The following is a 144179-nucleotide window of genomic DNA, read 5'->3' as shown; positions in this document are numbered from 1 at the left end:
TGGTGATTATATATTGCACATGGTATGTATATCTCTGTTAACCCCAATATGGTAATGTATCCAATCCTCATCCCTTTCTATTTGGTGAACCATCAGATTTTTTAATGAATCTGTGATTGCCTTTCTCTGTGGAAATATCTTCATTGGTATCAATTTTTAAGTAACTCCTAAAAGTGATATGATAGGATATGTGTCTTTTGCTTTCTCACTGACTACAGGTGGCGTGATTACGTCTAGACTCATGTATGGTGCTGTAAATGGCATTGTTTCATTTTTTTCACTAGCGAATATTCCATCTGTACATGGAGGAGTTCTTCTTTGTCCACCCATCTGTTGGTGGACTTTTTGGTTACTTCCATATCTTGGCTATTGTAATACTGTGCCATGCAGATTTGCCTGCCTGTGTCTTTCCAATTCTTTCTTCTTAGATTATAGGTCGAGGAGTGGGCCTGCTGGATCATACGGTAGCTCAATGTTTACCTTTTTAAGGCACCTCCATTCTGTTCTCATTCGTGTCCCTTTTCAAGTTACGTCCCACTTGAAGTTGAGGGTATGCATTTCTCCACAACACCTTCAGCATTTATTGTTTGTAGTTTCCTTGCTGATGGTTATTCTGACAAGTGTGAGCTGATACCTCTTTGTGGTTGAATTCGCCTGTGCCTCATAATCCGTTGAAATTGAGCTTTAAGGCATGTCCTTTTTATTTTTCAACCTGTGATTACCCCTTAGTTCTTCAAAGTGTTCTCTTAAAGTATGTGTCACATTTTGAAATGTTTTGGCCATTACCTCCCTCAAGACATTTTGAGGGTAGGTTTCATTTACAGTTTTGCAGTACTTGTTCCTATGAAATGACCATTAGCACAGGCTTTAAAGCTGCTTTTGCAGGTAAATGCCAGAGGGCGGCAGCCTTTCTATGTCCCCACCATGGTAACTAGGGAAAAGCCCTTGAGGCCTGTGGTGTTTCTCGGTTATAAATTAGAGTGGAGTGTGCCCGGACAAACCCACACAAGCTGATGTCTCCTTACTTTTGTTGGATTTTTAAATTTAATTTTTAGTTTTTATTGGAGTAATTCCCCAGTGTGCACGTGGACCACTTCTACTTTGCGCATTCCTCAGTTGATGGACATTTTCATTGCTTCCAAGTGTTGGCTCTGGTAAATATTGTTGGAGTGCAGGATTGCCAGCCTGTGACTTTTTGATTCTCATTTTCTCAGTTGATAGGCCCAGCAGTGGGTGTGATTGATTGACTGGTAGCACCGTGTTTCCCTTTTCAAAGCACCTTCTTTGTGTTTTCATTAGTGGCTCTTACCACGTCCCCCTTAGAATCGAGGGTATGCATTTCTCCACAATCGATTTAGCATTTATTGTTTGCTGCCTTTATGCTAATGGCCCTACTGGCTGCTGTATGCTGATAGGGTTTTGTAATTTGGGTTTGCATGTCTTTGAAAATTCGTAAAACTCATCATGTTTCTCCACCGTTTTCTTTTCTGTTAAAAAAAAGGAAACAGTTGGGAGTACAATATATCTCTTGAAAATGTCTTCTTGGAAGGTTGCCCTATTTTGAAATTTTTGGTCGATTTTCCACCTCAGAATTTTTTTAGAGAGCAGGTGTCATTTCCCGAACTGCAAGTTTGGTGAATATTTAGTGACCATTAGCAATGGGTTTAAAGCTGCTGTTGTGGGAAGTGGCCTCAAGTAGGCAGCATTTCTCCACTCCCAAATCTGGGTACTAGGGCAGCAGAGCCTTTCTGGAAGTCGTGTTCCTAGGTTGTAAATTAAATTGGAATGTGCCTGGAGAAACCCCCATAAGTTTATGTCTCATTATTTCTTCTTGGTTTTAAAATTTTTTTTAATTGGGGTAAAGCTTCGAATATTGTCTGTCCTAGGTGTACACAATCTGGTTCATTTGTACATTATATATGTCTATTCAAGTACAGATCCTCTTCCCATGTAAAATGTTACAGAGGGTTCCACAGACCTCCCTTGCTAGATGGTCGGTCTTTTTGAGATATGTATATACTATGTGTTTGTATACATATAGCAACACTAATCTTAACTTATCCATTCCCCCCACCTTTCCTTTTAGATGAGCATAGTTTGTTTTCTAAGTCTGTGAGTGTCTTTCTCTGTGGAAATATATTCATTTGTGTCAGTTATTAGATAACGCCTATAAGTGATATCATAGAATACAGGTCTTTGGTTTCCGAGTTACCTCATGTTTCGTGATTATCTCCAGACTCATTTGTGGTGCCTCAAAGAGCAATGGTTCATTGTTTTCCATGGCTAATATTCCATTGTGTACATGGACCACTTCTTCTTTATCCATTCACCTCTTGTTGGATATTTTGATTGCTTCACTGTCTTGGCTATTGTGAATAAGGCTGCACTGCAGCTTTTGCGGCCTGTGTCTTCTCGATTCTTGTCTTCTCAGGTGAGAGGTCCAATGGTGCGCCTGCTGGACTGAATGGTACCTCCATTTTTACTTTTAAACACAGCTCCTTTCTGTTCTCATTATTGGCTGTTACCCCTTTACGTCTCACCAGCAGGTAGAGGGGACACAGTTCTTAAAAACCCCGTCAGCATTTATTGTTTGTAGACATTTTGCTGATGGTCAGTCGACTGGTCTAAGTTGAAACTTTTTGTAGATTAGATTGCATGGGTCTAACACTCCCTGAGGTTGAGCTTTTATGCATTTTCCTTTTTTTTTTTAAAAGAGCGTGAGTAAAACTTAACTCTTCATACTCTCATCTTGAAACATTTGCCTGTTTTGAATTTTTTTGTCCATTCCCTACTTCAGCACAATTTTTTAGGGCAGGTGTCCTTTACAGCCCTGAGTCCTTGTGAATGTTAAGTGACCATTAGCTGTGAGTTTAAAGCTGCTCTTGCAGGAAACGGCTACAAGGTGGCAGCATTTCTCCTTTACCAAATTTGGTAACTGGGGAAACAGAGCCTTAATGGAAGTGGTGTTCTAGGTTGTAAATTCGAATGGAATGTGCCAGGGAAAATGCACTTTATGTTTATGTCTCATTACTTCTTGTTCATAAGTGCAATTTACTTTTTATTTTTTATCCCAGCAAATTTGATTACAATGGTTTGTTTGTTCTAGGTGTGCAAGATGTGGTTCTTTCACACATATACGTGTATCTATTCTTCCTCGCATCCTTTTCCCATGTAGGTTATGACACAATGTTGAGTAGTCTTCTCCTGGTCTTCCGTACGTCTTTGGTGATTATATATTGCACATGGTATGTATATCTCTGTTAACCCCAATATGGTAATGTATCCAATCCTCATCCCTTTCTATTTGGTGAACCATCAGATTTTTTAATGAATCTGTGATTGCCTTTCTCTGTGGAAATATCTTCATTGGTATCAATTTTTAAGTAACTCCTAAAAGTGATATGATAGGATATGTGTCTTTTGCTTTCTCACTTACTACAGGTGGCGTGATTACGTCTAGACTCATGTATGGTGCTGTAAATGGCATTGTTTCATTTTTTTCACTAGCGAATATTCCATCTGTACATGGAGGAGTTCTTCTTTGTCCACCCATCTGTTGGTGGACTTTTTGGTTACTTCCATATCTTGGCTATTGTAATACTGTGCCATGCAGATTTGCCTGCCTGTGTCTTTCCAATTCTTTCTTCTTAGATTATAGGTCGAGGAGTGGGCCTGCTGGATCATACGGTAGCTCAATGTTTACCTTTTTAAGGCACCTCCATTCTGTTCTCATTCGTGTCCCTTTTCAAGTTACGTCCCACTTGAAGTTGAGGGTATGCATTTCTCCACAACACCTTCAGCATTTATTGTTTGTAGTTTCCTTGCTGATGGTTATTCTGACAAGTGTGAGCTGATACCTCTTTGTGGTTGAATTCGCCTGTGCCTCATATTCCGTTGAAATTGAGCTTTAAGGCATGTCCTTTTTATTTTTCAACCTGTGATTACCCCTTAGTTCTTCAAAGTGTTCTCTTAAAGTATGTGTCACATTTTGAAATGTTTTGGCCATTACCTCCCTCAAGACATTTTGAGGGTAGGTTTCATTTACAGTTTTGCAGTACTTGTTCCTATGAAATGACCATTAGCACAGGCTTTAAAGCTGCTTTTGCAGGTAAATGCCAGAGGGCGGCAGCCTTTCTATGTCCCCACCATGGTAACTAGGGAAAAGCCCTTGAGGCCTGTGGTGTTTCTCGGTTATAAATTAGAGTGGAGTGTGCCCGGACAAACCCACACAAGCTGATGTCTCCTTACTTTTGTTGGATTTTTAAATTTAATTTTTAGTTTTTATTGGAGTAATTCCCCAGTGTGCACGTGGACCACTTCTACTTTGCGCATTCCTCAGTTGATGGACATTTTCATTGCTTCCAAGTGTTGGCTCTGGTAAATATTGTTGGAGTGCAGGATTGCCAGCCTGTGACTTTTTGATTCTCATTTTCTCAGTTGATAGGCCCAGCAGTGGGTGTGATTGATTGACTGGTAGCACCGTGTTTCCCTTTTCAAAGCACCTTCTTTGTGTTTTCATTAGTGGCTCTTACCACGTCCCCCTTAGAATCGAGGGTATGCATTTCTCCACAATCGATTTAGCATTTATTGTTTGCTGCCTTTATGCTAATGGCCCTACTGGCTGCTGTATGCTGATAGGGTTTTGTAATTTGGGTTTGCATGTCTTTGAAAATTCGTAAAACTCATCATGTTTCTCCACCGTTTTCTTTTCTGTTAAAAAAAAGGAAACAGTTGGGAGTACAATATATCTCTTGAAAATGTCTTCTTGGAAGAGTGCCCTATTTTGAAATTTTTGGTCGATTTTCCACCTCAGAATTTTTTTAGAGAGCAGGTGTCATTTCCCGAACTGAAAGTTTGGTGAATATTTAGTGACCATTAGCAATGGGTTTAAAGCTGCTGTTGTGGGAAGTGGCCTCAAGTAGGCAGCATTTCTCCACTCCCAAATCTGGGTACTAGGGCAGCAGAGCCTTTCTGGAAGTCGTGTTCCTAGGTTGTAAATTAAATTGGAATGTGCCTGGAGAAACCCCCATAAGTTTATGTCTCATTATTTCTTCTTGGTTTTAAAATTTTTTTTAATTGGGGTAAAGCTTCGAATATTGTCTGTCCTAGGTGTACACAATCTGGTTCATTTGTACATTATATATGTCTATTCAAGTACAGATCCTCTTCCCATGTAAAATGTTACAGAGGGTTCCACAGACCTCCCTTGCTAGATGGTCGGTCTTTTTGAGATATGTATATACTATGTGTTTGTATACATATAGCAACACTAATCTTAACTTATCCATTCCCCCCACCTTTCCTTTTAGATGAGCATAGTTTGTTTTCTAAGTCTGTGAGTGTCTTTCTCTGTGGAAATATATTCATTTGTGTCAGTTATTAGATAACGCCTATAAGTGATATCATAGAATACAGGTCTTTGGTTTCCGAGTTACCTCATGTTTCGTGATTATCTCCAGACTCATTTGTGGTGCCTCAAAGAGCAATGGTTCATTGTTTTCCATGGCTAATATTCCATTGTGTACATGGACCACTTCTTCTTTATCCATTCACCTCTTGTTGGATATTTTGATTGCTTCACTGTCTTGGCTATTGTGAATAAGGCTGCACTGCAGCTTTTGCGGCCTGTGTCTTCTCGATTCTTGTCTTCTCAGGTGAGAGGTCCAATGGTGCGCCTGCTGGACTGAATGGTACCTCCATTTTTACTTTTAAACACAGCTCCTTTCTGTTCTCATTATTGGCTGTTACCCCTTTACGTCTCACCAGCAGGTAGAGGGGACACAGTTCTTAAAAACCCCGTCAGCATTTATTGTTTGTAGACATTTTGCTGATGGTCAGTCGACTGGTCTAAGTTGAAACTTTTTGTAGATTAGATTGCATGGGTCTAACACTCCCTGAGGTTGAGCTTTTATGCATTTTCCTTTTTTTTTTTAAAAGAGCGTGAGTAAAACTTAACTCTTCATACTCTCATCTTGAAACATTTGCCTGTTTTGAATTTTTTTGTCCATTCCCTACTTCAGCACAATTTTTTAGGGCAGGTGTCCTTTACAGCCCTGAGTCCTTGTGAATGTTAAGTGACCATTAGCTGTGAGTTTAAAGCTGCTCTTGCAGGAAACGGCTACAAGGTGGCAGCATTTCTCCTTTACCAAATTTGGTAACTGGGGAAACAGAGCCTTAATGGAAGTGGTGTTCTAGGTTGTAAATTCGAATGGAATGTGCCAGGGAAAATGCACTTTATGTTTATGTCTCATTACTTCTTGTTCATAAGTGTAATTTACTTTTTATTTTTTATCCCAGCAAATTTGATTACAATGGTTTGTTTGTTCTAGGTGTGCAAGATGTGGTTCTTTCACACATATACGTGTATCTATTCTTCCTCGCATCCTTTTCCCATGTAGGTTATGACACAATGTTGAGTAGTCTTCTCCTGGTCTTCCGTACGTCTTTGGTGATTATATATTTCACATGGTATGTATATCTCTGTTAACCCCAATATGGTAATGTATCCAATCCTCATCCCTTTCTATTTGGTGAACCATCAGATTTTTTAATGAATCTGTGATTGCCTTTCTCTGTGGAAATATCTTCATTGGTATCAATTTTTAAGTAACTCCTAAAAGTGATATGATAGGATATGTGTCTTTTGCTTTCTCACTTACTACAGGTGGCGTGATTACGTCTAGACTCATGTATGGTGCTGTAAATGGCATTGTTTCATTTTTTTCACTAGCGAATATTCCATCTGTACATGGAGGAGTTCTTCTTTGTCCACCCATCTGTTGGTGGACTTTTTGGTTACTTCCATATCTTGGCTATTGTAATACTGTGCCATGCAGATTTGCCTGCCTGTGTCTTTCCAATTCTTTCTTCTTAGATTATAGGTCGAGGAGTGGGCCTGCTGGATCATACGGTAGCTCAATGTTTACCTTTTTAAGGCACCTCCATTCTGTTCTCATTCGTGTCCCTTTTCAAGTTACGTCCCACTTGAAGTTGAGGGTATGCATTTCTCCACAACACCTTCAGCATTTATTGTTTGTAGTTTCCTTGCTGATGGTTATTCTGACAAGTGTGAGCTGATACCTCTTTGTGGTTGAATTCGCCTGTGCCTCATAATCCGTTGAAATTGAGCTTTAAGGCATGTCCTTTTTATTTTTCAACCTGTGATTACCCCTTAGTTCTTCAAAGTGTTCTCTTAAAGTATGTGTCACATTTTGAAATGTTTTGGCCATTACCTCCCTCAAGACATTTTGAGGGTAGGTTTCATTTACAGTTTTGCAGTACTTGTTCCTATGAAATGACCATTAGCACAGGCTTTAAAGCTGCTTTTGCAGGTAAATGCCAGAGGGCGGCAGCCTTTCTATGTCCCCACCATGGTAACTAGGGAAAAGCCCTTGAGGCCTGTGGTGTTTCTCGGTTATAAATTAGAGTGGAGTGTGCCCGGACAAACCCACACAAGCTGATGTCTCCTTACTTTTGTTGGATTTTTAAATTTAATTTTTAGTTTTTATTGGAGTAATTCCCCAGTGTGCACGTGGACCACTTCTACTTTGCGCATTCCTCAGTTGATGGACATTTTCATTGCTTCCAAGTGTTGGCTCTGGTAAATATTGTTGGAGTGCAGGATTGCCAGCCTGTGACTTTTTGATTCTCATTTTCTCAGTTGATAGGCCCAGCAGTGGGTGTGATTGATTGACTGGTAGCACCGTGTTTCCCTTTTCAAAGCACCTTCTTTGTGTTTTCATTAGTGGCTCTTACCACGTCCCCCTTAGAATCGAGGGTATGCATTTCTCCACAATCGATTTAGCATTTATTGTTTGCTGCCTTTATGCTAATGGCCCTACTGGCTGCTGTATGCTGATAGGGTTTTGTAATTTGGGTTTGCATGTCTTTGAAAATTCGTAAAACTCATCATGTTTCTCCACCGTTTTCTTTTCTGTTAAAAAAAAGGAAACAGTTGGGAGTACAATATATCTCTTGAAAATGTCTTCTTGGAAGGTTGCCCTATTTTGAAATTTTTGGTCGATTTTCCACCTCAGAATTTTTTTAGAGAGCAGGTGTCATTTCCCGAACTGCAAGTTTGGTGAATATTTAGTGACCATTAGCAATGGGTTTAAAGCTGCTGTTGTGGGAAGTGGCCTCAAGTAGGCAGCATTTCTCCACTCCCAAATCTGGGTACTAGGGCAGCAGAGCCTTTCTGGAAGTCGTGTTCCTAGGTTGTAAATTAAATTGGAATGTGCCTGGAGAAACCCCCATAAGTTTATGTCTCATTATTTCTTCTTGGTTTTAAAATTTTTTTTAATTGGGGTAAAGCTTCGAATATTGTCTGTCCTAGGTGTACACAATCTGGTTCATTTGTACATTATATATGTCTATTCAAGTACAGATCCTCTTCCCATGTAAAATGTTACAGAGGGTTCCACAGACCTCCCTTGCTAGATGGTCGGTCTTTTTGAGATATGTATATACTATGTGTTTGTATACATATAGCAACACTAATCTTAACTTATCCATTCCCCCCACCTTTCCTTTTAGATGAGCATAGTTTGTTTTCTAAGTCTGTGAGTGTCTTTCTCTGTGGAAATATATTCATTTGTGTCAGTTATTAGATAACGCCTATAAGTGATATCATAGAATACAGGTCTTTGGTTTCCGAGTTACCTCATGTTTCGTGATTATCTCCAGACTCATTTGTGGTGCCTCAAAGAGCAATGGTTCATTGTTTTCCATGGCTAATATTCCATTGTGTACACGGACAACTTCTTCTTTATCCATTCACCTCTTGTTGGATATTTTGATTGCTTCACTGTCTTGGCTAATGTGAATAAGGCTGCACTGCAGCTTTTGCGGCCTGTGTCTTCTCGATTCTTGTCTTCTCAGGTGAGAGGTCCAATGGTGCGCCTGCTGGACTGAATGGTACCTCCATTTTTACTTTTAAACACAGCTCCTTTCTCTTCTCATTATTGGCTGTTACCCCTTTACGTCTCACCAGCAGGTAGAGGGGACACAGTTCTTAAAAACCCCGTCAGCATTTATTGTTTGTAGACATTTTGCTGATGGTCAGTCGACTGGTCTAAGTTGAAACTTTTTGTAGATTAGATTGCATGGGTCTAACACTCCCTGAGGTTGAGCTTTTATCCATTTTCCTTTTTTTTTTTTAAAGAGCGTGAGTAAAACTTAACTCCTCATACTCTCTTCTTGAAACATTTGCCTGTTTTAATTTTTTTTGTCCATTCCCTACTTCAGCACAATTTTTTAGGGCAGGTGTCCTTTACAGCCCTGAGTCCTTGTGAATGTTAAGTGACCATTAGCTGTGAGTTTAAAGCTGCTCTTGCAGGAAACGGCCACAAGGTGGCAGCATTTCTCCTTTACCAATTTTGGTAACTGGGGAAACAGAGCCTTAATGGAAGTGGTGTTCTTGGTTGTAAATTCGAATGGAATGTGCCAGGAAAAAAGCACTTTATGTTTATGTCTCATTACCTCTTGTTCATAATTGTAATTTACTTTTTATTTTTTATCCCAGCAAATTTGATTACAATGGTTTGTTTGTTCTAGGTGTGCAAGATGTGGTTCTTTCACACATATACGTGTATCTATTCTTCCTCGCATCCTTTTCCCATGTAGGTTATGACACACTGTTGAGTAGTCTTCTCCTGGTCTTCCGTACGTCTTTGGTGATTATATATTTCACATGGTATGTATATCTCTGTTAACCCCAATATGGTAATGTATCCAATCCTCATCCCTTTCTATTTGGTGAACCATAAGTTTTTTTAAAGAATCTGTGATTGCCTTTCTCTGTGGAAATATCTTCATTGGTATCAATTTTTAAGTAACTCCTAAAAGTGATATGATAGGATATGTGTCTTTTGCTTTCTCACTTAGTACAGGTGGCGTGATTACGTCTAGACTCATGTATGGTGCTGTAAATGGCATTGTTTCATTTTTTTCACTAGCGAATATTCCATCTGTACATGGAGGAGTTCTTCTTTGTCCACCCATCTGTTGGTGGACTTTTTGGTTACTTCCATATCTTGGCTATTGTAATACTTTGCCATGCAGATTTGCCTGCCTGTGTCTTTCCAATTCTTTCTTCTTAGATTATAGGTCGAGGAGTGGGCCTGCTGGATCATACGGTAGCTCAATGTTTACCTTTTTAAGGCACCTCCATTCTGTTCTCATTCGTGGCCCATTTCAAGTTACGTCCCACATGAAGTTGAGGGTATGCATTTCTCCACAACACCTTCAGCATTTATTGTTTGTAGTTTCCTTGCTGATGGTTATTCTGACAAGTGTGAGCTGATACCTCTTTGTGGTTGAATTCGCCTGTGCCTCATAATCCGTTGAAATTGAGCTTTAAGGCATGTCCTTTTTATTTTTCAACCTGTGATTACCCCTTAGTTCTTCAAAGTGTTCTCTTAAAGTATGTGTCACATTTTGAAATGTTTTGGCCATTACCTCCCTCAAGACATTTTGAGGGTAGGTTTCATTTACAGTTCTGCAGTACTTGTTCCTATGAAATGACCATTAGCACAGGCTTTAAAGCTGCTTTTGCAGGTAAATGCCAGAGGGCGGCAGCCTTTCTATGTCCCCACCATGGTAACTAGGGAAAAGCCCTTGCGGCCTGTGGTGTTTCTCGGTTATAAATTAGAGTGGAGTGTGCCCGGACAAACCCACACAAGCTGATGTCTCCTTACTTTTGTTGGATTTTTAATTTAATTTTTAGTTTTTATTGGAGTAATTCCCCAGTGTGCACGTGGACCACTTCTACTTTGCGCATTCCTCAGTTGATGGACATTTTCATTGCTTCCAAGTGTTGGCTATGGTAAATATTGTTGGAGTGCAGGATTGCCAGCCTGTGACTTTTTGATTCTCATTTTCTCAGTTGATAGGCCCAGCAGTGGGTGTGATTGATTGACTGGTAGCACCGTGTTTCCCTTTTCAAAGCACCTTCTTTGTGTTTTCATTAGTGGCTCTTACCACGTCCCCCTTAGAATCGAGGGTATGCATTTCTCCACAATCGATTTAGCATTTATTGTTTGCTGCCTTTATGCTAATGGCCCTACTGGCTGCTGTATGCTGATAGGGTTTTGTAATTTGGGTTTGCATGTCTTTGAAAATTCGTAAAACTCATCATGTTTCTCCACCGTTTTCTTTTCTGTTAAAAAAAAGGAAACAGTTGGGAGTACAATATATCTCTTGAAAATGTCTTCTTGGAAGAGTGCCCTATTTTGAAATTTTTGGTCGATTTTCCACCTCAGAATTTTTTTAGAGAGCAGGTGTCATTTCCCGAACTGAAAGTTTGGTGAATATTTAGTGACCATTAGCAATGGGTTTAAAGCTGCTGTTGTGGGAAGTGGCCTCAAGTAGGCAGCATTTCTCCACTCCCAAATCTGGGTACTAGGGCAGCAGAGCCTTTCTGGAAGTCGTGTTCCTAGGTTGTAAATTAAATTGGAATGTGCCTGGAGAAACCCCCATAAGTTTATGTCTCATTATTTCTTCTTGGTTTTAAAATTTTTTTTAATTGGGGTAAAGCTTCGAATATTGTCTGTCCTAGGTGTACACAATCTGGTTCATTTGTACATTATATATGTCTATTCAAGTACAGATCCTCTTCCCATGTAAAATGTTACAGAGGGTTCCACAGACCTCCCTTGCTAGATGGTCGGTCTTTTTGAGATATGTATATACTATGTGTTTGTATACATATAGCAACACTAATCTTAACTTATCCATTCCCCCCACCTTTCCTTTTAGATGAGCATAGTTTGTTTTCTAAGTCTGTGAGTGTCTTTCTCTGTGGAAATATATTCATTTGTGTCAGTTATTAGATAACGCCTATAAGTGATATCATAGAATACAGGTCTTTGGTTTCCGAGTTACCTCATTTTTCGTGATTATCTCCAGACTCATTTGTGGTGCCTCAAAGAGCAATGGTTCATTGTTTTCCATGGCTAATATTCCATTGTGTACATGGACCACTTCTTCTTTATCCATTCACCTCTTGTTGGATATTTTGATTGCTTCACTGTCTTGGCTATTGTGAATAAGGCTGCACTGCAGCTTTTGCGGCCTGTGTCTTCTCGATTCTTGTCTTCTCAGGTGAGAGGTCCAATGGTGCGCCTGCTGGACTGAATGGTACCTCCATTTTTACTTTTAAACACAGCTCCTTTCTGTTCTCATTATTGGCTGTTACCCCTTTACGTCTCACCAGCAGGTAGAGGGGACACAGTTCTTAAAAACCCCGTCAGCATTTATTGTTTGTAGACATTTTGCTGATGGTCAGTCGACTGGTCTAAGTTGAAACTTTTTGTAGATTAGATTGCATGGGTCTAACACTCCCTGAGGTTGAGCTTTTATGCATTTTCCTTTTTTTTTTTAAAAGAGCGTGAGTAAAACTTAACTCTTCATACTCTCATCTTGAAACATTTGCCTGTTTTGAATTTTTTTGTCCATTCCCTACTTCAGCACAATTTTTTAGGGCAGGTGTCCTTTACAGCCCTGAGTCCTTGTGAATGTTAAGTGACCATTAGCTGTGAGTTTAAAGCTGCTCTTGCAGGAAACGGCTACAAGGTGGCAGCATTTCTCCTTTACCAAATTTGGTAACTGGGGAAACAGAGCCTTAATGGAAGTGGTGTTCTAGGTTGTAAATTCGAATGGAATGTGCCAGGGAAAATGCACTTTATGTTTATGTCTCATTACTTCTTGTTCATAAGTGTAATTTACTTTTTATTTTTTATCCCAGCAAATTTGATTACAATGGTTTGTTTGTTCTAGGTGTGCAAGATGTGGTTCTTTCACACATATACGTGTATCTATTCTTCCTCGCATCCTTTTCCCATGTAGGTTATGACACAATGTTGAGTAGTCTTCTCCTGGTCTTCCGTACGTCTTTGGTGATTATATATTGCACATGGTATGTATATCTCTGTTAACCCCAATATGGTAATGTATCCAATCCTCATCCCTTTCTATTTGGTGAACCATCAGATTTTTTAATGAATCTGTGATTGCCTTTCTCTGTGGAAATATCTTCATTGGTATCAATTTTTAAGTAACTCCTAAAAGTGATATGATAGGATATGTGTCTTTTGCTTTCTCACTTACTACAGGTGGCGTGATTACGTCTAGACTCATGTATGGTGCTGTAAATGGCATTGTTTCATTTTTTTCACTAGCGAATATTCCATCTGTACATGGAGGAGTTCTTCTTTGTCCACCCATCTGTTGGTGGACTTTTTGGTTACTTCCATATCTTGGCTATTGTAATACTGTGCCATGCAGATTTGCCTGCCTGTGTCTTTCCAATTCTTTCTTCTTAGATTATAGGTCGAGGAGTGGGCCTGCTGGATCATACGGTAGCTCAATGTTTACCTTTTTAAGGCACCTCCATTCTGTTCTCATTCGTGTCCCTTTTCAAGTTACGTCCCACTTGAAGTTGAGGGTATGCATTTCTCCACAACACCTTCAGCATTTATTGTTTGTAGTTTCCTTGCTGATGGTTATTCTGACAAGTGTGAGCTGATACCTCTTTGTGGTTGAATTCGCCTGTGCCTCATAGTCCGTTGAAATTGAGCTTTAAGGCATGTCCTTTTTATTTTTCAACCTGTGATTACCCCTTAGTTCTTCAAAGTGTTCTCTTAAAGTATGTGTCACATTTTGAAATGTTTTGGCCATTACCTCCCTCAAGACATTTTGAGGGTAGGTTTCATTTACAGTTTTGCAGTACTTGTTCCTATGAAATGACCATTAGCACAGGCTTTAAAGCTGCTTTTGCAGGTAAATGCCAGAGGGCGGCAGCCTTTCTATGTCCCCACCATGGTAACTAGGGAAAAGCCCTTGAGGCCTGTGGTGTTTCTCGGTTATAAATTAGAGTGGAGTGTGCCCGGACAAACCCACACAAGCTGATGTCTCCTTACTTTTGTTGGATTTTTAAATTTAATTTTTAGTTTTTATTGGAGTAATTCCCCAGTGTGCACGTGGACCACTTCTACTTTGCGCATTCCTCAGTTGATGGACATTTTCATTGCTTCCAAGTGTTGGCTCTGGTAAATATTGTTGGAGTGCAGGATTGCCAGCCTGTGACTTTTTGATTCTCATTTTCTCAGTTGATAGGCCCAGCAGTGGGTGTGATTGATTGACTGGTAGCACCGTGTTTCCCTTTTCAAAGCACCTTCTTTGTGTTTTCATTAGTGGCTCTTACCACGTCCCCCTTAGAATCGAGGGTATGCATTTCTCCACAATCGATTTAGCATTTATTGTTTGCTGCCTTTATGCTAATGGCCCTACTGGCTGCTGTATGCTGATAGGGTTTTGTAATTTGGGTTTGCATGTCTTTGAAAATTCGTAAAACACATCATGTTTCTCCACCGTTTTCTTTTCTGTTAAAAAAAAGGAAACAGTTGGGAGTACAATATATCTCTTGAAAATGTCTTCTTGGAAGGTTGCCCTATTTTGAAATTTTTGGTCGATTTTCCACCTCAGAATTTTTTTAGAGAGCAGGTGTCATTTCCCGAACTGCAAGTTTGGTGAATATTTAGTGACCATTAGCAATGGGTTTAAAGCTGCTGTTGTGGGAAGTGGCCTCAAGTAGGCAGCATTTCTCCACTCCCAAATCTGGGTACTAGGGCAGCAGAGCCTTTCTGGAAGTCGTGTTCCTAGGTTGTAAATTAAATTGGAATGTGCCTGGAGAAACCCCCATAAGTTTATGTCTCATTATTTCTTCTTGGTTTTAAAATTTTTTTTAATTGGGGTAAAGCTTCGAATATTGTCTGTCCTAGGTGTACACAATCTGGTTCATTTGTACATTATATATGTCTATTCAAGTACAGATCCTCTTCCCATGTAAAATGTTACAGAGGGTTCCACAGACCTCCCTTGCTAGATGGTCGGTCTTTTTGAGATATGTATATACTATGTGTTTGTATACATATAGCAACACTAATCTTAACTTATCCATTCCCCCCACCTTTCCTTTTAGATGAGCATAGTTTGTTTTCTAAGTCTGTGAGTGTCTTTCTCTGTGGAAATATATTCATTTGTGTCAGTTATTAGATAACGCCTATAAGTGATATCATAGAATACAGGTCTTTGGTTTCCGAGTTACCTCATGTTTCGTAATTATCTCCAGACTCATTTGTGGTGCCTCAAAGAGCAATGGTTCATTGTTTTCCATGGCTAATATTCCATTGTGTACACGGACAACTTCTTCTTTATCCATTCACCTCTTGTTGGATATTTTGATTGCTTCACTGTCTTGGCTAATGTGAATAAGGCTGCACTGCAGCTTTTGCGGCCTGTGTCTTCTCGATTCTTGTCTTCTCAGGTGAGAGGTCCAATGGTGCGCCTGCTGGACTGAATGGTACCTCCATTTTTACTTTTAAACACAGCTCCTTTCTCTTCTCATTATTGGCTGTTACCCCTTTACGTCTCACCAGCAGGTAGAGGGGACACAGTTCTTAAAAACCCCGTCAGCATTTATTGTTTGTAGACATTTTGCTGATGGTCAGTCGACTGGTCTAAGTTGAAACTTTTTGTAGATTAGATTGCATGGGTCTAACACTCCCTGAGGTTGAGCTTTTATCCATTTTCCTTTTTTTTTTTTAAAGAGCGTGAGTAAAACTTAACTCCTCATACTCTCTTCTTGAAACATTTGCCTGTTTTAATTTTTTTTGTCCATTCCCTACTTCAGCACAATTTTTTAGGGCAGGTGTCCTTTACAGCCCTGAGTCCTTGTGAATGTTAAGTGACCATTAGCTGTGAGTTTAAAGCTGCTCTTGCAGGAAACGGCCACAAGGTGGCAGCATTTCTCCTTTACCAATTTTGGTAACTGGGGAAACAGAGCCTTAATGGAAGTGGTGTTCTTGGTTGTAAATTCGAATGGAATGTGCCAGGAAAAAAGCACTTTATGTTTATGTCTCATTACCTCTTGTTCATAATTGTAATTTACTTTTTATTTTTTATCCCAGCAAATTTGATTACAATGGTTTGTTTGTTCTAGGTGTGCAAGATGTGGTTCTTTCACACATATACGTGTATCTATTCTTCCTCGCATCCTTTTCCCATGTAGGTTATGACACACTGTTGAGTAGTCTTCTCCTGGTCTTCCGTACGTCTTTGGTGATTATATATTTCACATGGTATGTATATCTCTGTTAACCCCAATATGGTAATGTATCCAATCCTCATCCCTTTCTATTTGGTGAACCATAAGTTTTTTTAAAGAATCTGTGATTGCCTTTCTCTGTGGAAATATCTTCATTGGTATCAATTTTTAAGTAACTCCTAAAAGTGATATGATAGGATATGTGTCTTTTGCTTTCTCACTTAGTACAGGTGGCGTGATTACGTCTAGACTCATGTATGGTGCTGTAAATGGCATTGTTTCATTTTTTTCACTAGCGAATATTCCATCTGTACATGGAGGAGTTCTTCTTTGTCCACCCATCTGTTGGTGGACTTTTTGGTTACTTCCATATCTTGGCTATTGTAATACTTTGCCATGCAGATTTGCCTGCCTGTGTCTTTCCAATTCTTTCTTCTTAGATTATAGGTCGAGGAGTGGGCCTGCTGGATCATACGGTAGCTCAATGTTTACCTTTTTAAGGCACCTCCATTCTGTTCTCATTCGTGGCCCATTTCAAGTTACGTCCCACATGAAGTTGAGGGTATGCATTTCTCCACAACACCTTCAGCATTTATTGTTTGTAGTTTCCTTGCTGATGGTTATTCTGACAAGTGTGAGCTGATACCTCTTTGTGGTTGAATTCGCCTGTGCCTCATAATCCGTTGAAATTGAGCTTTAAGGCATGTCCTTTTTATTTTTCAACCTGTGATTACCCCTTAGTTCTTCAAAGTGTTCTCTTAAAGTATGTGTCACATTTTGAAATGTTTTGGCCATTACCTCCCTCAAGACATTTTGAGGGTAGGTTTCATTTACAGTTCTGCAGTACTTGTTCCTATGAAATGACCATTAGCACAGGCTTTAAAGCTGCTTTTGCAGGTAAATGCCAGAGGGCGGCAGCTTTTCTATGTCCCCACCATGGTAACTAGGGAAAAGCCCTTGCGGCCTGTGGTGTTTCTCGGTTATAAATTAGAGTGGAGTGTGCCCGGACAAACCCACACAAGCTGATGTCTCCTTACTTTTGTTGGATTTTTAATTTAATTTTTAGTTTTTATTGGAGTAATTCCCCAGTGTGCACGTGGACCACTTCTACTTTGCGCATTCCTCAGTTGATGGACATTTTCATTGCTTCCAAGTGTTGGCTATGGTAAATATTGTTGGAGTGCAGGATTGCCAGCCTGTGACTTTTTGATTCTCATTTTCTCAGTTGATAGGCCCAGCAGTGGGTGTGATTGATTGACTGGTAGCACCGTGTTTCCCTTTTCAAAGCACCTTCTTTGTGTTTTCATTAGTGGCTCTTACCACGTCCCCCTTAGAATCGAGGGTATGCATTTCTCCACAATCGATTTAGCATTTATTGTTTGCTGCCTTTATGCTAATGGCCCTACTGGCTGCTGTATGCTGATAGGGTTTTGTAATTTGGGTTTGCATGTCTTTGAAAATTCGTAAAACTCATCATGTTTCTCCACCGTTTTCTTTTCTGTTAAAAAAAAGGAAACAGTTGGGAGTACAATATATCTCTTGAAAATGTCTTCTTGGAAGAGTGCCCTATTTTGAAATTTTTGGTCGATTTTCCACCTCAGAATTTTTTTAGAGAGCAGGTGTCATTTCCCGAACTGAAAGTTTGGTGAATATTTAGTGACCATTAGCAATGGGTTTAAAGCTGCTGTTGTGGGAAGTGGCCTCAAGTAGGCAGCATTTCTCCACTCCCAAATCTGGGTACTAGGGCAGCAGAGCCTTTCTGGAAGTCGTGTTCCTAGGTTGTAAATTAAATTGGAATGTGCCTGGAGAAACCCCCATAAGTTTATGTCTCATTATTTCTTCTTGGTTTTAAAATTTTTTTTAATTGGGGTAAAGCTTCGAATATTGTCTGTCCTAGGTGTACACAATCTGGTTCATTTGTACATTATATATGTCTATTCAAGTACAGATCCTCTTCCCATGTAAAATGTTACAGAGGGTTCCACAGACCTCCCTTGCTAGATGGTCGGTCTTTTTGAGATATGTATATACTATGTGTTTGTATACATATAGCAACACTAATCTTAACTTATCCATTCCCCCCACCTTTCCTTTTAGATGAGCATAGTTTGTTTTCTAAGTCTGTGAGTGTCTTTCTCTGTGGAAATATATTCATTTGTGTCAGTTATTAGATAACGCCTATAAGTGATATCATAGAATACAGGTCTTTGGTTTCCGAGTTACCTCATGTTTCGTGATTATCTCCAGACTCATTTGTGGTGCCTCAAAGAGCAATGGTTCATTGTTTTCCATGGCTAATATTCCATTGTGTACATGGACCACTTCTTCTTTATCCATTCACCTCTTGTTGGATATTTTGATTGCTTCACTGTCTTGGCTAATGTGAATAAGGCTGCACTGCAGCTTTTGCGGCCTGTGTCTTCTCGATTCTTGTCTTCTCAGGTGAGAGGTCCAATGGTGCGCCTGCTGGACTGAATGGTACCTCCATTTTTACTTTTAAACACAGCTCCTTTCTCTTCTCATTATTGGCTGTTACCCCTTTACGTCTCACCAGCAGGTAGAGGGGACAGAGTTCTTAAAAACCCCGTCAGCATGTATTGTATCTGGACATTTTGCTGATGGTCAGTGGACTGGTCTAAGTTGAAACTTTTTGTAGATTAGATTGCATGGGTCTAACACTCCCTGAGGTTGAGCTTTTATCCATTTTCCTTTTTTTTTTAAAAGAGCGTGAGTAAAACTTAACTCCTCATACTCTCTTCTTGAAACATTTGCCTGTTTTGAATTTTTTTGTCCATTCCCTACTTCAGCACAATTTTTTAGGGCAGGTGTCCTTTACAGCCCTGAGTCCTTGTGAATGTTAAGTGACCATTAGCTGTGAGTTTAAAGCTGCTCTTGCAGGAAACGGCCACAAGGTGGCAGCATTTCTCCTTTACCAAATTTGGTAACTGGGGAAACAGAGCCTTAATGGAAGTGGTGTTCTAGGTTGTAAATTCGAATGGAATGTGCCAGGAAAAAAGCACTTTATGTTTATGTCTCATTACTTCTTGTTCATAATTGTAATTTACTTTTTATTTTTTATCCCAGCAAATTTGATTACAATGGTTTGTTTGTTCTAGGTGTGCAAGATGTGGTTCTTTCACACATATACGTGTATCTATTCTTCCTCGCATCCTTTTCCCATGTAGGTTATGACACAATGTTGAGTAGTCTTCTCCTGGTCTTCCGTACGTCTTTGGTGATTATATATTTCACATGGTATGTATATCTCTGTTAACCCCAATATGGTAATGTATCCAATCCTCATCCCTTTCTATTTGGTGAACCATCAGATTTTTTAATGAATCTGTGATTGCCTTTCTCTGTGGAAATATCTTCATTGGTATCAATTTTTAAGTAACTCCTAAAAGTGATATGATAGGTTATGTGTCTTTTGCTTTCTCACTTAGTACAGGTGGCGTGATTACGTCTAGACTCATGTATGGTGCTGTAAATGGCATTGTTTCATTTTTTTCACTAGCGAATATTCCATCTGTACATGGAGGAGTTCTTCTTTGTCCACCCATCTGTTGGTGGACTTTTTGGTTACTTCCATATCTTGGCTATTGTAATACTGTGCCATGCAGATTTGCCTGCCTGTGTCTTTCCAATTCTTTCTTCTTAGATTATAGGTCGAGGAGTGGGCCTGCTGGATCATACGGTAGCTCAATGTTTACCTTTTAAAGGCACCTCCATTCTGTTCTCATTCGTGGCCCTTTTCAAGTTACGTCCCACATGAAGTTGAGGGTATGCATTTCTCCACAACACCTTCAGCATTTATTGTTTGTAGTTTCCTTGCTGATGGTTATTCTGACAAGTGTGAGCTGATACCTCTTTGTGGTTGAATTCGCCTGTGCCTCATAATCCGTTGAAATTGAGCTTTAAGGCATGTCCTTTTTATTTTTCAACCTGTGATTACCCCTTAGTTCTTCAAAGTGTTCTCTTAAAGTATGTGTCACATTTTGAAATGTTTTGGCCATTACCTCCCTCAAGACATTTTGAGGGTAGGTTTCATTTACAGTTCTGCAGTACTTGTTCCTATGAAATGACCATTAGCACAGGCTTTAAAGCTGCTTTTGCAGGTAAATGCCAGAGGGCGGCAGCCTTTCTATGTCCCCACCATGGTAACTAGGGAAAAGCCCTTGCGGCCTGTGGTGTTTCTCGGTTATAAATTAGAGTGGAGTGTGCCCGGACAAACCCACACAAGCTGATGTCTCCTTACTTTTGTTGGATTTTTAAATTTAATTTTTAGTTTTTATTGGAGTAATTCCCCAGTGTGCACGTGGACCACTTCTACTTTGCGCATTCCTCAGTTGATGGACATTTTCATTGCTTCCAAGTGTTGACTATGGTAAATATTGTTGGAGTGCAGGATTGCCAGCCTGTGACTTTTTGATTCTCATTTTCTCAGTTGATAGGCCCAGCAGTGGGTGTGATTGATTGACTGGTAGCACCGTGTTTCCCTTTTCAAAGCACCTTCTTTGTGTTTTCATTAGTGGCTCTTACCACGTCCCCCTTAGAATCGAGGGTATGCATTTCTCCACAATCGATTTAGCATTTATTGTTTGCTGCCTTTATGCTAATGGCCCTACTGCCTGCTGTATGCTGATAGGGTTTTGTAATTTGGGTTTGCATGTCTTTGAAAATTCGTAAAACTCATCATGTTTCTCCACCGTTTTCTTTTCTGTTAAAAAAAGGAAACAGTTGGGAATACAATATATCTCTTGAAAATGTCTTCTTGGAAGGTTGCCCTATTTTGAAATTTTTGGTCGATTTTCCACCTCAGAATTTTTTTAGAGAGCAGGTGTCATTTCCCGAACTGCAAGTTTGGTGAATATTTAGTGACCATTAGCAATGGGTTTAAAGCTGCTGTTGTGGGAAGTGGCCTCAAGTAGGCAGCATTTCTCCACTCCCAAATCTGGGTACTAGGGCAGCAGAGCCTTTCTGGAAGTCGTGTTCCTAGGTTGTAAATTAAATTGGACTGTGCCTGGAGAAACCCCCATAAGTTTATGTCTCATTATTTCTTCTTGGTTTTAAAATTTTTTTTAATTGGGGTAAAGCTTCGAATATTGTCTGTCCTAGGTGTACACAATCTGGTTAATTTGTACATTATATATGTCTATTCAAGTACAGATCCTCTTCCCATGTAAAATGTTACAGAGGGTTCCACAGACCTCCCTTGCTAGATGGTCGGTCTTTTTGAGATATGTATATACTATGTGTTTGTATACATATAGCAACACTGATCTTAACTTATCCATTCCCCCCACCTTTCCTTTTAGATGAGCATAGTTTGTTTTCTAAGTCTGTGAGTGCCTTTCTCTGTGGAAATATATTCATTTGTGTCAGTTATTAGATAACGCCTATAAGTGATATCATAGAATACAGGTCTTTGGTTTCCGAGTTACCTCATGTTTCGTGATTATCTCCAGACTCATTTGTGGTGCCTCAAAGAGCAATGGTTCATTGTTTTCCATGGCTAATATTCCATTGTGTACATGGACCACTTCTTCTTTATCCATTCACCTCTTGTTGGATATTTTGATTGCTTCACTGTCTTGGCTAATGTGAATAAGGCTGCACTGCAGCTTTTGCGGCCTGTGTCTTCTCGATTCTTGTCTTCTCAGGTGAGAGGTCCAATGGTGCGCCTGCTGGACTGAATGGTACCTCCATTTTTACTTTTAAACACAGCTCCTTTCTCTTCTCATTATTGGCTGTTACCCCTTTACGTCTCACCAGCAGGTAGAGGGGACACAGTTCTTAAAAACCCCGTCAGCATGTATTGTTTCTGGACATTTTGCTGATGGTCAGTCGACTGGTCTAAGTTGAAACTTTTTGTAGATTAGATTGCATGGGTCTAACACTCCCTGAGGTTGAGCTTTTATGCATTTTCCTTTTTTTTTTAAAAGAGCGTGAGTAAAACTTAACTCTTCATACTCTCATCTTGAAACATTTGCCTGTTTTGAATTTTTTTGTCCATTCCCTACTTCAGCACAATTTTTTAGGGCAGGTGTCCTTTACAGCCCTGAGTCCTTGTGAATGTTAAGTGACCATTAGCTGTGAGTTTAAAGCTGCTCTTGCAGGAAACGGCCACAAGGTGGCAGCATTTCTCCTTTACCAAATTTGGTAACTGGGGAAACAGAGCCTTAATGGAAGTGGTGTTCTAGGTTGTAAATTCGAATGGAATGTGCCAGGAAAAAAGCACTTTATGTTTATGTCTCATTACTTCTTGTTCATAATTGTAATTTACTTTTTATTTTTTATCCCAGCAAATTTGATTACAATGGTTTGTTTGTTCTAGGTGTGCAAGATGTGGTTCTTTCACACATATACGTGTATCTATTCTTCCTCGCATCCTTTTCCCATGTAGGTTATGACACAATGTTGAGTAGTCTTCTCCTGGTCTTCCGTACGTCTTTGGTGATTATATATTTCACATGGTATGTATATCTCTGTTAACCCCAATATGGTAATGTATCCAATCCTCATCCCTTTCTATTTGGTGAACCATCAGATTTTTTAATGAATCTGTGATTGCCTTTCTCTGTGGAAATATCTTCATTGGTATCAATTTTTAAGTAACTCCTAAAAGTGATATGATAGGTTATGTGTCTTTTGCTTTCTCACTTAGTACAGGTGGCGTGATTACGTCTAGACTCATGTATGGTGCTGTAAATGGCATTGTTTCATTTTTTTCACTAGCGAATATTCCATCTGTACATGGAGGAGTTCTTCTTTGTCCACCCATCTGTTGGTGGACTTTTTGGTTACTTCCATATCTTGGCTATTGTAATACTGTGCCATGCAGATTTGCCTGCCTGTGTCTTTCCAATTCTTTCTTCTTAGATTATAGGTCGAGGAGTGGGCCTGCTGGATCATACGGTAGCTCAATGTTTACCTTTTAAAGGCACCTCCATTCTGTTCTCATTCGTGGCCCTTTTCAAGTTACGTCCCACATGAAGTTGAGGGTATGCATTTCTCCACAACACCTTCAGCATTTATTGTTTGTAGTTTCCTTGCTGATGGTTATTCTGACAAGTGTGAGCTGATACCTCTTTGTGGTTGAATTCGCCTGTGCCTCATAATCCGTTGAAATTGAGCTTTAAGGCATGTCATTTTTATTTTTCAACCTGTGATTACCCCTTAGTTCTTCAAAGTGTTCTCTTAAAGTATGTGTCACATTTTGAAATGTTTTGGCCATTACCTCCCTCAAGACATTTTGAGGGTAGGTTTCATTTACAGTTCTGCAGTACTTGTTCCTATGAAATGACCATTAGCACAGGCTTTAAAGCTGCTTTTGCAGGTAAATGCCAGAGGGCGGCAGCCTTTCTATGTCCCCACCATGGTAACTAGGGAAAAGCCCTTGCGGCCTGTGGTGTTTCTCGGTTATAAATTAGAGTGGAGTGTGCCCGGACAAACCCACACAAGCTGATGTCTCCTTACTTTTGTTGGATTTTTAAATTTAATTTTTAGTTTTTATTGGAGTAATTCCCCAGTGTGCACGTGGACCACTTCTACTTTGCGCATTCCTCAGTTGATGGACATTTTCATTGCTTCCAAGTGTTGACTATGGTAAATATTGTTGGAGTGCAGGATTGCCAGCCTGTGACTTTTTGATTCTCATTTTCTCAGTTGATAGGCCCAGCAGTGGGTGTGATTGATTGACTGGTAGCACCGTGTTTCCCTTTTCAAAGCACCTTCTTTGTGTTTTCATTAGTGGCTCTTACCACGTCCCCCTTAGAATCGAGGGTATGCATTTCTCCACAATCGATTTAGCATTTATTGTTTGCTGCCTTTATGCTAATGGCCCTACTGCCTGCTGTATGCTGATAGGGTTTTGTAATTTGGGTTTGCATGTCTTTGAAAATTCGTAAAACTCATCATGTTTCTCCACCGTTTTCTTTTCTGTTAAAAAAAGGAAACAGTTGGGAATACAATATATCTCTTGAAAATGTCTTCTTGGAAGGTTGCCCTATTTTGAAATTTTTGGTCGATTTTCCACCTCAGAATTTTTTTAGAGAGCAGGTGTCATTTCCCGAACTGCAAGTTTGGTGAATATTTAGTGACCATTAGCAATGGGTTTAAAGCTGCTGTTGTGGGAAGTGGCCTCAAGTAGGCAGCATTTCTCCACTCCCAAATCTGGGTACTAGGGCAGCAGAGCCTTTCTGGAAGTCGTGTTCCTAGGTTGTAAATTAAATTGGACTGTGCCTGGAGAAACCCCCATAAGTTTATGTCTCATTATTTCTTCTTGGTTTTAAAATTTTTTTTAATTGGGGTAAAGCTTCGAATATTGTCTGTCCTAGGTGTACACAATCTGGTTAATTTGTACATTATATATGTCTATTCAAGTACAGATCCTCTTCCCATGTAAAATGTTACAGAGGGTTCCACAGACCTCCCTTGCTAGATGGTCGGTCTTTTTGAGATATGTATATACTATGTGTTTGTATACATATAGCAACACTGATCTTAACTTATCCATTCCCCCCACCTTTCCTTTTAGATGAGCATAGTTTGTTTTCTAAGTCTGTGAGTGCCTTTCTCTGTGGAAATATATTCATTTGTGTCAGTTATTAGATAACGCCTATAAGTGATATCATAGAATACAGGTCTTTGGTTTCCGAGTTACCTCATGTTTCGTGATTATCTCCAGACTCATTTGTGGTGCCTCAAAGAGCAATGGTTCATTGTTTTCCATGGCTAATATTCCATTGTGTACATGGACCACTTCTTCTTTATCCATTCACCTCTTGTTGGATATTTTGATTGCTTCACTGTCTTGGCTAATGTGAATAAGGCTGCACTGCAGCTTTTGCGGCCTGTGTCTTCTCGATTCTTGTCTTCTCAGGTGAGAGGTCCAATGGTGCGCCTGCTGGACTGAATGGTACCTCCATTTTTACTTTTAAACACAGCTCCTTTCTCTTCTCATTATTGGCTGTTACCCCTTTACGTCTCACCAGCAGGTAGAGGGGACACAGTTCTTAAAAACCCCGTCAGCATGTATTGTTTCTGGACATTTTGCTGATGGTCAGTCGACTGGTCTAAGTTGAAACTTTTTGTAGATTAGATTGCATGGGTCTAACACTCCCTGAGGTTGAGCTTTTATGCATTTTCCTTTTTTTTTTAAAAGAGCGTGAGTAAAACTTAACTCTTCATACTCTCATCTTGAAACATTTGCCTGTTTTGAATTTTTTTGTCCATTCCCTACTTCAGCACAATTTTTTAGGGCAGGTGTCCTTTACAGCCCTGAGTCCTTGTGAATGTTAAGTGACCATTAGCTGTGAGTTTAAAGCTGCTCTTGCAGGAAACGGCCACAAGGTGGCAGCATTTCTCCTTTACCAAATTTGGTAACTGGGGAAACAGAGCCTTAATGGAAGTGGTGTTCTATGTTGTAAATTCGAATGGAATGTGCCTGGAAAAAAGCACTTTATGTTTATGTCTCATTACTTCTTGTTCATAATTGTAATTTACTTTTTATTTTTTATCCCAGCAAATTTGATTACAATGGTTTGTTTGTTCTAGGTGTGCAAGATGTGGTTCTTTCACACATATACGTGTATCTATTCTTCCTCGCATCCTTTTCCCATGTAGGTTATGACACAATGTTGAGTAGTCTTCTCCTGGTCTTCCGTACGTCTTTGGTGATTATATATTTCACATGGTATGTATATCTCTGTTAACCCCAATATGGTAATGTATCCAATCCTCATCCCTTTCTATTTGGTGAACCATCAGATTTTTTAATGAATCTGTGATTGCCTTTCTCTGTGGAAATATCTTCCTTGGTATCAATTTTTAAGTAACTCCTAAAAGTGATATGATAGGATATGTGTCTTTTGCTTTCTCACTTACTACAGGTGGCGTGATTACGTCTAGACTCATGTATGGTGCTGTAAATGGCATTGTTTCATTTTTTTCACTAGCGAATATTCCATCTGTACATGGAGGAGTTCTTCTTTGTCCACCCATCTGTTGGTGGACTTTTTGGTTACTTCCATATCTTGGCTATTGTAATACTGTGCCATGCAGATTTGCCTGCCTGTGTCTTTCCAATTCTTTCTTCTTAGAGTATAGGTCGAGGAGTGGGCCTGCTGGATCATACGGTAGCTCAATGTTTACCTTTTTAAGGCACCTCCATTCTGTTCTCATTCGTGGCCCTTTTCAAGTTACGTCCCACTTGAAGTTGAGGGTATGCATTTCTCCACAACACCTTCAGCATTTATTGTTTGTAGTTTCCTTGCTGATGGTTATTCTGACAAGTGTGAGCTGATACCTCTTTGTGGTTGAATTCGCCTGTGCCTCATAATCCGTTGAAATTGAGCTTTAAGGCATGTCCTTTTTATTTTTCAACCTGTGATTACCCCTTAGTTCTTCAAAGTGTTCTCTTAAAGTATGTGTCACATTTTGAAATGTTTTGGCCATTACCTCCCTCAAGACATTTTGAGGGTAGGTTTCATTTACAGTTCTGCAGTACTTGTTCCTATGAAATGACCACTAGCACAGGCTTTAAAGCTGCTTTTGCAGGTAAATGCCAGAGGGCGGCAGCCTTTCTATGTCCCCACCATGGTAACTAGGGAAAAGCCCTTGAGGCCTGTGGTGTTTCTCGGTTATAAATTAGAGTGGAGTGTGCCCGGACAAACCCACACAAGCTGATGTCTCCTTACTTTTGTTGGATTTTTAAATTTAATTTTTAGTTTTTATTGGAGTAATTCCCCAGTGTGCACGTGGACCACTTCTACTTTGCACATTCCTCAGTTGATGGACATTTTCATTGCTTCCAAGTGTTGACTATGGTAAATATTGTTGGAGTGCAGGATTGCCAGGCTGTGACTTTTTGATTCTCATTTTCTCAGTTGATAGGCCCAGCAGTGGGTGTGATTGATTGACTGGTAGCACCGTGTTTCCCTTTTCAAAGCACCTTCTTTGTGTTTTCATTAGTGGCTCTTACCAAGTCCCCCTTAGAATCGAGGGTATGCATTTCTCCACAATCGATTTAGCATTTATTGTTTGCTGCCTTTATGCTAATGGCCCTACTGGCTGCTGTATGCTGATAGGGTTTTGTAATTTGGGTTTGCATGTCTTTGAAAATTCGTAAAACTCATCATGTTTCTCCACCGTTTTCTTTTCTTTTAAAAAAAAGGAAACAGTTGGGAGTACAATATATCTCTTGAAAATGTCTTCTTGGAAGATTGCCCTATTTTGAAATTTTTGGACGATTTTCCACCTCAGAATTTTTTTAGAGAGCAGGTGTCATTTCTCGAACTGCAAGTTTGGTGAATATTTAGTGACCATTAGCAATGGGTTTAAAGCTGCTGTTGTGGGAAGTGGCCTCAAGTAGGCAGCATTTCTCCACTCCCAAATCTGGGTACTAGGGCAGCAGAGCCTTTCTGGAAGTCGTGTTCCTAGGTTGTAAATTAAATTGGAATGTGCCTGGAGAAACCCCCATAAGTTTATGTCTCATTATTTCTTCTTGGTTTTAAAATTTTTTTTAATTGGGGTAAAGCTTCGAATATTGTCTGTCCTAGGTGTACACAATCTGGTTCATTTGTACATTATATATGTCTATTCAAGTACAGATCCTCTTCCCATGTAAAATGTTACAGAGGGTTCCACAGACCTCCCTTGCTAGATGGTCGGTCTTTTTGAGATATGTATATACTATGTGTTTGTATACATATAGCAACACTAATCTTAACTTATCCATTCCCCCCACCTTTCCTTTTAGATGAGCATAGTTTGTTTTCTAAGTCTGTGAGTGTCTTTCTCTGTGGAAATATATTCATTTGTGTCAGTTATTAGATAACGCCTATAAGTGATATCATAGAATACAGGTCTTTGATTTCCGAATTACCTCATGTTTCGTGATTATCTCCATACTCATTTGTGGTGCCTCAAGGAGCAATGGTTCATTGTTTTCCATGGCTAATATTCCATTGTGTACATGGACCACTTCTTCTTTATCCATTCACCTCTTGTTGGATATTTTGATTGCTTCACTGTCTTGGCTAATGTGAATAAGGCTGCACTGCAGTTTTGCGGCCTGTGTCTTCTCGATTCTTGGCTTCTCAGGTGAGAGGTCCAATGGTGTGCCTGCTGGATTGAATGGTACCTCCATTTTTACTTTTAAACACAGCTCCTTTCTCTTCTCAATATTGGCTGTTACCCCTTTACGTCTCACCTGCTGGTAGAGGGGACACAGTTCTTAAAAACCCCGTCAGCATTTATTGTTTGTAGACATTTTGCTGATGGTCAGTCGACTGGTCTAAGTTGAAACTTTTTGTAGATTAGATTGCATGGGTCTAACACTCCCTGAGGTTGAGCTTTTATCCATTTTCCTTTTTTTTTAAAAGAGCGTGAGTAAAACTTAACTCCTCATACTCTCTTCTTGAAACATTTGCCTGTTTTGAATTTTTTTGTCCATTTCCTACTTCAGCACAATTTTTTAGGGCAGGTGTCCTTTACAGCCCTGAGTCCTTGTGAATGTTAAGTGACCATTAGCTGTGAGTTTAAAGCTGCTCTTGCAGGAAACGGCCACAAGGTGGCAGCATTTCTCCTTTACCAAATTTGGTAACTGGGGAAACAGAGCCTTAATGGAAGTGGTGTTCTAGGTTGTAAATTCGAATGGAATGTGCCAGGAAAAAAGCACTTTATGTTTATGTCTCATTACTTCTTGTTCATAATTGTAATTTACTTTTTATTTTTTATCCCAGCAAATTTGATTACAATGGTTTGTTTGTTCTAGGTGTGCAAGATGTGGTTCTTTCACACATATACGTGTATCTATTCTTCCTCGCATCCTTTTCCCATGTAGGTTATGACACAATGTTGAGTAGTCTTCTCCTGGTCTTCCGTACGTCTTTGGTGATTATATATTTCACATGGTATGTATATCTCTGTTAACCCCAATATGGTAATGTATCCAATCCTCATCCCTTTCTATTTGGTGAACCATCAGATTTTTTAATGAATCTGTGATTGCCTTTCTCTGTGGAAATATCTTCATTGGTATCAATTTTTAAGTAACTCCTAAAAGTGATATGATAGGTTATGTGTCTTTTGCTTTCTCACTTAGTACAGGTGGCGTGATTACGTCTAGACTCATGTATGGTGCTGTAAATGGCATTGTTTCATTTTTTTCACTAGCGAATATTCCATCTGTACATGGAGGAGTTCTTCTTTGTCCACCCATCTGTTGGTGGACTTTTTGGTTACTTCCATATCTTGGCTATTGTAATACTGTGCCATGCAGATTTGCCTGCCTGTGTCTTTCCAATTCTTTCTTCTTAGATTATAGGTCGAGGAGTGGGCCTGCTGGATCATACGGTAGCTCAATGTTTACCTTTTAAAGGCACCTCCATTCTGTTCTCATTCGTGGCCCTTTTCAAGTTACGTCCCACATGAAGTTGAGGGTATGCATTTCTCCACAACACCTTCAGCATTTATTGTTTGTAGTTTCCTTGCTGATGGTTATTCTGACAAGTGTGAGCTGATACCTCTTTGTGGTTGAATTCGCCTGTGCCTCATAATCCGTTGAAATTGAGCTTTAAGGCATGTCATTTTTATTTTTCAACCTGTGATTACCCCTTAGTTCTTCAAAGTGTTCTCTTAAAGTATGTGTCACATTTTGAAATGTTTTGGCCATTACCTCCCTCAAGACATTTTGAGGGTAGGTTTCATTTACAGTTCTGCAGTACTTGTTCCTATGAAATGACCATTAGCACAGGCTTTAAAGCTGCTTTTGCAGGTAAATGCCAGAGGGCGGCAGCCTTTCTATGTCCCCACCATGGTAACTAGGGAAAAGCCCTTGCGGCCTGTGGTGTTTCTCGGTTATAAATTAGAGTGGAGTGTGCCCGGACAAACCCACACAAGCTGATGTCTCCTTACTTTTGTTGGATTTTTAAATTTAATTTTTAGTTTTTATTGGAGTAATTCCCCAGTGTGCACGTGGACCACTTCTACTTTGCGCATTCCTCAGTTGATGGACATTTTCATTGCTTCCAAGTGTTGACTATGGTAAATATTGTTGGAGTGCAGGATTGCCAGCCTGTGACTTTTTGATTCTCATTTTCTCAGTTGATAGGCCCAGCAGTGGGTGTGATTGATTGACTGGTAGCACCGTGTTTCCCTTTTCAAAGCACCTTCTTTGTGTTTTCATTAGTGGCTCTTACCACGTCCCCCTTAGAATCGAGGGTATGCATTTCTCCACAATCGATTTAGCATTTATTGTTTGCTGCCTTTATGCTAATGGCCCTACTGCCTGCTGTATGCTGATAGGGTTTTGTAATTTGGGTTTGCATGTCTTTGAAAATTCGTAAAACTCATCATGTTTCTCCACCGTTTTCTTTTCTGTTAAAAAAAGGAAACAGTTGGGAATACAATATATCTCTTGAAAATGTCTTCTTGGAAGGTTGCCCTATTTTGAAATTTTTGGTCGATTTTCCACCTCAGAATTTTTTTAGAGAGCAGGTGTCATTTCCCGAACTGCAAGTTTGGTGAATATTTAGTGACCATTAGCAATGGGTTTAAAGCTGCTGTTGTGGGAAGTGGCCTCAAGTAGGCAGCATTTCTCCACTCCCAAATCTGGGTACTAGGGCAGCAGAGCCTTTCTGGAAGTCGTGTTCCTAGGTTGTAAATTAAATTGGACTGTGCCTGGAGAAACCCCCATAAGTTTATGTCTCATTATTTCTTCTTGGTTTTAAAATTTTTTTTAATTGGGGTAAAGCTTCGAATATTGTCTGTCCTAGGTGTACACAATCTGGTTAATTTGTACATTATATATGTCTATTCAAGTACAGATCCTCTTCCCATGTAAAATGTTACAGAGGGTTCCACAGACCTCCCTTGCTAGATGGTCGGTCTTTTTGAGATATGTATATACTATGTGTTTGTATACATATAGCAACACTGATCTTAACTTATCCATTCCCCCCACCTTTCCTTTTAGATGAGCATAGTTTGTTTTCTAAGTCTGTGAGTGCCTTTCTCTGTGGAAATATATTCATTTGTGTCAGTTATTAGATAACGCCTATAAGTGATATCATAGAATACAGGTCTTTGGTTTCCGAGTTACCTCATGTTTCGTGATTATCTCCAGACTCATTTGTGGTGCCTCAAAGAGCAATGGTTCATTGTTTTCCATGGCTAATATTCCATTGTGTACATGGACCACTTCTTCTTTATCCATTCACCTCTTGTTGGATATTTTGATTGCTTCACTGTCTTGGCTAATGTGAATAAGGCTGCACTGCAGCTTTTGCGGCCTGTGTCTTCTCGATTCTTGTCTTCTCAGGTGAGAGGTCCAATGGTGCGCCTGCTGGACTGAATGGTACCTCCATTTTTACTTTTAAACACAGCTCCTTTCTCTTCTCATTATTGGCTGTTACCCCTTTACGTCTCACCAGCAGGTAGAGGGGACACAGTTCTTAAAAACCCCGTCAGCATGTATTGTTTCTGGACATTTTGCTGATGGTCAGTCGACTGGTCTAAGTTGAAACTTTTTGTAGATTAGATTGCATGGGTCTAACACTCCCTGAGGTTGAGCTTTTATGCATTTTCCTTTTTTTTTTAAAAGAGCGTGAGTAAAACTTAACTCTTCATACTCTCATCTTGAAACATTTGCCTGTTTTGAATTTTTTTGTCCATTCCCTACTTCAGCACAATTTTTTAGGGCAGGTGTCCTTTACAGCCCTGAGTCCTTGTGAATGTTAAGTGACCATTAGCTGTGAGTTTAAAGCTGCTCTTGCAGGAAACGGCCACAAGGTGGCAGCATTTCTCCTTTACCAAATTTGGTAACTGGGGAAACAGAGCCTTAATGGAAGTGGTGTTCTATGTTGTAAATTCGAATGGAATGTGCCTGGAAAAAAGCACTTTATGTTTATGTCTCATTACTTCTTGTTCATAATTGTAATTTACTTTTTATTTTTTATCCCAGCAAATTTGATTACAATGGTTTGTTTGTTCTAGGTGTGCAAGATGTGGTTCTTTCACACATATACGTGTATCTATTCTTCCTCGCATCCTTTTCCCATGTAGGTTATGACACAATGTTGAGTAGTCTTCTCCTGGTCTTCCGTACGTCTTTGGTGATTATATATTTCACATGGTATGTATATCTCTGTTAACCCCAATATGGTAATGTATCCAATCCTCATCCCTTTCTATTTGGTGAACCATCAGATTTTTTAATGAATCTGTGATTGCCTTTCTCTGTGGAAATATCTTCCTTGGTATCAATTTTTAAGTAACTCCTAAAAGTGATATGATAGGATATGTGTCTTTTGCTTTCTCACTTACTACAGGTGGCGTGATTACGTCTAGACTCATGTATGGTGCTGTAAATGGCATTGTTTCATTTTTTTCACTAGCGAATATTCCATCTGTACATGGAGGAGTTCTTCTTTGTCCACCCATCTGTTGGTGGACTTTTTGGTTACTTCCATATCTTGGCTATTGTAATACTGTGCCATGCAGATTTGCCTGCCTGTGTCTTTCCAATTCTTTCTTCTTAGAGTATAGGTCGAGGAGTGGGCCTGCTGGATCATACGGTAGCTCAATGTTTACCTTTTTAAGGCACCTCCATTCTGTTCTCATTCGTGGCCCTTTTCAAGTTACGTCCCACTTGAAGTTGAGGGTATGCATTTCTCCACAACACCTTCAGCATTTATTGTTTGTAGTTTCCTTGCTGATGGTTATTCTGACAAGTGTGAGCTGATACCTCTTTGTGGTTGAATTCGCCTGTGCCTCATAATCCGTTGAAATTGAGCTTTAAGGCATGTCCTTTTTATTTTTCAACCTGTGATTACCCCTTAGTTCTTCAAAGTGTTCTCTTAAAGTATGTGTCACATTTTGAAATGTTTTGGCCATTACCTCCCTCAAGACATTTTGAGGGTAGGTTTCATTTACAGTTCTGCAGTACTTGTTCCTATGAAATGACCACTAGCACAGGCTTTAAAGCTGCTTTTGCAGGTAAATGCCAGAGGGCGGCAGCCTTTCTATGTCCCCACCATGGTAACTAGGGAAAAGCCCTTGAGGCCTGTGGTGTTTCTCGGTTATAAATTAGAGTGGAGTGTGCCCGGACAAACCCACACAAGCTGATGTCTCCTTACTTTTGTTGGATTTTTAAATTTAATTTTTAGTTTTTATTGGAGTAATTCCCCAGTGTGCACGTGGACCACTTCTACTTTGCACATTCCTCAGTTGATGGACATTTTCATTGCTTCCAAGTGTTGACTATGGTAAATATTGTTGGAGTGCAGGATTGCCAGGCTGTGACTTTTTGATTCTCATTTTCTCAGTTGATAGGCCCAGCAGTGGGTGTGATTGATTGACTGGTAGCACCGTGTTTCCCTTTTCAAAGCACCTTCTTTGTGTTTTCATTAGTGGCTCTTACCAAGTCCCCCTTAGAATCGAGGGTATGCATTTCTCCACAATCGATTTAGCATTTATTGTTTGCTGCCTTTATGCTAATGGCCCTACTGGCTGCTGTATGCTGATAGGGTTTTGTAATTTGGGTTTGCATGTCTTTGAAAATTCGTAAAACTCATCATGTTTCTCCACCGTTTTCTTTTCTTTTAAAAAAAAGGAAACAGTTGGGAGTACAATATATCTCTTGAAAATGTCTTCTTGGAAGATTGCCCTATTTTGAAATTTTTGGACGATTTTCCACCTCAGAATTTTTTTAGAGAGCAGGTGTCATTTCTCGAACTGCAAGTTTGGTGAATATTTAGTGACCATTAGCAATGGGTTTAAAGCTGCTGTTGTGGGAAGTGGCCTCAAGTAGGCAGCATTTCTCCACTCCCAAATCTGGGTACTAGGGCAGCAGAGCCTTTCTGGAAGTCGTGTTCCTAGGTTGTAAATTAAATTGGAATGTGCCTGGAGAAACCCCCATAAGTTTATGTCTCATTATTTCTTCTTGGTTTTAAAATTTTTTTTAATTGGGGTAAAGCTTCGAATATTGTCTGTCCTAGGTGTACACAATCTGGTTCATTTGTACATTATATATGTCTATTCAAGTACAGATCCTCTTCCCATGTAAAATGTTACAGAGGGTTCCACAGACCTCCCTTGCTAGATGGTCGGTCTTTTTGAGATATGTATATACTATGTGTTTGTATACATATAGCAACACTAATCTTAACTTATCCATTCCCCCCACCTTTCCTTTTAGATGAGCATAGTTTGTTTTCTAAGTCTGTGAGTGTCTTTCTCTGTGGAAATATATTCATTTGTGTCAGTTATTAGATAACGCCTATAAGTGATATCATAGAATACAGGTCTTTGATTTCCGAATTACCTCATGTTTCGTGATTATCTCCATACTCATTTGTGGTGCCTCAAGGAGCAATGGTTCATTGTTTTCCATGGCTAATATTCCATTGTGTACATGGACCACTTCTTCTTTATCCATTCACCTCTTGTTGGATATTTTGATTGCTTCACTGTCTTGGCTAATGTGAATAAGGCTGCACTGCAGTTTTGCGGCCTGTGTCTTCTCGATTCTTGGCTTCTCAGGTGAGAGGTCCAATGGTGTGCCTGCTGGATTGAATGGTACCTCCATTTTTACTTTTAAACACAGCTCCTTTCTCTTCTCAATATTGGCTGTTACCCCTTTACGTCTCACCTGCTGGTAGAGGGGACACAGTTCTTAAAAACCCCGTCAGCATTTATTGTTTGTAGACATTTTGCTGATGGTCAGTCGACTGGTCTAAGTTGAAACTTTTTGTAGATTAGATTGCATGGGTCTAACACTCCCTGAGGTTGAGCTTTTATCCATTTTCCTTTTTTTTTAAAAGAGCGTGAGTAAAACTTAACTCCTCATACTCTCTTCTTGAAACATTTGCCTGTTTTGAATTTTTTTGTCCATTTCCTACTTCAGCACAATTTTTTAGGGCAGGTGTCCTTTACAGACCTGAGTCCTTGTGAATGTTAAGTGACCATTAGCTGTGAGTTTAAAGCTGCTCTTGCAGGAAACGGCCACAAGGTGGCAGCAATTCTCCTTTACCAAATTTGGTAACTGGGGAAACAGAGCCTTAATGGAAGTGGTGTTCTAGGTTGTAAATTCGAATGGAATGTGCCAGGAAAAAAGCACTTTATGTTTATGTCTCATTACTTCTTGTTCATAATTGTAATTTACTTTTTATTTTTTATCCCAGCAAATTTGATTACAATGGTTTGTTTGTTCTAGGTGTGCAAGATGTGGTTCTTTCACACATATACGTGTATCTATTCTTCCTCGCATTCTTTTCCCATATAGGTTATGACACAATGTTGAGTACTCTTCTCCTGGTCTTCCGTACGACTTTGGTGATTATATATTTCACATGGTATGTATATCTCTGTTAACCCCAATATGGTAATGTATCCAATCCTCATCCCTTTCTATTTGGTGAACCATCAGTTTTTTTAATGAATCTGTGATTGCCTTTCTCTGTGGAAATATCTTCCTTGGTATCAACTTTTAAGTAACTCCTAAAAGTGATATGATAGGTTTGTGTCTTTTGCTTTCTCACTTACTACAGGTGGCGTGATTACGTCTAGACTCATGTATGGTGCTGTAAATGGCATTGTTTCATTTTTTTCACTAGCGAATATTCCATCTGTACATGGAGGATTTCTTCTTTGTCCACCCATCTGTTGGTGGACTTTTTGGTTACTTCCATATCTTGGCAATTGTAATACTGTGCCATGCAGATTTGCCTGCCTGTGTCTTTCCAATTCTTTCTTCTTAGATTATAGGTCGAGGAGTGGGCCTGCTGGATCATACGGTAGCTCAATGTTTACCTTTTTAAGGCACCTCCACTCTGTTCTCATTCGTGTCCCTTTTCAAGTTACGTCCCACTTGAAGTTGAGGGTATGCATTTCTCCACAACACCTTCAGCATTTATTGTTTGTAGTTTCCTTGCTGATGGTTATTCTGACAAGTGTGAGCTGATACCTCTTTGTGGTTGAATTCGCCTGTGCCTCATAATCCGTTGAAATTGAGCTTTAAGGCATGTCCTTTTTATTTTTCAACCTGTGATTACCCCTTAGTTCTTCAAAGTGTTCTCTTAAAGTATGTGTCACATTTTGAAATGTTTTGGCCATTACCTCCCTCAAGACATTTTGAGGGTAGGTTTCATTTACAGTTCTGCAGTACTTGTTCCTATGAAATGACCATTAGCACAGGCTTTAAAGCTGCTTTTGCAGGTAAATGCCAGAGGGCGGCAGCCTTTCTATGTCCCCACCATGGTAACTAGGGAAAAGCCCTTGCGGCCTGTGGTGTTTCTCGGTTATAAATTAGAGTGGAGTGTGCCCGGACAAACCCACACAAGCTGATGTCTCCTTACTTTTGTTGGATTTTTAAATTTAATTTTTAGTTTTTATTGGAGTAATTCCCCAGGGTGCACGTGGACCACTTCTACTTTGCGCATTCCTCAGTTGATGGACATTTTCATTGCTTCCAAGTGTTGGCTATGGTAAATATTGTTGGAGTGCAGGATTGCCAGCCTGTGACTTTTTGATTCTCATTTTCTCAGTTGATAGGCCCAGCAGTGGGTGTGATTGATTGACTGGTAGCACCGTGTTTCCCTTTTCAAAGCACCTTCTTTGTGTTTTCATTAGTGGCTCTTACCACATCCCCCTCAGAATCGAGTGTATGCATTTCTCCACAATCGATTTAGCATTTATTGTTTGCTGCCTTTATGCTAATGGCCCTACTGGCTGCTGTATGCTGATAGGGTTTTGTAATTTGGGTTTGCATGTCTTTGAAAATTCGTAAAACTCATCATGTTTCTCCACCGTTTTCTTTTCTGTTAAAAAAAAAGGAAACAGTTGGGAGTACAATATATCTCTTGAAAATGTCTTCTTGGAAGTTTGCCCTATTTTGAAATTTTTGGTCGATTTTCCACCTCAGAATTTTTTTAGAGAGCAGGTGTCATTTCCCGAACTGCAAGTTTGGTGAATATTTAGTGACCATTAGCAATGGGTTTAAAGCTGCTGTTGTGGGAAGTGGCCTCAAGTAGGCAGCATTTCTCCACTCCCAAATCTGGGTACTAGGGCAGCAGAGCCTTTCTGGAAGTCGTGTTCCTAGGTTGTAAATTAAATTGGAATGTGCCTGGAGAAACCCCCATAAGTTTATGTCTCATTATTTCTTCTTGGTTTTAAATTTTTTTTTAATTGGGGTAAAGCTTCGAATATTGTCTGTCCTAGGTGTACACAATCTGGTTCATTTGTACATTATATATGTCTATTCAAGTACAGATCCTCTTCCCATGTAAAATGTTACAGAGGGTTCCACAGACCTCCCTTGCTAGATGGTCGGTCTTTTTGAGATATGTATATACTATGTGTTTGTATACATATAGCAACACTAATCTTACCTTATCCATTCCCCCCACCTTTCCTTTTAGATGAGCATAGTTTGTTTTCTAAGTCTGTGAGTGTCTTTCTCTGTGGAAATATATTCATTTGTGTCAGTTATTAGATAACGCCTATAAGTGATATCATAGTATACAGGTCTTTGGTTTCCGAGTTACCTCATGTTTCGTGATTATCTCCAGACTCATTTGTGGTGCCTCAAAGAGCAATGGTTCATTGTTTTCCATGGCTAATATTCCATTGTGTACATGGACCACTTCTTCTTTATCCATTCACCTCTTGTTGGATATTTTGATTGCTTCACTGTCTTGGCTAATGTGAATAAGGCTGCACTGCAGTTTTGCGGCCTGTGTCTTCTCGATTCTTGTCTTCTCAGGTGAGAGGTCCAATGGTGCGCCTGCTGGATTGAATGGTACCTCCATTTTTACTTTTAAACACAGCTCCTTTCTCTTCTCATTATTGGCTGTTACCCCTTTACGTCTCACCAGCAGGTAGAGCGGACACAGTTCTTAAAAACCCCGTCAGCATTTATTGTTTGTAGACATTTTGCTGATGGTCAGTCGACTGGTCTAAGTTGAAACTTTTTGTAGATTAGATTGCATGGGTCTAACACTCCCTGAGGTTGAGCTTTTATCCATTTTCCTTTTTTTTTAAAAGAGCGTGAGTAAAACTTAACTCCTCATACTCTCTTCTTGAAACATTTGCCTGTTTTGAATTTTTTTGTCCATTTCCTACTTCAGCACAATTTTTTAGGGCAGGTGTCCTTTACAGCCCTGAGTCCTTGTGAATGTTAAGTGACCATTAGCTGTGAGTTTAAAGCTGCTCTTGCAGGAAACGGCCACAAGGTGGCAGCAATTCTCCTTTACCAAATTTGGTAACTGGGGAAACAGAGCCTTAATGGAAGTGGTGTTCTAGGTTGTAAATTCGAATGGAATGTGCCAGGAAAAAAGCACTTTATGTTTATGTCTCATTACTTCTTGTTCATAATTGTAATTTACTTTTTATTTTTTATCCCAGCAAATTTGATTACAATGGTTTGTTTGTTCTAGGTGTGCAAGATGTGGTTCTTTCACACATATACGTGTATCTATTCTTCCTCGCATTCTTTTCCCATATAGGTTATGACACAATGTTGAGTACTCTTCTCCTGGTCTTCCGTACGACTTTGGTGATTATATATTTCACATGGTATGTATATCTCTGTTAACCCCAATATGGTAATGTATCCAATCCTCATCCCTTTCTATTTGGTGAACCATCAGTTTTTTTAATGAATCTGTGATTGCCTTTCTCTGTGGAAATATCTTCCTTGGTATCAACTTTTAAGTAACTCCTAAAAGTGATATGATAGGTTTGTGTCTTTTGCTTTCTCACTTACTACAGGTGGCGTGATTACGTCTAGACTCATGTATGGTGCTGTAAATGGCATTGTTTCATTTTTTTCACTAGCGAATATTCCATCTGTACATGGAGGATTTCTTCTTTGTCCACCCATCTGTTGGTGGACTTTTTGGTTACTTCCATATCTTGGCAATTGTAATACTGTGCCATGCAGATTTGCCTGCCTGTGTCTTTCCAATTCTTTCTTCTTAGATTATAGGTCGAGGAGTGGGCCTGCTGGATCATACGGTAGCTCAATGTTTACCTTTTTAAGGCACCTCCACTCTGTTCTCATTCGTGTCCCTTTTCAAGTTACGTCCCACTTGAAGTTGAGGGTATGCATTTCTCCACAACACCTTCAGCATTTATTGTTTGTAGTTTCCTTGCTGATGGTTATTCTGACAAGTGTGAGCTGATACCTCTTTGTGGTTGAATTCGCCTGTGCCTCATAATCCGTTGAAATTGAGCTTTAAGGCATGTCCTTTTTATTTTTCAACCTGTGATTACCCCTTAGTTCTTCAAAGTGTTCTCTTAAAGTATGTGTCACATTTTGAAATGTTTTGGCCATTACCTCCCTCAAGACATTTTGAGGGTAGGTTTCATTTACAGTTCTGCAGTACTTGTTCCTATGAAATGACCATTAGCACAGGCTTTAAAGCTGCTTTTGCAGGTAAATGCCAGAGGGCGGCAGCCTTTCTATGTCCCCACCATGGTAACTAGGGAAAAGCCCTTGCGGCCTGTGGTGTTTCTCGGTTATAAATTAGAGTGGAGTGTGCCCGGACAAACCCACACAAGCTGATGTCTCCTTACTTTTGTTGGATTTTTAAATTTAATTTTTAGTTTTTATTGGAGTAATTCCCCAGGGTGCACGTGGACCACTTCTACTTTGCGCATTCCTCAGTTGATGGACATTTTCATTGCTTCCAAGTGTTGGCTATGGTAAATATTGTTGGAGTGCAGGATTGCCAGCCTGTGACTTTTTGATTCTCATTTTCTCAGTTGATAGGCCCAGCAGTGGGTGTGATTGATTGACTGGTAGCACCGTGTTTCCCTTTTCAAAGCACCTTCTTTGTGTTTTCATTAGTGGCTCTTACCACATCCCCCTCAGAATCGAGTGTATGCATTTCTCCACAATCGATTTAGCATTTATTGTTTGCTGCCTTTATGCTAATGGCCCTACTGGCTGCTGTATGCTGATAGGGTTTTGTAATTTGGGTTTGCATGTCTTTGAAAATTCGTAAAACTCATCATGTTTCTCCACCGTTTTCTTTTCTGTTAAAAAAAAAGGAAACAGTTGGGAGTACAATATATCTCTTGAAAATGTCTTCTTGGAAGTTTGCCCTATTTTGAAATTTTTGGTCGATTTTCCACCTCAGAATTTTTTTAGAGAGCAGGTGTCATTTCCCGAACTGCAAGTTTGGTGAATATTTAGTGACCATTAGCAATGGGTTTAAAGCTGCTGTTGTGGGAAGTGGCCTCAAGTAGGCAGCATTTCTCCACTCCCAAATCTGGGTACTAGGGCAGCAGAGCCTTTCTGGAAGTCGTGTTCCTAGGTTGTAAATTAAATTGGAATGTGCCTGGAGAAACCCCCATAAGTTTATGTCTCATTATTTCTTCTTGGTTTTAAATTTTTTTTTAATTGGGGTAAAGCTTCGAATATTGTCTGTCCTAGGTGTACACAATCTGGTTCATTTGTACATTATATATGTCTATTCAAGTACAGATCCTCTTCCCATGTAAAATGTTACAGAGGGTTCCACAGACCTCCCTTGCTAGATGGTCGGTCTTTTTGAGATATGTATATACTATGTGTTTGTATACATATAGCAACACTAATCTTACCTTATCCATTCCCCCCACCTTTCCTTTTAGATGAGCATAGTTTGTTTTCTAAGTCTGTGAGTGTCTTTCTCTGTGGAAATATATTCATTTGTGTCAGTTATTAGATAACGCCTATAAGTGATATCATAGTATACAGGTCTTTGGTTTCCGAGTTACCTCATGTTTCGTGATTATCTCCAGACTCATTTGTGGTGCCTCAAAGAGCAATGGTTCATTGTTTTCCATGGCTAATATTCCATTGTGTACATGGACCACTTCTTCTTTATCCATTCACCTCTTGTTGGATATTTTGATTGCTTCACTGTCTTGGCTAATGTGAATAAGGCTGCACTGCAGTTTTGCGGCCTGTGTCTTCTCGATTCTTGTCTTCTCAGGTGAGAGGTCCAATGGTGTGCCTGCTGGACTGAATGGTACCTCCATTTTTACTTTTAAACACAGCTCCTTTCTCTTCTCATTATTGGCTGTTACCCCTTTACGTCTCACCAGCAGGTAGAGGGGACACAGTTCTTAAAAACCCCGTCAGCATTTATTGTTTGTAGACATTTTGCTGATGGTCAGTCGACTGGTCTAAGTTGAAACTTTTTGTAGATTAGATTGCATGGGTCTAACACTCCCTGAGGTTGAGCTTTTATCCATTTTCCTTTTTTTTTAAAAGAGCGTGAGTAAAATTTAACTCCTCATACTCTCTTCTTGAAACATTTGCCTGTTTTGAATTTTTTTGTCCATTTCCTACTTCAGCACAATTTTTTAGGGCAGGTGTCCTTTACAGCCCTGAGTCCTTGTGAATGTTAAGTGACCATTAGCTGTGAGTTTAAAGCTGCTCTTGCAGGAAACGGCCACAAGGTGGCAGCATTTCTCCTTTACCAAATTTGGTAACTGGGGAAACAGAGCCTTAATGGAAGTGGTGTTCTAGGTTGTAAATTCGAATGGAATGTGCCAGGAAAAAAGCACTTTATGTTTATGTCTCATTACTTCTTGTTCATAATTGTAATTTACTTTTTATTTTTTATCCCAGCAAATTTGATTACAATGGTTTGTTTGTTCTAGGTGTGCAAGATGTGGTTCTTTCACACATATACGTGAATCTATTCTTCCTCGCATCCTTTTCCCATGTAGGTTATGACACAATGTTGAGTAGTCTTCTCCTGGTCTTCCGTACGTCTTTGGTGATTATATATTTCACATGGTATGTATATCTCTGTTAACCCCAATATGGTAATGTATCCAATCCTCATCCCTTTCTATTTGGTGAACCATAAGTTTTCTTAATGAATCTGTGATTGCCTTTCTCTGTGGAAATATCTTCATTGGTATCAATTTTTAAGTAACTCCTAAAAGTGATATGATAGGATATGTGTCTTTTGCTTTCTCACTTACTACAGGTGGCGTGATTACATCTAGACTCATGTATGGTGCTGTAAATGGCATTGTTTCATTTTTTTCACTAGCGAATATTCCATCTGTACATGGAGGAGTTCTTCTTTGTCCACCCATCTGTTGGTGGACTTTTTGGTTACTTCCATATCTTGGCTATTGTAATACTGTGCCATGCAGATTTGCCTGCCTGTGTCTTTCCAATTCTTTCTTCTTAGATTATAGGTCGAGGAGTGGGCCTGCTGGATCATACAGTAGCTCAATGCTTAACTTTTTAAGGCACCTCCATTCTTTTCTCATTCGTGGCCCTTTTCAAGTTACGTCCCACTTGAAGTTGAGGGTATGCATTTCTCCACAACACCTTCAGCATTTATTGTTTGTAGTTTCCTTGCTGAGGGTTATTCTGACAAGTGTGAGCTGATACCTCTTTGTGGTTGAATTCGCCTGTGCCTCATAATCCGTTGAAATTGAGCTTTAAGGCATGTCCTTTTTATTTTTCAACCTGTGATTACCCCTTAGTTCTTCAAAGTGTTCTCTTAAAGTATGTGTCACATTTTGAAATGTTTTGGCCATTACCTCCCTCAAGACATTTTGAGGGTAGGTTTCCTTTACAGTTCTGCAGTACTTGTTCCTATGAAATGACCATTAGCACAGGCTTTAAAGCTGCTTTTGCAGGTAAATGCCAGAGGGCGGCAGCCTTTCTATGTCCCCACCATGGTAACTAGGGAAAAGCCCTTGCGGCCTGTGGTGTTTCTCGGTTATAAATTAGAGTGGAGTGTGCCCGGACAAACCCACACAAGCTGATGTCTCCTTACTTTTGTTGGATTTTTAAATTTAATTTTTAGTTTTTATTGGAGTAATTCCCCAGGGTGCACGTGGACCACTTCTACTTTGCGCATTCCTCAGTTGATGGACATTTTCATTGCTTCCACGTGTTGGCTATGGTAAATATTGTTGGAGAGCAGGATTGCCAGCCTGTGACTTTTTGATTCTCATTTTCTCAGTTGATAGGCCCAGCAGTGGGTGTGATTGATTGACTGGTAGCACCGTGTTTCCCTTTTCAAAGCACCTTCTTTGTGTTTTCATTAGTGGCTCTTACCACATCCCCCTCAGAATCGAGTGTATGCATTTCTCCACAATCGATTTAGCATTTATTGTTTGCTGCCTTTATGCTAATGGCCCTACTGGCTGCTGTATGCTGATAGGGTTTTGTAATTTGGGTTTGCATGTCTTTGAAAATTCGTAAAACTCATCATGTTTCTCCACCGTTTTCTTTTCTGTTAAAAAAAAAGGAAACAGTTGGGAGTACAATATATCTCTTGAAAATGTCTTCTTGGAAGTTTGCCCTATTTTGAAATTTTTGGTCGATTTTCCACCTCAGAATTTTTTTAGAGAGCAGGTGTCATTTCCCGAACTGCAAGTTTGGTGAATATTTAGTGACCATTAGCAATGGGTTTAAAGCTGCTGTTGTGGGAAGTGGCCTCAAGTAGGCAGCATTTCTCCACTCCCAAATCTGGGTACTAGGGCAGCAGAGCCTATCTGGAAGTCGTGTTCCTAGGTTGTAAATTAAATTGGAATGTGCCTGGAGAAACCCCCATAAGTTTATGTCTCATTATTTCTTCTTGGTTTTAAATTTTTTTTTAATTGGGGTAAAGCTTCGAATATTGTCTGTCCTAGGTGTACTCAATCTGGTTCATTTGTACATTATATATGTCTATTCAAGTACAGATCCTCTTCCCATGTAAAATGTTACAGAGGGTTCCACAGACCTCCCTTGCTAGATGGTCGGTCTTTTTGAGATATGTATATACTATGTGTTTGTATACATATAGCAACACTAATCTTACCTTATCCATTCCCCCCACCTTTCCTTTTAGATGAGCATAGTTTGTTTTCTAAGTCTGTGAGTGTCTTTCTCTGTGGAAATATATTCATTTGTGTCAGTTATTAGATAACGCCTATAAGTGATATCATAGAATACAGGTCTTTGATTTCCGAATTACCTCATGTTTCGTGATTATCTCCATACTCATTTGTGGTGCCTCAAGGAGCAATGGTTCATTGTTTTCCATGGCTAATATTCCATTGTGTACATGGACCACTTCTTCTTTATCCATTCACCTCTTGTTGGATATTTTGATTGCTTCACTGTCTTGGCTAATGTGAATAAGGCTGCACTGCAGTTTTGCGGCCTGTGTCTTCTCGATTCTTGGCTTCTCAGGTGAGAGGTCCAATGGTGTGCCTGCTGGATTGAATGGTACCTCCATTTTTACTTTTAAACACAGCTCCTTTCTCTTCTCAATATTGGCTGTTACCCCTTTACGTCTCACCTGCTGGTAGAGGGGACACAGTTCTTAAAAACCCCGTCAGCATTTATTGTTTGTAGACATTTTGCTGATGGTCAGTCGACTGGTCTAAGTTGAAACTTTTTGTAGATTAGATTGCATGGGTCTAACACTCCCTGAGGTTGAGCTTTTATCCATTTTCCTTTTTTTTTAAAAGAGCGTGAGTAAAACTTAACTCCTCATACTCTCTTCTTGAAACATTTGCCTGTTTTGAATTTTTTTGTCCATTTCCTACTTCAGCACAATTTTTTAGGGCAGGTGTCCTTTACAGCCCTGAGTCCTTGTGAATGTTAAGTGACCATTAGCTGTGAGTTTAAAGCTGCTCTTGCAGGAAACGGCCACAAGGTGGCAGCAATTCTCCTTTACCAAATTTGGTAACTGGGGAAACAGAGCCTTAATGGAAGTGGTGTTCTAGGTTGTAAATTCGAATGGAATGTGCCAGGAAAAAAGCACTTTATGTTTATGTCTCATTACTTCTTGTTCATAATTGTAATTTACTTTTTATTTTTTATCCCAGCAAATTTGATTACAATGGTTTGTTTGTTCTAGGTGTGCAAGATGTGGTTCTTTCACACATATACGTGTATCTATTCTTCCTCGCATTCTTTTCCCATATAGGTTATGACACAATGTTGAGTACTCTTCTCCTGGTCTTCCGTACGACTTTGGTGATTATATATTTCACATGGTATGTATATCTCTGTTAACCCCAATATGGTAATGTATCCAATCCTCATCCCTTTCTATTTGGTGAACCATCAGTTTTTTTAATGAATCTGTGATTGCCTTTCTCTGTGGAAATATCTTCCTTGGTATCAACTTTTAAGTAACTCCTAAAAGTGATATGATAGGTTTGTGTCTTTTGCTTTCTCACTTACTACAGGTGGCGTGATTACGTCTAGACTCATGTATGGTGCTGTAAATGGCATTGTTTCATTTTTTTCACTAGCGAATATTCCATCTGTACATGGAGGATTTCTTCTTTGTCCACCCATCTGTTGGTGGACTTTTTGGTTACTTCCATATCTTGGCAATTGTAATACTGTGCCATGCAGATTTGCCTGCCTGTGTCTTTCCAATTCTTTCTTCTTAGATTATAGGTCGAGGAGTGGGCCTGCTGGATCATACGGTAGCTCAATGTTTACCTTTTTAAGGCACCTCCACTCTGTTCTCATTCGTGTCCCTTTTCAAGTTACGTCCCACTTGAAGTTGAGGGTATGCATTTCTCCACAACACCTTCAGCATTTATTGTTTGTAGTTTCCTTGCTGATGGTTATTCTGACAAGTGTGAGCTGATACCTCTTTGTGGTTGAATTCGCCTGTGCCTCATAATCCGTTGAAATTGAGCTTTAAGGCATGTCCTTTTTATTTTTCAACCTGTGATTACCCCTTAGTTCTTCAAAGTGTTCTCTTAAAGTATGTGTCACATTTTGAAATGTTTTGGCCATTACCTCCCTCAAGACATTTTGAGGGTAGGTTTCATTTACAGTTCTGCAGTACTTGTTCCTATGAAATGACCATTAGCACAGGCTTTAAAGCTGCTTTTGCAGGTAAATGCCAGAGGGCGGCAGCCTTTCTATGTCCCCACCATGGTAACTAGGGAAAAGCCCTTGCGGCCTGTGGTGTTTCTCGGTTATAAATTAGAGTGGAGTGTGCCCGGACAAACCCACACAAGCTGATGTCTCCTTACTTTTGTTGGATTTTTAAATTTAATTTTTAGTTTTTATTGGAGTAATTCCCCAGGGTGCACGTGGACCACTTCTACTTTGCGCATTCCTCAGTTGATGGACATTTTCATTGCTTCCAAGTGTTGGCTATGGTAAATATTGTTGGAGTGCAGGATTGCCAGCCTGTGACTTTTTGATTCTCATTTTCTCAGTTGATAGGCCCAGCAGTGGGTGTGATTGATTGACTGGTAGCACCGTGTTTCCCTTTTCAAAGCACCTTCTTTGTGTTTTCATTAGTGGCTCTTACCACATCCCCCTCAGAATCGAGTGTATGCATTTCTCCACAATCGATTTAGCATTTATTGTTTGCTGCCTTTATGCTAATGGCCCTACTGGCTGCTGTATGCTGATAGGGTTTTGTAATTTGGGTTTGCATGTCTTTGAAAATTCGTAAAACTCATCATGTTTCTCCACCGTTTTCTTTTCTGTTAAAAAAAAAGGAAACAGTTGGGAGTACAATATATCTCTTGAAAATGTCTTCTTGGAAGTTTGCCCTATTTTGAAATTTTTGGTCGATTTTCCACCTCAGAATTTTTTTAGAGAGCAGGTGTCATTTCCCGAACTGCAAGTTTGGTGAATATTTAGTGACCATTAGCAATGGGTTTAAAGCTGCTGTTGTGGGAAGTGGCCTCAAGTAGGCAGCATTTCTCCACTCCCAAATCTGGGTACTAGGGCAGCAGAGCCTTTCTGGAAGTCGTGTTCCTAGGTTGTAAATTAAATTGGAATGTGCCTGGAGAAACCCCCATAAGTTTATGTCTCATTATTTCTTCTTGGTTTTAAATTTTTTTTTAATTGGGGTAAAGCTTCGAATATTGTCTGTCCTAGGTGTACACAATCTGGTTCATTTGTACATTATATATGTCTATTCAAGTACAGATCCTCTTCCCATGTAAAATGTTACAGAGGGTTCCACAGACCTCCCTTGCTAGATGGTCGGTCTTTTTGAGATATGTATATACTATGTGTTTGTATACATATAGCAACACTAATCTTACCTTATCCATTCCCCCCACCTTTCCTTTTAGATGAGCATAGTTTGTTTTCTAAGTCTGTGAGTGTCTTTCTCTGTGGAAATATATTCATTTGTGTCAGTTATTAGATAACGCCTATAAGTGATATCATAGTATACAGGTCTTTGGTTTCCGAGTTACCTCATGTTTCGTGATTATCTCCAGACTCATTTGTGGTGCCTCAAAGAGCAATGGTTCATTGTTTTCCATGGCTAATATTCCATTGTGTACATGGACCACTTCTTCTTTATCCATTCACCTCTTGTTGGATATTTTGATTGCTTCACTGTCTTGGCTAATGTGAATAAGGCTGCACTGCAGTTTTGCGGCCTGTGTCTTCTCGATTCTTGTCTTCTCAGGTGAGAGGTCCAATGGTGCGCCTGCTGGATTGAATGGTACCTCCATTTTTACTTTTAAACACAGCTCCTTTCTCTTCTCATTATTGGCTGTTACCCCTTTACGTCTCACCAGCAGGTAGAGCGGACACAGTTCTTAAAAACCCCGTCAGCATTTATTGTTTGTAGACATTTTGCTGATGGTCAGTCGACTGGTCTAAGTTGAAACTTTTTGTAGATTAGATTGCATGGGTCTAACACTCCCTGAGGTTGAGCTTTTATCCATTTTCCTTTTTTTTTAAAAGAGCGTGAGTAAAATTTAACTCCTCATACTCTCTTCTTGAAACATTTGCCTGTTTTGAATTTTTTTGTCCATTTCCTACTTCAGCACAATTTTTTAGGGCAGGTGTCCTTTACAGCCCTGAGTCCTTGTGAATGTTAAGTGACCATTAGCTGTGAGTTTAAAGCTGCTCTTGCAGGAAACGGCCACAAGGTGGCAGCATTTCTCCTTTACCAAATTTGGTAACTGGGGAAACAGAGCCTTAATGGAAGTGGTGTTCTAGGTTGTAAATTCGAATGGAATGTGCCAGGAAAAAAGCACTTTATGTTTATGTCTCATTACTTCTTGTTCATAATTGTAATTTACTTTTTATTTTTTATCCCAGCAAATTTGATTACAATGGTTTGTTTGTTCTAGGTGTGCAAGATGTGGTTCTTTCACACATATACGTGAATCTATTCTTCCTCGCATCCTTTTCCCATGTAGGTTATGACACAATGTTGAGTAGTCTTCTCCTGGTCTTCCGTACGTCTTTGGTGATTATATATTTCACATGGTATGTATATCTCTGTTAACCCCAATATGGTAATGTATCCAATCCTCATCCCTTTCTATTTGGTGAACCATAAGTTTTCTTAATGAATCTGTGATTGCCTTTCTCTGTGGAAATATCTTCATTGGTATCAATTTTTAAGTAACTCCTAAAAGTGATATGATAGGATATGTGTCTTTTGCTTTCTCACTTACTACAGGTGGCGTGATTACATCTAGACTCATGTATGGTGCTGTAAATGGCATTGTTTCATTTTTTTCACTAGCGAATATTCCATCTGTACATGGAGGAGTTCTTCTTTGTCCACCCATCTGTTGGTGGACTTTTTGGTTACTTCCATATCTTGGCTATTGTAATACTGTGCCATGCAGATTTGCCTGCCTGTGTCTTTCCAATTCTTTCTTCTTAGATTATAGGTCGAGGAGTGGGCCTGCTGGATCATACAGTAGCTCAATGCTTAACTTTTTAAGGCACCTCCATTCTTGTCTCATTCGTGGCCCTTTTCAAGTTACGTCCCACTTGAAGTTGAGGGTATGCATTTCTCCACAACACCTTCAGCATTTATTGTTTGTAGTTTCCTTGCTGAGGGTTATTCTGACAAGTGTGAGCTGATACCTCTTTGTGGTTGAATTCGCCTGTGCCTCATAATCCGTTGAAATTGAGCTTTAAGGCATGTCCTTTTTATTTTTCAACCTGTGATTACCCCTTAGTTCTTCAAAGTGTTCTCTTAAAGTATGTGTCACATTTTGAAATGTTTTGGCCATTACCTCCCTCAAGACATTTTGAGGGTAGGTTTCATTTACAGTTCTGCAGTACTTGTTCCTATGAAATGACCATTAGCACAGGCTTTAAAGCTGCTTTTGCAGGTAAATGCCAGAGGGCGGCAGCCTTTCTATGTCCCCACCATGGTAACTAGGGAAAAGCCCTTGCGGCCTGTGGTGTTTCTCGGTTATAAATTAGAGTGGAGTGTGCCCGGACAAACCCACACAAGCTGATGTCTCCTTACTTTTGTTGGATTTTTAAATTTAATTTTTAGTTTTTATTGGAGTAATTCCCCAGGGTGCACGTGGACCACTTCTACTTTGCGCATTCCTCAGTTGATGGACATTTTCATTGCTTCCACGTGTTGGCTATGGTAAATATTGTTGGAGAGCAGGATTGCCAGCCTGTGACTTTTTGATTCTCATTTTCTCAGTTGATAGGCCCAGCAGTGGGTGTGATTGATTGACTGGTAGCACCGTGTTTCCCTTTTCAAAGCACCTTCTTTGTGTTTTCATTAGTGGCTCTTACCACATCCCCCTCAGAATCGAGTGTATGCATTTCTCCACAATCGATTTAGCATTTATTGTTTGCTGCCTTTATGCTAATGGCCCTACTGGCTGCTGTATGCTGATAGGGTTTTGTAATTTGGGTTTGCATGTCTTTGAAAATTCGTAAAACTCATCATGTTTCTCCACCGTTTTCTTTTCTGTTAAAAAAAAAGGAAACAGTTGGGAGTACAATATATCTCTTGAAAATGTCTTCTTGGAAGTTTGCCCTATTTTGAAATTTTTGGTCGATTTTCCACCTCAGAATTTTTTTAGAGAGCAGGTGTCATTTCCCGAACTGCAAGTTTGGTGAATATTTAGTGACCATTAGCAATGGGTTTAAAGCTGCTGTTGTGGGAAGTGGCCTCAAGTAGGCAGCATTTCTCCACTCCCAAATCTGGGTACTAGGGCAGCAGAGCCTATCTGGAAGTCGTGTTCCTAGGTTGTAAATTAAATTGGAATGTGCCTGGAGAAACCCCCATAAGTTTATGTCTCATTATTTCTTCTTGGTTTTAAATTTTTTTTTAATTGGGGTAAAGCTTCGAATATTGTCTGTCCTAGGTGTACTCAATCTGGTTCATTTGTACATTATATATGTCTATTCAAGTACAGATCCTCTTCCCATGTAAAATGTTACAGAGGGTTCCACAGACCTCCCTTGCTAGATGGTCGGTCTTTTTGAGATATGTATATACTATGTGTTTGTATACATATAGCAACACTAATCTTACCTTATCCATTCCCCCCACCTTTCCTTTTAGATGAGCATAGTTTGTTTTCTAAGTCTGTGAGTGTCTTTCTCTGTGGAAATATATTCATTTGTGTCAGTTATTAGATAACGCCTATAAGTGATATCATAGTATACAGGTCTTTGGTTTCCGAGTTACCTCATGTTTCGTGATTATCTCCAGACTCATTTGTGGTGCCTCAAAGAGCAATGGTTCATTGTTTTCCATGGCTAATATTCCATTGTGTACATGGACCACTTCTTCTTTATCCATTCACCTCTTGTTGGATATTTTGATTGCTTCACTGTCTTGGCTAATGTGAATAAGGCTGCACTGCAGTTTTGCGGCCTGTGTCTTCTCGATTCTTGTCTTCTCAGGTGAGAGGTCCAATGGTGCGCCTGCTGGATTGAATGGTACCTCCATTTTTACTTTTAAACACAGCTCCTTTCTCTTCTCATTATTGGCTGTTACCCCTTTACGTCTCACCAGCAGGTAGAGCGGACACAGTTCTTAAAAACCCCGTCAGCATTTATTGTTTGTAGACATTTTGCTGATGGTCAGTCGACTGGTCTAAGTTGAAACTTTTTGTAGATTAGATTGCATGGGTCTAACACTCCCTGAGGTTGAGCTTTTATCCATTTTCCTTTTTTTTTAAAAGAGCGTGAGTAAAATTTAACTCCTCATACTCTCTTCTTGAAACATTTGCCTGTTTTGAATTTTTTTGTCCATTTCCTACTTCAGCACAATTTTTTAGGGCAGGTGTCCTTTACAGCCCTGAGTCCTTGTGAATGTTAAGTGACCATTAGCTGTGAGTTTAAAGCTGCTCTTGCAGGAAACGGCCACAAGGTGGCAGCATTTCTCCTTTACCAAATTTGGTAACTGGGGAAACAGAGCCTTAATGGAAGTGGTGTTCTAGGTTGTAAATTCGAATGGAATGTGCCAGGAAAAAAGCACTTTATGTTTATGTCTCATTACTTCTTGTTCATAATTGTAATTTACTTTTTATTTTTTATCCCAGCAAATTTGATTACAATGGTTTGTTTGTTCTAGGTGTGCAAGATGTGGTTCTTTCACACATATACGTGAATCTATTCTTCCTCGCATCCTTTTCCCATGTAGGTTATGACACAATGTTGAGTAGTCTTCTCCTGGTCTTCCGTACGTCTTTGGTGATTATATATTTCACATGGTATGTATATCTCTGTTAACCCCAATATGGTAATGTATCCAATCCTCATCCCTTTCTATTTGGTGAACCATAAGTTTTCTTAATGAATCTGTGATTGCCTTTCTCTGTGGAAATATCTTCATTGGTATCAATTTTTAAGTAACTCCTAAAAGTGATATGATAGGATATGTGTCTTTTGCTTTCTCACTTACTACAGGTGGCGTGATTACATCTAGACTCATGTATGGTGCTGTAAATGGCATTGTTTCATTTTTTTCACTAGCGAATATTCCATCTGTACATGGAGGAGTTCTTCTTTGTCCACCCATCTGTTGGTGGACTTTTTGGTTACTTCCATATCTTGGCTATTGTAATACTGTGCCATGCAGATTTGCCTGCCTGTGTCTTTCCAATTCTTTCTTCTTAGATTATAGGTCGAGGAGTGGGCCTGCTGGATCATACAGTAGCTCAATGCTTAACTTTTTAAGGCACCTCCATTCTGTTCTCATTCGTGGCCCTTTTCAAGTTACGTCCCACTTGAAGTTGAGGGTATGCATTTCTCCACAACACCTTCAGCATTTATTGTTTGTAGTTTCCTTGCTGAGGGTTATTCTGACAAGTGTGAGCTGATACCTCTTTGTGGTTGAATTCGCCTGTGCCTCATAATCCATTGAAATTGAGCTTTAAGGCATGTCCTTTTTATTTTTCAACCTCTGATTGCCCCTTAGTTCTTCAAAGTGCTCTCTTAAAGTATGTGTCACATTTTGAAATGTTTTGGCCATTACCTCCCTCAAGACATTTTGAGGGTAGGTTTCATTTACAGTTCTGCAGTACTTGTTCCTATGAAATGACCATTAGCACAGGCTTTAAAGCTGCTTTTGCAGGTAAATGCCAGAGGGCGGCAGCCTTTCTATGTCCCCACCATGGTAACTAGGGAAAAGCCCTTGCGGCCTGTGGTGTTTCTCGGTTATAAATTAGAGTGGAGTGTGCCCGGACATACCCACACAAGCTGATGTCTCCTTACTTTTGTTGGATTTTTAAATTTAATTTTTAGTTTTTATTGGAGTAATTCCCCAGTGTGCACGTGGACCACTTCTACTTTGCGCATTCCTCGGTTGATGGACATTTTCATTGCTTCCAAGTGTTGGCTATGGTAAATATTGTTGGAGTGCAGGATTGCCAGCCTGTGACTTTTTGATTCTCATTTTCTCATGTGATAGGCCCAGCAGTGGGTGTGATTGATTGACTGGTAGCACCGTGTTTCCCTTTTCAAAGCACCTTCTTTGTGTTTTCATTAGGGGCTCTTACCACGTCCCCCTTAGAATCGAGGGTATGCATTTCTCCACAATGGATTTAGCATTTATTGTTTGCTGCCTTTATGCTAATGGCCCTACTGGCTGCTGTGTGCTGATAGGGTTTTGTAATTTGAGCTTGCATGTCTTTGAAAATTCGTAAAACTCACCATTTTTCTCCACCGTTTTCTTTTTCTGTTAAAAAAAAGGAAACAATTGGGAGTACAATATATCTCTTGAAACTATCTTCTTGGAAGGTTGCCCTATTTTGAAATTTTTGGTCGATTTTCCACCCCAGAATTTTTTTAGAGAGCAGGTGTCATTTCCCGAACTGCAAGTTTGTTGAATATTTAGTGACCTTTAGCAATGGGTTTAAAGCTGCTCTTGTGGGAAGTGGCCTCAAGCAGGCAGCATTTCTCCACTCCAAAATCTGGGTACTAGGGCAGCAGAGCCTTTCTGGAAGTCGTGTTCCTAGGTTGTAAATTAAATTGGAATGTGCCTGGAGAAACCCCCATAAGTTTATGTCTCATTATTTCTTCTTGGTTTTAAATTTTTTTTTAATTGGGGTAAAGCTTCGAATATTGTCTCTCCTAGGTGTACACAATCTGGTTCATTTGTACATTATATATGTCTATTCAAGTACAGATCCTCTTCCCATGTTAAATGTTACAGAGGGTTCCACAGACCTCCCTTGCTAGGTGGTCGGTTTTTTGAGATATGTATATACTATATGTTTGTATACATATAGCAACACTAATCTTAACTTATCCGTTCCCCCCACCTTTCCTTTTAGATGAGAATAGTTTGTTTTCTAAGTCTGTGAGTGTCTTTCTCTGTGGAAATATATTCATTTGTGTCAGTTATTAGATAACGCTTATAAGTGATATCATAGAATACAGGTCTTTGGTTTCCGAGTTACCTCATGTTTCGTGATTATCTCCAGACTCATTTGTGGTGCCTCAAAGAGCAATGGTTCATTGTTTTCCATGGCTAATATTCCATTGTGTACATGGACCACTTCTTCTTTATCCATTCACCTCTTGTTGGATATTTTGATTGCTTCACTGTCTTGGCTAATGTGAATAAGGCTGCACTGCAGTTTTGCGGCCTGTGTCTTCTCGATTCTTGGCTTCTCAGGTGAGAGGTCCAATGGTGTGCCTGCTGGATTGAATGGTACCTCCATTTTTACTTTTAAACACAGCTCCTTTCTCTTCTCAATATTGGCTGTTACCCCTTTACGTCTCACCTGCAGGTAGAGGGGACACAGTTCTTAAAAACCCCGTCAGCATTTATTGTTTGTAGACATTTTGCTGATGGTCAGTCGACTGGTCGAAGTTGAAACTTTTTGTAGATTAGATTGCATGGGTCTAACACTCCCTGAGGTTGAGCTTTTATCCATTTTCCTTTTTTTTTAAAAGAGCGTGAGTAAAACTTAACTCCTCATACTCTCTTCTTGAAACATTTGCCTGTTTTGAATTTTTTTGTCCATTTCCTACTTCAGCACAATTTTTTAGGGCAGGTGTCCTTTACAGCCCTGAGTCCTTGTGAATGTTAAGTGACCATTAGCTGTGAGTTTAAAGCTGCTCTTGCAGGAAACGGCCACAAGGTGGCAGCAATTCTCCTTTACCAAATTTGGTAACTGGGGAAACAGAGCCTTAATGGAAGTGGTGTTCTAGGTTGTAAATTCGAATGGAATGTGCCAGGAAAAAAGCACTTTATGTTTATGTCTCATTACTTCTTGTTCATAATTGTAATTTACTTTTTATTTTTTATCCCAGCAAATTTGATTACAATGGTTTGTTTGTTCTAGGTGTGCAAGATGTGGTTCTTTCACACATATACGTGTATCTATTCTTCCTCGCATTCTTTTCCCATATAGGTTATGACACAATGTTGAGTACTCTTCTCCTGGTCTTCCGTACGTCTTTGGTGATTATATATTTCACATGGTATGTATATCTCTGTTAACCCCAATATGGTAATGTATCCAATCCTCATCCCTTTCTATTTGGTGAACCATCAGTTTTTTTAATGAATCTGTGATTGCCTTTCTCTGTGGAAATATCTTCCTTGGTATCAATTTTTAAGTAACTCCTAAAAGTGATATGATAGGATATGTGTCTTTTGCTTTCTCACTTACTACAGGTGGCGTGATTACGTCTAGACTCATGTATGGTGCTGTAAATGGCATTGTTTCATTTTTTTCACTAGCGAATATTCCATCTGTACATGGAGGAGTTCTTCTTTGTCCACCCATCTGTTGGTGGACTTTTTGGTTACTTCCATATCTTGGCTATTGTAATACTGTGCCATGCAGATTTGCCTGCCTGTGTCTTTCCAATTCTTTCTTCTTAGATTATAGGTCGAGGAGTGGGCCTGCTGGATCATACGGTAGCTCAATGTTTACCTTTTTAAGGCACCTCCATTCTGTTCTCATTCGTGTCCCTTTTCAAGTTACGTCCCACTTGAAGTTGAGGGTATGCATTTCTCCACAACACCTTCAGCATTTATTGTTTGTAGTTTCCTTGCTGATGGTTATTCTGACAAGTGTGAGCTGATACCTCTTTGTGGTTGAATTCGCCTGTGCCTCATAATCCGTTGAAATTGAGCTTTAAGGCATGTCCTTTTTATTTTTCAACCTGTGATTACCCCTTAGTTCTTCAAAGTGTTCTCTTAAAGTATGTGTCACATTTTGCAATGTTTTGGCCATTACCTCCCTCAAGACATTTTGAGGGTAGGTTTCATTTACAGTTCTGCAGTACTTGTTCCTATGAAATGACCATTAGCACAGGCTTTAAAGCTGCTTTTGCAGGTAAATGCCAGAGGGCGGCAGCCTTTCTATGTCCCCACCATGGTAACTAGGGAAAAGCCCTAGCGGCCTGTGGTGTTTCTCGGTTATAAATTAGAGTGGAGTGTGCCCGGACAAACCCACACAAGCTGATGTCTCCTTACTTTTGTTGGATTTTTAAATTTAATTTTTAGTTTTTATTGGAGTAATTCCCCAGTGTGCACGTGGACCACTTCTACTTTGCGCATTCCTCAGTTGATGGACATTTTCATTGCTTCCAAGTGTTGGCTATGGTAAATATTGTTGGAGTGCAGGATTGCCAGCCTGTGACTTTTTGATTCTCATTTTCTCAGTTGATAGGCCCAGCAGTGGGTGTGATTGATTGACTGGTAGCACCGTGTTTCCCTTTTCAAAGCACCTTCTTTGTGTTTTCATTAGTGGCTCTTACCACATCCCCCTCAGAATCGAGTGTATGCATTTCTCCACAATCGATTTAGCATTTATTGTTTGCTGCCTTTATGCTAATGGCCCTACTGGCTGCTGTATGCTGATAGGGTTTTGTAATTTGGGTTTGCATGTCTTTGAAAATTCGTAAAACTCATCATGTTTCTCCACCGTTTTCTTTTCTGTTAAAAAAAAAGGAAACAGTTGGGAGTACAATATATCTCTTGAAAATGTCTTCTTGGAAGGTTGCCCTATTTTGAAATTTTTGGTCGATTTTCCACCTCAGAATTTTTTTAGAGAGCAGGTGTCATTTCCCGAACTGCAAGTTTGGTGAATATTTAGTGACCATTAGCAATGGGTTTAAAGCTGCTGTTGTGGGAAGTGGCCTCAAGTAGGCAGCATTTCTCCACTCCCAAATCTGGGTACTAGGGCAGCAGAGCCTTTCTGGAAGTCGTGTTCCTAGGTTGTAAATTAAATTGGAATGTGCCTGGAGAAACCCCCATAAGTTTATGTCTCATTATTTCTTCTTGGTTTTAAATTTTTTTTTAATTGGGGTAAAGCTTCGAATATTGTCTGTCCTAGGTGTACTCAATCTGGTTCATTTGTACATTATATATGTCTATTCAAGTACAGATCCTCTTCCCATGTAAAATGTTACAGAGGGTTCCACAGACCTCCCTTGCTAGATGGTCGGTCTTTTTGAGATATGTATATACTATGTGTTTGTATACATATAGCAACACTAATCTTACCTTATCCATTCCCCCCACCTTTCCTTTTAGATGAGCATAGTTTGTTTTCTAAGTCTGTGAGTGTCTTTCTCTGTGGAAATATATTCATTTGTGTCAGTTATTAGATAACGCCTATAAGTGATATCATAGTATACAGGTCTTTGGTTTCCGAGTTACCTCATGTTTCGTGATTATCTCCAGACTCATTTGTGGTGCCTCAAAGAGCAATGGTTCATTGTTTTCCATGGCTAATATTCCATTGTGTACATGGACCACTTCTTCTTTATCCATTCACCTCTTGTTGGATATTTTGATTGCTTCACTGTCTTGGCTAATGTGAATAAGGCTGCACTGCAGTTTTGCGGCCTGTGTCTTCTCGATTCTTGTCTTCTCAGGTGAGAGGTCCAATGGTGCGCCTGCTGGATTGAATGGTACCTCCATTTTTACTTTTAAACACAGCTCCTTTCTCTTCTCATTATTGGCTGTTACCCCTTTACGTCTCACCAGCAGGTAGAGCGGACACAGTTCTTAAAAACCCCGTCAGCATTTATTGTTTGTAGACATTTTGCTGATGGTCAGTCGACTGGTCTAAGTTGAAACTTTTTGTAGATTAGATTGCATGGGTCTAACACTCCCTGAGGTTGAGCTTTTATCCATTTTCCTTTTTTTTTAAAAGAGCGTGAGTAAAATTTAACTCCTCATACTCTCTTCTTGAAACATTTGCCTGTTTTGAATTTTTTTGTCCATTTCCTACTTCAGCACAATTTTTTAGGGCAGGTGTCCTTTACAGCCCTGAGTCCTTGTGAATGTTAAGTGACCATTAGCTTTGAGTTTAAAGCTGCTCTTGCAGGAAACGGCCACAAGGTGGCAGCATTTCTCCTTTACCAAATTTGGTAACTGGGGAAACAGAGCCTTAATGGAAGTGGTGTTCTAGGTTGTAAATTAGAATGGAATGTGCCAGGAAAAAAGCACTTTATGTTTATGTCTCATTACTTCTTGTTCATAATTGTAATTTACTTTTTATTTTTTATCCCAGCAAATTTGATTACAATGGTTTGTTTGTTCTAGGTGTGCAAGATGTGGTTCTTTCACACATATACGTGAATCTATTCTTCCTCGCATCCTTTTCCCATGTAGGTTATGACACAATGTTGAGTAGTCTTCTCCTGGTCTTCCGTACGTCTTTGGTGATTATATATTTCACATGGTATGTATATCTCTGTTAACCCCAATATGGTAATGTATCCAATCCTCATCCCTTTCTATTTGGTGAACCATAAGTTTTCTTAATGAATCTGTGATTGCCTTTCTCTGTGGAAATATCTTCATTGGTATCAATTTTTAAGTAACTCCTAAAAGTGATATGATAGGATATGTGTCTTTTGCTTTCTCACTTACTACAGGTGGCGTGATTACATCTAGACTCATGTATGGTGCTGTAAATGGCATTGTTTCATTTTTTTCACTAGCGAATATTCCATCTGTACATGGAGGAGTTCTTCTTTGTCCACCCATCTGTTGGTGGACTTTTTGGTTACTTCCATATCTTGGCTATTGTAATACTGTGCCATGCAGATTTGCCTGCCTGTGTCTTTCCAATTCTTTCTTCTTAGATTATAGGTCGAGGAGTGGGCCTGCTGGATCATACAGTAGCTCAATGCTTAACTTTTTAAGGCACCTCCATTCTTTTCTCATTCGTGTCCCTTTTCAAGTTACGTCCCACTTGAAGTTGAGGGTATGCATTTCTCCACAACACCTTCAGCATTTATTGTTTGTAGTTTCCTTGCTGAGGGTTATTCTGACAAGTGTGAGCTGATACCTCTTTGTGGTTGAATTCGCCTGTGCCTCATAATCCGTTGAAATTGAGCTTTAAGGCATGTCCTTTTTATTTTTCAACCTGTGATTACCCCTTAGTTCTTCAAAGTGTTCTCTTAAAGTATATGTCACATTTTGAAATGTTTTGGCCATTACCTCCCTCAAGACATTTTGAGGGTAGGTTTCATTTACAGTTCTGCAGTACTTGTTCCTATGAAATGACCATTAGCACAGGCTTTAAAGCTGCTTTTGCAGGTAAATGCCAGAGGGCGGCAGCCTTTCTATGTCCCCACCATGGTAACTAGGGAAAAGCCCTTGCGGCCTGTGGTGTTTCTCGGTTATAAATTAGAGTGGAGTGTGCCCGGACATACCCACACAAGCTGATGTCTCCTTACTTTTGTTGGATTTTTAAATTTAATTTTTAGTTTTTATTGGAGTAATTCCCCAGTGTGCACGTGGACCACTTCTACTTTGCGCATTCCTCGGTTGATGGACATTTTCATTGCTTCCAAGTGTTGGCTATGGTAAATATTGTTGGAGTGCAGGATTGCCAGCCTGTGACTTTTTGATTCTCATTTTCTCATGTGATAGGCCCAGCAGTGGGTGTGATTGATTGACTGGTAGCACCGTGTTTCCCTTTTCAAAGCACCTTCTTTGTGTTTTCATTAGGGGCTCTTACCACGTCCCCCTTAGAATCGAGGGTATGCATTTCTCCACAATGGATTTAGCATTTATTGTTTGCTGCCTTTATGCTAATGGCCCTACTGGCTGCTGTGTGCTGATAGGGTTTTGTAATTTGAGCTTGCATGTCTTTGAAAATTCGTAAAACTCACCATTTTTCTCCACCGTTTTCTTTTTCTGTTAAAAAAAAGGAAACAATTGGGAGTACAATATATCTCTTGAAACTATCTTCTTGGAAGGTTGCCCTATTTTGAAATTTTTGGTCGATTTTCCACCCCAGAATTTTTTTAGAGAGCAGGTGTCATTTCCCGAACTGCAAGTTTGTTGAATATTTAGTGACCTTTAGCAATGGGTTTAAAGCTGCTCTTGTGGGAAGTGGCCTCAAGCAGGCAGCATTTCTCCACTCCAAAATCTGGGTACTAGGGCAGCAGAGCCTTTCTGGAAGTCGTGTTCCTAGGTTGTAAATTAAATTGGAATGTGCCTGGAGAAACCCCCATAAGTTTATGTCTCATTATTTCTTCTTGGTTTTAAATTTTTTTTTAATTGGGGTAAAGCTTCGAATATTGTCTCTCCTAGGTGTACACAATCTGGTTCATTTGTACATTATATATGTCTATTCAAGTACAGATCCTCTTCCCATGTTAAATGTTACAGAGGGTTCCACAGACCTCCCTTGCTAGGTGGTCGGTTTTTTGAGATATGTATATACTATATGTTTGTATACATATAGCAACACTAATCTTAACTTATCCGTTCCCCCCACCTTTCCTTTTAGATGAGAATAGTTTGTTTTCTAAGTCTGTGAGTGTCTTTCTCTGTGGAAATATATTCATTTGTGTCAGTTATTAGATAACGCTTATAAGTGATATCATAGAATACAGGTCTTTGGTTTCCGAGTTACCTCATGTTTCGTGATTATCTCCAGACTCATTTGTGGTGCCTCAAAGAGCAATGGTTCATTGTTTTCCATGGCTAATATTCCATTGTGTACATGGACCACTTCTTCTTTATCCATTCACCTCTTGTTGGATATTTTGATTGCTTCACTGTCTTGGCTAATGTGAATAAGGCTGCACTGCAGTTTTGCGGCCTGTGTCTTCTCGATTCTTGGCTTCTCAGGTGAGAGGTCCAATGGTGTGCCTGCTGGATTGAATGGTACCTCCATTTTTACTTTTAAACACAGCTCCTTTCTCTTCTCAATATTGGCTGTTACCCCTTTACGTCTCACCTGCAGGTAGAGGGGACACAGTTCTTAAAAACCCCGTCAGCATTTATTGTTTGTAGACATTTTGCTGATGGTCAGTCGACTGGTCGAAGTTGAAACTTTTTGTAGATTAGATTGCATGGGTCTAACACTCCCTGAGGTTGAGCTTTTATCCATTTTCCTTTTTTTTAAAAGAGCGTGAGTAAAACTTAACTCCTCATACTCTCTTCTTGAAACATTTGCCTGTTTTGAATTTTTTTGTCCATTTCCTACTTCAGCACAATTTTTTAGGGCAGGTGTCCTTTACAGCCCTGAGTCCTTGTGAATGTTAAGTGACCATTAGCTGTGAGTTTAAAGCTGCTCTTGCAGGAAACGGCCACAAGGTGGCAGCAATTCTCCTTTACCAAATTTGGTAACTGGGGAAACAGAGCCTTAATGGAAGTGGTGTTCTAGGTTGTAAATTCGAATGGAATGTGCCAGGAAAAAAGCACTTTATGTTTATGTCTCATTACTTCTTGTTCATAATTGTAATTTACTTTTTATTTTTTATCCCAGCAAATTTGATTACAATGGTTTGTTTGTTCTAGGTGTGCAAGATGTGGTTCTTTCACACATATACGTGTATCTATTCTTCCTCGCATTCTTTTCCCATATAGGTTATGACACAATGTTGAGTACTCTTCTCCTGGTCTTCCGTACGTCTTTGGTGATTATATATTTCACATGGTATGTATATCTCTGTTAACCCCAATATGGTAATGTATCCAATCCTCATCCCTTTCTATTTGGTGAACCATCAGTTTTTTTAATGAATCTGTGATTGCCTTTCTCTGTGGAAATATCTTCCTTGGTATCAATTTTTAAGTAACTCCTAAAAGTGATATGATAGGATATGTGTCTTTTGCTTTCTCACTTACTACAGGTGGCGTGATTACGTCTAGACTCATGTATGGTGCTGTAAATGGCATTGTTTCATTTTTTTCACTAGCGAATATTCCATCTGTACATGGAGGAGTTCTTCTTTGTCCACCCATCTGTTGGTGGACTTTTTGGTTACTTCCATATCTTGGCTATTGTAATACTGTGCCATGCAGATTTGCCTGCCTGTGTCTTTCCAATTCTTTCTTCTTAGATTATAGGTCGAGGAGTGGGCCTGCTGGATCATACGGTAGCTCAATGTTTACCTTTTTAAGGCACCTCCATTCTGTTCTCATTCGTGTCCCTTTTCAAGTTACGTCCCACTTGAAGTTGAGGGTATGCATTTCTCCACAACACCTTCAGCATTTATTGTTTGTAGTTTCCTTGCTGATGGTTATTCTGACAAGTGTGAGCTGATACCTCTTTGTGGTTGAATTCGCCTGTGCCTCATAATCCGTTGAAATTGAGCTTTAAGGCATGTCCTTTTTATTTTTCAACCTGTGATTACCCCTTAGTTCTTCAAAGTGTTCTCTTAAAGTATGTGTCACATTTTGCAATGTTTTGGCCATTACCTCCCTCAAGACATTTTGAGGGTAGGTTTCATTTACAGTTCTGCAGTACTTGTTCCTATGAAATGACCATTAGCACAGGCTTTAAAGCTGCTTTTGCAGGTAAATGCCAGAGGGCGGCAGCCTTTCTATGTCCCCACCATGGTAACTAGAGAAAAGCCCTAGCGGCCTGTGGTGTTTCTCGGTTATAAATTAGAGTGGAGTGTGCCCGGACAAACCCACACAAGCTGATGTCTCCTTACTTTTGTTGGATTTTTAAATTTAATTTTTAGTTTTTATTGGAGTAATTCCCCAGTGTGCACGTGGACCACTTCTACTTTGCGCATTCCTCAGTTGATGGACATTTTCATTGCTTCCAAGTGTTGGCTATGGTAAATATTGTTGGAGTGCAGGATTGCCAGCCTGTGACTTTTTGATTCTCATTTTCTCAGTTGATAGGCCCAGCAGTGGGTGTGATTGATTGACTGGTAGCACCGTGTTTCCCTTTTCAAAGCACCTTCTTTGTGTTTTCATTAGTGGCTCTTACCACATCCCCCTCAGAATCGAGTGTATGCATTTCTCCACAATCGATTTAGCATTTATTGTTTGCTGCCTTTATGCTAATGGCCCTACTGGCTGCTGTATGCTGATAGGGTTTTGTAATTTGGGTTTGCATGTCTTTGAAAATTCGTAAAACTCATCATGTTTCTCCACCGTTTTCTTTTCTGTTAAAAAAAAAGGAAACAGTTGGGAGTACAATATATCTCTTGAAAATGTCTTCTTGGAAGGTTGCCCTATTTTGAAATTTTTGGTCGATTTTCCACCTCAGAATTTTTTTAGAGAGCAGGTGTCATTTCCCGAACTGCAAGTTTGGTGAATATTTAGTGACCATTAGCAATGGGTTTAAAGCTGCTGTTGTGGGAAGTGGCCTCAAGTAGGCAGCATTTCTCCACTCCCAAATCTGGGTACTAGGGCAGCAGAGCCTTTCTGGAAGTCGTGTTCCTAGGTTGTAAATTAAATTGGAATGTGCCTGGAGAAACCCCCATAAGTTTATGTCTCATTATTTCTTCTTGGTTTTAAATTTTTTTTTAATTGGGGTAAAGCTTCGAATATTGTCTGTCCTAGGTGTACTCAATCTGGTTCATTTGTACATTATATATGTCTATTCAAGTACAGATCCTCTTCCCATGTAAAATGTTACAGAGGGTTCCACAGACCTCCCTTGCTAGATGGTCGGTCTTTTTGAGATATGTATATACTATGTGTTTGTATACATATAGCAACACTAATCTTACCTTATCCATTCCCCCCACCTTTCCTTTTAGATGAGCATAGTTTGTTTTCTAAGTCTGTGAGTGTCTTTCTCTGTGGAAATATATTCATTTGTGTCAGTTATTAGATAACGCCTATAAGTGATATCATAGTATACAGGTCTTTGGTTTCCGAGTTACCTCATGTTTCGTGATTATCTCCAGACTCATTTGTGGTGCCTCAAAGAGCAATGGTTCATTGTTTTCCATGGCTAATATTCCATTGTGTACATGGACCACTTCTTCTTTATCCATTCACCTCTTGTTGGATATTTTGATTGCTTCACTGTCTTGGCTAATGTGAATAAGGCTGCACTGCAGTTTTGCGGCCTGTGTCTTCTCGATTCTTGTCTTCTCAGGTGAGAGGTCCAATGGTGCGCCTGCTGGATTGAATGGTACCTCCATTTTTACTTTTAAACACAGCTCCTTTCTCTTCTCATTATTGGCTGTTACCCCTTTACGTCTCACCAGCAGGTAGAGCTGACACAGTTCTTAAAAACCCCGTCAGCATTTATTGTTTGTAGTCATTTTGCTGATGGTCAGTCGACTGGTCTAAGTTGAAACTTTTTGTAGATTAGATTGCATGGGTCTAACACTCCCTGAGGTTGAGCTTTTATCCATTTTCCTTTTTTTTTAAAAGAGCGTGAGTAAAATTTAACTCCTCATACTCTCTTCTTGAAACATTTGCCTGTTTTGAATTTTTTTGTCCATTTCCTACTTCAGCACAATTTTTTAGGGCAGGTGTCCTTTACAGCCCTGAGTCCTTGTGAATGTTAAGTGACCATTAGCTGTGAGTTTAAAGCTGCTCTTGCAGGAAACGGCCACAAGGTGGCAGCATTTCTCCTTTACCAAATTTGGTAACTGGGGAAACAGAGCCTTAATGGAAGTGGTGTTCTAGGTTGTAAATTAGAATGGAATGTGCCAGGAAAAAAGCACTTTATGTTTATGTCTCATTACTTCTTGTTCATAATTGTAATTTACTTTTTATTTTTTATCCCAGCAAATTTGATTACAATGGTTTGTTTGTTCTAGGTGTGCAAGATGTGGTTCTTTCACACATATACGTGAATCTATTCTTTCTCGCATCCTTTTCCCATGTAGGTTATGACACAATGTTGAGTAGTCTTCTCCTGGTCTTCCGTACGTCTTTGGTGATTATATATTTCACATGGTATGTATATCTCTGTTAACCCCAATATGGTAATGTATCCAATCCTCATCCCTTTCTATTTGGTGAACCATAAGTTTTCTTAATGAATCTGTGATTGCCTTTCTCTGTGGAAATATCTTCATTGGTATCAATTTTTAAGTAACTCCTAAAAGTGATATGATAGGATATGTGTCTTTTGCTTTCTCACTTACTACAGGTGGCGTGATTACATCTAGACTCATGTATGGTGCTGTAAAGGGCATTGTTTCATTTTTTTCACTAGCGAATATTCCATCTGTACATGGAGGAGTTCTTCTTTGTCCACCCATCTGTTGGTGGACTTTTTGGTTACTTCCATATCTTGGCTATTGTAATACTGTGCCATGCAGATTTGCCTGCCTGTGTATTTCCAATTCTTTCTTCTTAGATTATAGGTCGAGGAGTGGGCCTGCTGGATCATACAGTAGCTCAATGCTTAACTTTTTAAGGCACCTCCATTCTGTTCTCATTCGTGGCCCTTTTCAAGTTACGTCCCACTTGAAGTTGAGGGTATGCATTTCTCCACAACACCTTCAGCATTTATTGTTTGTAGTTTCCTTGCTGAGGGTTATTCTGACAAGTGTGAGCTGATACCTCTTTGTGGTTGAATTCGCCTGTGTCTCATAATCCATTGAAATTGAGCTTTAAGGCATGTCCATTTTATTTTTCAACCTCTGATTGCCCCTTAGTTCTTCAAAGTGCTCTCTTAAAGTATGTGTCACATTTTGAAATGTTTTGGCCATTACCTCCCTCAAGACATTTTGAGGGCAGGTTTCATTTACAGTTCTGCAGTACTTGTTCCTATGAAATGACCATTAGCACAGGCTTTAAAGCTGCTTTTGCAGGTAAATGCCAGAGGGCGGCAGCCTTTCTATGTCCCCACCATGGTAACTAGGGAAAAGCCCTTGCGGCCTGTGGTGTTTCTCGGTTATAAATTAGAGTGGAGTGTGCCCGGACATACCCACACAAGCTGATGTCTCCTTACTTTTGTTGGATTTTTAAATTTAATTTTTAGTTTTTATTGGAGTAATTCCCCAGTGTGCACGTGGACCACTTCTACTTTGCGCATTCCTCGGTTGATGGACATTTTCATTGCTTCCAAGTGTTGGCTATGGTAAATATTGTTGGAGTGCAGGATTGCCAGCCTGTGACTTTTTGATTCTCATTTTCTCAAGTGATAGGCCCAGCAGTGGGTGTGATTGATTGACTGGTAGCACCGTGTTTCCCTTTTCAAAGCACCTTCTTTGTGTTTTCATTAGGGGCTCTTACCACGTCCCCCTTAGAATCGAGGGTATGCATTTCTCCACAATCGATTTAGCATTTATTGTTTGCTGCCTTTATGCTAATGGCCCTACTGGCTGCTGTGTGCTGATAGGGTTTTGTAATTTGAGTTTGCATGTCTTTGAAAATTCGTAAAACTCACCATTTTTCTCCACCGTTTTCTTTTTCTGTTAAAAAAAAGGAAACAATTGGGAGTACAATATATCTCTTGAAACTATCTTCTTGGAAGGTTGCCCTATTTTGAAATTTTTGGTCGATTTTCCACCCCAGAATTTTTTTAGAGAGCAGGTGTCATTTCCCGAACTGCAAGTTTGGTGAATATTTAGTGACCTTTAGCAATGGGTTTAAAGCTGCTCTTGTGGGAAGTGGCCTCAAGCAGGCAGCATTTCTCCACTCCAAAATCTGGGTACTAGGGCAGCAGAGCCTTTCTGGAAGTCGTGTTCCTAGGTTGTAAATTAAATTGGAATGTGCCTGGAGAAACCCCCATAAGTTTATGTCTCATTATTTCTTCTTGGTTTTAAATTTTTTTTTAATTGGGGTAAAGCTTCGAATATTGTCTCTCCTAGGTGTACACAATCTGGTTCATTTGTACATTATATATGTCTATTCAAGTACAGATACTCTTCCCATGTTAAATGTTACAGAGGGTTCCACAGACCTCCCTTGCTAGGTGGTCGGTTTTTTGAGATATGTATATACTATATGTTTGTATACATATAGCAACACTAATCTTAACTTATCCGTTCCCCCCACCTTTCCTTTTAGATGAGAATAGTTTGTTTTCTAAGTCTGTGAGTGTCTTTCTCTGTGGAAATATATTCATTTGTGTCAGTTATTAGATAACGCTTATAAGTGATATCATAGAATACAGGTCTTTGGTTTCCGAGTTACCTCATGTTTCGTGATTATCTCCAGACTCATTTGTGGTGCCTCAAAGAGCAATGGTTCATTGTTTTCCATGGCTAATATTCCATTGTGTACATGGACCACTTCTTCTTTATCCATTCACCTCTTGTTGGATATTTTGATTGCTTCACTGTCTTGGCTAATGTGAATAAGGCTGCACTGCAGTTTTGCGGCCTGTGTCTTCTCGATTCTTGGCTTCTCAGGTGAGAGGTCCAATGGTGTGCCTGCTGGATTGAATGGTACCTCCATTTTTACTTTTAAACACAGCTCCTTTCTCTTCTCAATATTGGCTGTTACCCCTTTACGTCTCACCTGCAGGTAGAGGGGACACAGTTCTTAAAAACCCCGTCAGCATTTATTGTTTGTAGACATTTTGCTGATGGTCAGTCGACTGGTCTAAGTTGAAACTTTTTGTAGATTAGATTGCATGGGTCTAACACTCCCTGAGGTTGAGCTTTTATCCATTTTCCTTTTTTTTTAAAAGAGCGTGAGTAAAACTTAACTCCTCATACTCTCTTCTTGAAACATTTGCCTGTTTTGAATTTTTTTGTCCATTTCCTACTTCAGCACAATTTTTTAGGGCAGGTGTCCTTTACAGCCCTGAGTCCTTGTGAATGTTAAGTGACCATTAGCTGTGAGTTTAAAGCTGCTCTTGCAGGAAACGGCCACAAGGTGGCAGCAATTCTCCTTTACCAAATTTGGTAACTGGGGAAACAGAGCCTTAATGGAAGTGGTGTTCTAGGTTGTAAATTCGAATGGAATGTGCCAGGAAAAAAGCACTTTATGTTTATGTCTCATTACTTCTTGTTCATAATTGTAATTTACTTTTTATTTTTTATCCCAGCAAATTTGATTACAATGGTTTGTTTGTTCTAGGTGTGCAAGATGTGGTTCTTTCACACATATACGTGTATCTATTCTTCCTCGCATTCTTTTCCCATATAGGTTATGACACAATGTTGAGTACTCTTCTCCTGGTCTTCCGTACGTCTTTGGTGATTATATATTTCACATGGTATGTATATCTCTGTTAACCCCAATATGGTAATGTATCCAATCCTCATCCCTTTCTATTTGGTGAACCATCAGTTTTTTTAATGAATCTGTGATTGCCTTTCTCTGTGGAAATATCTTCCTTGGTATCAATTTTTAAGTAACTCCTAAAAGTGATATGATAGGATATGTGTCTTTTGCTTTCTCACTTACTACAGGTGGCGTGATTACGTCTAGACTCATGTATGGTGCTGTAAATGGCATTGTTTCATTTTTTTCACTAGCGAATATTCCATCTGTACATGGAGGAGTTCTTCTTTGTCCACCCATCTGTTGGTGGACTTTTTGGTTACTTCCATATCTTGGCTATTGTAATACTGTGCCATGCAGATTTGCCTGCCTGTGTCTTTCCAATTCTTTCTTCTTAGATTATAGGTCGAGGAGTGGGCCTGCTGGATCATACGGTAGCTCAATGTTTACCTTTTTAAGGCACCTCCATTCTGTTCTCATTCGTGTCCCTTTTCAAGTTACGTCCCACTTGAAGTTGAGGGTATGCATTTCTCCACAACACCTTCAGCATTTATTGTTTGTAGTTTCCTTGCTGATGGTTATTCTGACAAGTGTGAGCTGATACCTCTTTGTGGTTGAATTCGCCTGTGCCTCATAATCCGTTGAAATTGAGCTTTAAGGCATGTCCTTTTTATTTTTCAACCTGTGATTACCCCTTAGTTCTTCAAAGTGTTCTCTTAAAGTATGTGTCACATTTTGCAATGTTTTGGCCATTACCTCCCTCAAGACATTTTGAGGGTAGGTTTCATTTACAGTTCTGCAGTACTTGTTCCTATGAAATGACCATTAGCACAGGCTTTAAAGCTGCTTTTGCAGGTAAATGCCAGAGGGCGGCAGCCTTTCTATGTCCCCACCATGGTAACTAGGGAAAAGCCCTAGCGGCCTGTGGTGTTTCTCGGTTATAAATTAGAGTGGAGTGTGCCCGGACAAACCCACACAAGCTGATGTCTCCTTACTTTTGTTGGATTTTTAAATTTAATTTTTAGTTTTTATTGGAGTAATTCCCCAGTGTGCACGTGGACCACTTCTACTTTGCGCATTCCTCAGTTGATGGACATTTTCATTGCTTCCAAGTGTTGGCTATGGTAAATATTGTTGGAGTGCAGGATTGCCAGCCTGTGACTTTTTGATTCTCATTTTCTCAGTTGATAGGCCCAGCAGTGGGTGTGATTGATTGACTGGTAGCACCGTGTTTCCCTTTTCAAAGCACCTTCTTTGTGTTTTCATTAGTGGCTCTTACCACATCCCCCTCAGAATCGAGTGTATGCATTTCTCCACAATCGATTTAGCATTTATTGTTTGCTGCCTTTATGCTAATGGCCCTACTGGCTGCTGTATGCTGATAGGGTTTTGTAATTTGGGTTTGCATGTCTTTGAAAATTCGTAAAACTCATCATGTTTCTCCACCGTTTTCTTTTCTGTTAAAAAAAAAGGAAACAGTTGGGAGTACAATATATCTCTTGAAAATGTCTTCTTGGAAGGTTGCCCTATTTTGAAATTTTTGGTCGATTTTCCACCTCAGAATTTTTTTAGAGAGCAGGTGTCATTTCCCGAACTGCAAGTTTGGTGAATATTTAGTGACCATTAGCAATGGGTTTAAAGCTGCTGTTGTGGGAAGTGGCCTCAAGTAGGCAGCATTTCTCCACTCCCAAATCTGGGTACTAGGGCAGCAGAGCCTTTCTGGAAGTCGTGTTCCTAGGTTGTAAATTAAATTGGAATGTGCCTGGAGAAACCCCCATAAGTTTATGTCTCATTATTTCTTCTTGGTTTTAAATTTTTTTTTAATTGGGGTAAAGCTTCGAATATTGTCTGTCCTAGGTGTACTCAATCTGGTTCATTTGTACATTATATATGTCTATTCAAGTACAGATCCTCTTCCCATGTAAAATGTTACAGAGGGTTCCACAGACCTCCCTTGCTAGATGGTCGGTCTTTTTGAGATATGTATATACTATGTGTTTGTATACATATAGCAACACTAATCTTACCTTATCCATTCCCCCCACCTTTCCTTTTAGATGAGCATAGTTTGTTTTCTAAGTCTGTGAGTGTCTTTCTCTGTGGAAATATATTCATTTGTGTCAGTTATTAGATAACGCCTATAAGTGATATCATAGTATACAGGTCTTTGGTTTCCGAGTTACCTCATGTTTCGTGATTATCTCCAGACTCATTTGTGGTGCCTCAAAGAGCAATGGTTCATTGTTTTCCATGGCTAATATTCCATTGTGTACATGGACCACTTCTTCTTTATCCATTCACCTCTTGTTGGATATTTTGATTGCTTCACTGTCTTGGCTAATGTGAATAAGGCTGCACTGCAGTTTTGCGGCCTGTGTCTTCTCGATTCTTGTCTTCTCAGGTGAGAGGTCCAATGGTGCGCCTGCTGGATTGAATGGTACCTCCATTTTTACTTTTAAACACAGCTCCTTTCTCTTCTCATTATTGGCTGTTACCCCTTTACGTCTCACCAGCAGGTAGAGCGGACACAGTTCTTAAAAACCCCGTCAGCATTTATTGTTTGTAGTCATTTTGCTGATGGTCAGTCGACTGGTCTAAGTTGAAACTTTTTGTAGATTAGATTGCATGGGTCTAACACTCCCTGAGGTTGAGCTTTTATCCATTTTCCTTTTTTTTTAAAAGAGCGTGAGTAAAATTTAACTCCTCATACTCTCTTCTTGAAACATTTGCCTGTTTTGAATTTTTTTGTCCATTTCCTACTTCAGCACAATTTTTTAGGGCAGGTGTCCTTTACAGCCCTGAGTCCTTGTGAATGTTAAGTGACCATTAGCTGTGAGTTTAAAGCTGCTCTTGCAGGAAACGGCCACAAGGTGGCAGCATTTCTCCTTTACCAAATTTGGTAACTGGGGAAACAGAGCCTTAATGGAAGTGGTGTTCTAGGTTGTAAATTAGAATGGAATGTGCCAGGAAAAAAGCACTTTATGTTTATGTCTCATTACTTCTTGTTCATAATTGTAATTTACTTTTTATTTTTTATCCCAGCAAATTTGATTACAATGGTTTGTTTGTTCTAGGTGTGCAAGATGTGGTTCTTTCACACATATACGTGAATCTATTCTTTCTCGCATCCTTTTCCCATGTAGGTTATGACACAATGTTGAGTAGTCTTCTCCTGGTCTTCCGTACGTCTTTGGTGATTATATATTTCACATGGTATGTATATCTCTGTTAACCCCAATATGGTAATGTATCCAATCCTCATCCCTTTCTATTTGGTGAACCATCAGTTTTTTTAATGAATCTGTGATTGCCTTTCTCTGTGGAAATATCTTCCTTGGTATCAATTTTTAAGTAACTCCTAAAAGTGATATGATAGGATATGTGTCTTTTGCTTTCTCACTTACTACAGGTGGCGTGATTACATCTAGACTCATGTATGGTGCTGTAAAGGGCATTGTTTCATTTTTTTCACTAGCGAATATTCCATCTGTACATGGAGGAGTTCTTCTTTGTCCACCCATCTGTTGGTGGACTTTTTGGTTACTTCCATATCTTGGCTATTGTAATACTGTGCCATGCAGATTTGCCTGCCTGTGTCTTTCCAATTCTTTCTTCTTAGATTATAGGTCGAGGAGTGGGCCTGCTGGATCATACAGTAGCTCAATGCTTAACTTTTTAAGGCACCTCCATTCTGTTCTCAATCGTGGCCCTTTTCAAGTTACGTCCCACTTGAAGTTGAGGGTATGCATTTCTCCACAACACCTTCAGCATTTATTGTTTGTAGTTTCCTTGCTGAGGGTTATTCTGACAAGTGTGAGCTGATACCACTTTGTGGTTGAATTCGCCTGTGCCTCATAATCCATTGAAATTGAGCTTTAAGGCATGTCCATTTTATTTTTCAACCTCTGATTGCCCCTTAGTTCTTCAAAGTGCTCTCTTAAAGTATGTGTCACATTTTGAAATGTTTTGGCCATTACCTCCCTCAAGACATTTTGAGGGCAGGTTTCATTTACAGTTCTGCAGTACTTGTTCCTATGAAATGACCATTAGCACAGGCTTTAAAGCTGCTTTTGCAGGTAAATGCCAGAGGGCGGCAGCCTTTCTATGTCCCCACCATGGTAACTAGGGAAAAGCCCTTGCGGCCTGTGGTGTTTCTCGGTTATAAATTAGAGTGGAGTGTGCCCGGACATACCCACACAAGCTGATGTCTCCTTACTTTTGTTGGATTTTTAAATTTAATTTTTAGTTTTTATTGGAGTAATTCCCCAGTGTGCACGTGGACCACTTCTACTTTGCGCATTCCTCGGTTGATGGACATTTTCATTGCTTCCAAGTGTTGGCTATGGTAAATATTGTTGCAGTGCAGGATTGCCAGCCTGTGACTTTTTGATTCTCATTTTCTCAAGTGATAGGCCCAGCAGTGGGTGTGATTGATTGACTGGTAGCACCGTGTTTCCCTTTTCAAAGCACCTTCTTTGTGTTTTCATTAGGGGCTCTTACCACGTCCCCCTTAGAATCGAGGGTATGCATTTCTCCACAATCGATTTAGCATTTATTGTTTGCTGCCTTTATGCTAATGGCCCTACTGGCTGCTGTGTGCTGATAGGGTTTTGTAATTTGAGTTTGCATGTCTTTGAAAATTCGTAAAACTCACCATTTTTCTCCACCGTTTTCTTTTTCTGTTAAAAAAAAGGAAACAATTGGGAGTACAATATATCTCTTGAAACTATCTTCTTGGAAGGTTGCCCTATTTTGAAATTTTTGGTCGATTTTCCACCCCAGAATTTTTTTAGAGAGCAGGTGTCATTTCCCGAACTGCAAGTTTGGTGAATATTTAGTGACCTTTAGCAATGGGTTTAAAGCTGCTCTTGTGGGAAGTGGCCTCAAGCAGGCAGCATTTCTCCACTCCAAAATCTGGGTACTAGGGCAGCAGAGCCTTTCTGGAAGTCGTGTTCCTAGGTTGTAAATTAAATTGGAATGTGCCTGGAGAAACCCCCATAAGTTTATGTCTCATTATTTCTTCTTGGTTTTAAATTTTTTTTTAATTGGGGTAAAGCTTCGAATATTGTCTCTCCTAGGTGTACACAATCTGGTTCATTTGTACATTATATATGTCTATTCAAGTACAGATACTCTTCCCATGTTAAATGTTACAGAGGGTTCCACAGACCTCCCTTGCTAGGTGGTCGGTTTTTTGAGATATGTATATACTATATGTTTGTATACATATAGCAACACTAATCTTAACTTATCCGTTCCCCCCACCTTTCCTTTTAGATGAGAATAGTTTGTTTTCTAAGTCTGTGAGTGTCTTTCTCTGTGGAAATATATTCATTTGTGTCAGTTATTAGATAACGCTTATAAGTGATATCATAGAATACAGGTCTTTGGTTTCCGAGTTACCTCATGTTTCGTGATTATCTCCAGACTCATTTGTGGTGCCTCAAAGAGCAATGGTTCATTGTTTTCCATGGCTAATATTCCATTGTGTACATGGACCACTTCTTCTTTATCCATTCACCTCTTGTTGGATATTTTGATTGCTTCACTGTCTTGGCTAATGTGAATAAGGCTGCACTGCAGCTTTTGCGGCCTGTGTCTTCTCGATTCTTGTCTTCTCAGGTGAGAGGTCCAATGGTGCGCCTACTGGACTGAATGGTACCTCCATTTTTACTTTTAAACACAGCTCCTTTCTCTTCTCATTATTGGCTGTTACCCCTTTACGTCTCACCAGCAGGTAGAGGGGACACAGTTCTTAAAAACCCCGTCAGCATTTATTGTTTGTACACATTTTGCTGATGGTCAGTCGATTGGTCTAAGTTGAAACTTTTTGTAGATTAGATTGCATGGGTCTAACACTCCCTGAGGTTGAGCTTTTATCCATTTTCCTTTTTTTTTAAAAGAGCGTGAGTAAAACTTAACTCCTCATACTCTCTTCTTGAAACATTTGCCTGTTGTGAATTTTTTTGTCCATTCCCTACTTCAGCACAATTTTTTAGGGCAGGTGCCCTTCACAGCCCTGAGTCCTTGTGAATGTTAAGTGACCATTAGCTGTGAGTTTAAAGCTGCTCTTGCAGGAAACGGCCAGAAGGTGGCAGCATTTCTCCTTTACCAAATTTGGTAACTGGGGAAACAGAGCCTTAATGGAAGTGGTGTTCTAGGTTGTAAATTCGAATGGAATGTGCCAGGAAAAAAGCACTTTATGTTTATGTCTCATTACTTCTTGTTCATAATTGTAATTTACTTTTTATTTTTTATCCCAGCAAATTTGATTACAATGGTTTGTTTGTTCTAGGTGTGCAAGATGTGGTTCTTTCACACATATACGTGTATCTATTCTTCCTCGCATCCTTTTCCCATATAGGTTATGACACAATGTTGAGTACTCTTCTCCTGGTCTTCCGTACGTCTTTGGTGATTATATATTTCACATGGTATGTATATCTCTGTTAACCCCAATATGGTAATGTATCCAATCCTCATCCCTTTCTATTTGGTGAACCATAAGTTTTTTTAATGAATCTGTGATTGCCTTTCTCTGTGGAAATATCTTCCTTGGTATCAATTTTTAAGTAACTCCTAAAAGTGATATGATAGGATATGTGTCTTTTGCTTTCTCACTTACTACAGGTGGCGTGATTACGTCTAGACTCATGTATGGTGCTGTAAATGGCATTGTTTCATTTTTTTCACTAGCGAATATTCCATCTGTACATGGAGGAGTTCTTCTTTGTCCACCCATCTGTTGGTGGACTTTTTGGTTACTTCCATATCTTGTCTATTGTAATACTGTGCCATGCAGATTTGCCTGCCTGTGTCTTTCCAATTCTTTCTTCTTAGATTATAGGTCGAGGGGTGGGACTGCTGGATCATACGGTAGCTCAATGTTTACCTTTTTAAGGCACCTCCATTCTGTTCTCATTCGTGGCCCTTTTCAAGTTTCGTCCCACTTGAAGTTGAGGGTATGCATTTCTCCACAACACCTTCAGCATTTATTGTTTGTAGTTTCCTTGCTGAGGGTTATTCTGACAAGTGTGAGCTGATACCTCTTTGTGGTTGAATTCGCCTGTGCCTCATAATCCGTTGAAATTGAGCTTTAAGGCATGTCCTTTTTATTTTTCAACCTCTGTTTGCCCCTTAGTTCTTCAAAGTGCTCTCTTAAAGTATGTGTCACATTTTGAAATGTTTTGGCCATTACCTCCCTCAAGACATTTTGAGGGCAGGTTTCATTTACAGTTCTGCAGTACTTGTTTCTATGAAATGACCATTAGCACAGGCTTTAAAGCTGCTTTTGCAGGTAAATGCCAGAGGGCGGCAGCCTTTCTATGTCCCCACCATGGTAACTAGGGAAAAGCCCTTGCGGCCTGTGGTGTTTCTCGGTTATAAATTAGAGTGGAGTGTGCCCGGACAAACCCACACAAGCTGATGTCTCCTTACTTTTGTTGGATTTTTAAATTTAATTTTTAGTTTTTATTGGAGTAATTCCCCAGTGTGCACGTGGACCACTTCTACTTTGCGCATTCCTCGGTTGATGGACATTTTCATTGCTTCCAAGTGTTGGCTATGGTAAATATTGTTGGAATGCAGGATTGCCAGCCTGTGACTTTTTGATTCTCATTTTCTCAGGTGATAGGCCCAGCAGTGGGTGTGATTGATTGACTGGTAGCACCGTGTTTCCCTTTTCAAAGCACCTTCTTTGTGTTTTCATTAGTGGCTCTTACCATGTCCCCCTTAGAATCGAGGGTATGCATTTCTCCACAATCGATTTAGCATTTATTGTTTGCTGCCTTTATGCTAATGGCCCTACTGGCTGCTGTGTGCTGATAGGGTTTTGTAATTTGAGTTTGCATGTCTTTGAAAATTCGTAAAACTCACCATTTTTCTCCACCGTTTTCTTTTTCTGTTAAAAAAAAGGAAACAATTGGGAGTACAATATATCTCTTGAAACTATCTTCTTGGAAGGTTGCCCTATTTTGAAATTTTTGGTCGATTTTCCACCCCAGAATTTTTTTAGAGAGCAGGTGTCATTTCCCGAACTGCAAGTTTGGTGAATATTTAGTGACCTTTAGCAATGGGTTTAAAGCTGCTCTTGTGGGAAGTGGCCTCAAGCAGGCAGCATTTCTCCACTCCAAAATCTGGGTACTAGGGCAGCAGAGCCTTTCTGGAAGTCGTGTTCCTAGGTTGTAAATTAAATTGGAATGTGCCTGGAGAAACCCCCATAAGTTTATGTCTCATTATTTCTTCTTGGTTTTAAATTTTTTTTTAATTGGGGTAAAGCTTCGAATATTGTCTCTCCTAGGTGTACACAATCTGGTTCATTTGTACATTATATATGTCTATTCAAGTACAGATCCTCTTCCCATGTTAAATGTTACAGAGGGTTCCACAGACCTCCCTTGCTAGGTGGTCGGTTTTTTGAGATATGTATATACTATATGTTTGTATACATATAGCAACACTAATCTTAACTTATCCGTTCCCCCCACCTTTCCTTTTAGATGAGCATAGTTTGTTTTCTAAGTCTGTGAGTGTCTTTCTCTGTGGAAATATATTCATTTGTGTCAGTTATTAGATAACGCTTATAAGTGATATCATAGAATACAGGTCTTTGGTTTCCGAGTTACCTCATGTTTCGTGATTATCTCCAGACTCATTTGTGGTGCCTCAAAGAGCAATGGTTCATTGTTTTCCATGGCTAATATTCCATTGTGTACATGGACCACTTCTTCTTTATCCATTCACCTCTTGTTGGATATTTTGATTGCTTCACAGTCTTGGCTATTGTGAATAAGGCTGCACTGCAGCTTTTGCGGCCTGTGTCTTCTCGATTCTTGTCTTCTCAGGTGAGAGGTCCAATGGTGCGCCTGCTGGATTGAATGGTACCTCCATTTTTACTTTTAAACACAGCTCCTTTCTCTTCTCATTATTGGCTGTTACCCCTTTACGTCTCACCAGCAGGTAGAGGGGACACAGTTCTTAAAAACCCCGTCAGCATTTATTGTTTGTAGACATTTTGCTGATGGTCAGTCGACTGGTCTAAGTTGAAACTTTTTGTAGATTAGATTGCATGGGTCTAACACTCCCTGAGGTTGAGCTTTTATCCATTTTCCTTTTTTTTTAAAAGAGCGTGAGTAAAACTTAACTCCTCATACTCTCTTCTTGAAACATTTGCCTGTTGTGAATTTTTTTGTCCATTCCCTACTTCAGCACAATTTTTTAGGGCAGGTGCCCTTTACAGCCCTGAGTCCTTGTGAATGTTAAGTGACCATTAGCTGTGAGTTTAAAGCTGCTCTTGCAGGAAACGGCCAGAAGGTGGCAGCATTTCTCCTTTACCAAATTTGGTAACTGGGGAAACAGAGCCTTAATGGAAGTGGTGTTCTAGGTTGTAAATTCGAATGGAATGTGCCAGGAAAAAAGCACTTTATGTTTATGTCTCATTACTTCTTGTTCATAATTGTAATTTACTTTTTATTTTTAATCCCAGCAAATTTGATTACAATGGTTTGTTTGTTCTAGGTGTGCAAGATGTGGTTCTTTCACACATATACGTGTATCTATTCTTCCTCGCATCCTTTTCCCATGTAGGTTATGACACAATGTTGAGTAGTCTTCTCCTGGTCTTCCGTACGTCTTTGGTGATTATATATTTCACATGGTATGTATATCTCTGTTAACCCCAATATGGTAATGTATCCAATCCTCATCCCTTTCTATTTGGTGAACCATAAGTTTTTTTAATGAATCTGTGATTGCCTTTCTCTGTGGAAATATCTTCCTTGGTATCAATTTTTAAGTAACTCCTAAAAGTGATATGATAGGATATGTGTCTTTTGCTTTCTCACTTACTACAGGTGGCGTGATTACGTCTAGACTCATGTATGGTGCTGTAAATGGCATTGTTTCATTTTTTTCACTAGCGAATATTCCATCTGTACATGGAGGAGTTCTTCTTTGTCCACCCATCTGTTGGTGGACTTTTTGGTTACTTCCATATCTTGGCTATTGTAATACTGTGCCATGCAGATTTGCCTGCCTGTGTCTTTCCAATTCTTTCTTCTTAGATTATAGGTCGAGGGGTGGGACTGCTGGATCATACGGTAGCTCAATGTTTACCTTTTTAAGGCACCTCCATTCTGTTCTCATTCGTGGCCCTTTTCAAGTTTCGTCCCACTTGAAGTTGAGGGTATGCATTTCTCCACAACACCTTCAGCATTTATTGTTTGTAGTTTCCTTGCTGAGGGTTATTCTGACAAGTGTGAGCTGATACCTCTTTGTGGTTGAATTCGCCTGTGCCTCATAATCCGTTGAAATTGAGCTTTAAGGCATGTCCTTTTTATTTTTCAACCTCTGATTGCCCCTTAGTTCTTCAAAGTGCTCTCTTAAAGTATGTGTCACATTTTGAAATGTTTTGGCCATTACCTCCCTCAAGACATTTTGAGGGCAGGTTTCATTTACAGTTCTGCAGTACTTGTTCCTATGAAATGACCATTAGCACAGGCTTTAAAGCTGCTTTTGCAGGTAAATGCCAGAGGGCTGCAGCCTTTCTATGTCCCCACCATGGTAACTAGGGAAAAGCCCTTGCGGCCTGTGGTGTTTCTCGGTTATAAATTAGAGTGGAGTGTGCCCGGACAAACCCACACAAGCTGATGTCTCCTTACTTTTGTTGGATTTTTAAATTTAATTTTTAGTTTTTATTGGAGTAATTCCCCAGTGTGCACGTGGACCACTTCTACTTTGCGCATTCCTCGGTTGATGGACATTTTCATTGCTTCCAAGTGTTGGCTATGGTAAATATTGTTGGAGTGCAGGATTGCCAGCCTGTGACTTTTTGATTCTCATTTTCTCAGGTGATAGGCCCAGCAGTGGGTGTGATTGATTGACTGGTAGCACCGTGTTTCCCTTTTCAAAGCACCTTCTTTGTGTTTTCATTAGTGGCTCTTACCATGTCCCCCTTAGAATCGAGGGTATGCATTTCTCCACAATCGATTTAGCATTTATTGTTTGCTGCCTTTATGCTAATGGCCCTACTGGCTGCTGTGTGCTGATAGGGTTTTGTAATTTGAGTTTGCATGTCTTTGAAAATTCGTAAAACTCACCATTTTTCTCCACCGTTTTCTTTTTCTGTTAAAAAAAAGGAAACAATTGGGAGTACAATATATCTCTTGAAACTATCTTCTTGGAAGGTTGCCCTATTTTGAAATTTTTGGTCGATTTTCCACCCCAGAATTTTTTTAGAGAGCAGGTGTCATTTCCCGAACTGCAAGTTTGGTGAATATTTAGTGACCTTTAGCAATGGGTTTAAAGCTGCTCTTGTGGGAAGTGGCCTCAAGCAGGCAGCATTTCTCCACTCCAAAATCTGGGTACTAGGGCAGCAGAGCCTTTCTGGAAGTCGTGTTCCTAGGTTGTAAATTAAATTGGAATGTGCCTGGAGAAACCCCCATAAGTTTATGTCTCATTATTTCTTCTTGGTTTTAAATTTTTTTTTAATTGGGGTAAAGCTTCGAATATTGTCTCTCCTAGGTGTACACAATCTGGTTCATTTGTACATTATATATGTCTATTCAAGTACAGATCCTCTTCCCATGTTAAATGTTACAGAGGGTTCCACAGACCTCCCTTGCTAGGTGGTCGGTTTTTTGAGATATGTATATACTATATGTTTGTATACATATAGCAACACTAATCTTAACTTATCCGTTCCCCCCACCTTTCCTTTTAGATGAGCATAGTTTGTTTTCTAAGTCTGTGAGTGTCTTTCTCTGTGGAAATATATTCATTTGTGTCAGTTATTAGATAACGCTTATAAGTGATATCATAGAATACAGGTCTTTGGTTTCCGAGTTACCTCATGTTTCGTGATTATCTCCAGACTCATTTGTGGTGCCTCAAAGAGCAATGGTTCATTGTTTTCCATGGCTAATATTCCATTGTGTACATGGACCACTTCTTCTTTATCCATTCACCTCTTGTTGGATATTTTGATTGCTTCACAGTCTTGGCTATTGTGAATAAGGCTGCACTGCAGCTTTTGCGGCCTGTGTCTTCTCGATTCTTGTCTTCTCAGGTGAGAGGTCCAATGGTGCGCCTGCTGGATTGAATGGTACCTCCATTTTTACTTTTAAACACAGCTCCTTTCTCTTCTCATTATTGGCTGTTACCCCTTTACGTCTCACCAGCAGGTAGAGGGGACACAGTTCTTAAAAACCCCGTCAGCATTTATTGTTTGTAGACATTTTGCTGATGGTCAGTCGACTGGTCTAAGTTGAAACTTTTTGTAGATTAGATTGCATGGGTCTAACACTCCCTGAGGTTGAGCTTTTATCCATTTTCCTTTTTTTTTAAAAGAGCGTGAGTAAAACTTAACTCCTCATACTCTCTTCTTGAAACATTTGCCTGTTGTGAATTTTTTTGTCCATTCCCTACTTCAGCACAATTTTTTAGGGCAGGTGCCCTTTACAGCCCTGAGACCTTGTGAATGTTAAGTGACCATTAGCTGTGAGTTTAAAGCTGCTCTTGCAGGAAACGGCCAGAAGGTGGCAGCATTTCTCCTTTACCAAATTTGGTAACTGGGGAAACAGAGCCTTAATGGAAGTGGTGTTCTAGGTTGTAAATTCGAATGGAATGTGCCAGGAAAAAAGCACTTTATGTTTATGTCTCATTACTTCTTGTTCATAATTGTAATTTACTTTTTATTTTTAATCCCAGCAAATTTGATTACAATGGTTTGTTTGTTCTAGGTGTGCAAGATGTGGTTCTTTCACACATATACGTGTATCTATTCTTCCTCGCATCCTTTTCCCATGTAGGTTATGACACAATGTTGAGTAGTCTTCTCCTGGTCTTCCGTACGTCTTTGGTGATTATATATTTCACATGGTATGTATATCTCTGTTAACCCCAATATGGTAATGTATCCAATCCTCATCCCTTTCTATTTGGTGAACCATAAGTTTTTTTAATGAATCTGTGATTGCCTTTCTCTGTGGAAATATCTTCCTTGGTATCAATTTTTAAGTAACTCCTAAAAGTGATATGATAGGATATGTGTCTTTTGCTTTCTCACTTACTACAGGTGGCGTGATTACGTCTAGACTCATGTATGGTGCTGTAAATGGCATTGTTTCATTTTTTTCACTAGCGAATATTCCATCTGTACATGGAGGAGTTCTTCTTTGTCCACCCATCTGTTGGTGGACTTTTTGGTTACTTCCATATCTTGGCTATTGTAATACTGTGCCATGCAGATTTGCCTGCCTGTGTCTTTCCAATTCTTTCTTCTTAGATTATAGGTCGAGGAGTGGGCCTGCTGGATCATACGGTAGCTCAATGTTTACCTTTTTAAGGCACCTCCATTCTGTTCTCATTCGTGTCCCTTTTCAAGTTACGTCCCACTTGAAGTTGAGGGTATGCATTTCTCCACAACACCTTCAGCATTTATTGTTTGTAGTTTCCTTGCTGAGGGTTATTCTGACAAGTGTGAGCTGATACCTCTTTGTGGTTGAATTCGCCTGTGCCTCATAATCCATTGAAATTGAGCTTTAAGGCATGTCCTTTTTATTTTTCAACCTGTGATTACCCCTTAGTTCTTCAAAGTGTTCTCTTAAAGTATGTGTCACATTTTGCAATGTTTTGGCCATTACCTCCCTCAAGACATTTTGAGGGTAGGTTTCATTTACAGTTCTGCAGTACTTGTTCCTATGAAATGACCATTAGCACAGGCTTTAAAGCTGCTTTTGCAGGTAAATGCCAGAGGGCGGCAGCCTTTCTATGTCCCCACCATGGTAACTAGGGAAAAGCCCTAGCGGCCTGTGGTGTTTCTCGGTTATAAATTAGAGTGGAGTGTGCCCGGACAAACCCACACAAGCTGATGTCTCCTTACTTTTGTTGGATTTTTAAATTTAATTTTTAGTTTTTATTGGAGTAATTCCCCAGTGTGCACGTGGACCACTTCTACTTTGCGCATTCCTCAGTTGATGGACATTTTCATTGCTTCCAAGTGTTGGCTATGGTAAATATTGTTGGAGTGCAGGATTGCCAGCCTGTGACTTTTTGATTCTCATTTTCTCAGTTGATAGGCCCAGCAGTGGGTGTGATTGATTGACTGGTAGCACCGTGTTTCCCTTTTCAAAGCACCTTCTTTGTGTTTTCATTAGTGGCTCTTACCACATCCCCCTCAGAATCGAGTGTATGCATTTCTCCACAATCGATTTAGCATTTATTGTTTGCTGCCTTTATGCTAATGGCCCTACTGGCTGCTGTATGCTGATAGGGTTTTGTAATTTGGGTTTGCATGTCTTTGAAAATTCGTAAAACTCATCATGTTTCTCCACCGTTTTCTTTTCTGTTAAAAAAAAAGGAAACAGTTGGGAGTACAATATATCTCTTGAAAATGTCTTCTTGGAAGGTTGCCCTATTTTGAAATTTTTGGTCGATTTTCCACCTCAGAATTTTTTTAGAGAGCAGGTGTCATTTCCCGAACTGCAAGTTTGGTGAATATTTAGTGACCATTAGCAATGGGTTTAAAGCTGCTGTTGTGGGAAGTGGCCTCAAGTAGGCAGCATTTCTCCACTCCCAAATCTGGGTACTAGGGCAGCAGAGCCTTTCTGGAAGTCGTGTTCCTAGGTTGTAAATTAAATTGGAATGTGCCTGGAGAAACCCCCATAAGTTTATGTCTCATTATTTCTTCTTGGTTTTAAATTTTTTTTTAATTGGGGTAAAGCTTCGAATATTGTCTGTCCTAGGTGTACTCAATCTGGTTCATTTGTACATTATATATGTCTATTCAAGTACAGATCCTCTTCCCATGTAAAATGTTACAGAGGGTTCCACAGACCTCCCTTGCTAGATGGTCGGTCTTTTTGAGATATGTATATACTATGTGTTTGTATACATATAGCAACACTAATCTTACCTTATCCATTCCCCCCACCTTTCCTTTTAGATGAGCATAGTTTGTTTTCTAAGTCTGTGAGTGTCTTTCTCTGTGGAAATATATTCATTTGTGTCAGTTATTAGATAACGCCTATAAGTGATATCATAGTATACAGGTCTTTGGTTTCCGAGTTACCTCATGTTTCGTGATTATCTCCAGACTCATTTGTGGTGCCTCAAAGAGCAATGGTTCATTGTTTTCCATGGCTAATATTCCATTGTGTACATGGACCACTTCTTCTTTATCCATTCACCTCTTGTTGGATATTTTGATTGCTTCACTGTCTTGGCTAATGTGAATAAGGCTGCACTGCAGTTTTGCGGCCTGTGTCTTCTCGATTCTTGTCTTCTCAGGTGAGAGGTCCAATGGTGCGCCTGCTGGATTGAATGGTACCTCCATTTTTACTTTTAAACACAGCTCCTTTCTCTTCTCATTATTGGCTGTTACCCCTTTACGTCTCACCAGCAGGTAGAGCTGACACAGTTCTTAAAAACCCCGTCAGCATTTATTGTTTGTAGTCATTTTGCTGATGGTCAGTCGACTGGTCTAAGTTGAAACTTTTTGTAGATTAGATTGCATGGGTCTAACACTCCCTGAGGTTGAGCTTTTATCCATTTTCCTTTTTTTTTAAAAGAGCGTGAGTAAAATTTAACTCCTCATACTCTCTTCTTGAAACATTTGCCTGTTTTGAATTTTTTTGTCCATTTCCTACTTCAGCACAATTTTTTAGGGCAGGTGTCCTTTACAGCCCTGAGTCCTTGTGAATGTTAAGTGACCATTAGCTGTGAGTTTAAAGCTGCTCTTGCAGGAAACGGCCACAAGGTGGCAGCATTTCTCCTTTACCAAATTTGGTAACTGGGGAAACAGAGCCTTAATGGAAGTGGTGTTCTAGGTTGTAAATTAGAATGGAATGTGCCAGGAAAAAAGCACTTTATGTTTATGTCTCATTACTTCTTGTTCATAATTGTAATTTACTTTTTATTTTTTATCCCAGCAAATTTGATTACAATGGTTTGTTTGTTCTAGGTGTGCAAGATGTGGTTCTTTCACACATATACGTGAATCTATTCTTTCTCGCATCCTTTTCCCATGTAGGTTATGACACAATGTTGAGTAGTCTTCTCCTGGTCTTCCGTACGTCTTTGGTGATTATATATTTCACATGGTATGTATATCTCTGTTAACCCCAATATGGTAATGTATCCAATCCTCATCCCTTTCTATTTGGTGAACCATAAGTTTTCTTAATGAATCTGTGATTGCCTTTCTCTGTGGAAATATCTTCATTGGTATCAATTTTTAAGTAACTCCTAAAAGTGATATGATAGGATATGTGTCTTTTGCTTTCTCACTTACTACAGGTGGCGTGATTACATCTAGACTCATGTATGGTGCTGTAAAGGGCATTGTTTCATTTTTTTCACTAGCGAATATTCCATCTGTACATGGAGGAGTTCTTCTTTGTCCACCCATCTGTTGGTGGACTTTTTGGTTACTTCCATATCTTGGCTATTGTAATACTGTGCCATGCAGATTTGCCTGCCTGTGTATTTCCAATTCTTTCTTCTTAGATTATAGGTCGAGGAGTGGGCCTGCTGGATCATACAGTAGCTCAATGCTTAACTTTTTAAGGCACCTCCATTCTGTTCTCATTCGTGGCCCTTTTCAAGTTACGTCCCACTTGAAGTTGAGGGTATGCATTTCTCCACAACACCTTCAGCATTTATTGTTTGTAGTTTCCTTGCTGAGGGTTATTCTGACAAGTGTGAGCTGATACCTCTTTGTGGTTGAATTCGCCTGTGTCTCATAATCCATTGAAATTGAGCTTTAAGGCATGTCCATTTTATTTTTCAACCTCTGATTGCCCCTTAGTTCTTCAAAGTGCTCTCTTAAAGTATGTGTCACATTTTGAAATGTTTTGGCCATTACCTCCCTCAAGACATTTTGAGGGCAGGTTTCATTTACAGTTCTGCAGTACTTGTTCCTATGAAATGACCATTAGCACAGGCTTTAAAGCTGCTTTTGCAGGTAAATGCCAGAGGGCGGCAGCCTTTCTATGTCCCCACCATGGTAACTAGGGAAAAGACCTTGCGGCCTGTGGTGTTTCTCGGTTATAAATTAGAGTGGAGTGTGCCCGGACATACCCACACAAGCTGATGTCTCCTTACTTTTGTTGGATTTTTAAATTTAATTTTTAGTTTTTATTGGAGTAATTCCCCAGTGTGCACGTGGACCACTTCTACTTTGCGCATTCCTCGGTTGATGGACATTTTCATTGCTTCCAAGTGTTGGCTATGGTAAATATTGTTGGAGTGCAGGATTGCCAGCCTGTGACTTTTTGATTCTCATTTTCTCAAGTGATAGGCCCAGCAGTGGGTGTGATTGATTGACTGGTAGCACCGTGTTTCCCTTTTCAAAGCACCTTCTTTGTGTTTTCATTAGGGGCTCTTACCACGTCCCCCTTAGAATCGAGGGTATGCATTTCTCCACAATCGATTTAGCATTTATTGTTTGCTGCCTTTATGCTAATGGCCCTACTGGCTGCTGTGTGCTGATAGGGTTTTGTAATTTGAGTTTGCATGTCTTTGAAAATTCGTAAAACTCACCATTTTTCTCCACCGTTTTCTTTTTCTGTTAAAAAAAAGGAAACAATTGGGAGTACAATATATCTCTTGAAACTATCTTCTTGGAAGGTTGCCCTATTTTGAAATTTTTGGTCGATTTTCCACCCCAGAATTTTTTTAGAGAGCAGGTGTCATTTCCCGAACTGCAAGTTTGGTGAATATTTAGTGACCTTTAGCAATGGGTTTAAAGCTGCTCTTGTGGGAAGTGGCCTCAAGCAGGCAGCATTTCTCCACTCCAAAATCTGGGTACTAGGGCAGCAGAGCCTTTCTGGAAGTCGTGTTCCTAGGTTGTAAATTAAATTGGAATGTGCCTGGAGAAACCCCCATAAGTTTATGTCTCATTATTTCTTCTTGGTTTTAAATTTTTTTTTAATTGGGGTAAAGCTTCGAATATTGTCTCTCCTAGGTGTACACAATCTGGTTCATTTGTACATTATATATGTCTATTCAAGTACAGATACTCTTCCCATGTTAAATGTTACAGAGGGTTCCACAGACCTCCCTTGCTAGGTGGTCGGTTTTTTGAGATATGTATATACTATATGTTTGTATACATATAGCAACACTAATCTTAACTTATCCGTTCCCCCCACCTTTCCTTTTAGATGAGAATAGTTTGTTTTCTAAGTCTGTGAGTGTCTTTCTCTGTGGAAATATATTCATTTGTGTCAGTTATTAGATAACGCTTATAAGTGATATCATAGAATACAGGTCTTTGGTTTCCGAGTTACCTCATGTTTCGTGATTATCTCCAGACTCATTTGTGGTGCCTCAAAGAGCAATGGTTCATTGTTTTCCATGGCTAATATTCCATTGTGTACATGGACCACTTCTTCTTTATCCATTCACCTCTTGTTGGATATTTTGATTGCTTCACTGTCTTGGCTAATGTGAATAAGGCTGCACTGCAGTTTTGCGGCCTGTGTCTTCTCGATTCTTGGCTTCTCAGGTGAGAGGTCCAATGGTGTGCCTGCTGGATTGAATGGTACCTCCATTTTTACTTTTAAACACAGCTCCTTTCTCTTCTCAATATTGGCTGTTACCCCTTTACGTCTCACCTGCAGGTAGAGGGGACACAGTTCTTAAAAACCCCGTCAGCATTTATTGTTTGTAGACATTTTGCTGATGGTCAGTCGACTGGTCTAAGTTGAAACTTTTTGTAGATTAGATTGCATGGGTCTAACACTCCCTGAGGTTGAGCTTTTATCCATTTTCCTTTTTTTTTAAAAGAGCGTGAGTAAAACTTAACTCCTCATACTCTCTTCTTGAAACATTTGCCTGTTTTGAATTTTTTTGTCCATTTCCTACTTCAGCACAATTTTTTAGGGCAGGTGTCCTTTACAGCCCTGAGTCCTTGTGAATGTTAAGTGACCATTAGCTGTGAGTTTAAAGCTGCTCTTGCAGGAAACGGCCACAAGGTGGCAGCAATTCTCCTTTACCAAATTTGGTAACTGGGGAAACAGAGCCTTAATGGAAGTGGTGTTCTAGGTTGTAAATTCGAATGGAATGTGCCAGGAAAAAAGCACTTTATGTTTATGTCTCATTACTTCTTGTTCATAATTGTAATTTACTTTTTATTTTTTATCCCAGCAAATTTGATTACAATGGTTTGTTTGTTCTAGGTGTGCAAGATGTGGTTCTTTCACACATATACGTGTATCTATTCTTCCTCGCATTCTTTTCCCATATAGGTTATGACACAATGTTGAGTACTCTTCTCCTGGTCTTCCGTACGTCTTTGGTGATTATATATTTCACATGGTATGTATATCTCTGTTAACCCCAATATGGTAATGTATCCAATCCTCATCCCTTTCTATTTGGTGAACCATCAGTTTTTTTAATGAATCTGTGATTGCCTTTCTCTGTGGAAATATCTTCCTTGGTATCAATTTTTAAGTAACTCCTAAAAGTGATATGATAGGATATGTGTCTTTTGCTTTCTCACTTACTACAGGTGGCGTGATTACGTCTAGACTCATGTATGGTGCTGTAAATGGCATTGTTTCATTTTTTTCACTAGCGAATATTCCATCTGTACATGGAGGAGTTCTTCTTTGTCCACCCATCTGTTGGTGGACTTTTTGGTTACTTCCATATCTTGGCTATTGTAATACTGTGCCATGCAGATTTGCCTGCCTGTGTCTTTCCAATTCTTTCTTCTTAGATTATAGGTCGAGGAGTGGGCCTGCTGGATCATACGGTAGCTCAATGTTTACCTTTTTAAGGCACCTCCATTCTGTTCTCATTCGTGTCCCTTTTCAAGTTACGTCCCACTTGAAGTTGAGGGTATGCATTTCTCCACAACACCTTCAGCATTTATTGTTTGTAGTTTCCTTGCTGATGGTTATTCTGACAAGTGTGAGCTGATACCTCTTTGTGGTTGAATTCGCCTGTGCCTCATAATCCGTTGAAATTGAGCTTTAAGGCATGTCCTTTTTATTTTTCAACCTGTGATTACCCCTTAGTTCTTCAAAGTGTTCTCTTAAAGTATGTGTCACATTTTGCAATGTTTTGGCCATTACCTCCCTCAAGACATTTTGAGGGTAGGTTTCATTTACAGTTCTGCAGTACTTGTTCCTATGAAATGACCATTAGCACAGGCTTTAAAGCTGCTTTTGCAGGTAAATGCCAGAGGGCGGCAGCCTTTCTATGTCCCCACCATGGTAACTAGGGAAAAGCCCTAGCGGCCTGTGGTGTTTCTCGGTTATAAATTAGAGTGGAGTGTGCCCGGACAAACCCACACAAGCTGATGTCTCCTTACTTTTGTTGGATTTTTAAATTTAATTTTTAGTTTTTATTGGAGTAATTCCCCAGTGTGCACGTGGACCACTTCTACTTTGCGCATTCCTCAGTTGATGGACATTTTCATTGCTTCCAAGTGTTGGCTATGGTAAATATTGTTGGAGTGCAGGATTGCCAGCCTGTGACTTTTTGATTCTCATTTTCTCAGTTGATAGGCCCAGCAGTGGGTGTGATTGATTGACTGGTAGCACCGTGTTTCCCTTTTCAAAGCACCTTCTTTGTGTTTTCATTAGTGGCTCTTACCACATCCCCCTCAGAATCGAGTGTATGCATTTCTCCACAATCGATTTAGCATTTATTGTTTGCTGCCTTTATGCTAATGGCCCTACTGGCTGCTGTATGCTGATAGGGTTTTGTAATTTGGGTTTGCATGTCTTTGAAAATTCGTAAAACTCATCATGTTTCTCCACCGTTTTCTTTTCTGTTAAAAAAAAAGGAAACAGTTGGGAGTACAATATATCTCTTGAAAATGTCTTCTTGGAAGGTTGCCCTATTTTGAAATTTTTGGTCGATTTTCCACCTCAGAATTTTTTTAGAGAGCAGGTGTCATTTCCCGAACTGCAAGTTTGGTGAATATTTAGTGACCATTAGCAATGGGTTTAAAGCTGCTGTTGTGGGAAGTGGCCTCAAGTAGGCAGCATTTCTCCACTCCCAAATCTGGGTACTAGGGCAGCAGAGCCTTTCTGGAAGTCGTGTTCCTAGGTTGTAAATTAAATTGGAATGTGCCTGGAGAAACCCCCATAAGTTTATGTCTCATTATTTCTTCTTGGTTTTAAATTTTTTTTTAATTGGGGTAAAGCTTCGAATATTGTCTGTCCTAGGTGTACTCAATCTGGTTCATTTGTACATTATATATGTCTATTCAAGTACAGATCCTCTTCCCATGTAAAATGTTACAGAGGGTTCCACAGACCTCCCTTGCTAGATGGTCGGTCTTTTTGAGATATGTATATACTATGTGTTTGTATACATATAGCAACACTAATCTTACCTTATCCATTCCCCCCACCTTTCCTTTTAGATGAGCATAGTTTGTTTTCTAAGTCTGTGAGTGTCTTTCTCTGTGGAAATATATTCATTTGTGTCAGTTATTAGATAACGCCTATAAGTGATATCATAGTATACAGGTCTTTGGTTTCCGAGTTACCTCATGTTTCGTGATTATCTCCAGACTCATTTGTGGTGCCTCAAAGAGCAATGGTTCATTGTTTTCCATGGCTAATATTCCATTGTGTACATGGACCACTTCTTCTTTATCCATTCACCTCTTGTTGGATATTTTGATTGCTTCACTGTCTTGGCTAATGTGAATAAGGCTGCACTGCAGTTTTGCGGCCTGTGTCTTCTCGATTCTTGTCTTCTCAGGTGAGAGGTCCAATGGTGCGCCTGCTGGATTGAATGGTACCTCCATTTTTACTTTTAAACACAGCTCCTTTCTCTTCTCATTATTGGCTGTTACCCCTTTACGTCTCACCAGCAGGTAGAGCGGACACAGTTCTTAAAAACCCCGTCAGCATTTATTGTTTGTAGTCATTTTGCTGATGGTCAGTCTACTGGTCTAAGTTGAAACTTTTTGTAGATTAGATTGCATGGGTCTAACACTCCCTGAGGTTGAGCTTTTATCCATTTTCCTTTTTTTTTAAAAGAGCGTGAGTAAAATTTAACTCCTCATACTCTCTTCTTGAAACATTTGCCTGTTTTGAATTTTTTTGTCCATTTCCTACTTCAGCACAATTTTTTAGGGCAGGTGTCCTTTACAGCCCTGAGTCCTTGTGAATGTTAAGTGACCATTAGCTGTGAGTTTAAAGCTGCTCTTGCAGGAAACGGCCACAAGGTGGCAGCATTTCTCCTTTACCAAATTTGGTAACTGGGGAAACAGAGCCTTAATGGAAGTGGTGTTCTAGGTTGTAAATTAGAATGGAATGTGCCAGGAAAAAAGCACTTTATGTTTATGTCTCATTACTTCTTGTTCATAATTGTAATTTACTTTTTATTTTTTATCCCAGCAAATTTGATTACAATGGTTTGTTTGTTCTAGGTGTGCAAGATGTGGTTCTTTCACACATATACGTGAATCTATTCTTTCTCGCATCCTTTTCCCATGTAGGTTATGACACAATGTTGAGTAGTCTTCTCCTGGTCTTCCGTACGTCTTTGGTGATTATATATTTCACATGGTATGTATATCTCTGTTAACCCCAATATGGTAATGTATCCAATCCTCATCCCTTTCTATTTGGTGAACCATCAGTTTTTTTAATGAATCTGTGATTGCCTTTCTCTGTGGAAATATCTTCCTTGGTATCAATTTTTAAGTAACTCCTAAAAGTGATATGATAGGATATGTGTCTTTTGCTTTCTCACTTACTACAGGTGGCGTGATTACATCTAGACTCATGTATGGTGCTGTAAAGGGCATTGTTTCATTTTTTTCACTAGCGAATATTCCATCTGTACATGGAGGAGTTCTTCTTTGTCCACCCATCTGTTGGTGGACTTTTTGGTTACTTCCATATCTTGGCTATTGTAATACTGTGCCATGCAGATTTGCCTGCCTGTGTCTTTCCAATTCTTTCTTCTTAGATTATAGGTCGAGGAGTGGGCCTGCTGGATCATACAGTAGCTCAATGCTTAACTTTTTAAGGCACCTCCATTCTGTTCTCAATCGTGGCCCTTTTCAAGTTACGTCCCACTTGAAGTTGAGGGTATGCATTTCTCCACAACACCTTCAGCATTTATTGTTTGTAGTTTCCTTGCTGAGGGTTATTCTGACAAGTGTGAGCTGATACCTCTTTGTGGTTGAATTCGCCTGTGCCTCATAATCCATTGAAATTGAGCTTTAAGGCATGTCCATTTTATTTTTCAACCTCTGATTGCCCCTTAGTTCTTCAAAGTGCTCTCTTAAAGTATGTGTCACATTTTGAAATGTTTTGGCCATTACCTCCCTCAAGACATTTTGAGGGCAGGTTTCATTTACAGTTCTGCAGTACTTGTTCCTATGAAATGACCATTAGCACAGGCTTTAAAGCTGCTTTTGCAGGTAAATGCCAGAGGGCGGCAGCCTTTCTATGTCCCCACCATGGTAACTAGGGAAAAGCCCTTGCGGCCTGTGGTGTTTCTCGGTTATAAATTAGAGTGGAGTGTGCCCGGACATACCCACACAAGCTGATGTCTCCTTACTTTTGTTGGATTTTTAAATTTAATTTTTAGTTTTTATTGGAGTAATTCCCCAGTGTGCACGTGGACCACTTCTACTTTGCGCATTCCTCGGTTGATGGACATTTTCATTGCTTCCAAGTGTTGGCTATGGTAAATATTTTTGCAGTGCAGGATTGCCAGCCTGTGACTTTTTGATTCTCATTTTCTCAAGTGATAGGCCCAGCAGTGGGTGTGATTGATTGACTGGTAGCACCGTGTTTCCCTTTTCAAAGCACCTTCTTTGTGTTTTCATTAGGGGCTCTTACCACGTCCCCCTTAGAATCGAGGGTATGCATTTCTCCACAATCGATTTAGCATTTATTGTTTGCTGCCTTTATGCTAATGGCCCTACTGGCTGCTGTGTGCTGATAGGGTTTTGTAATTTGAGTTTGCATGTCTTTGAAAATTCGTAAAACTCACCATTTTTCTCCACCGTTTTCTTTTTCTGTTAAAAAAAAGGAAACAATTGGGAGTACAATATATCTCTTGAAACTATCTTCTTGGAAGGTTGCCCTATTTTGAAATTTTTGGTCGATTTTCCACCCCAGAATTTTTTTAGAGAGCAGGTGTCATTTCCCGAACTGCAAGTTTGGTGAATATTTAGTGACCTTTAGCAATGGGTTTAAAGCTGCTCTTGTGGGAAGTGGCCTCAAGCAGGCAGCATTTCTCCACTCCAAAATCTGGGTACTAGGGCAGCAGAGCCTTTCTGGAAGTCGTGTTCCTAGGTTGTAAATTAAATTGGAATGTGCCTGGAGAAACCCCCATAAGTTTATGTCTCATTATTTCTTCTTGGTTTTAAATTTTTTTTTAATTGGGGTAAAGCTTCGAATATTGTCTCTCCTAGGTGTACACAATCTGGTTCATTTGTACATTATATATGTCTATTCAAGTACAGATACTCTTCCCATGTTAAATGTTACAGAGGGTTCCACAGACCTCCCTTGCTAGGTGGTCGGTTTTTTGAGATATGTATATACTATATGTTTGTATACATATAGCAACACTAATCTTAACTTATCCGTTCCCCCCACCTTTCCTTTTAGATGAGAATAGTTTGTTTTCTAAGTCTGTGAGTGTCTTTCTCTGTGGAAATATATTCATTTGTGTCAGTTATTAGATAACGCTTATAAGTGATATCATAGAATACAGGTCTTTGGTTTCCGAGTTACCTCATGTTTCGTGATTATCTCCAGACTCATTTGTGGTGCCTCAAAGAGCAATGGTTCATTGTTTTCCATGGCTAATATTCCATTGTGTACATGGACCACTTCTTCTTTATCCATTCACCTCTTGTTGGATATTTTGATTGCTTCACTGTCTTGGCTAATGTGAATAAGGCTGCACTGCAGTTTTGCGGCCTGTGTCTTCTCGATTCTTGGCTTCTCAGGTGAGAGGTCCAATGGTGTGCCTGCTGGATTGAATGGTACCTCCATTTTTACTTTTAAACACAGCTCCTTTCTCTTCTCAATATTGGCTGTTACCCCTTTACGTCTCACCAGCAGGTAGAGGGGACACAGTTCTTAAAAACCCCGTCAGCATTTATTGTTTGTAGACATTTTGCTGATGGTCAGTCGACTGGTCTAAGTTGAAACTTTTTGTAGATTAGATTGCATGGGTCTAACACTCCCTGAGGTTGAGCTTTTATCCATTTTCCTTTTTTTTTAAAAGAGCGTGAGTAAAACTTAACTCCTCATACTCTCTTCTTGAAACATTTGCCTGTTGTGAATTTTTTTGTCCATTCCCTACTTCAGCACAATTTTTTAGGGCAGGTGCCCTTTACAGCCCTGAGTCCTTGTGAATGTTAAGTGACCATTAGCTGTGAGTTTAAAGCTGCTCTTGCAGGAAACGGCCAGAAGGTGGCAGCATTTCTCCTTTACCAAATTTGGTAACTGGGGAAACAGAGCCTTAATGGAAGTGGTGTTCTAGGTTGTAAATTCGAATGGAATGTGCCAGGAAAAAAGCACTTTATGTTTATGTCTCATTACTTCTTGTTCATAATTGTAATTTACTTTTTATTTTTAATCCCAGCAAATTTGATTACAATGGTTTGTTTGTTCTAGGTGTGCAAGATGTGGTTCTTTCACACATATACGTGTATCTATTCTTCCTCGCATCCTTTTCCCATGTAGGTTATGACACAATGTTGAGTAGTCTTCTCCTGGTCTTCCGTACGTCTTTGGTGATTATATATTTCACATGGTATGTATATCTCTGTTAACCCCAATATGGTAATGTATCCAATCCTCATCCCTTTCTATTTGGTGAACCATAAGTTTTTTTAATGAATCTGTGATTGCCTTTCTCTGTGGAAATATCTTCCTTGGTATCAATTTTTAAGTAACTCCTAAAAGTGATATGATAGGATATGTGTCTTTTGCTTTCTCACTTACTACAGGTGGCGTGATTACGTCTAGACTCATGTATGGTGCTGTAAATGGCATTGTTTCATTTTTTTCACTAGCGAATATTCCATCTGTACATGGAGGAGTTCTTCTTTGTCCACCCATCTGTTGGTGGACTTTTTGGTTACTTCCATATCTTGGCTATTGTAATACTGTGCCATGCAGATTTGCCTGCCTGTGTCTTTCCAATTCTTTCTTCTTAGATTATAGGTCGAGGAGTGGGCCTGCTGGATCATACGGTAGCTCAATGTTTACCTTTTTAAGGCACCTCCATTCTGTTCTCATTCGTGGCCCTTTTCAAGTTTCGTCCCACTTGAAGTTGAGGGTATGCATTTCTCCACAACACCTTCAGCATTTATTGTTTGTAGTTTCCTTGCTGAGGGTTATTCTGACAAGTGTGAGCTGATACCTCTTTGTGGTTGAATTCGCCTGTGCCTCATAATCCGTTGAAATTGAGCTTTAAGGCATGTCCTTTTTATTTTTCAACCTCTGATTGCCCCTTAGTTCTTCAAAGTGCTCTCTTAAAGTATGTGTCACATTTTGAAATGTTTTGGCCATTACCTCCCTCAAGACATTTTGAGGGCAGGTTTCATTTACAGTTCTGCAGTACTTGTTCCTATGAAATGACCATTAGCACAGGCTTTAAAGCTGCTTTTGCAGGTAAATGCCAGAGGGCTGCAGCCTTTCTATGTCCCCACCATGGTAACTAGGGAAAAGCCCTTGCGGCCTGTGGTGTTTCTCGGTTATAAATTAGAGTGGAGTGTGCCCGGACAAACCCACACAAGCTGATGTCTCCTTACTTTTGTTGGATTTTTAAATTTAATTTTTAGTTTTTATTGGAGTAATTCCCCAGTGTGCACGTGGACCACTTCTACTTTGCGCATTCCTCGGTTGATGGACATTTTCATTGCTTCCAAGTGTTGGCTATGGTAAATATTGTTGGAGTGCAGGATTGCCAGCCTGTGACTTTTTGATTCTCATTTTCTCAGGTGATAGGCCCAGCAGTGGGTGTGATTGATTGACTGGTAGCACCGTGTTTCCCTTTTCAAAGCACCTTCTTTGTGTTTTCATTAGTGGCTCTTACCATGTCCCCCTTAGAATCGAGGGTATGCATTTCTCCACAATCGATTTAGCATTTATTGTTTGCTGCCTTTATGCTAATGGCCCTACTGGCTGCTGTGTGCTGATAGGGTTTTGTAATTTGAGTTTGCATGTCTTTGAAAATTCGTAAAACTCACCATTTTTCTCCACCGTTTTCTTTTTCTGTTAAAAAAAAGGAAACAATTGGGAGTACAATATATCTCTTGAAACTATCTTCTTGGAAGGTTGCCCTATTTTGAAATTTTTGGTCGATTTTCCACCCCAGAATTTTTTTAGAGAGCAGGTGTCATTTCCCGAACTGCAAGTTTGGTGAATATTTAGTGACCTTTAGCAATGGGTTTAAAGCTGCTCTTGTGGGAAGTGGCCTCAAGCAGGCAGCATTTCTCCACTCCAAAATCTGGGTACTAGGGCAGCAGAGCCTTTCTGGAAGTCGTGTTCCTAGGTTGTAAATTAAATTGGAATGTGCCTGGAGAAACCCCCATAAGTTTATGTCTCATTATTTCTTCTTGGTTTTAAATTTTTTTTTAATTGGGGTAAAGCTTCGAATATTGTCTCTCCTAGGTGTACACAATCTGGTTCATTTGTACATTATATATGTCTATTCAAGTACAGATCCTCTTCCCATGTTAAATGTTACAGAGGGTTCCACAGACCTCCCTTGCTAGGTGGTCGGTTTTTTGAGATATGTATATACTATATGTTTGTATACATATAGCAACACTAATCTTAACTTATCCGTTCCCCCCACCTTTCCTTTTAGATGAGCATAGTTTGTTTTCTAAGTCTGTGAGTGTCTTTCTCTGTGGAAATATATTCATTTGTGTCAGTTATTAGATAACGCTTATAAGTGATATCATAGAATACAGGTCTTTGGTTTCCGAGTTACCTCATGTTTCGTGATTATCTCCAGACTCATTTGTGGTGCCTCAAAGAGCAATGGTTCATTGTTTTCCATGGCTAATATTCCATTGTGTACATGGACCACTTCTTCTTTATCCATTCACCTCTTGTTGGATATTTTGATTGCTTCACAGTCTTGGCTATTGTGAATAAGGCTGCACTGCAGCTTTTGCGGCCTGTGTCTTCTCGATTCTTGTCTTCTCAGGTGAGAGGTCCAATGGTGCGCCTGCTGGATTGAATGGTACCTCCATTTTTACTTTTAAACACAGCTCCTTTCTCTTCTCATTATTGGCTGTTACCCCTTTACGTCTCACCAGCAGGTAGAGGGGACACAGTTCTTAAAAACCCCGTCAGCATTTATTGTTTGTAGACATTTTGCTGATGGTCAGTCGACTGGTCTAAGTTGAAACTTTTTGTAGATTAGATTGCATGGGTCTAACACTCCCTGAGGTTGAGCTTTTATCCATTTTCCTTTTTTTTTAAAAGAGCGTGAGTAAAACTTAACTCCTCATACTCTCTTCTTGAAACATTTGCCTGTTGTGAATTTTTTTGTCCATTCCCTACTTCAGCACAATTTTTTAGGGCAGGTGCCCTTTACAGCCCTGAGACCTTGTGAATGTTAAGTGACCATTAGCTGTGAGTTTAAAGCTGCTCTTGCAGGAAACGGCCAGAAGGTGGCAGCATTTCTCCTTTACCAAATTTGGTAACTGGGGAAACAGAGCCTTAATGGAAGTGGTGTTCTAGGTTGTAAATTCGAATGGAATGTGCCAGGAAAAAAGCACTTTATGTTTATGTCTCATTACTTCTTGTTCATAATTGTAATTTACTTTTTATTTTTAATCCCAGCAAATTTGATTACAATGGTTTGTTTGTTCTAGGTGTGCAAGATGTGGTTCTTTCACACATATACGTGTATCTATTCTTCCTCGCATCCTTTTCCCATGTAGGTTATGACACAATGTTGAGTAGTCTTCTCCTGGTCTTCCGTACGTCTTTGGTGATTATATATTTCACATGGTATGTATATCTCTGTTAACCCCAATATGGTAATGTATCCAATCCTCATCCCTTTCTATTTGGTGAACCATAAGTTTTTTTAATGAATCTGTGATTGCCTTTCTCTGTGGAAATATCTTCCTTGGTATCAATTTTTAAGTAACTCCTAAAAGTGATATGATAGGATATGTGTCTTTTGCTTTCTCACTTACTACAGGTGGCGTGATTACGTCTAGACTCATGTATGGTGCTGTAAATGGCATTGTTTCATTTTTTTCACTAGCGAATATTCCATCTGTACATGGAGGAGTTCTTCTTTGTCCACCCATCTGTTGGTGGACTTTTTGGTTACTTCCATATCTTGGCTATTGTAATACTGTGCCATGCAGATTTGCCTGCCTGTGTCTTTCCAATTCTTTCTTCTTAGATTATAGGTCGAGGAGTGGGCCTGCTGGATCATACGGTAGCTCAATGTTTACCTTTTTAAGGCACCTCCATTCTGTTCTCATTCGTGTCCCTTTTCAAGTTACGTCCCACTTGAAGTTGAGGGTATGCATTTCTCCACAACACCTTCAGCATTTATTGTTTGTAGTTTCCTTGCTGATGGTTATTCTGACAAGTGTGAGCTGATACCTCTTTGTGGTTGAATTCGCCTGTGCCTCATAATCCGTTGAAATTGAGCTTTAAGGCATGTCCTTTTTATTTTTCAACCTGTGATTACCCCTTAGTTCTTCAAAGTGTTCTCTTAAAGTATGTGTCACATTTTGCAATGTTTTGGCCATTACCTCCCTCAAGACATTTTGAGGGTAGGTTTCATTTACAGTTCTGCAGTACTTGTTCCTATGAAATGACCATTAGCACAGGCTTTAAAGCTGCTTTTGCAGGTAAATGCCAGAGGGCGGCAGCCTTTCTATGTCCCCACCATGGTAACTAGAGAAAAGCCCTAGCGGCCTGTGGTGTTTCTCGGTTATAAATTAGAGTGGAGTGTGCCCGGACAAACCCACACAAGCTGATGTCTCCTTACTTTTGTTGGATTTTTAAATTTAATTTTTAGTTTTTATTGGAGTAATTCCCCAGTGTGCACGTGGACCACTTCTACTTTGCGCATTCCTCAGTTGATGGACATTTTCATTGCTTCCAAGTGTTGGCTATGGTAAATATTGTTGGAGTGCAGGATTGCCAGCCTGTGACTTTTTGATTCTCATTTTCTCAGTTGATAGGCCCAGCAGTGGGTGTGATTGATTGACTGGTAGCACCGTGTTTCCCTTTTCAAAGCACCTTCTTTGTGTTTTCATTAGTGGCTCTTACCACATCCCCCTCAGAATCGAGTGTATGCATTTCTCCACAATCGATTTAGCATTTATTGTTTGCTGCCTTTATGCTAATGGCCCTACTGGCTGCTGTATGCTGATAGGGTTTTGTAATTTGGGTTTGCATGTCTTTGAAAATTCGTAAAACTCATCATGTTTCTCCACCGTTTTCTTTTCTGTTAAAAAAAAAGGAAACAGTTGGGAGTACAATATATCTCTTGAAAATGTCTTCTTGGAAGGTTGCCCTATTTTGAAATTTTTGGTCGATTTTCCACCTCAGAATTTTTTTAGAGAGCAGGTGTCATTTCCCGAACTGCAAGTTTGGTGAATATTTAGTGACCATTAGCAATGGGTTTAAAGCTGCTGTTGTGGGAAGTGGCCTCAAGTAGGCAGCATTTCTCCACTCCCAAATCTGGGTACTAGGGCAGCAGAGCCTTTCTGGAAGTCGTGTTCCTAGGTTGTAAATTAAATTGGAATGTGCCTGGAGAAACCCCCATAAGTTTATGTCTCATTATTTCTTCTTGGTTTTAAATTTTTTTTTAATTGGGGTAAAGCTTCGAATATTGTCTGTCCTAGGTGTACTCAATCTGGTTCATTTGTACATTATATATGTCTATTCAAGTACAGATCCTCTTCCCATGTAAAATGTTACAGAGGGTTCCACAGACCTCCCTTGCTAGATGGTCGGTCTTTTTGAGATATGTATATACTATGTGTTTGTATACATATAGCAACACTAATCTTACCTTATCCATTCCCCCCACCTTTCCTTTTAGATGAGCATAGTTTGTTTTCTAAGTCTGTGAGTGTCTTTCTCTGTGGAAATATATTCATTTGTGTCAGTTATTAGATAACGCCTATAAGTGATATCATAGTATACAGGTCTTTGGTTTCCGAGTTACCTCATGTTTCGTGATTATCTCCAGACTCATTTGTGGTGCCTCAAAGAGCAATGGTTCATTGTTTTCCATGGCTAATATTCCATTGTGTACATGGACCACTTCTTCTTTATCCATTCACCTCTTGTTGGATATTTTGATTGCTTCACTGTCTTGGCTAATGTGAATAAGGCTGCACTGCAGTTTTGCGGCCTGTGTCTTCTCGATTCTTGTCTTCTCAGGTGAGAGGTCCAATGGTGCGCCTGCTGGATTGAATGGTACCTCCATTTTTACTTTTAAACACAGCTCCTTTCTCTTCTCATTATTGGCTGTTACCCCTTTACGTCTCACCAGCAGGTAGAGCTGACACAGTTCTTAAAAACCCCGTCAGCATTTATTGTTTGTAGTCATTTTGCTGATGGTCAGTCGACTGGTCTAAGTTGAAACTTTTTGTAGATTAGATTGCATGGGTCTAACACTCCCTGAGGTTGAGCTTTTATCCATTTTCCTTTTTTTTTAAAAGAGCGTGAGTAAAATTTAACTCCTCATACTCTCTTCTTGAAACATTTGCCTGTTTTGAATTTTTTTGTCCATTTCCTACTTCAGCACAATTTTTTAGGGCAGGTGTCCTTTACAGCCCTGAGTCCTTGTGAATGTTAAGTGACCATTAGCTGTGAGTTTAAAGCTGCTCTTGCAGGAAACGGCCACAAGGTGGCAGCATTTCTCCTTTACCAAATTTGGTAACTGGGGAAACAGAGCCTTAATGGAAGTGGTGTTCTAGGTTGTAAATTAGAATGGAATGTGCCAGGAAAAAAGCACTTTATGTTTATGTCTCATTACTTCTTGTTCATAATTGTAATTTACTTTTTATTTTTTATCCCAGCAAATTTGATTACAATGGTTTGTTTGTTCTAGGTGTGCAAGATGTGGTTCTTTCACACATATACGTGAATCTATTCTTTCTCGCATCCTTTTCCCATGTAGGTTATGACACAATGTTGAGTAGTCTTCTCCTGGTCTTCCGTACGTCTTTGGTGATTATATATTTCACATGGTATGTATATCTCTGTTAACCCCAATATGGTAATGTATCCAATCCTCATCCCTTTCTATTTGGTGAACCATAAGTTTTCTTAATGAATCTGTGATTGCCTTTCTCTGTGGAAATATCTTCATTGGTATCAATTTTTAAGTAACTCCTAAAAGTGATATGATAGGATATGTGTCTTTTGCTTTCTCACTTACTACAGGTGGCGTGATTACATCTAGACTCATGTATGGTGCTGTAAAGGGCATTGTTTCATTTTTTTCACTAGCGAATATTCCATCTGTACATGGAGGAGTTCTTCTTTGTCCACCCATCTGTTGGTGGACTTTTTGGTTACTTCCATATCTTGGCTATTGTAATACTGTGCCATGCAGATTTGCCTGCCTGTGTATTTCCAATTCTTTCTTCTTAGATTATAGGTCGAGGAGTGGGCCTGCTGGATCATACAGTAGCTCAATGCTTAACTTTTTAAGGCACCTCCATTCTGTTCTCATTCGTGGCCCTTTTCAAGTTACGTCCCACTTGAAGTTGAGGGTATGCATTTCTCCACAACACCTTCAGCATTTATTGTTTGTAGTTTCCTTGCTGAGGGTTATTCTGACAAGTGTGAGCTGATACCTCTTTGTGGTTGAATTCGCCTGTGTCTCATAATCCATTGAAATTGAGCTTTAAGGCATGTCCATTTTATTTTTCAACCTCTGATTGCCCCTTAGTTCTTCAAAGTGCTCTCTTAAAGTATGTGTCACATTTTGAAATGTTTTGGCCATTACCTCCCTCAAGACATTTTGAGGGCAGGTTTCATTTACAGTTCTGCAGTACTTGTTCCTATGAAATGACCATTAGCACAGGCTTTAAAGCTGCTTTTGCAGGTAAATGCCAGAGGGCGGCAGCCTTTCTATGTCCCCACCATGGTAACTAGGGAAAAGCCCTTGCGGCCTGTGGTGTTTCTCGGTTATAAATTAGAGTGGAGTGTGCCCGGACATACCCACACAAGCTGATGTCTCCTTACTTTTGTTGGATTTTTAAATTTAATTTTTAGTTTTTATTGGAGTAATTCCCCAGTGTGCACGTGGACCACTTCTACTTTGCGCATTCCTCGGTTGATGGACATTTTCATTGCTTCCAAGTGTTGGCTATGGTAAATATTGTTGGAGTGCAGGATTGCCAGCCTGTGACTTTTTGATTCTCATTTTCTCAAGTGATAGGCCCAGCAGTGGATGTGATTGATTGACTGGTAGCACCGTGTTTCCCTTTTCAAAGCACCTTCTTTGTGTTTTCATTAGGGGCTCTTACCACGTCCCCCTTAGAATCGAGGGTATGCATTTCTCCACAATCGATTTAGCATTTATTGTTTGCTGCCTTTATGCTAATGGCCCTACTGGCTGCTGTGTGCTGATAGGGTTTTGTAATTTGAGTTTGCATGTCTTTGAAAATTCGTAAAACTCACCATTTTTCTCCACCGTTTTCTTTTTCTGTTAAAAAAAAGGAAACAATTGGGAGTACAATATATCTCTTGAAACTATCTTCTTGGAAGGTTGCCCTATTTTGAAATTTTTGGTCGATTTTCCACCCCAGAATTTTTTTAGAGAGCAGGTGTCATTTCCCGAACTGCAAGTTTGGTGAATATTTAGTGACCTTTAGCAATGGGTTTAAAGCTGCTCTTGTGGGAAGTGGCCTCAAGCAGGCAGCATTTCTCCACTCCAAAATCTGGGTACTAGGGCAGCAGAGCCTTTCTGGAAGTCGTGTTCCTAGGTTGTAAATTAAATTGGAATGTGCCTGGAGAAACCCCCATAAGTTTATGTCTCATTATTTCTTCTTGGTTTTAAATTTTTTTTTAATTGGGGTAAAGCTTCGAATATTGTCTCTCCTAGGTGTACACAATCTGGTTCATTTGTACATTATATATGTCTATTCAAGTACAGATACTCTTCCCATGTTAAATGTTACAGAGGGTTCCACAGACCTCCCTTGCTAGGTGGTCGGTTTTTTGAGATATGTATATACTATATGTTTGTATACATATAGCAACACTAATCTTAACTTATCCGTTCCCCCCACCTTTCCTTTTAGATGAGAATAGTTTGTTTTCTAAGTCTGTGAGTGTCTTTCTCTGTGGAAATATATTCATTTGTGTCAGTTATTAGATAACGCTTATAAGTGATATCATAGAATACAGGTCTTTGGTTTCCGAGTTACCTCATGTTTCGTGATTATCTCCAGACTCATTTGTGGTGCCTCAAAGAGCAATGGTTCATTGTTTTCCATGGCTAATATTCCATTGTGTACATGGACCACTTCTTCTTTATCCATTCACCTCTTGTTGGATATTTTGATTGCTTCACTGTCTTGGCTAATGTGAATAAGGCTGCACTGCAGTTTTGCGGCCTGTGTCTTCTCGATTCTTGGCTTCTCAGGTGAGAGGTCCAATGGTGTGCCTGCTGGATTGAATGGTACCTCCATTTTTACTTTTAAACACAGCTCCTTTCTCTTCTCAATATTGGCTGTTACCCCTTTACGTCTCACCTGCAGGTAGAGGGGACACAGTTCTTAAAAACCCCGTCAGCATTTATTGTTTGTAGACATTTTGCTGATGGTCAGTCGACTGGTCTAAGTTGAAACTTTTTGTAGATTAGATTGCATGGGTCTAACACTCCCTGAGGTTGAGCTTTTATCCATTTTCCTTTTTTTTTAAAAGAGCGTGAGTAAAACTTAACTCCTCATACTCTCTTCTTGAAACATTTGCCTGTTTTGAATTTTTTTGTCCATTTCCTACTTCAGCACAATTTTTTAGGGCAGGTGTCCTTTACAGCCCTGAGTCCTTGTGAATGTTAAGTGACCATTAGCTGTGAGTTTAAAGCTGCTCTTGCAGGAAACGGCCACAAGGTGGCAGCAATTCTCCTTTACCAAATTTGGTAACTGGGGAAACAGAGCCTTAATGGAAGTGGTGTTCTAGGTTGTAAATTCGAATGGAATGTGCCAGGAAAAAAGCACTTTATGTTTATGTCTCATTACTTCTTGTTCATAATTGTAATTTACTTTTTATTTTTTATCCCAGCAAATTTGATTACAATGGTTTGTTTGTTCTAGGTGTGCAAGATGTGGTTCTTTCACACATATACGTGTATCTATTCTTCCTCGCATTCTTTTCCCATATAGGTTATGACACAATGTTGAGTACTCTTCTCCTGGTCTTCCGTACGTCTTTGGTGATTATATATTTCACATGGTATGTATATCTCTGTTAACCCCAATATGGTAATGTATCCAATCCTCATCCCTTTCTATTTGGTGAACCATCAGTTTTTTTAATGAATCTGTGATTGCCTTTCTCTGTGGAAATATCTTCCTTGGTATCAATTTTTAAGTAACTCCTAAAAGTGATATGATAGGATATGTGTCTTTTGCTTTCTCACTTACTACAGGTGGCGTGATTACGTCTAGACTCATGTATGGTGCTGTAAATGGCATTGTTTCATTTTTTTCACTAGCGAATATTCCATCTGTACATGGAGGAGTTCTTCTTTGTCCACCCATCTGTTGGTGGACTTTTTGGTTACTTCCATATCTTGGCTATTGTAATACTGTGCCATGCAGATTTGCCTGCCTGTGTCTTTCCAATTCTTTCTTCTTAGATTATAGGTCGAGGAGTGGGCCTGCTGGATCATACGGTAGCTCAATGTTTACCTTTTTAAGGCACCTCCATTCTGTTCTCATTCGTGTCCCTTTTCAAGTTACGTCCCACTTGAAGTTGAGGGTATGCATTTCTCCACAACACCTTCAGCATTTATTGTTTGTAGTTTCCTTGCTGATGGTTATTCTGACAAGTGTGAGCTGATACCTCTTTGTGGTTGAATTCGCCTGTGCCTCATAATCCGTTGAAATTGAGCTTTAAGGCATGTCCTTTTTATTTTTCAACCTGTGATTACCCCTTAGTTCTTCAAAGTGTTCTCTTAAAGTATGTGTCACATTTTGCAATGTTTTGGCCATTACCTCCCTCAAGACATTTTGAGGGTAGGTTTCATTTACAGTTCTGCAGTACTTGTTCCTATGAAATGACCATTAGCACAGGCTTTAAAGCTGCTTTTGCAGGTAAATGCCAGAGGGCGGCAGCCTTTCTATGTCCCCACCATGGTAACTAGGGAAAAGCCCTAGCGGCCTGTGGTGTTTCTCGGTTATAAATTAGAGTGGAGTGTGCCCGGACAAACCCACACAAGCTGATGTCTCCTTACTTTTGTTGGATTTTTAAATTTAATTTTTAGTTTTTATTGGAGTAATTCCCCAGTGTGCACGTGGACCACTTCTACTTTGCGCATTCCTCAGTTGATGGACATTTTCATTGCTTCCAAGTGTTGGCTATGGTAAATATTGTTGGAGTGCAGGATTGCCAGCCTGTGACTTTTTGATTCTCATTTTCTCAGTTGATAGGCCCAGCAGTGGGTGTGATTGATTGACTGGTAGCACCGTGTTTCCCTTTTCAAAGCACCTTCTTTGTGTTTTCATTAGTGGCTCTTACCACATCCCCCTCAGAATCGAGTGTATGCATTTCTCCACAATCGATTTAGCATTTATTGTTTGCTGCCTTTATGCTAATGGCCCTACTGGCTGCTGTATGCTGATAGGGTTTTGTAATTTGGGTTTGCATGTCTTTGAAAATTCGTAAAACTCATCATGTTTCTCCACCGTTTTCTTTTCTGTTAAAAAAAAAGGAAACAGTTGGGAGTACAATATATCTCTTGAAAATGTCTTCTTGGAAGGTTGCCCTATTTTGAAATTTTTGGTCGATTTTCCACCTCAGAATTTTTTTAGAGAGCAGGTGTCATTTCCCGAACTGCAAGTTTGGTGAATATTTAGTGACCATTAGCAATGGGTTTAAAGCTGCTGTTGTGGGAAGTGGCCTCAAGTAGGCAGCATTTCTCCACTCCCAAATCTGGGTACTAGGGCAGCAGAGCCTTTCTGGAAGTCGTGTTCCTAGGTTGTAAATTAAATTGGAATGTGCCTGGAGAAACCCCCATAAGTTTATGTCTCATTATTTCTTCTTGGTTTTAAATTTTTTTTTAATTGGGGTAAAGCTTCGAATATTGTCTGTCCTAGGTGTACTCAATCTGGTTCATTTGTACATTATATATGTCTATTCAAGTACAGATCCTCTTCCCATGTAAAATGTTACAGAGGGTTCCACAGACCTCCCTTGCTAGATGGTCGGTCTTTTTGAGATATGTATATACTATGTGTTTGTATACATATAGCAACACTAATCTTACCTTATCCATTCCCCCCACCTTTCCTTTTAGATGAGCATAGTTTGTTTTCTAAGTCTGTGAGTGTCTTTCTCTGTGGAAATATATTCATTTGTGTCAGTTATTAGATAACGCCTATAAGTGATATCATAGTATACAGGTCTTTGGTTTCCGAGTTACCTCATGTTTCGTGATTATCTCCAGACTCATTTGTGGTGCCTCAAAGAGCAATGGTTCATTGTTTTCCATGGCTAATATTCCATTGTGTACATGGACCACTTCTTCTTTATCCATTCACCTCTTGTTGGATATTTTGATTGCTTCACTGTCTTGGCTAATGTGAATAAGGCTGCACTGCAGTTTTGCGGCCTGTGTCTTCTCGATTCTTGTCTTCTCAGGTGAGAGGTCCAATGGTGCGCCTGCTGGATTGAATGGTACCTCCATTTTTACTTTTAAACACAGCTCCTTTCTCTTCTCATTATTGGCTGTTACCCCTTTACGTCTCACCAGCAGGTAGAGCGGACACAGTTCTTAAAAACCCCGTCAGCATTTATTGTTTGTAGTCATTTTGCTGATGGTCAGTCGACTGGTCTAAGTTGAAACTTTTTGTAGATTAGATTGCATGGGTCTAACACTCCCTGAGGTTGAGCTTTTATCCATTTTCCTTTTTTTTTAAAAGAGCGTGAGTAAAATTTAACTCCTCATACTCTCTTCTTGAAACATTTGCCTGTTTTGAATTTTTTTGTCCATTTCCTACTTCAGCACAATTTTTTAGGGCAGGTGTCCTTTACAGCCCTGAGTCCTTGTGAATGTTAAGTGACCATTAGCTGTGAGTTTAAAGCTGCTCTTGCAGGAAACGGCCACAAGGTGGCAGCATTTCTCCTTTACCAAATTTGGTAACTGGGGAAACAGAGCCTTAATGGAAGTGGTGTTCTAGGTTGTAAATTAGAATGGAATGTGCCAGGAAAAAAGCACTTTATGTTTATGTCTCATTACTTCTTGTTCATAATTGTAATTTACTTTTTATTTTTTATCCCAGCAAATTTGATTACAATGGTTTGTTTGTTCTAGGTGTGCAAGATGTGGTTCTTTCACACATATACGTGAATCTATTCTTTCTCGCATCCTTTTCCCATGTAGGTTATGACACAATGTTGAGTAGTCTTCTCCTGGTCTTCCGTACGTCTTTGGTGATTATATATTTCACATGGTATGTATATCTCTGTTAACCCCAATATGGTAATGTATCCAATCCTCATCCCTTTCTATTTGGTGAACCATCAGTTTTTTTAATGAATCTGTGATTGCCTTTCTCTGTGGAAATATCTTCCTTGGTATCAATTTTTAAGTAACTCCTAAAAGTGATATGATAGGATATGTGTCTTTTGCTTTCTCACTTACTACAGGTGGCGTGATTACATCTAGACTCATGTATGGTGCTGTAAAGGGCATTGTTTCATTTTTTTCACTAGCGAATATTCCATCTGTACATGGAGGAGTTCTTCTTTGTCCACCCATCTGTTGGTGGACTTTTTGGTTACTTCCATATCTTGGCTATTGTAATACTGTGCCATGCAGATTTGCCTGCCTGTGTCTTTCCAATTCTTTCTTCTTAGATTATAGGTCGAGGAGTGGGCCTGCTGGATCATACAGTAGCTCAATGCTTAACTTTTTAAGGCACCTCCATTCTGTTCTCAATCGTGGCCCTTTTCAAGTTACGTCCCACTTGAAGTTGAGGGTATGCATTTCTCCACAACACCTTCAGCATTTATTGTTTGTAGTTTCCTTGCTGAGGGTTATTCTGACAAGTGTGAGCTGATACCTCTTTGTGGTTGAATTCGCCTGTGCCTCATAATCCATTGAAATTGAGCTTTAAGGCATGTCCATTTTATTTTTCAACCTCTGATTGCCCCTTAGTTCTTCAAAGTGCTCTCTTAAAGTATGTGTCACATTTTGAAATGTTTTGGCCATTACCTCCCTCAAGACATTTTGAGGGCAGGTTTCATTTACAGTTCTGCAGTACTTGTTCCTATGAAATGACCATTAGCACAGGCTTTAAAGCTGCTTTTGCAGGTAAATGCCAGAGGGCGGCAGCCTTTCTATGTCCCCACCATGGTAACTAGGGAAAAGCCCTTGCGGCCTGTGGTGTTTCTCGGTTATAAATTAGAGTGGAGTGTGCCCGGACATACCCACACAAGCTGATGTCTCCTTACTTTTGTTGGATTTTTAAATTTAATTTTTAGTTTTTATTGGAGTAATTCCCCAGTGTGCACGTGGACCACTTCTACTTTGCGCATTCCTCGGTTGATGGACATTTTCATTGCTTCCAAGTGTTGGCTATGGTAAATATTGTTGCAGTGCAGGATTGCCAGCCTGTGACTTTTTGATTCTCATTTTCTCAAGTGATAGGCCCAGCAGTGGGTGTGATTGATTGACTGGTAGCACCGTGTTTCCCTTTTCAAAGCACCTTCTTTGTGTTTTCATTAGGGGCTCTTACCATGTCCCCCTTAGAATCGAGGGTATGCATTTCTCCACAATCGATTTAGCATTTATTGTTTGCTGCCTTTATGCTAATGGCCCTACTGGCTGCTGTGTGCTGATAGGGTTTTGTAATTTGAGTTTGCATGTCTTTGAAAATTCGTAAAACTCACCATTTTTCTCCACCGTTTTCTTTTTCTGTTAAAAAAAAGGAAACAATTGGGAGTACAATATATCTCTTGAAACTATCTTCTTGGAAGGTTGCCCTATTTTGAAATTTTTGGTCGATTTTCCACCCCAGAATTTTTTTAGAGAGCAGGTGTCATTTCCCGAACTGCAAGTTTGGTGAATATTTAGTGACCTTTAGCAATGGGTTTAAAGCTGCTCTTGTGGGAAGTGGCCTCAAGCAGGCAGCATTTCTCCACTCCAAAATCTGGGTACTAGGGCAGCAGAGCCTTTCTGGAAGTCGTGTTCCTAGGTTGTAAATTAAATTGGAATGTGCCTGGAGAAACCCCCATAAGTTTATGTCTCATTATTTCTTCTTGGTTTTAAATTTTTTTTTAATTGGGGTAAAGCTTCGAATATTGTCTCTCCTAGGTGTACACAATCTGGTTCATTTGTACATTATATATGTCTATTCAAGTACAGATACTCTTCCCATGTTAAATGTTACAGAGGGTTCCACAGACCTCCCTTGCTAGGTGGTCGGTTTTTTGAGATATGTATATACTATATGTTTGTATACATATAGCAACACTAATCTTAACTTATCCGTTCCCCCCAACTTTCCTTTTAGATGAGAATAGTTTGTTTTCTAAGTCTGTGAGTGTCTTTCTCTGTGGAAATATATTCATTTGTGTCAGTTATTAGATAACGCTTATAAGTGATATCATAGAATACAGGTCTTTGGTTTCCGAGTTACCTCATGTTTCGTGATTATCTCCAGACTCATTTGTGGTGCCTCAAAGAGCAATGGTTCATTGTTTTCCATGGCTAATATTCCATTGTGTACATGGACCACTTCTTCTTTATCCATTCACCTCTTGTTGGATATTTTGATTGCTTCACTGTCTTGGCTAATGTGAATAAGGCTGCACTGCAGCTTTTGCGGCCTGTGTCTTCTCGATTCTTGTCTTCTCAGGTGAGAGGTCCAATGGTGCGCCTACTGGACTGAATGGTACCTCCATTTTTACTTTTAAACACAGCTCCTTTCTCTTCTCATTATTGGCTGTTACCCCTTTACGTCTCACCAGCAGGTAGAGGGGACACAGTTCTTAAAAACCCCGTCAGCATTTATTGTTTGTACACATTTTGCTGATGGTCAGTCGATTGGTCTAAGTTGAAACTTTTTGTAGATTAGATTGCATGGGTCTAACACTCCCTGAGGTTGAGCTTTTATCCATTTTCCTTTTTTTTTAAAAGAGCGTGAGTAAAACTTAACTCCTCATACTCTCTTCTTGAAACATTTGCCTGTTGTGAATTTTTTTGTCCATTCCCTACTTCAGCACAATTTTTTAGGGCAGGTGCCCTTCACAGCCCTGAGTCCTTGTGAATGTTAAGTGACCATTAGCTGTGAGTTTAAAGCTGCTCTTGCAGGAAACGGCCAGAAGGTGGCAGCATTTCTCCTTTACCAAATTTGGTAACTGGGGAAACAGAGCCTTAATGGAAGTGGTGTTCTAGGTTGTAAATTCGAATGGAATGTGCCAGGAAAAAAGCACTTTATGTTTATGTCTCATTACTTCTTGTTCATAATTGTAATTTACTTTTTATTTTTTATCCCAGCAAATTTGATTACAATGGTTTGTTTGTTCTAGGTGTGCAAGATGTGGTTCTTTCACACATATACGTGTATCTATTCTTCCTCGCATCCTTTTCCCATATAGGTTATGACACAATGTTGAGTACTCTTCTCCTGGTCTTCCGTACGTCTTTGGTGATTATATATTTCACATGGTATGTATATCTCTGTTAACCCCAATATGGTAATGTATCCAATCCTCATCCCTTTCTATTTGGTGAACCATAAGTTTTTTTAATGAATCTGTGATTGCCTTTCTCTGTGGAAATATCTTCCTTGGTATCAATTTTTAAGTAACTCCTAAAAGTGATATGATAGGATATGTGTCTTTTGCTTTCTCACTTACTACAGGTGGCGTGATTACGTCTAGACTCATGTATGGTGCTGTAAATGGCATTGTTTCATTTTTTTCACTAGCGAATATTCCATCTGTACATGGAGGAGTTCTTCTTTGTCCACCCATCTGTTGGTGGACTTTTTGGTTACTTCCATATCTTGTCTATTGTAATACTGTGCCATGCAGATTTGCCTGCCTGTGTCTTTCCAATTCTTTCTTCTTAGATTATAGGTCGAGGGGTGGGACTGCTGGATCATACGGTAGCTCAATGTTTACCTTTTTAAGGCACCTCCATTCTGTTCTCATTCGTGGCCCTTTTCAAGTTTCGTCCCACTTGAAGTTGAGGGTATGCATTTCTCCACAACACCTTCAGCATTTATTGTTTGTAGTTTCCTTGCTGAGGGTTATTCTGACAAGTGTGAGCTGATACCTCTTTGTGGTTGAATTCGCCTGTGCCTCATAATCCGTTGAAATTGAGCTTTAAGGCATGTCCTTTTTATTTTTCAACCTCTGTTTGCCCCTTAGTTCTTCAAAGTGCTCTCTTAAAGTATGTGTCACATTTTGAAATGTTTTGGCCATTACCTCCCTCAAGACATTTTGAGGGCAGGTTTCATTTACAGTTCTGCAGTACTTGTTTCTATGAAATGACCATTAGCACAGGCTTTAAAGCTGCTTTTGCAGGTAAATGCCAGAGGGCGGCAGCCTTTCTATGTCCCCACCATGGTAACTAGGGAAAAGCCCTTGCGGCCTGTGGTGTTTCTCGGTTATAAATTAGAGTGGAGTGTGCCCGGACAAACCCACACAAGCTGATGTCTCCTTACTTTTGTTGGATTTTTAAATTTAATTTTTAGTTTTTATTGGAGTAATTCCCCAGTGTGCACGTGGACCACTTCTACTTTGCGCATTCCTCGGTTGATGGACATTTTCATTGCTTCCAAGTGTTGGCTATGGTAAATATTGTTGGAATGCAGGATTGCCAGCCTGTGACTTTTTGATTCTCATTTTCTCAGGTGATAGGCCCAGCAGTGGGTGTGATTGATTGACTGGTAGCACCGTGTTTCCCTTTTCAAAGCACCTTCTTTGTGTTTTCATTAGTGGCTCTTACCATGTCCCCCTTAGAATCGAGGGTATGCATTTCTCCACAATCGATTTAGCATTTATTGTTTGCTGCCTTTATGCTAATGGCCCTACTGGCTGCTGTGTGCTGATAGGGTTTTGTAATTTGAGTTTGCATGTCTTTGAAAATTCGTAAAACTCACCATTTTTCTCCACCGTTTTCTTTTTCTGTTAAAAAAAAGGAAACAATTGGGAGTACAATATATCTCTTGAAACTATCTTCTTGGAAGGTTGCCCTATTTTGAAATTTTTGGTCGATTTTCCACCCCAGAATTTTTTTAGAGAGCAGGTGTCATTTCCCGAACTGCAAGTTTGGTGAATATTTAGTGACCTTTAGCAATGGGTTTAAAGCTGCTCTTGTGGGAAGTGGCCTCAAGCAGGCAGCATTTCTCCACTCCAAAATCTGGGTACTAGGGCAGCAGAGCCTTTCTGGAAGTCGTGTTCCTAGGTTGTAAATTAAATTGGAATGTGCCTGGAGAAACCCCCATAAGTTTATGTCTCATTATTTCTTCTTGGTTTTAAATTTTTTTTTAATTGGGGTAAAGCTTCGAATATTGTCTCTCCTAGGTGTACACAATCTGGTTCATTTGTACATTATATATGTCTATTCAAGTACAGATCCTCTTCCCATGTTAAATGTTACAGAGGGTTCCACAGACCTCCCTTGCTAGGTGGTCGGTTTTTTGAGATATGTATATACTATATGTTTGTATACATATAGCAACACTAATCTTAACTTATCCGTTCCCCCCACCTTTCCTTTTAGATGAGCATAGTTTGTTTTCTAAGTCTGTGAGTGTCTTTCTCTGTGGAAATATATTCATTTGTGTCAGTTATTAGATAACGCTTATAAGTGATATCATAGAATACAGGTCTTTGGTTTCCGAGTTACCTCATGTTTCGTGATTATCTCCAGACTCATTTGTGGTGCCTCAAAGAGCAATGGTTCATTGTTTTCCATGGCTAATATTCCATTGTGTACATGGACCACTTCTTCTTTATCCATTCACCTCTTGTTGGATATTTTGATTGCTTCACAGTCTTGGCTATTGTGAATAAGGCTGCACTGCAGCTTTTGCGGCCTGTGTCTTCTCGATTCTTGTCTTCTCAGGTGAGAGGTCCAATGGTGCGCCTGCTGGATTGAATGGTACCTCCATTTTTACTTTTAAACACAGCTCCTTTCTCTTCTCATTATTGGCTGTTACCCCTTTACGTCTCACCAGCAGGTAGAGGGGACACAGTTCTTAAAAACCCCGTCAGCATTTATTGTTTGTAGACATTTTGCTGATGGTCAGTCGACTGGTCTAAGTTGAAACTTTTTGTAGATTAGATTGCATGGGTCTAACACTCCCTGAGGTTGAGCTTTTATCCATTTTCCTTTTTTTTTAAAAGAGCGTGAGTAAAACTTAACTCCTCATACTCTCTTCTTGAAACATTTGCCTGTTGTGAATTTTTTTGTCCATTCCCTACTTCAGCACAATTTTTTAGGGCAGGTGCCCTTTACAGCCCTGAGTCCTTGTGAATGTTAAGTGACCATTAGCTGTGAGTTTAAAGCTGCTCTTGCAGGAAACGGCCAGAAGGTGGCAGCATTTCTCCTTTACCAAATTTGGTAACTGGGGAAACAGAGCCTTAATGGAAGTGGTGTTCTAGGTTGTAAATTCGAATGGAATGTGCCAGGAAAAAAGCACTTTATGTTTATGTCTCATTACTTCTTGTTCATAATTGTAATTTACTTTTTATTTTTAATCCCAGCAAATTTGATTACAATGGTTTGTTTGTTCTAGGTGTGCAAGATGTGGTTCTTTCACACATATACGTGTATCTATTCTTCCTCGCATCCTTTTCCCATGTAGGTTATGACACAATGTTGAGTAGTCTTCTCCTGGTCTTCCGTACGTCTTTGGTGATTATATATTTCACATGGTATGTATATCTCTGTTAACCCCAATATGGTAATGTATCCAATCCTCATCCCTTTCTATTTGGTGAACCATAAGTTTTTTTAATGAATCTGTGATTGCCTTTCTCTGTGGAAATATCTTCCTTGGTATCAATTTTTAAGTAACTCCTAAAAGTGATATGATAGGATATGTGTCTTTTGCTTTCTCACTTACTACAGGTGGCGTGATTACGTCTAGACTCATGTATGGTGCTGTAAATGGCATTGTTTCATTTTTTTCACTAGCGAATATTCCATCTGTACATGGAGGAGTTCTTCTTTGTCCACCCATCTGTTGGTGGACTTTTTGGTTACTTCCATATCTTGGCTATTGTAATACTGTGCCATGCAGATTTGCCTGCCTGTGTCTTTCCAATTCTTTCTTCTTAGATTATAGGTCGAGGGGTGGGACTGCTGGATCATACGGTAGCTCAATGTTTACCTTTTTAAGGCACCTCCATTCTGTTCTCATTCGTGGCCCTTTTCAAGTTTCGTCCCACTTGAAGTTGAGGGTATGCATTTCTCCACAACACCTTCAGCATTTATTGTTTGTAGTTTCCTTGCTGAGGGTTATTCTGACAAGTGTGAGCTGATACCTCTTTGTGGTTGAATTCGCCTGTGCCTCATAATCCGTTGAAATTGAGCTTTAAGGCATGTCCTTTTTATTTTTCAACCTCTGATTGCCCCTTAGTTCTTCAAAGTGCTCTCTTAAAGTATGTGTCACATTTTGAAATGTTTTGGCCATTACCTCCCTCAAGACATTTTGAGGGCAGGTTTCATTTACAGTTCTGCAGTACTTGTTCCTATGAAATGACCATTAGCACAGGCTTTAAAGCTGCTTTTGCAGGTAAATGCCAGAGGGCTGCAGCCTTTCTATGTCCCCACCATGGTAACTAGGGAAAAGCCCTTGTGGCCTGTGGTGTTTCTCGGTTATAAATTAGAGTGGAGTGTGCCCGGACAAACCCACACAAGCTGATGTCTCCTTACTTTTGTTGGATTTTTAAATTTAATTTTTAGTTTTTATTGGAGTAATTCCCCAGTGTGCACGTGGACCACTTCTACTTTGCGCATTCCTCGGTTGATGGACATTTTCATTGCTTCCAAGTGTTGGCTATGGTAAATATTGTTGGAGTGCAGGATTGCCAGCCTGTGACTTTTTGATTCTCATTTTCTCAGGTGATAGGCCCAGCAGTGGGTGTGATTGATTGACTGGTAGCACCGTGTTTCCCTTTTCAAAGCACCTTCTTTGTGTTTTCATTAGTGGCTCTTACCATGTCCCCCTTAGAATCGAGGGTATGCATTTCTCCACAATCGATTTAGCATTTATTGTTTGCTGCCTTTATGCTAATGGCCCTACTGGCTGCTGTGTGCTGATAGGGTTTTGTAATTTGAGTTTGCATGTCTTTGAAAATTCGTAAAACTCACCATTTTTCTCCACCGTTTTCTTTTTCTGTTAAAAAAAAGGAAACAATTGGGAGTACAATATATCTCTTGAAACTATCTTCTTGGAAGGTTGCCCTATTTTGAAATTTTTGGTCGATTTTCCACCCCAGAATTTTTTTAGAGAGCAGGTGTCATTTCCCGAACTGCAAGTTTGGTGAATATTTAGTGACCTTTAGCAATGGGTTTAAAGCTGCTCTTGTGGGAAGTGGCCTCAAGCAGGCAGCATTTCTCCACTCCAAAATCTGGGTACTAGGGCAGCAGAGCCTTTCTGGAAGTCGTGTTCCTAGGTTGTAAATTAAATTGGAATGTGCCTGGAGAAACCCCCATAAGTTTATGTCTCATTATTTCTTCTTGGTTTTAAATTTTTTTTTAATTGGGGTAAAGCTTCGAATATTGTCTCTCCTAGGTGTACACAATCTGGTTCATTTGTACATTATATATGTCTATTCAAGTACAGATCCTCTTCCCATGTTAAATGTTACAGAGGGTTCCACAGACCTCCCTTGCTAGGTGGTCGGTTTTTTGAGATATGTATATACTATATGTTTGTATACATATAGCAACACTAATCTTAACTTATCCGTTCCCCCCACCTTTCCTTTTAGATGAGCATAGTTTGTTTTCTAAGTCTGTGAGTGTCTTTCTCTGTGGAAATATATTCATTTGTGTCAGTTATTAGATAACGCTTATAAGTGATATCATAGAATACAGGTCTTTGGTTTCCGAGTTACCTCATGTTTCGTGATTATCTCCAGACTCATTTGTGGTGCCTCAAAGAGCAATGGTTCATTGTTTTCCATGGCTAATATTCCATTGTGTACATGGACCACTTCTTCTTTATCCATTCACCTCTTGTTGGATATTTTGATTGCTTCACAGTCTTGGCTATTGTGAATAAGGCTGCACTGCAGCTTTTGCGGCCTGTGTCTTCTCGATTCTTGTCTTCTCAGGTGAGAGGTCCAATGGTGCGCCTGCTGGATTGAATGGTACCTCCATTTTTACTTTTAAACACAGCTCCTTTCTCTTCTCATTATTGGCTGTTACCCCTTTACGTCTCACCAGCAGGTAGAGCTGACACAGTTCTTAAAAACCCCGTCAGCATTTATTGTTTGTAGTCATTTTGCTGATGGTCAGTCGACTGGTCTAAGTTGAAACTTTTTGTAGATTAGATTGCATGGGTCTAACACTCCCTGAGGTTGAGCTTTTATCCATTTTCCTTTTTTTTTAAAAGAGCGTGAGTAAAATTTAACTCCTCATACTCTCTTCTTGAAACATTTGCCTGTTTTGAATTTTTTTGTCCATTTCCTACTTCAGCACAATTTTTTAGGGCAGGTGTCCTTTACAGCCCTGAGTCCTTGTGAATGTTAAGTGACCATTAGCTGTGAGTTTAAAGCTGCTCTTGCAGGAAACGGCCACAAGGTGGCAGCATTTCTCCTTTACCAAATTTGGTAACTGGGGAAACAGAGCCTTAATGGAAGTGGTGTTCTAGGTTGTAAATTAGAATGGAATGTGCCAGGAAAAAAGCACTTTATGTTTATGTCTCATTACTTCTTGTTCATAATTGTAATTTACTTTTTATTTTTTATCCCAGCAAATTTGATTACAATGGTTTGTTTGTTCTAGGTGTGCAAGATGTGGTTCTTTCACACATATACGTGTATCTATTCTTCCTCGCATCCTTTTCCCATGTAGGTTATGACACAATGTTGAGTAGTCTTCTCCTGGTCTTCCGTACGTCTTTGGTGATTATATATTTCACATGGTATGTATATCTCTGTTAACCCCAATATGGTAATGTATCCAATCCTCATCCCTTTCTATTTGGTGAACCATAAGTTTTTTTAATGAATCTGTGATTGCCTTTCTCTGTGGAAATATCTTCCTTGGTATCAATTTTTAAGTAACTCCTAAAAGTGATATGATAGGATATGTGTCTTTTGCTTTCTCACTTACTACAGGTGGCGTGATTACGTCTAGACTCATGTATGGTGCTGTAAATGGCATTGTTTCATTTTTTTCACTAGCGAATATTCCATCTGTACATGGAGGAGTTCTTCTTTGTCCACCCATCTGTTGGTGGACTTTTTGGTTACTTCCATATCTTGGCTATTGTAATACTGTGCCATGCAGATTTGCCTGCCTGTGTCTTTCCAATTCTTTCTTCTTAGATTATAGGTCGAGGGGTGGGACTGCTGGATCATACGGTAGCTCAATGTTTACCTTTTTAAGGCACCTCCATTCTGTTCTCATTCGTGGCCCTTTTCAAGTTTCGTCCCACTTGAAGTTGAGGGTATGCATTTCTCCACAACACCTTCAGCATTTATTGTTTGTAGTTTCCTTGCTGAGGGTTATTCTGACAAGTGTGAGCTGATACCTCTTTGTGGTTGAATTCGCCTGTGCCTCATAATCCGTTGAAATTGAGCTTTAAGGCATGTCCTTTTTATTTTTCAACCTCTGATTGCCCCTTAGTTCTTCAAAGTGCTCTCTTAAAGTATGTGTCACATTTTGAAATGTTTTGGCCATTACCTCCCTCAAGACATTTTGAGGGCAGGTTTCATTTACAGTTCTGCAGTACTTGTTCCTATGAAATGACCATTAGCACAGGCTTTAAAGCTGCTTTTGCAGGTAAATGCCAGAGGGCTGCAGCCTTTCTATGTCCCCACCATGGTAACTAGGGAAAAGCCCTTGTGGCCTGTGGTGTTTCTCGGTTATAAATTAGAGTGGAGTGTGCCCGGACAAACCCACACAAGCTGATGTCTCCTTACTTTTGTTGGATTTTTAAATTTAATTTTTAGTTTTTATTGGAGTAATTCCCCAGTGTGCACGTGGACCACTTCTACTTTGCGCATTCCTCGGTTGATGGACATTTTCATTGCTTCCAAGTGTTGGCTATGGTAAATATTGTTGGAGTGCAGGATTGCCAGCCTGTGACTTTTTGATTCTCATTTTCTCAGGTGATAGGCCCAGCAGTGGGTGTGATTGATTGACTGGTAGCACCGTGTTTCCCTTTTCAAAGCACCTTCTTTGTGTTTTCATTAGTGGCTCTTACCATGTCCCCCTTAGAATCGAGGGTATGCATTTCTCCACAATCGATTTAGCATTTATTGTTTGCTGCCTTTATGCTAATGGCCCTACTGGCTGCTGTGTGCTGATAGGGTTTTGTAATTTGAGTTTGCATGTCTTTGAAAATTCGTAAAACTCACCATTTTTCTCCACCGTTTTCTTTTTCTGTTAAAAAAAAGGAAACAATTGGGAGTACAATATATATCTTGAAACTATCTTCTTGGAAGGTTGCCCTATTTTGAAATTTTTGGTCGATTTTCCACCCCAGAATTTTTTTAGAGAGCAGGTGTCATTTCCCGAACTGCAAGTTTGGTGAATATTTAGTGACCTTTAGCAATGGGTTTAAAGCTGCTCTTGTGGGAAGTGGCCTCAAGCAGGCAGCATTTCTCCACTCCAAAATCTGGGTACTAGGGCAGCAGAGCCTTTCTGGAAGTCGTGTTCCTAGGTTGTAAATTAAATTGGAATGTGCCTGGAGAAACCCCCATAAGTTTATGTCTCATTATTTCTTCTTGGTTTTAAATTTTTTTTTAATTGGGGTAAAGCTTCGAATATTGTCTCTCCTAGGTGTACACAATCTGGTTCATTTGTACATTATATATGTCTATTCAAGTACAGATCCTCTTCCCATGTTAAATGTTACAGAGGGTTCCACAGACCTCCCTTGCTAGGTGGTCGGTTTTTTGAGATATGTATATACTATATGTTTGTATACATATAGCAACACTAATCTTAACTTATCCGTTCCCCCCACCTTTCCTTTTAGATGAGCATAGTTTGTTTTCTAAGTCTGTGAGTGTCTTTCTCTGTGGAAATATATTCATTTGTGTCAGTTATTAGATAACGCTTATAAGTGATATCATAGAATACAGGTCTTTGGTTTCCGAGTTACCTCATGTTTCGTGATTATCTCCAGACTCATTTGTGGTGCCTCAAAGAGCAATGGTTCATTGTTTTCCATGGCTAATATTCCATTGTGTACATGGACCACTTCTTCTTTATCCATTCACCTCTTGTTGGATATTTTGATTGCTTCACAGTCTTGGCTATTGTGAATAAGGCTGCACTGCAGCTTTTGCGGCCTGTGTCTTCTCGATTCTTGTCTTCTCAGGTGAGAGGTCCAATGGTGCGCCTGCTGGATTGAATGGTACCTCCATTTTTACTTTTAAACACAGCTCCTTTCTCTTCTCATTATTGGCTGTTACCCCTTTACGTCTCACCAGCAGGTAGAGGGGACACAGTTCTTAAAAACCCCGTCAGCATTTATTGTTTGTAGACATTTTGCTGATGGTCAGTCGACTGGTCTAAGTTGAAACTTTTTGTAGATTAGATTGCATGGGTCTAACACTCCCTGAGGTTGAGCTTTTATCCATTTTCCTTTTTTTTTAAAAGAGCGTGAGTAAAACTTAACTCCTCATACTCTCTTCTTGAAACATTTGCCTGTTGTGAATTTTTTTGTCCATTCCCTACTTCAGCACAATTTTTTAGGGCAGGTGCCCTTTACAGCCCTGAGACCTTGTGAATGTTAAGTGACCATTAGCTGTGAGTTTAAAGCTGCTCTTGCAGGAAACGGCCAGAAGGTGGCAGCATTTCTCCTTTACCAAATTTGGTAACTGGGGAAACAGAGCCTTAATGGAAGTGGTGTTCTAGGTTGTAAATTCGAATGGAATGTGCCAGGAAAAAAGCACTTTATGTTTATGTCTCATTACTTCTTGTTCATAATTGTAATTTACTTTTTATTTTTAATCCCAGCAAATTTGATTACAATGGTTTGTTTGTTCTAGGTGTGCAAGATGTGGTTCTTTCACACATATACGTGTATCTATTCTTCCTCGCATCCTTTTCCCATGTAGGTTATGACACAATGTTGAGTAGTCTTCTCCTGGTCTTCCGTACGTCTTTGGTGATTATATATTTCACATGGTATGTATATCTCTGTTAACCCCAATATGGTAATGTATCCAATCCTCATCCCTTTCTATTTGGTGAACCATAAGTTTTTTTAATGAATCTGTGATTGCCTTTCTCTGTGGAAATATCTTCCTTGGTATCAATTTTTAAGTAACTCCTAAAAGTGATATGATAGGATATGTGTCTTTTGCTTTCTCACTTACTACAGGTGGCGTGATTACGTCTAGACTCATGTATGGTGCTGTAAATGGCATTGTTTCATTTTTTTCACTAGCGAATATTCCATCTGTACATGGAGGAGTTCTTCTTTGTCCACCCATCTGTTGGTGGACTTTTTGGTTACTTCCATATCTTGGCTATTGTAATACTGTGCCATGCAGATTTGCCTGCCTGTGTCTTTCCAATTCTTTCTTCTTAGATTATAGGTCGAGGAGTGGGCCTGCTGGATCATACAGTAGCTCAATGCTTAACTTTTTAAGGCACCTCCATTCTGTTCTCATTCGTGGCCCTTTTCAAGTTACGTCCCACTTGAAGTTGAGGGTATGCATTTCTCCACAACACCTTCAGCATTTATTGTTTGTAGTTTCCTTGCTGAGGGTTATTCTGACAAGTGTGTGCTGATACCTCTTTGTGGTTGAATTCGCCTGTGCCTCATAATCCGTTGAAATTGAGCTTTAAGGCATGTCCTTTTTATTTTTCAACCTCTGATTGCCCCTTAGTTCTTCAAAGTGCTCTCTTAAAGTATGTGTCACATTTTGAAATGTTTTGGCCATTACCTCCCTCAAGACATTTTGAGGGCAGGTTTCATTTACAGTTCTGCAGTACTTGTTCCTATGAAATGACCATTAGCACAGGCTTTAAAGCTGCTTTTGCAGGTAAATGCCAGAGGGCGGCAGCCTTTCTATGTCCCCACCATGGTAACTAGGGAAAAGCCCTTGCGGCCTGTGGTGTTTCTCGGTTATAAATTAGAGTGGAGTGTGCCCGGACAAACCCACACAAGCTGATGTCTCCTTACTTTTGTTGGATTTTTAAATTTAATTTTTAGTTTTTATTGGAGTAATTCCCCAGTGTGCACGTGGACCACTTCTACTTTGCGCATTCCTCGGTTGATGGACATTTTCATTGCTTCCAAGTGTTGGCTATGGTAAATATTGTTGGAGTGCAGGATTGCCAGCCTGTGACTTTTTGATTCTCATTTTCTCAGGTGATAGGCCCAGCAGTGGGTGTGATTGATTGACTGGTAGCACCGTGTTTCCCTTTTCAAAGCACCTTCTTTGTGTTTTCATTAGTGGCTCTTACCATGTCCCCCTTAGAATCGAGGGTATGCATTTCTCCACAATCGATTTAGCATTTATTGTTTGCTGCCTTTATGCTAATGGCCCTACTGGCTGCTGTGTGCTGATAGGGTTTTGTAATTTGAGTTTGCATGTCTTTGAAAATTCGTAAAACTCACCATTTTTCTCCACCGTTTTCTTTTTCTGTTAAAAAAAAGGAAACAATTGGGAGTACAATATATCTCTTGAAACTATCTTCTTGGAAGGTTGCCCTATTTTGAAATTTTTGGTCGATTTTCCACCCCAGAATTTTTTTAGAGAGCAGGTGTCATTTCCCGAACTGCAAGTTTGGTGAATATATAGTGAACTTTAGCAATGGGTTTAAAGCTGCTCTTGTGGGAAGTGGCCTCAAGCAGGCAGCATTTCTCCACTCCAAAATCTGGGTACTAGGGCAGCAGAGCCTTTCTGGAAGTCGTGTTCCTAGGTTGTAAATTAAATTGGAATGTGCCTGGAGAAACCCCCATAAGTTTATGTCTCATTATTTCTTCTTGGTTTTAAATTTTTTTTTAATTGGGGTAAAGCTTCGAATATTGTCTCTCCTAGGTGTACACAATCTGGTTCATTTGTACATTATATATGTCTATTCAAGTACAGATCCTCTTCCCATGTTAAATGTTACAGAGGGTTCCACAGACCTCCCTTGCTAGGTGGTCGGTTTTTTGAGATATGTATATACTATATGTTTGTATACATATAGCAACACTAATCTTAACTTATCCGTTCCCCCCACCTTTCCTTTTAGATGAGAATAGTTTGTTTTCTAAGTCTGTGAGTGTCTTTCTCTGTGGAAATATATTCATTTGTGTCAGTTATTAGATAACGCTTATAAGTGATATCATAGAATACAGGTCTTTGGTTTCCGAGTTACCTCATGTTTCGTGATTATCTCCAGACTCATTTGTGGTGCCTCAAAGAGCAATGGTTCATTGTTTTCCATGGCTAATATTCCATTGTGTACATGGACCACTTCTTCTTTATCCATTCACCTCTTGTTGGATATTTTGATTGCTTCACTGTCTTGGCTAATGTGAATAAGGCTGCACTGCAGTTTTGCGGCCTGTGTCTTCTCGATTCTTGGCTTCTCAGGTGAGAGGTCCAATGGTGTGCCTGCTGGATTGAATGGTACCTCCATTTTTACTTTTAAACACAGCTCCTTTCTCTTCTCAATATTGGCTGTTACCCCTTTACGTCTCACCTGCTGGTAGAGGGGACACAGTTCTTAAAAACCCCGTCAGCATTTATTGTTTGTAGACATTTTGCTGATGGTCAGTCGACTGGTCTAAGTTGAAACTTTTTGTAGATTAGATTGCATGGGTCTAACACTCCCTGAGGTTGAGCTTTTATCCATTTTCCTTTTTTTTTAAAAGAGCGTGAGTAAAACTTAACTCCTCATACTCTCTTCTTGAAACATTTGCCTGTTTTGAATTTTTTTGTCCATTTCCTACTTCATCACAATTTTTTAGGGCAGGTGTCCTTTACAGCCCTGAGTCCTTGTGAATGTTAAGTGACCATTAGCTGTGAGTTTAAAGCTGCTCTTGCAGGAAACGGCCACAAGGTGGCAGCAATTCTCCTTTACCAAATTTGGTAACTGGGGAAACAGAGCCTTAATGGAAGTGGTGTTCTAGGTTGTAAATTCGAATGGAATGTGCCAGGAAAAAAGCACTTTATGTTTATGTCTCATTACTTCTTGTTCATAATTGTAATTTACTTTTTATTTTTTATCCCAGCAAATTTGATTACAATGGTTTGTTTGTTCTAGGTGTGCAAGATGTGGTTCTTTCACACATATACGTGTATCTATTCTTCCTCGCATTCTTTTCCCATATAGGTTATGACACAATGTTGAGTACTCTTCTCCTGGTCTTCCGTACGTCTTTGGTGATTATATATTTCACATGGTATGTATATCTCTGTTAACCCCAATATGGTAATGTATCCAATCCTCATCCCTTTCTATTTGGTGAACCATCAGTTTTTTTAATGAATCTGTGATTGCCTTTCTCTGTGGAAATATCTTCCTTGGTATCAATTTTTAAGTAACTCCTAAAAGTGATATGATAGGATATGTGTCTTTTGCTTTCTCACTTACTACAGGTGGCGTGATTACGTCTAGACTCATGTATGGTGCTGTAAATGGCATTGTTTCATTTTTTTCACTAGCGAATATTCCATCTGTACATGGAGGAGTTCTTCTTTGTCCACCCATCTGTTGGTGGACTTTTTGGTTACTTCCATATCTTGGCTATTGTAATACTGTGCCATGCAGATTTGCCTGCCTGTGTCTTTCCAATTCTTTCTTCTTAGATTATAGGTCGAGGAGTGGGCCTGCTGGATCATACGGTAGCTCAATGTTTACCTTTTTAAGGCACCTCCATTCTGTTCTCATTCGTGTCCCTTTTCAAGTTACGTCCCACTTGAAGTTGAGGGTATGCATTTCTCCACAACACCTTCAGCATTTATTGTTTGTAGTTTCCTTGCTGATGGTTATTCTGACAAGTGTGAGCTGATACCTCTTTGTGGTTGAATTCGCCTGTGCCTCATAATCCGTTGAAATTGAGCTTTAAGGCATGTCCTTTTTATTTTTCAACCTGTGATTACCCCTTAGTTCTTCAAAGTGTTCTCTTAAAGTATGTGTCACATTTTGCAATGTTTTGGCCATTACCTCCCTCAAGACATTTTGAGGGTAGGTTTCATTTACAGTTCTGCAGTACTTGTTCCTATGAAATGACCATTAGCACAGGCTTTAAAGCTGCTTTTGCAGGTAAATGCCAGAGGGCGGCAGCCTTTCTATGTCCCCACCATGGTAACTAGGGAAAAGCCCTAGCGGCCTGTGGTGTTTCTCGGTTATAAATTAGAGTGGAGTGTGCCCGGACAAACCCACACAAGCTGATGTCTCCTTACTTTTGTTGGATTTTTAAATTTAATTTTTAGTTTTTATTGGAGTAATTCCCCAGTGTGCACGTGGACCACTTCTACTTTGCGCATTCCTCAGTTGATGGACATTTTCATTGCTTCCAAGTGTTGGCTATGGTAAATATTGTTGGAGTGCAGGATTGCCAGCCTGTGACTTTTTGATTCTCATTTTCTCAGTTGATAGGCCCAGCAGTGGGTGTGATTGATTGACTGGTAGCACCGTGTTTCCCTTTTCAAAGCACCTTCTTTGTGTTTTCATTAGTGGCTCTTACCACATCCCCCTCAGAATCGAGTGTATGCATTTCTCCACAATCGATTTAGCATTTATTGTTTGCTGCCTTTATGCTAATGGCCCTACTGGCTGCTGTATGCTGATAGGGTTTTGTAATTTGGGTTTGCATGTCTTTGAAAATTCGTAAAACTCATCATGTTTCTCCACCGTTTTCTTTTCTGTTAAAAAAAAAGGAAACAGTTGGGAGTACAATATATCTCTTGAAAATGTCTTCTTGGAAGGTTGCCCTATTTTGAAATTTTTGGTCGATTTTCCACCTCAGAATTTTTTTAGAGAGCAGGTGTCATTTCCCGAACTGCAAGTTTGGTGAATATTTAGTGACCATTAGCAATGGGTTTAAAGCTGCTGTTGTGGGAAGTGGCCTCAAGTAGGCAGCATTTCTCCACTCCCAAATCTGGGTACTAGGGCAGCAGAGCCTTTCTGGAAGTCGTGTTCCTAGGTTGTAAATTAAATTGGAATGTGCCTGGAGAAACCCCCATAAGTTTATGTCTCATTATTTCTTCTTGGTTTTAAATTTTTTTTTAATTGGGGTAAAGCTTCGAATATTGTCTGTCCTAGGTGTACTCAATCTGGTTCATTTGTACATTATATATGTCTATTCAAGTACAGATCCTCTTCCCATGTAAAATGTTACAGAGGGTTCCACAGACCTCCCTTGCTAGATGGTCGGTCTTTTTGAGATATGTATATACTATGTGTTTGTATACATATAGCAACACTAATCTTACCTTATCCATTCCCCCCACCTTTCCTTTTAGATGAGCATAGTTTGTTTTCTAAGTCTGTGAGTGTCTTTCTCTGTGGAAATATATTCATTTGTGTCAGTTATTAGATAACGCCTATAAGTGATATCATAGTATACAGGTCTTTGGTTTCCGAGTTACCTCATGTTTCGTGATTATCTCCAGACTCATTTGTGGTGCCTCAAAGAGCAATGGTTCATTGTTTTCCATGGCTAATATTCCATTGTGTACATGGACCACTTCTTCTTTATCCATTCACCTCTTGTTGGATATTTTGATTGCTTCACTGTCTTGGCTAATGTGAATAAGGCTGCACTGCAGTTTTGCGGCCTGTGTCTTCTCGATTCTTGTCTTCTCAGGTGAGAGGTCCAATGGTGCGCCTGCTGGATTGAATGGTACCTCCATTTTTACTTTTAAACACAGCTCCTTTCTCTTCTCATTATTGGCTGTTACCCCTTTACGTCTCACCAGCAGGTAGAGCGGACACAGTTCTTAAAAACCCCGTCAGCATTTATTGTTTGTAGTCATTTTGCTGATGGTCAGTCGACTGGTCTAAGTTGAAACTTTTTGTAGATTAGATTGCATGGGTCTAACACTCCCTGAGGTTGAGCTTTTATCCATTTTCCTTTTTTTTTAAAAGAGCGTGAGTAAAATTTAACTCCTCATACTCTCTTCTTGAAACATTTGCCTGTTTTGAATTTTTTTGTCCATTTCCTACTTCAGCACAATTTTTTAGGGCAGGTGTCCTTTACAGCCCTGAGTCCTTGTGAATGTTAAGTGACCATTAGCTGTGAGTTTAAAGCTGCTCTTGCAGGAAACGGCCACAAGGTGGCAGCATTTCTCCTTTACCAAATTTGGTAACTGGGGAAACAGAGCCTTAATGGAAGTGGTGTTCTAGGTTGTAAATTAGAATGGAATGTGCCAGGAAAAAAGCACTTTATGTTTATGTCTCATTACTTCTTGTTCATAATTGTAATTTACTTTTTATTTTTTATCCCAGCAAATTTGATTACAATGGTTTGTTTGTTCTAGGTGTGCAAGATGTGGTTCTTTCACACATATACGTGAATCTATTCTTTCTCGCATCCTTTTCCCATGTAGGTTATGACACAATGTTGAGTAGTCTTCTCCTGGTCTTCCGTACGTCTTTGGTGATTATATATTTCACATGGTATGTATATCTCTGTTAACCCCAATATGGTAATGTATCCAATCCTCATCCCTTTCTATTTGGTGAACCATAAGTTTTCTTAATGAATCTGTGATTGCCTTTCTCTGTGGAAATATCTTCATTGGTATCAATTTTTAAGTAACTCCTAAAAGTGATATGATAGGATATGTGTCTTTTGCTTTCTCACTTACTACAGGTGGCGTGATTACGTCTAGACTCATGTATGGTGCTGTAAAGGGCATTGTTTCATTTTTTTCACTAGCGAATATTCCATCTGTACATGGAGGAGTTCTTCTTTGTCCACCCATCTGTTGGTGGACTTTTTGGTTACTTCCATATCTTGGCTATTGTAATACTGTGCCATGCAGATTTGCCTGCCTGTGTCTTTCCAATTCTTTCTTCTTAGATTATAGGTCGAGGAGTGGGCCTGCTGGATCATACAGTAGCTCAATGCTTAACTTTTTAAGGCACCTCCATTCTGTTCTCATTCGTGGCCCTTTTCAAGTTACGTCCCACTTGAAGTTGAGGGTATGCATTTCTCCACAACACCTTCAGCATTTATTGTTTGTAGTTTCCTTGCTGAGGGTTATTCTGACAAGTGTGAGCTGATACCTCTTTGTGGTTGAATTCGCCTGTGCCTCATAATCCATTGAAATTGAGCTTTAAGGCATGTCCATTTTATTTTTCAACCTCTGATTGCCCCTTAGTTCTTCAAAGTGCTCTCTTAAAGTATGTGTCACATTTTGAAATGTTTTGGCCATTACCTCCCTCAAGACATTTTGAGGGCAGGTTTCATTTACAGTTCTGCAGTACTTGTTCCTATGAAATGACCATTAGCACAGGCTTTAAAGCTGCTTTTGCAGGTAAATGCCAGAGGGCGGCAGCCTTTCTATGTCCCCACCATGGTAACTAGGGAAAAGCCCTTGCGGCCTGTGGTGTTTCTCGGTTATAAATTAGAGTGGAGTGTGCCCGGACATACCCACACAAGCTGATGTCTCCTTACTTTTGTTGGATTTTTAAATTTAATTTTTAGTTTTTATTGGAGTAATTCCCCAGTGTGCACGTGGACCACTTCTACTTTGCGCATTCCTCGGTTGATGGACATTTTCATTGCTTCCAAGTGTTGGCTATGGTAAATATTGTTGGAGTGCAGGATTGCCAGCCTGTGACTTTTTGATTCTCATTTTCTCAAGTGATAGGCCCAGCAGTGGGTGTGATTGATTGACTGGTAGCACCGTGTTTCCCTTTTCAAAGCACCTTCTTTGTGTTTTCATTAGGGGCTCTTACCACGTCCCCCTTAGAATCGAGGGTATGCATTTCTCCACAATCGATTTAGCATTTATTGTTTGCTGCCTTTATGCTAATGGCCCTACTGGCTGCTGTGTGCTGATAGGGTTTTGTAATTTGAGTTTGCATGTCTTTGAAAATTCGTAAAACTCACCATTTTTCTCCACCGTTTTCTTTTTCTGTTAAAAAAAAGGAAACAATTGGGAGTACAATATATCTCTTGAAACTATCTTCTTGGAAGGTTGCCCTATTTTGAAATTTTTGGTCGATTTTCCACCCCAGAATTTTTTTAGAGAGCAGGTGTCATTTCCCGAACTGCAAGTTTGGTGAATATTTAGTGACCTTTAGCAATGGGTTTAAAGCTGCTCTTGTGGGAAGTGGCCTCAAGCAGGCAGCATTTCTCCACTCCAAAATCTGGGTACTAGGGCAGCAGAGCCTTTCTGGAAGTCGTGTTCCTAGGTTGTAAATTAAATTGGAATGTGCCTGGAGAAACCCCCATAAGTTTATGTCTCATTATTTCTTCTTGGTTTTAAATTTTTTTTTAATTGGGGTAAAGCTTCGAATATTGTCTCTCCTAGGTGTACACAATCTGGTTCATTTGTACATTATATATGTCTATTCAAGTACAGATACTCTTCCCATGTTAAATGTTACAGAGGGTTCCACAGACCTCCCTTGCTAGGTGGTCGGTTTTTTGAGATATGTATATACTATATGTTTGTATACATATAGCAACACTAATCTTAACTTATCCGTTCCCCCCAACTTTCCTTTTAGATGAGAATAGTTTGTTTTCTAAGTCTGTGAGTGTCTTTCTCTGTGGAAATATATTCATTTGTGTCAGTTATTAGATAACGCTTATAAGTGATATCATAGAATACAGGTCTTTGGTTTCCGAGTTACCTCATGTTTCGTGATTATCTCCAGACTCATTTGTGGTGCCTCAAAGAGCAATGGTTCATTGTTTTCCATGGCTAATATTCCATTGTGTACATGGACCACTTCTTCTTTATCCATTCACCTCTTGTTGGATATTTTGATTGCTTCACTGTCTTGGCTAATGTGAATAAGGCTGCACTGCAGCTTTTGCGGCCTGTGTCTTCTCGATTCTTGTCTTCTCAGGTGAGAGGTCCAATGGTGCGCCTACTGGACTGAATGGTACCTCCATTTTTACTTTTAAACACAGCTCCTTTCTCTTCTCATTATTGGCTGTTACCCCTTTACGTCTCACCAGCAGGTAGAGGGGACACAGTTCTTAAAAACCCCGTCAGCATTTATTGTTTGTACACATTTTGCTGATGGTCAGTCGATTGGTCTAAGTTGAAACTTTTTGTAGATTAGATTGCATGGGTCTAACACTCCCTGAGGTTGAGCTTTTATCCATTTTCCTTTTTTTTTAAAAGAGCGTGAGTAAAACTTAACTCCTCATACTCTCTTCTTGAAACATTTGCCTGTTGTGAATTTTTTTGTCCATTCCCTACTTCAGCACAATTTTTTAGGGCAGGTGCCCTTCACAGCCCTGAGTCCTTGTGAATGTTAAGTGACCATTAGCTGTGAGTTTAAAGCTGCTCTTGCAGGAAACGGCCAGAAGGTGGCAGCATTTCTCCTTTACCAAATTTGGTAACTGGGGAAACAGAGCCTTAATGGAAGTGGTGTTCTAGGTTGTAAATTCGAATGGAATGTGCCAGGAAAAAAGCACTTTATGTTTATGTCTCATTACTTCTTGTTCATAATTGTAATTTACTTTTTATTTTTTATCCCAGCAAATTTGATTACAATGGTTTGTTTGTTCTAGGTGTGCAAGATGTGGTTCTTTCACACATATACGTGTATCTATTCTTCCTCGCATCCTTTTCCCATATAGGTTATGACACAATGTTGAGTACTCTTCTCCTGGTCTTCCGTACGTCTTTGGTGATTATATATTTCACATGGTATGTATATCTCTGTTAACCCCAATATGGTAATGTATCCAATCCTCATCCCTTTCTATTTGGTGAACCATAAGTTTTTTTAATGAATCTGTGATTGCCTTTCTCTGTGGAAATATCTTCCTTGGTATCAATTTTTAAGTAACTCCTAAAAGTGATATGATAGGATATGTGTCTTTTGCTTTCTCACTTACTACAGGTGGCGTGATTACGTCTAGACTCATGTATGGTGCTGTAAATGGCATTGTTTCATTTTTTTCACTAGCGAATATTCCATCTGTACATGGAGGAGTTCTTCTTTGTCCACCCATCTGTTGGTGGACTTTTTGGTTACTTCCATATCTTGGCTATTGTAATACTGTGCCATGCAGATTTGCCTGCCTGTGTCTTTCCAATTCTTTCTTCTTAGATTATAGGTCGAGGGGTGGGACTGCTGGATCATACGGTAGCTCAATGTTTACCTTTTTAAGGCACCTCCATTCTGTTCTCATTCGTGGCCCTTTTCAAGTTTCGTCCCACTTGAAGTTGAGGGTATGCATTTCTCCACAACACCTTCAGCATTTATTGTTTGTAGTTTCCTTGCTGAGGGTTATTCTGACAAGTGTGAGCTGATACCTCTTTGTGGTTGAATTCGCCTGTGCCTCATAATCCGTTGAAATTGAGCTTTAAGGCATGTCCTTTTTATTTTTCAACCTCTGATTGCCCCTTAGTTCTTCAAAGTGCTCTCTTAAAGTATGTGTCACATTTTGAAATGTTTTGGCCATTACCTCCCTCAAGACATTTTGAGGGCAGGTTTCATTTACAGTTCTGCAGTACTTGTTCCTATGAAATGACCATTAGCACAGGCTTTAAAGCTGCTTTTGCAGGTAAATGCCAGAGGGCTGCAGCCTTTCTATGTCCCCACCATGGTAACTAGGTAAAAGCCCTTGTGGCCTGTGGTGTTTCTCGGTTATAAATTAGAGTGGAGTGTGCCCGGACAAACCCACACAAGCTGATGTCTCCTTACTTTTGTTGGATTTTTAAATTTAATTTTTAGTTTTTATTGGAGTAATTCCCCAGTGTGCACGTGGACCACTTCTACTTTGCGCATTCCTCGGTTGATGGACATTTTCATTGCTTCCAAGTGTTGGCTATGGTAAATATTGTTGGAGTGCAGGATTGCCAGCCTGTGACTTTTTGATTCTCATTTTCTCAGGTGATAGGCCCAGCAGTGGGTGTGATTGATTGACTGGTAGCACCGTGTTTCCCTTTTCAAAGCACCTTCTTTGTGTTTTCATTAGTGGCTCTTACCATGTCCCCCTTAGAATCGAGGGTATGCATTTCTCCACAATCGATTTAGCATTTATTGTTTGCTGCCTTTATGCTAATGGCCCTACTGGCTGCTGTGTGCTGATAGGGTTTTGTAATTTGAGTTTGCATGTCTTTGAAAATTCGTAAAACTCACCATTTTTCTCCACCGTTTTCTTTTTCTGTTAAAAAAAAGGAAACAATTGGGAGTACAATATATCTCTTGAAACTATCTTCTTGGAAGGTTGCCCTATTTTGAAATTTTTGGTCGATTTTCCACCCCAGAATTTTTTTAGAGAGCAGGTGTCATTTCCCGAACTGCAAGTTTGGTGAATATTTAGTGACCTTTAGCAATGGGTTTAAAGCTGCTCTTGTGGGAAGTGGCCTCAAGCAGGCAGCATTTCTCCACTCCAAAATCTGGGTACTAGGGCAGCAGAGCCTTTCTGGAAGTCGTGTTCCTAGGTTGTAAATTAAATTGGAATGTGCCTGGAGAAACCCCCATAAGTTTATGTCTCATTATTTCTTCTTGGTTTTAAATTTTTTTTTAATTGGGGTAAAGCTTCGAATATTGTCTCTCCTAGGTGTACACAATCTGGTTCATTTGTACATTATATATGTCTATTCAAGTACAGATCCTCTTCCCATGTTAAATGTTACAGAGGGTTCCACAGACCTCCCTTGCTAGGTGGTCGGTTTTTTGAGATATGTATATACTATATGTTTGTATACATATAGCAACACTAATCTTAACTTATCCGTTCCCCCCACCTTTCCTTTTAGATGAGCATAGTTTGTTTTCTAAGTCTGTGAGTGTCTTTCTCTGTGGAAATATATTCATTTGTGTCAGTTATTAGATAACGCTTATAAGTGATATCATAGAATACAGGTCTTTGGTTTCCGAGTTACCTCATGTTTCGTGATTATCTCCAGACTCATTTGTGGTGCCTCAAAGAGCAATGGTTCATTGTTTTCCATGGCTAATATTCCATTGTGTACATGGACCACTTCTTCTTTATCCATTCACCTCTTGTTGGATATTTTGATTGCTTCACAGTCTTGGCTATTGTGAATAAGGCTGCACTGCAGCTTTTGCGGCCTGTGTCTTCTCGATTCTTGTCTTCTCAGGTGAGAGGTCCAATGGTGCGCCTGCTGGATTGAATGGTACCTCCATTTTTACTTTTAAACACAGCTCCTTTCTCTTCTCATTATTGGCTGTTACCCCTTTACGTCTCACCAGCAGGTAGAGGGGACACAGTTCTTAAAAACCCCGTCAGCATTTATTGTTTGTAGACATTTTGCTGATGGTCAGTCGACTGGTCTAAGTTGAAACTTTTTGTAGATTAGATTGCATGGGTCTAACACTCCCTGAGGTTGAGCTTTTATCCATTTTCCTTTTTTTTTAAAAGAGCGTGAGTAAAACTTAACTCCTCATACTCTCTTCTTGAAACATTTGCCTGTTGTGAATTTTTTTGTCCATTCCCTACTTCAGCACAATTTTTTAGGGCAGGTGCCCTTTACAGCCCTGAGTCCTTGTGAATGTTAAGTGACCATTAGCTGTGAGTTTAAAGCTGCTCTTGCAGGAAACGGCCAGAAGGTGGCAGCATTTCTCCTTTACCAAATTTGGTAACTGGGGAAACAGAGCCTTAATGGAAGTGGTGTTCTAGGTTGTAAATTCGAATGGAATGTGCCAGGAAAAAAGCACTTTATGTTTATGTCTCATTACTTCTTGTTCATAATTGTAATTTACTTTTTATTTTTAATCCCAGCAAATTTGATTACAATGGTTTGTTTGTTCTAGGTGTGCAAGATGTGGTTCTTTCACACATATACGTGTATCTATTCTTCCTCGCATCCTTTTCCCATGTAGGTTATGACACAATGTTGAGTAGTCTTCTCCTGGTCTTCCGTACGTCTTTGGTGATTATATATTTCACATGGTATGTATATCTCTGTTAACCCCAATATGGTAATGTATCCAATCCTCATCCCTTTCTATTTGGTGAACCATAAGTTTTTTTAATGAATCTGTGATTGCCTTTCTCTGTGGAAATATCTTCCTTGGTATCAATTTTTAAGTAACTCCTAAAAGTGATATGATAGGATATGTGTCTTTTGCTTTCTCACTTACTACAGGTGGCGTGATTACGTCTAGACTCATGTATGGTGCTGTAAATGGCATTGTTTCATTTTTTTCACTAGCGAATATTCCATCTGTACATGGAGGAGTTCTTCTTTGTCCACCCATCTGTTGGTGGACTTTTTGGTTACTTCCATATCTTGGCTATTGTAATACTGTGCCATGCAGATTTGCCTGCCTGTGTCTTTCCAATTCTTTCTTCTTAGATTATAGGTCGAGGGGTGGGACTGCTGGATCATACGGTAGCTCAATGTTTACCTTTTTAAGGCACCTCCATTCTGTTCTCATTCGTGGCCCTTTTCAAGTTTCGTCCCACTTGAAGTTGAGGGTATGCATTTCTCCACAACACCTTCAGCATTTATTGTTTGTAGTTTCCTTGCTGAGGGTTATTCTGACAAGTGTGAGCTGATACCTCTTTGTGGTTGAATTCGCCTGTGCCTCATAATCCGTTGAAATTGAGCTTTAAGGCATGTCCTTTTTATTTTTCAACCTCTGATTGCCCCTTAGTTCTTCAAAGTGCTCTCTTAAAGTATGTGTCACATTTTGAAATGTTTTGGCCATTACCTCCCTCAAGACATTTTGAGGGCAGGTTTCATTTACAGTTCTGCAGTACTTGTTCCTATGAAATGACCATTAGCACAGGCTTTAAAGCTGCTTTTGCAGGTAAATGCCAGAGGGCTGCAGCCTTTCTATGTCCCCACCATGGTAACTAGGGAAAAGCCCTTGTGGCCTGTGGTGTTTCTCGGTTATAAATTAGAGTGGAGTGTGCCCGGACAAACCCACACAAGCTGATGTCTCCTTACTTTTGTTGGATTTTTAAATTTAATTTTTAGTTTTTATTGGAGTAATTCCCCAGTGTGCACGTGGACCACTTCTACTTTGCGCATTCCTCGGTTGATGGACATTTTCATTGCTTCCAAGTGTTGGCTATGGTAAATATTGTTGGAGTGCAGGATTGCCAGCCTGTGACTTTTTGATTCTCATTTTCTCAGGTGATAGGCCCAGCAGTGGGTGTGATTGATTGACTGGTAGCACCGTGTTTCCCTTTTCAAAGCACCTTCTTTGTGTTTTCATTAGTGGCTCTTACCATGTCCCCCTTAGAATCGAGGGTATGCATTTCTCCACAATCGATTTAGCATTTATTGTTTGCTGCCTTTATGCTAATGGCCCTACTGGCTGCTGTGTGCTGATAGGGTTTTGTAATTTGAGTTTGCATGTCTTTGAAAATTCGTAAAACTCACCATTTTTCTCCACCGTTTTCTTTTTCTGTTAAAAAAAAGGAAACAATTGGGAGTACAATATATCTCTTGAAACTATCTTCTTGGAAGGTTGCCCTATTTTGAAATTTTTGGTCGATTTTCCACCCCAGAATTTTTTTAGAGAGCAGGTGTCATTTCCCGAACTGCAAGTTTGGTGAATATTTAGTGACCTTTAGCAATGGGTTTAAAGCTGCTCTTGTGGGAAGTGGCCTCAAGCAGGCAGCATTTCTCCACTCCAAAATCTGGGTACTAGGGCAGCAGAGCCTTTCTGGAAGTCGTGTTCCTAGGTTGTAAATTAAATTGGAATGTGCCTGGAGAAACCCCCATAAGTTTATGTCTCATTATTTCTTCTTGGTTTTAAATTTTTTTTTAATTGGGGTAAAGCTTCGAATATTGTCTCTCCTAGGTGTACACAATCTGGTTCATTTGTACATTATATATGTCTATTCAAGTACAGATCCTCTTCCCATGTTAAATGTTACAGAGGGTTCCACAGACCTCCCTTGCTAGGTGGTCGGTTTTTTGAGATATGTATATACTATATGTTTGTATACATATAGCAACACTAATCTTAACTTATCCGTTCCCCCCACCTTTCCTTTTAGATGAGCATAGTTTGTTTTCTAAGTCTGTGAGTGTCTTTCTCTGTGGAAATATATTCATTTGTGTCAGTTATTAGATAACGCTTATAAGTGATATCATAGAATACAGGTCTTTGGTTTCCGAGTTACCTCATGTTTCGTGATTATCTCCAGACTCATTTGTGGTGCCTCAAAGAGCAATGGTTCATTGTTTTCCATGGCTAATATTCCATTGTGTACATGGACCACTTCTTCTTTATCCATTCACCTCTTGTTGGATATTTTGATTGCTTCACAGTCTTGGCTATTGTGAATAAGGCTGCACTGCAGCTTTTGCGGCCTGTGTCTTCTCGATTCTTGTCTTCTCAGGTGAGAGGTCCAATGGTGCGCCTGCTGGATTGAATGGTACCTCCATTTTTACTTTTAAACACAGCTCCTTTCTCTTCTCATTATTGGCTGTTACCCCTTTACGTCTCACCAGCAGGTAGAGCTGACACAGTTCTTAAAAACCCCGTCAGCATTTATTGTTTGTAGTCATTTTGCTGATGGTCAGTCGACTGGTCTAAGTTGAAACTTTTTGTAGATTAGATTGCATGGGTCTAACACTCCCTGAGGTTGAGCTTTTATCCATTTTCCTTTTTTTTTAAAAGAGCGTGAGTAAAATTTAACTCCTCATACTCTCTTCTTGAAACATTTGCCTGTTTTGAATTTTTTTGTCCATTTCCTACTTCAGCACAATTTTTTAGGGCAGGTGTCCTTTACAGCCCTGAGTCCTTGTGAATGTTAAGTGACCATTAGCTGTGAGTTTAAAGCTGCTCTTGCAGGAAACGGCCACAAGGTGGCAGCATTTCTCCTTTACCAAATTTGGTAACTGGGGAAACAGAGCCTTAATGGAAGTGGTGTTCTAGGTTGTAAATTAGAATGGAATGTGCCAGGAAAAAAGCACTTTATGTTTATGTCTCATTACTTCTTGTTCATAATTGTAATTTACTTTTTATTTTTTATCCCAGCAAATTTGATTACAATGGTTTGTTTGTTCTAGGTGTGCAAGATGTGGTTCTTTCACACATATACGTGTATCTATTCTTCCTCGCATCCTTTTCCCATGTAGGTTATGACACAATGTTGAGTAGTCTTCTCCTGGTCTTCCGTACGTCTTTGGTGATTATATATTTCACATGGTATGTATATCTCTGTTAACCCCAATATGGTAATGTATCCAATCCTCATCCCTTTCTATTTGGTGAACCATAAGTTTTTTTAATGAATCTGTGATTGCCTTTCTCTGTGGAAATATCTTCCTTGGTATCAATTTTTAAGTAACTCCTAAAAGTGATATGATAGGATATGTGTCTTTTGCTTTCTCACTTACTACAGGTGGCGTGATTACGTCTAGACTCATGTATGGTGCTGTAAATGGCATTGTTTCATTTTTTTCACTAGCGAATATTCCATCTGTACATGGAGGAGTTCTTCTTTGTCCACCCATCTGTTGGTGGACTTTTTGGTTACTTCCATATCTTGGCTATTGTAATACTGTGCCATGCAGATTTGCCTGCCTGTGTCTTTCCAATTCTTTCTTCTTAGATTATAGGTCGAGGGGTGGGACTGCTGGATCATACGGTAGCTCAATGTTTACCTTTTTAAGGCACCTCCATTCTGTTCTCATTCGTGGCCCTTTTCAAGTTTCGTCCCACTTGAAGTTGAGGGTATGCATTTCTCCACAACACCTTCAGCATTTATTGTTTGTAGTTTCCTTGCTGAGGGTTATTCTGACAAGTGTGAGCTGATACCTCTTTGTGGTTGAATTCGCCTGTGCCTCATAATCCGTTGAAATTGAGCTTTAAGGCATGTCCTTTTTATTTTTCAACCTCTGATTGCCCCTTAGTTCTTCAAAGTGCTCTCTTAAAGTATGTGTCACATTTTGAAATGTTTTGGCCATTACCTCCCTCAAGACATTTTGAGGGCAGGTTTCATTTACAGTTCTGCAGTACTTGTTCCTATGAAATGACCATTAGCACAGGCTTTAAAGCTGCTTTTGCAGGTAAATGCCAGAGGGCTGCAGCCTTTCTATGTCCCCACCATGGTAACTAGGGAAAAGCCCTTGTGGCCTGTGGTGTTTCTCGGTTATAAATTAGAGTGGAGTGTGCCCGGACAAACCCACACAAGCTGATGTCTCCTTACTTTTGTTGGATTTTTAAATTTAATTTTTAGTTTTTATTGGAGTAATTCCCCAGTGTGCACGTGGACCACTTCTACTTTGCGCATTCCTCGGTTGATGGACATTTTCATTGCTTCCAAGTGTTGGCTATGGTAAATATTGTTGGAGTGCAGGATTGCCAGCCTGTGACTTTTTGATTCTCATTTTCTCAGGTGATAGGCCCAGCAGTGGGTGTGATTGATTGACTGGTAGCACCGTGTTTCCCTTTTCAAAGCACCTTCTTTGTGTTTTCATTAGTGGCTCTTACCATGTCCCCCTTAGAATCGAGGGTATGCATTTCTCCACAATCGATTTAGCATTTATTGTTTGCTGCCTTTATGCTAATGGCCCTACTGGCTGCTGTGTGCTGATAGGGTTTTGTAATTTGAGTTTGCATGTCTTTGAAAATTCGTAAAACTCACCATTTTTCTCCACCGTTTTCTTTTTCTGTTAAAAAAAAGGAAACAATTGGGAGTACAATATATATCTTGAAACTATCTTCTTGGAAGGTTGCCCTATTTTGAAATTTTTGGTCGATTTTCCACCCCAGAATTTTTTTAGAGAGCAGGTGTCATTTCCCGAACTGCAAGTTTGGTGAATATTTAGTGACCTTTAGCAATGGGTTTAAAGCTGCTCTTGTGGGAAGTGGCCTCAAGCAGGCAGCATTTCTCCACTCCAAAATCTGGGTACTAGGGCAGCAGAGCCTTTCTGGAAGTCGTGTTCCTAGGTTGTAAATTAAATTGGAATGTGCCTGGAGAAACCCCCATAAGTTTATGTCTCATTATTTCTTCTTGGTTTTAAATTTTTTTTTAATTGGGGTAAAGCTTCGAATATTGTCTCTCCTAGGTGTACACAATCTGGTTCATTTGTACATTATATATGTCTATTCAAGTACAGATCCTCTTCCCATGTTAAATGTTACAGAGGGTTCCACAGACCTCCCTTGCTAGGTGGTCGGTTTTTTGAGATATGTATATACTATATGTTTGTATACATATAGCAACACTAATCTTAACTTATCCGTTCCCCCCACCTTTCCTTTTAGATGAGCATAGTTTGTTTTCTAAGTCTGTGAGTGTCTTTCTCTGTGGAAATATATTCATTTGTGTCAGTTATTAGATAACGCTTATAAGTGATATCATAGAATACAGGTCTTTGGTTTCCGAGTTACCTCATGTTTCGTGATTATCTCCAGACTCATTTGTGGTGCCTCAAAGAGCAATGGTTCATTGTTTTCCATGGCTAATATTCCATTGTGTACATGGACCACTTCTTCTTTATCCATTCACCTCTTGTTGGATATTTTGATTGCTTCACAGTCTTGGCTATTGTGAATAAGGCTGCACTGCAGCTTTTGCGGCCTGTGTCTTCTCGATTCTTGTCTTCTCAGGTGAGAGGTCCAATGGTGCGCCTGCTGGATTGAATGGTACCTCCATTTTTACTTTTAAACACAGCTCCTTTCTCTTCTCATTATTGGCTGTTACCCCTTTACGTCTCACCAGCAGGTAGAGGGGACACAGTTCTTAAAAACCCCGTCAGCATTTATTGTTTGTAGACATTTTGCTGATGGTCAGTCGACTGGTCTAAGTTGAAACTTTTTGTAGATTAGATTGCATGGGTCTAACACTCCCTGAGGTTGAGCTTTTATCCATTTTCCTTTTTTTTTAAAAGAGCGTGAGTAAAACTTAACTCCTCATACTCTCTTCTTGAAACATTTGCCTGTTGTGAATTTTTTTGTCCATTCCCTACTTCAGCACAATTTTTTAGGGCAGGTGCCCTTTACAGCCCTGAGACCTTGTGAATGTTAAGTGACCATTAGCTGTGAGTTTAAAGCTGCTCTTGCAGGAAACGGCCAGAAGGTGGCAGCATTTCTCCTTTACCAAATTTGGTAACTGGGGAAACAGAGCCTTAATGGAAGTGGTGTTCTAGGTTGTAAATTCGAATGGAATGTGCCAGGAAAAAAGCACTTTATGTTTATGTCTCATTACTTCTTGTTCATAATTGTAATTTACTTTTTATTTTTAATCCCAGCAAATTTGATTACAATGGTTTGTTTGTTCTAGGTGTGCAAGATGTGGTTCTTTCACACATATACGTGTATCTATTCTTCCTCGCATCCTTTTCCCATGTAGGTTATGACACAATGTTGAGTAGTCTTCTCCTGGTCTTCCGTACGTCTTTGGTGATTATATATTTCACATGGTATGTATATCTCTGTTAACCCCAATATGGTAATGTATCCAATCCTCATCCCTTTCTATTTGGTGAACCATAAGTTTTTTTAATGAATCTGTGATTGCCTTTCTCTGTGGAAATATCTTCCTTGGTATCAATTTTTAAGTAACTCCTAAAAGTGATATGATAGGATATGTGTCTTTTGCTTTCTCACTTACTACAGGTGGCGTGATTACGTCTAGACTCATGTATGGTGCTGTAAATGGCATTGTTTCATTTTTTTCACTAGCGAATATTCCATCTGTACATGGAGGAGTTCTTCTTTGTCCACCCATCTGTTGGTGGACTTTTTGGTTACTTCCATATCTTGGCTATTGTAATACTGTGCCATGCAGATTTGCCTGCCTGTGTCTTTCCAATTCTTTCTTCTTAGATTATAGGTCGAGGAGTGGGCCTGCTGGATCATACAGTAGCTCAATGCTTAACTTTTTAAGGCACCTCCATTCTGTTCTCATTTGTGGCCCTTTTCAAGTTACGTCCCACTTGAAGTTGAGGGTATGCATTTCTCCACAACACCTTCAGCATTTATTGTTTGTAGTTTCCTTGCTGAGGGTTATTCTGACAAGTGTGTGCTGATACCTCTTTGTGGTTGAATTCGCCTGTGCCTCATAATCCGTTGAAATTGAGCTTTAAGGCATGTCCTTTTTATTTTTCAACCTCTGATTGCCCCTTAGTTCTTCAAAGTGCTCTCTTAAAGTATGTGTCACATTTTGAAATGTTTTGGCCATTACCTCCCTCAAGACATTTTGAGGGCAGGTTTCATTTACAGTTCTGCAGTACTTGTTCCTATGAAATGACCATTAGCACAGGCTTTAAAGCTGCTTTTGCAGGTAAATGCCAGAGGGCGGCAGCCTTTCTATGTCCCCACCATGGTAACTAGGGAAAAGCCCTTGCGGCCTGTGGTGTTTCTCGGTTATAAATTAGAGTGGAGTGTGCCCGGACAAACCCACACAAGCTGATGTCTCCTTACTTTTGTTGGATTTTTAAATTTAATTTTTAGTTTTTATTGGAGTAATTCCCCAGTGTGCACGTGGACCACTTCTACTTTGCGCATTCCTCGGTTGATGGACATTTTCATTGCTTCCAAGTGTTGGCTATGGTAAATATTGTTGGAGTGCAGGATTGCCAGCCTGTGACTTTTTGATTCTCATTTTCTCAGGTGATAGGCCCAGCAGTGGGTGTGATTGATTGACTGGTAGCACCGTGTTTCCCTTTTCAAAGCACCTTCTTTGTGTTTTCATTAGTGGCTCTTACCATGTCCCCCTTAGAATCGAGGGTATGCATTTCTCCACAATCGATTTAGCATTTATTGTTTGCTGCCTTTATGCTAATGGCCCTACTGGCTGCTGTGTGCTGATAGGGTTTTGTAATTTGAGTTTGCATGTCTTTGAAAATTCGTAAAACTCACCATTTTTCTCCACCGTTTTCTTTTTCTGTTAAAAAAAAGGAAACAATTGGGAGTACAATATATCTCTTGAAACTATCTTCTTGGAAGGTTGCCCTATTTTGAAATTTTTGGTCGATTTTCCACCCCAGAATTTTTTTAGAGAGCAGGTGTCATTTCCCGAACTGCAAGTTTGGTGAATATATAGTGAACTTTAGCAATGGGTTTAAAGCTGCTCTTGTGGGAAGTGGCCTCAAGCAGGCAGCATTTCTCCACTCCAAAATCTGGGTACTAGGGCAGCAGAGCCTTTCTGGAAGTCGTGTTCCTAGGTTGTAAATTAAATTGGAATGTGCCTGGAGAAACCCCCATAAGTTTATGTCTCATTATTTCTTCTTGGTTTTAAATTTTTTTTTAATTGGGGTAAAGCTTCGAATATTGTCTCTCCTAGGTGTACACAATCTGGTTCATTTGTACATTATATATGTCTATTCAAGTACAGATCCTCTTCCCATGTTAAATGTTACAGAGGGTTCCACAGACCTCCCTTGCTAGGTGGTCGGTTTTTTGAGATATGTATATACTATATGTTTGTATACATATAGCAACACTAATCTTAACTTATCCGTTCCCCCCACCTTTCCTTTTAGATGAGAATAGTTTGTTTTCTAAGTCTGTGAGTGTCTTTCTCTGTGGAAATATATTCATTTGTGTCAGTTATTAGATAACGCTTATAAGTGATATCATAGAATACAGGTCTTTGGTTTCCGAGTTACCTCATGTTTCGTGATTATCTCCAGACTCATTTGTGGTGCCTCAAAGAGCAATGGTTCATTGTTTTCCATGGCTAATATTCCATTGTGTACATGGACCACTTCTTCTTTATCCATTCACCTCTTGTTGGATATTTTGATTGCTTCACTGTCTTGGCTAATGTGAATAAGGCTGCACTGCAGTTTTGCGGCCTGTGTCTTCTCGATTCTTGGCTTCTCAGGTGAGAGGTCCAATGGTGTGCCTGCTGGATTGAATGGTACCTCCATTTTTACTTTTAAACACAGCTCCTTTCTCTTCTCAATATTGGCTGTTACCCCTTTACGTCTCACCTGCTGGTAGAGGGGACACAGTTCTTAAAAACCCCGTCAGCATTTATTGTTTGTAGACATTTTGCTGATGGTCAGTCGACTGGTCTAAGTTGAAACTTTTTGTAGATTAGATTGCATGGGTCTAACACTCCCTGAGGTTGAGCTTTTATCCATTTTCCTTTTTTTTTTAAAGAGCGTGAGTAAAACTTAACTCCTCATACTCTCTTCTTGAAACATTTGCCTGTTTTGAATTTTTTTGTCCATTTCCTACTTCATCACAATTTTTTAGGGCAGGTGTCCTTTACAGCCCTGAGTCCTTGTGAATGTTAAGTGACCATTAGCTGTGAGTTTAAAGCTGCTCTTGCAGGAAACGGCCACAAGGTGGCAGCAATTCTCCTTTACCAAATTTGGTAACTGGGGAAACAGAGCCTTAATGGAAGTGGTGTTCTAGGTTGTAAATTCGAATGGAATGTGCCAGGAAAAAAGCACTTTATGTTTATGTCTCATTACTTCTTGTTCATAATTGTAATTTACTTTTTATTTTTTATCCCAGCAAATTTGATTACAATGGTTTGTTTGTTCTAGGTGTGCAAGATGTGGTTCTTTCACACATATACGTGTATCTATTCTTCCTCGCATTCTTTTCCCATATAGGTTATGACACAATGTTGAGTACTCTTCTCCTGGTCTTCCGTACGTCTTTGGTGATTATATATTTCACATGGTATGTATATCTCTGTTAACCCCAATATGGTAATGTATCCAATCCTCATCCCTTTCTATTTGGTGAACCATCAGTTTTTTTAATGAATCTGTGATTGCCTTTCTCTGTGGAAATATCTTCCTTGGTATCAATTTTTAAGTAACTCCTAAAAGTGATATGATAGGATATGTGTCTTTTGCTTTCTCACTTACTACAGGTGGCGTGATTACGTCTAGACTCATGTATGGTGCTGTAAATGGCATTGTTTCATTTTTTTCACTAGCGAATATTCCATCTGTACATGGAGGAGTTCTTCTTTGTCCACCCATCTGTTGGTGGACTTTTTGGTTACTTCCATATCTTGGCTATTGTAATACTGTGCCATGCAGATTTGCCTGCCTGTGTCTTTCCAATTCTTTCTTCTTAGATTATAGGTCGAGGAGTGGGCCTGCTGGATCATACGGTAGCTCAATGTTTACCTTTTTAAGGCACCTCCATTCTGTTCTCATTCGTGTCCCTTTTCAAGTTACGTCCCACTTGAAGTTGAGGGTATGCATTTCTCCACAACACCTTCAGCATTTATTGTTTGTAGTTTCCTTGCTGATGGTTATTCTGACAAGTGTGAGCTGATACCTCTTTGTGGTTGAATTCGCCTGTGCCTCATAATCCGTTGAAATTGAGCTTTAAGGCATGTCCTTTTTATTTTTCAACCTGTGATTACCCCTTAGTTCTTCAAAGTGTTCTCTTAAAGTATGTGTCACATTTTGCAATGTTTTGGCCATTACCTCCCTCAAGACATTTTGAGGGTAGGTTTCATTTACAGTTCTGCAGTACTTGTTCCTATGAAATGACCATTAGCACAGGCTTTAAAGCTGCTTTTGCAGGTAAATGCCAGAGGGCGGCAGCCTTTCTATGTCCCCACCATGGTAACTAGGGAAAAGCCCTAGCGGCCTGTGGTGTTTCTCGGTTATAAATTAGAGTGGAGTGTGCCCGGACAAACCCACACAAGCTGATGTCTCCTTACTTTTGTTGGATTTTTAAATTTAATTTTTAGTTTTTATTGGAGTAATTCCCCAGTGTGCACGTGGACCACTTCTACTTTGCGCATTCCTCAGTTGATGGACATTTTCATTGCTTCCAAGTGTTGGCTATGGTAAATATTGTTGGAGTGCAGGATTGCCAGCCTGTGACTTTTTGATTCTCATTTTCTCAGTTGATAGGCCCAGCAGTGGGTGTGATTGATTGACTGGTAGCACCGTGTTTCCCTTTTCAAAGCACCTTCTTTGTGTTTTCATTAGTGGCTCTTACCACATCCCCCTCAGAATCGAGTGTATGCATTTCTCCACAATCGATTTAGCATTTATTGTTTGCTGCCTTTATGCTAATGGCCCTACTGGCTGCTGTATGCTGATAGGGTTTTGTAATTTGGGTTTGCATGTCTTTGAAAATTCGTAAAACTCATCATGTTTCTCCACCGTTTTCTTTTCTGTTAAAAAAAAAGGAAACAGTTGGGAGTACAATATATCTCTTGAAAATGTCTTCTTGGAAGGTTGCCCTATTTTGAAATTTTTGGTCGATTTTCCACCTCAGAATTTTTTTAGAGAGCAGGTGTCATTTCCCGAACTGCAAGTTTGGTGAATATTTAGTGACCATTAGCAATGGGTTTAAAGCTGCTGTTGTGGGAAGTGGCCTCAAGTAGGCAGCATTTCTCCACTCCCAAATCTGGGTACTAGGGCAGCAGAGCCTTTCTGGAAGTCGTGTTCCTAGGTTGTAAATTAAATTGGAATGTGCCTGGAGAAACCCCCATAAGTTTATGTCTCATTATTTCTTCTTGGTTTTAAATTTTTTTTTAATTGGGGTAAATCTTCGAATATTGTCTGTCCTAGGTGTACTCAATCTGGTTCATTTGTACATTATATATGTCTATTCAAGTACAGATCCTCTTCCCATGTAAAATGTTACAGAGGGTTCCACAGACCTCCCTTGCTAGATGGTCGGTCTTTTTGAGATATGTATATACTATGTGTTTGTATACATATAGCAACACTAATCTTACCTTATCCATTCCCCCCACCTTTCCTTTTAGATGAGCATAGTTTGTTTTCTAAGTCTGTGAGTGTCTTTCTCTGTGGAAATATATTCATTTGTGTCAGTTATTAGATAACGCCTATAAGTGATATCATAGTATACAGGTCTTTGGTTTCCGAGTTACCTCATGTTTCGTGATTATCTCCAGACTCATTTGTGGTGCCTCAAAGAGCAATGGTTCATTGTTTTCCATGGCTAATATTCCATTGTGTACATGGACCACTTCTTCTTTATCCATTCACCTCTTGTTGGATATTTTGATTGCTTCACTGTCTTGGCTAATGTGAATAAGGCTGCACTGCAGTTTTGCGGCCTGTGTCTTCTCGATTCTTGTCTTCTCAGGTGAGAGGTCCAATGGTGCGCCTGCTGGA

The sequence above is a fragment of the Eschrichtius robustus genome, chromosome 9, assembly GCF_028021215.1.
Source record: "Eschrichtius robustus isolate mEscRob2 chromosome 9, mEscRob2.pri, whole genome shotgun sequence".
Classification (NCBI taxonomy): domain Eukaryota; kingdom Metazoa; phylum Chordata; class Mammalia; order Artiodactyla; family Eschrichtiidae; genus Eschrichtius; species Eschrichtius robustus.
This window is presented reverse-complemented; position numbering follows the sequence as displayed.